The sequence below is a fragment of the Thermobia domestica genome, chromosome 10 (assembly GCF_964235325.1).
Source record: "Thermobia domestica chromosome 10, izTheDome1.hap1.1, whole genome shotgun sequence".
Classification (NCBI taxonomy): domain Eukaryota; kingdom Metazoa; phylum Arthropoda; class Insecta; order Zygentoma; family Lepismatidae; genus Thermobia; species Thermobia domestica.
The window spans coordinates 92,784,884-92,891,215 of record NC_137463.1 but is presented as its reverse complement, the minus strand read 5'-3'; the positions used below and the strand labels follow the sequence as shown (position 1 = coordinate 92,891,215).

The following is a 106,332-nucleotide window of genomic DNA, read 5'->3' as shown; positions in this document are numbered from 1 at the left end:
ACCTTAATTCAAAATGGCGGATTTGAAGATGGCCTCCGTCAGGTATACCCTTACTATATGACTTTCCCCTAGTCCTAATATGTACCCATATATTTGTTATTCATCTTTTGTCGTTACAAGAGGTCTTACAGAGCTTTTACCTGCAACTGTATGAAGACTATTCTGTACTTCCATGTGATGTTCTGGTAGCTGTATCTCCTAAACCCCTGGAGCTTTGCACCTACAACTTCACTGAAATACTGACCACATTTAGTACTACTTTCTCATATGTGTCTCAGTCTGCAACTCGATTCACCCAAACGTAAGGTTTACTTGTGAGTAGGAGGCTGCTTAAAAAGGTTATCTTCCAACTCGAATAATCTAATGGAAAACGTGTCATCCATCTTCCATCAGTTTCTTAAGGTAGTGATCGTCTCATCAGTATTTCATTGTCTGTAGTCGATAACGATTTCAAGCTGATTATATCTTTAATAAGTAACTATCTACGATACTCTCACTAGCGTACATTAAGTTTTCATTGCTTCAATTCTTTTCAAAAAGATACAGCTGTTAAGAAATCTATGAACCAACGAATTCATATCACTATGCATTTCATTATGTCTTACAAATATAAACTTACGGGAACATAGACCTCACCGTTGTATTTCTAGTTAAATTCTAGTCCAATTTAATATATTACATGACCCCCTTCTTATTTAAAAAAAAAAAAAAAAAGTCGAGCAAGATACAAGATGGCCAACTTCAAGATGGCAGCCATGATAAGCATTCCCTCAAATAGATATCTATTTCCTCCCGGTGCGGTGTTGGTAATGTGTTTTTTCGTTTTTCATCCCTATGCCCGTTTTACAAATCAAATGAAATGTTCAAACTTGAAACACATTGTTATGGCTTATTCTGATCAATCAGGTTTTGGCCACTGCGGCCGTCTTTATGGACGGAAGCACTTTAAAGTTTGCTTACGCTCGTTTCTTGATATTCTACACTTCTCTGCCAAGCTTGGTCAAGAAACTAGATTTGACATCGATAGGTTTACTTATAAGCAAAGAAAACTGTGAAATACTGGTACAGAACCTTCTTGAAAAATTGAGAGGCACAAGGGTGAAGTATGTATTTTAAAATCAGTCACTGTCTGCATTTCAATTTGGGTTATTTCTGTGAAAAGTTAGCTGCTATAGGTAATGAACAAGGTGAGTGTTTTGATCAGAACATTTACAGATGGAAACACATTATAAAGGGAAATGGGTAGCCTATAACCACTAGACGAGTAGGGAGACCGCTATATTATAATAATATCTACATCTATATATATCTATATCTATCTATCTATCTATCTATCTATATATATATATATATATATATATATATATATATATGAAGGCCTGAAATAAATTTTGATCTAAGTGCCATTTTCTGAAGTTTCGAGTTATAACCGGAATGATGGTCTATAGGCCAAGCCAGTGTAAGTGTATTCGGATCTAAGCGCTAAACTTGTGGGTAGTAGTCCAGATCATTGCCAATAGAATGCATGAGGTGTATGCACACGGTACAAAATCTCGAGAAAAAACATCATTATCTCAAAACTATTCAAATGGCACTTAGATCTTAATTTACTTCATGTCTTCATATATATCATCATCATCATAGGTATTCTGCCCTTACTGGCAGGTCACTTGCAGCAGCTGAGAAGCTTCCATGCTCCACGGTCCTCCGCTAACTTCTTCGTCGTCACGTATGATCTTTCTATTTTTATATCATCTATTAATTGTAGTCTCCTAAGCCCTCTGCCTCTCTTTCCCGCCACCATACCCTCTAGGACGCCCCTCATGATACAATTTCTTCTTAGGCAATGTCCCAACCAGTTTCTCTTCCTCTTCTTAATAATATCTAAAAGTGTTCTTTCCCTCCCTACCATTTCTAACACCCACTCATTCGTTTTCCGCTCGACCCAACTAATTCTTTCCATTCTTCTCCACACCCACATTTCGAAAGCTTCCAGTCGTTTTTCATTACTTTTACGTAATGTCTACGTTTCCGCCCCATACAGTACAACACTCCACACGAAGCATTTTATGAGTTTTTTCTCAACTCTTTATTCAAGGTCCCACAAAACAGACTTTTTTCCCTCCTAAAGGCTTCTTTCGCCATTCCTATCCTTGCTTTTATTTCACGTATATATATACAGGGTGTTTCAAAACAACACCGACAACGTTTGGGAGGTGAATCCTGACGCCAAGATAAGACGAAAGTTTAAACCAACCTGGGTGCACAAATGCTTCCCTTCGGAGTTATAGGGTACCGAAAACATGAAAAAATGAATATTACAGGTCCATAGCTCCAATACTATGGGATCAGCCTTAGTCGGGTCAAGACTTCACTTAGAAACTACCATGTGTCCTATCTAAATATCCATGTTTCAGTTCCTTCGTGGCTAAGCGGTTAGCGAACGCGCCTTTGGCGTGGGAGACCCGGGTTCGATTCCCGGTGGAGCTCATGTGGTTCGGGTTCCACGTTGATCAGTAGGTCCATGTCTCATATAGGCTTGCTGCTGAACGGGACGTAAAACTTAGTCTTAAGTCTTAACCATCTTAAGTCCTTTTTTAGGGAATTTCATAACGATGTTTTCACATTTAAATTATACATTTACACACACGATAATATATTTTTACGCACTTTCACTATTATTGTATATTGATTTAATCAAACACACCAATACACCAACACTAAAATAGCACCATTGTTCAAACAAACTTGACATAAATTGAGTTACTGAGTTGGCAACTCAGTGTCAACTTTGTGTCAACGCTTTTATATTAAACTGTTGATGTTTGCAAAAATTAATTTTTATTCTTTTTCTCAGCTTAATCTTACGATATATATTGGCGTACCGTGACAATATATATATATATATATATATATATATATATATATATATATATATACATATATATAAGGGATGGCCAATATTTTCCGGATTCCGGAGATTTTGTTTTCCGGAATCGGAAAATTTACTTTCCGGAATTCGGAAAAATTCCGGATTTCGGAAAATTTCCGGAATTCACAAAAATTCTGGAATTAGAAAAATTCCGGATTTCGGAAAAATCCGTATTCTGGAAAAATTCCGGAAAGAAAAATCCGGAATTCAGAAAAATCCGGAATTCGGAAAAATTCCGGAAATCAGAAAAATTCCGACATTCGGAAAAATCCGGAATTTAGAAAAAATCGGAATTTTTCCGATTTTACTTTCCGGATTCCGGAAAGTAAAAATTCTGGGATTGGCCATCCCTAGCTAGTAGCTGTTAAAAGAGAAACACAATAATGAATATATATACTGTATTAGTTTCTTGTAGTTGGATATGTCTTTATCACTTACGTAGACAATTGCTACTGCAGTTATTAATATTTACTGCTTTATGAGGAAGGTCTTACTTTCACACACAAAAAAGTCGCCGGTATGTCTCAAACATTTTCCCCTCTTTTTGGGGTAGGGCGCAAACATCCCAGTCCAAATATATTGCGAGCGCACTTTTCCCTATTTTTGTGATAAGGCGCAAATTTCCCGGGCGCAAAATTCTCTCATTCAAGGAAAATATTATGTCCGTGAAGTTGACAAGCCACTTATGTCAGACCCCAATTTCGACTTTAAACGTCGCTAGTGCTAGTGTTCGATAGTGACGCAAATCGTTAGTACTCCACAGATAACGTGTGCTTTTTAAATAATAGATATAAGTCTTCTAACTGCATGCCAACACGCCCACTTCTAAGAATCATCTCAAAAATGAGATTAACCGTTAGAGCAAGTAAGTCTAGAGTCTCAATGCGTCCCTATATTCTCGTGAACATAATGCGCAATGTGGATGTCCCCTGACGTGCCCAAGTTAGTTACTTTTTTTGCAACTATTGTTTATCTGTTATTGTTTATTGTTTATTGCTAATCTGCAGAGTAGTCCTTACATTAATATGCCATTGTCCTTGATAATCATTGCGTATTTACAAGCAATTTGTTATTACTGTTAGAAGATATCAAAAAGCAACAGATAAAATCTACTACTTAACGGTTCATATTTTTCTTTTACAGTGGATAAACGATTAATAATAATAATAATAATAATAATAATAATAATAATAATAATAATAATAATAATAATAATAATAATAATAATAATAACAATAATAATAATAATAAGACTATTCCAGCATAAAAATTATCAATTGCATCACACTGGCAACAAGCAACGCATATTTTAACTTCATAAAAATTCGTTTCTCACGATTTTCTGGAAAACTACGTATGATAGCATCTTCATTATGTCAAATTGTTTATCTCAGTGTGATATATGTATTACCTCTGGACAATATCACAGTAAAACAAAAATTAAATATTAGGAGTACATCGTACTTTTGGACTACATCTCATTAACCATGGGAAGATTGAGTAGTGTATACTTTAGGATGTAAGTTTCAGCTTAACTTGCATCATACATTCTTAGGATTACAAAAAGGAAATTTGTTCGTTTGCATTTGAACAAAATTCTTAGGATTACAAAAAGAAAAAATAATTTTTCCGAATTCCGGAATTTTTCTGAAATCCGGATTTTTTCCGAATTCCGGAATTTTTCCGAAATCCGGATTTTTCTGAATTCCGGATTTTTTCCGAAATCCGGATTTTTTCAAATTCCGGAATTTTTCCGAAATCCGGAATTTTTCTGAATTCCGGATTTTTCTGAATTCCGGAATTTTTCCGAATTCCAGAATTTTCCGATTTTACTTTCCGGATTCCGGAAAGTAAAAATTCCAGAATTGGCCATCCCTAATATATATAAAAGCTTATATATATATATATATATATATATATATATATATATATATATATATATATATATATATATATATATATATATATATATATTAGTTCTACGGACCTTGGTACAAGTTAGTTGTAAGCCTGGGGTCCCGCAAAATGTTCCCAATCAGGCCTCGCGCCACCTAAGGGCACTGAGTCGGACCATCGATTTTCAGTAATACAGGAACACATACAGCAGCCATAGCTCGTCGATTGTCGAAGAGAAATGGAAGTATCGAAGCAGCTTGTTCGTTTGTGTTTATTGTATGATTTAAAGTGGGTCTGTCAGCTGCCACATAAAGTCGCCGCATATATCAGCATTAGGAGAAAATGCCATGAACGAAAGCACCGCCAGTCACTGGTTCCAGAAATTCCGTTCGAAAGATGTGAAACTTTTGGGATGAACCTCGCAGTGGTTCACCGGATCTTGCGTAAATAGATTACGACCTGTTCCATTCCCTCGACAACCACTTCCGTGGCAGATCTTTCGCAAATGAGGGAGACCTGTGAAACCATTCACGGACTTCTTTGCATCCACGATCGTCGAGTTTTATCACCAGGGTATTGTGGAGCTGCAGAAACGTTAGCAAAAGGTGTTGGATGTTGATGAAGATTACTTCGAAACCTAAAGGTATGTACACGCATGTCCAAAATTATTGTCGCATGTCTATAAACATGTTTTTGTATGAATATAATTGAATAACAAATTCGCTCGATATTTCATATAGGCCTAATGTTAATATGTGTATAATCGGCAAAGACATGTATGTGGCAAATTTCATGTCAAAAAAGCAGTAAATAAGAACAATAAAACGAAAATAAAACTTTTTTGTCCATTTAGCTTCATTTTGTTTCACTCGTTCTAATTTTCGTATTTATAATTCTTCTTCTATGAAATTTACCACAAATATACATTTCCCGATTATACACATAGTATTAAAAGTACCCTGCAAAATCATTATCAAATTCTATTCTCACAAGAAGACAGTTATAGATATGCGACAATCATTTTGGACATGAGTGTACTATCCACTGTATTGATCTTTGTTTTTCACTGCTCTAGAACGGCAAGAACGTTTTTGGTTATCTTGTATCAACGAACAGTAGAACAAGTTTTCCCTTCCGAGGGACGAAAGTAGGTGGTTGTGAAAAAAATCGTATTCGAGGTTTGAATGTACACGTTTTATAGCCCATAGATAACGAAAGAGTGATTTCTCGACATCTGTCCGTTTGTTGGTATGTTCGTCCTTATGCACACTCACCGAAAGGCCATACCATTCAACGTATCTCAACCAAATTTTGAACTCGAAGTTTTTGTGTGATCTTCCAGAGGGGTTCGAATTTTCTTCCTACCCTGAAAAATAAGGATAGTTTACTTAAGGACAAAAATAAAAAACGTGATTTTTTTTCAAAAAGTTCTAACGATTTCATTTATATTTCATAAACCAATTTCCCAAAAACAATCCCATTAAGTGGTTTCTCTGGGAAAAATCGGGAAGGACAATTTACTTTCAGGGTGTTTTCTTTTGTATGATTTTCTCGAAAACGGCTCAGGTAATGTTGTTCATACGTCACAAATAAATATTTCATTATTAACATAACAATATGCCATAGCACATTTTGTCGTGAAAAATGCACGTAGTTTATTCTTGGGAGTGAGTATTTTCGGACGATATTCTCAAAAACGAATCAAGCCATTTTGTTCATATTTAATAAATAAATATTTAATTGACTCTATAATGGTGTGTAAGTTATTCCTTGCGAAAAAATTCACAAATGTTACTTCACTCTTGGGGATGAATTTCTTTTCTGACTACTTTCTCAGAAAGCTGAGAGAGCTGAAAAATAAAAAGTAAAAATTAGTGAAATATTTATCGAATTCATAGTTTTTGAGGTCGGAAAAGCGTTTTTAATAACTTTGAAAGATAGTTTGTCTCCACTTCAAGGTCGGCTTTTTTAATCATATCAATTTCTAACCGTGAAAAGAAACTGTTATTATCTAGTTTATGGATCAAGGCAACCTTTGCAATCGAGAAAAACTGTGCAGGTGTATTTTTTATCTTTTGAGTAAAATAAAGCATCTTGTGAACACAACTTTTATATACCTCTGTCCTTGGAGGAACTAAAACTCGTAAAATGAAATCATTCAAATTCGTACTTTTGCCCCTGTATGTGGGGCAAGGGTACGAAATCAAAGGGGCAAGAGTACACACCCAAAGGAGCATTAACACTTATCACAGATAAAGGTGCCCACTCCTTCATATGACGTGCATTGTTCATGCCATCATTCATTGCATCTTGTGCGCTGGATACATTCTTCTGTTGGAGGATCGATGTAGATGATATTGCATAATGAACACTCGTACACTACTTTCTCACTGACCTGAGGAGTTATCTTCAGTTGTAATTTTCTTGGTGCAAGTTGATGTTTGCCTTTGCTCTTCGGAGGACGCCGTTTCAGAAGTAAGTTTTGTTTGAAAGGGGAGGATGTCAGTATGTCTGATTGACCTCGGGAAGATCAAGATTTACAGGTTGAGGGCTTAGTGGCAGACGGAGGAGGATTGACAACCACCAGAGCAGTGTAGGATGTGGACGGTACGCATGTGCTCCAGCTTACCTCCAGTGAAGATCCAGCTTTACTTTTTGAAAGTTTGGTAACAGATGAATGAGCAATCGGCAGAGGAATGTTTGATGTGGACAGTCTGCATGAGTCCCTGCTTGCTTCTAGTGAGAATCCAGCATTACTGGTTGAAGGTTTGGTAACAGATGGGAAAGAACGAGCAACCGGCAGCGGAGTGTTTGAAATGGACAGTCCGCATGAGCTTCTGCTTGCTTCTAGTGAGGATCCAGCGTTATTGGCTGAAGCTTAAGTAACAGATGCGAGGACAAAAATGAAATTAAATTAAATCTGAGTTTTACGTCCCACGCTTATACCGGTTAGGCTAAAGGAGACGGTGATGATGAATAATAAAGGAAATGGTGGAATGAAGAAAGTGGCAGGAAACGGGAGAACCCCGAGGAAACTCAAGTACATGGTGTTTGTCCACCACAAAGTCCACTTGGCAGGTGCTGGGATCGAACCCGGGACCGCAAGCACACAGATGAACGCTCTACCACTGAGCCACCGCCATGTCTAGTGGTACAAAATTTACCTTCTAAGTACAGAAAAATCGGAGAAATTAATACTAGTTAGTATGGCCGGTCTGTGTTGAATGTGAACCGATGCCTGATCTACGAGGAGCAACGGTGGCTCAGTTCTGCTCGAGCGCTCGAGCGAAGCATATTGCAGCGTGTGCTGGTAGTAGGGATGGCCAATTCCGGAATTTTTACTTTCCGGAATCCGTAAAAATTCAGAAAATTCCGGAATTCGGAAAAATTCCAGATTTCGGAAAAATTCCGGAATTCGGAAAAATTCCGGATTTCGGAAAAATTATTTTTTCTTTTTGTAATCCTAAGAATTTTGTTCAAATGCAAACGAACAAATTTTCTTTTTGTAATCCTAAGAATGTATGATGCAAGTTAAGCTGAAACTTACATCCTAAAGTATACACTACTCAATCTTCCCATGGTTAATGAGATGTAGTCCAAAAGTACGATGTACTCCTAATATTTAATTTTTGTTTTACTGTGATATTGTCCAGAGGTAATACATATATCACACTGAGATAAACAACTTGACATAATGAAGATGTTATCATACGTAGTTTTCCAGAAAATCGTGAGAAACGAATTTTTATGAAGTTAAAATATGCGTCGCTTGTTGCCAGTGTGATGCAATTGATAACTTTTATGCTGGAATAGTCTTATTATTATTATTATTATTATTATTATTATTATTATTATTATTATTATTATTATTATTATTATTATTATTATTATTATTATTATTATTATTAATCGTTTATGTACTGTAAAAGAAAAATATGAATCGTTAAGTAGTAGATTTTATCTGTTGCTTTTTGATATCTTGTAACAGTAATAACAAACTGCTTGTAAATACGCAATGATTATCAAGGACAATGGCATATTAATGTAAGGACTACTCTGCAGACTAGCAATAAACAATAAACAATAGTTGCAAAAAAAAATAAAAAGTAACTAACTTGGGCATGTCAGAATGTTCGCGAGAATATAAGGACGCATTGAGACTCTAGCAAAGATACTCAAAGGGCCGTACGATGGAGGTATTAACGCTAATGTTAATGGCACTAATGAGCACTTACTTGCTCTAACGGTTAACCTCATTTTTGAGATGATTCACTACCAGAAGGGCCACCCCTACCGAAGTGGTCTAAATGGAGTAGCCAGACGAAGAGTGTTCTGGGAGAAGGCAGCAGTTCTCCAGTAGCCAAGTTGGCGGAAATCATAGTGATTGGTACGGCAACTTGGACATTAGTCCCAGGCATGGTTAGAGTGACTTTAACGGCTGGGATACTGCGGGGTGGAAGGCAACGGGAAACCACCACTCTATTTTCCCTAGTTTGCTGGCAGCAAAAAGAGAACATATAGAAAAACAAATAAAGATGTTGAGGAAGAGCAGTTCGGGTTCAGAAGAGGCAAGGGCACAAGAGATGCTATTGGATTATTAAGGGTGATCGGTGAAAGGTTTATAGAAAAAGGGAAAGAGGTGTATGTTGTATTTATTGATCTAGAAAAGGCTTTTGACCGCGTAGTGTTCTTAGTAATGACATGAAATGCGAACGTGAAATAAAAACAAGGATAGGAATGGCGAAAGAAGCCTTTAAAAGAAAGAAAAGTCTGTTTTGTGGGACCTTGAACAAAGAGTTGAGAAAAAGACTCATAAAATGCTTCGTGTGGAGTGTTGTATTGTATGGGGCGGAAACGTGGACATTACGTAAAGGTGACGAAAATCGACTGGAAGCCTTAGAAATGTGGGTGTGGAGAAGAATGGAAAGAATTAGTTGGGTCGAGCGGAAAACGAATGAGAGAGTGTTAGAAATGGTGGGTGAGAAAAGAACACTTTTAGATATTATTAGGAAGAGGAAGAGAAACTGGTTGGGACATTGCCTAAGAAGAGATTGTATCATGAGGGACGTCTTAGAGGGTATGGTGGCGGGAAAGAGAGGGAGGGGGCGAAAGAGACTACAATTAATGGATGATATTAAAACAGAAAGATCATACGCGAAGACGAAAAGGTTAGCGGAGGACCGTGGAGCATGGAAGCTTCTCAGCTGAAGCAAGTGACCTGCCAATAAAGGCAGAATACCTATGATGATGATGATCTTAGAAGCGGGCGTGTTGGCATGCAGTTAGAAGACATATCCATTATTTAAAAAGCACACGTTATCTGTGGAGTACTAACGATTTGTCGCTATCGAACACTAACATCACTATCGAACACTAACATAGCACTAGCGACGTTTAAAGTCGAAATTGGAGTCTGACATAAGTGGCTTGTCAACTTCACGGACATAATATTTTCCTTGAATGCGAGAATTTTGCGCCCGGGAAATTTGCGCCTTACCACAAAAATAGGGAAAAATGCGCTCACAATATATTTGCACTGGGATGATTGCGCCCTACCGCAAAAAGAGGGGAAAATGCGGCGGCTATATATTTGCACTGGGATGTTAGCGCCCTACAATTCAACTTATTTTTGTATTGTGTAAAGTAACTTCCACTCACACTTGAACTAAGCTTGCCTCTCATCGTCTCAGTGAGTTACTCCATCCGTTATAATATTCCGAACAAATGAAAAAAAAATACAATTTTAGTTCACTAAAGGGTAATCCATACAAATACAATTTTTCATTATACTACAAAATTTACAATAAAAGTATAAATGACTGATATATAATTATTTATTAATATAATCAAAGAGTATAATTTAATTTACAAAAGGCTGTTTGGCTCTACCCAGATATCTCTGTTCACAATCCTTGCGAGTTGTTTGGCTTTTTAGGACACAAAATATAGAAAAGAAAATGTAAAGTGAATGTAAAATCAGTTCAGTAATATTATCAAGAAAACTATGTACAGTGTGTTTACTTGCTGGAATTACACTTCAAACACACAATTGCGTTCAGTCGTTCTTTCAGAAAAAATGTTCCGGGGGGCACACTTAGTATTCCGGAGGGGGTTTACTGCGGGTACTATTCTATTTGTTATTATATTATAGACGTATTATTTTGGTCTCCTCCGAGGGGGCACTCTGAGAGCTCTGGGGAGGCCAGTGTTCCCCCAAAATCATCTCTGGAAGAAGCAGTGATTGCGTTGATCCGTTGTGTTCTTTTGGCTTATATTGAAGTTTATTCTCTCCTTATATAGCCACAATGAAAATAAATCCCAAATGGCATGGTTGTGGGGGGAGGATTGTTTATGCTATAATGTCAGCCCCTCCGAGCAAATGCGTAAGCTCCAATAGGTTATTTTATTTCGCAGGGCTCAAACTTCCCGGTGGAGGTACATCGCAGGCGCAATTTTCCCTGTTCTTGAGGTAGGGCGCAAATTTCCCAGATGCAAAATTCTCGACACCGTTCGAATGACCTCGGAAGACTATATCTTTTTCAATACTTTTTTATATTTTTTTACTCGAGATTTCTTCATAGCTTCTTATTAAAATACTTACTAATATATCCTTATTTTATTGTCCTAACCAATCAATATGGGTATGTTGTCAGTAAAATATTTAGATTGATCGAGCCTCTGGTATGTAACCACAGTATTTCATATCATCCCTCCATTAGAAATCTTGGCTAAACGAAACAATATATGTTGCCAATAAAATAGTTTAGAATGATTGAGCCCCTGGAAATAACCACAGTATTTCGTGACAGACCCCCCCCCCCTTCCTATTACCATATTCTAGCTACGTGCCTGACTCAGCTAATTCTCTACACTCTTTACCTAGCACACATTTTCTAAAGCGGAAAATGATCTCTAAATACCAAAGCTCAGCAGATGCACAAATTGGGTAACATTCTATCTACATGAATGTTATATATGTCGATTACTGGAAACCGCTTCTCGCTATCTATTACCATATTTACTATATAATGATTAACGTTAAAACCGGAAATGGTTGATTTGTACCGCTTCCGGTTTGAATATTACATTCATCAGGGAACTCGATTCTTAACTATTGACTCTGTACATCATGGCCAGAATTGATGGTAATCCATCAGATAGTTCTTGAGACTGTTTGTTTCACTGACGTACAGAATGAATATATGGCTATAGAGTTTTGATAAATTAAATTCGTTAATGAGTGATGATGGAACAAATATAAGAAAGGGAACCAAGAGTAGGCCTACCACCGGAAAAATTTTCGAACACAAAATTAGCCATCAAAAACCCACATGTCCTGGGTTAGAATACCATAGATGAAAACTCTACCACTGAGTCATCAATCACCCGCTTATTAGTTTTATTAATTATTATATTAATATATATTAATGAATGCCTGCTTATGTTAATTATTGAACAATTACATTGTATACTTCGTAAAGTCAAAAATTGTAAATTTGTATTTACTGTACATACAGTGAGCGCAGAAAGTGTTCGTACACCTATGTTATTGAAACGAGAATGCCTGCGAAAAAGAAACAGAAAATTTAAGAAGTGTAATAACACACACATTATGAATAATGAAAACTAAGCTTTATGAATATATCAATAAAGAACCACAAAGACAAGTTTAATGGTCAGAAAGTAAATAAATTCCGTAGAAAGTGTATAGAGTAGACGCAAAAAGAGATCGTACACCTGACGTACGAATACGAAACAAAGATACCACAACTGGGATTCACTAGTATTCACCGGAGTATACACCTCTGTATAGCATGACGAATAACAGAATAAGTTAGGTTGTGAATAGGAGTGAAAAAACTGCACGGTGGGCTGTCAAAATGGGAAGCAACCGAACAGAAACAAATGAGGAGACAAGAAAAGTAATTATTAAATTGCATAAGAAAGGTAAGTCTTTGAGAAAGATAGCAAACTTTGCAGACAGGCCTCGTTCAACAGTACAAACAATAATTGCGATGTATAATGTTTATGTCACTGTGCGAAAAAAAAAAAAAACAAAAAAAAACTGGAAGACCAAGAGTGTTGAGTGAACAAGATAAACGTTACATTATTAGGGAAAGAAAAAAGGTTCCGAAAAGTAATGCTGTGCAATTGGCAATGGATCTGGAAACACGCGGTGTTAAAGTATCAGCCAGTAAAGTGCGGAATATTTGCAGGGTATCATGGTCGGATAGCCAGGAAAATGTTATGGGTGAACAAGACAAATCGTATAAAGATACTAAAGTTTGAAAAAGAGTATAAAGATAAGGGATCAGGCTTCTTTCTGGAATAGGGTCATATTTTCGGACGAAAGTAAATTTAATCTTATCGAATCCAATGGGAGGCGTATGGTATGGCGCAAGGTGAATACATAGATGAATCCTCAAAATCTCGTCCCTAAAGTAAGACACGGAGGAGGGTCCGTGCTCGCCTGGGGTTGTATGAGTGCCTCAGAAGTGGGTCGTCTCCACTTTATCGATGGAGTGATGATCCACAAAGTGTATATTAACATATTAAAGGAAAATCTCCATACTAGTGCGCAGAAAACAATTTATTGTTCAGCAAGGTAACAACTCCAAACATACAGCGGAAAATACTCGATTGTGGCTACTCTATAATACCTTGAAACAGCTTCGCACACCTCCCCAATCCCCAGACATGAACCCCATATAACATCTATGGTCTGTTTTGGAGACAAGAATCAGAAGGCACAGCTTCTCTACCAAAGAAGGCCTAAGAAAAGCTATTCAAGAAGAATGGGACATTATCAGTCCCGAAGCTACAGAACTACGAACTACTACAGGTGAAATCAATGCCACGAAGACTACAGACAATCATTAACGCACAGGGTAATCCCACAAAATATTAAATAACGTAATATACTTTATAAGCATTAATTCAATCATAAGTGTACGGTGACTTTTTGCGTTTACAAAAAAGGAATTCTCTCTTTTCTTCTGAACAAAACAGTGATTGTCTTTGTTTGGCCTTTCTCTTGTATATAGAAATAAAATGTATAAATGTGTAGTCTTAATTCTGGTTATATATATATTTTCCACCTCCCGTTCTCATGCTAGCTGTTTCCAATATAAAGTATGCACGGTGTACGAACACTTTCTGCGTTCACTGTAGGTATGTTGACAATAAGCGAATGTTATTAGAATATTTGTTGAGATTTATTTTCCTTCACTGCCTTTCGCCTGGTTAAAAAGTAGTTTGCAGTGCTTTGGAGCAGCTGCAGGTGGGAACGCGATAATGTTTGAGACATACCGGCGACTTTTTTGTGTGTGAAAATAAGACCTTCCTCATAAAGCAGTAAATATTAATAACTGCAGTAGCAATTGTCTACGTAAGTGATAAAGACATATCCAACTACAAGAAACTAATACAGTATATATATTCATTATTGTGTTTCTCTTTTAACAGCTACTAGCTAGGGATGGCCAATTCCAGAATTTTTACTTTCCGGAATCCGGAAAGTAAAATCGGAAAAATTCCGAATTTTTTCTAAATTCCGGATTTTTTCCGAATGTCGGAATTTATCTGAATTCCGGAATTTTTCTGAATTCCGGAATTTTTCCGAAATCCGGATTTTTTCCGAATTCCGGAAAGTAAATTTTCCGATTCCGGAAAACAAAATTTCCGGAATCCGGATTCCGGAAAATTTTGGCCATCCCTAGCTGGTAATGCAATTACTTTTCTTCCCACACCTGCAGTTTTGTGTGCTTGTCAGTTTCCAGTGGAATATATTGCTTGGCCTGTTTGGTGTCTATCTTTGTGGGTTCAGTGTGAATTAATGCTTCATTATTTCAACGTACAATGTCATATAAAAAAGATCTGCAATACAAATTTATGTTTGATAAGAGATTTCGCAGTTCTCGCCCAAATTCTAGCTAGGTCTATCAGTGCTTGAATGAGATATTTCCTTGCCTTTTCGACAAAATTTATGCCTTTCAGTTACATAAAGAGTCCTACAGTATTTATATTAAGTTCAAGAACTTACAGGAGTATGAACAGTTTGCATCAACAGTTCCTGAGTCTGTTGTGTTTCACCACGCCGATGGAAAGTCCAGCATTGTGAGGATTTTGCCGGCTGAAGACCCAGTTAAAATGGTGCGTGTTTTTTATTTTCCCCTTGAAGCGCCTTTACAATTACTAGAATTGCACTTTAGTGCTTATGGAAAAGTGCGACGCGTAGAACAGCAATTTTGGGCTGCCCCATTCCCTACTGGGATAGACAGTGGCGTCCGTATGGAACTTCATAAAAATATCCCATCTCGCTTAATAGTGCAGGGTTACAAAGTGAGTGTTTCGTATGACGTTCAATCGATTACTTGTTTTATCTGCCAGTCTCAATTTCACACGATCTCTATTTGCCTTTTAAAGAAAAACCCTTTGAGTGTGAAACCCAACCCCGTTTCTGTGCACATGACCGAATTAGGGAAAGTTAAACGTTCACTTCATTCTTCCGGACCTTTGGAGCTATCGGCAGAGGCCCCCTGGATCCCGTCCCAGGACCCTCGGGGGTAAACCGTTTTGCCGATGTGTGTGAGTTTCCTGAGTTGCCCCGATTTCATGTTGCTCCAGTGTCATTGACAAAATCGACGTCAGTGTTGGATGCTTCTATAACCTCACCCTCGCTGCTTCCACAAGATACGCCACTGGAAAGTAAGCGATCAGCTGCTAATTCCTCGATTCAAGATGTTCTTTCGATCACGAGTGACTCCCCTTCCTCCGCTCCTGACACATTCACTTCTCCTCCACTACCTACAGGTGTTGTGTCTGCTGATCCAGATCCCGCTTCGCAACAAAAACGAAGTATCAGGGTCATCTACTAGAAAAAAAACCAAAGTGTATCTCTTACTGTTCTTAAAGGGATGAACCATGCAGTATCACGTGACACGCGCTCACAAGAATGTGCTATTTCTGATTCGGAACTGCAGTGAGTGAAGACGTGAGTATCCTTGGACCTTATATTACGAGAGTGCTTTTGTTGTTTACTTCAGATTCATGCAATGTTTTGCAGCCTTGTTCTATTGCTTTCTGCTTACAGTGAGCAGGTCACTTGTATCCTATATTATTCGATTATATACAAGACTTTTTCTATGCTTAAGGGTACTGCCCAGTATTACTCAAGTAAGTATGTTTATGTTTGTTTTTCTCTTGTTGAATGTAAGTATTCCGCGATAAACTCTTTTACAATTTTATCGCTAAACATCAACCGTATTAGTTCTTCGCAAAATATGGCACTCCTTAAACAATTCATTGAGAGATGTTGCCCTGACGTCTGTTGTATCACAGAACTGACTTTCTCTTCCTTCGAATTTCGTGATTTTAACGCGATTATCAATTGTGAACGATCTACTGGTGTCGCTATTTTAGTGAGGAAGGGATTAACCTATGATCGATTGATGTTATCATCTGATGGTAGAGCCATCGCTGCTACATTCAAAATATTTGTATCATTTGTTTGTACGAGCATTCTGGCTATCTCTGGATTCGAGAAAGGGAAGAGTTTTATGCTACAACCATTCCGCCTTTGTTTCTCCCGGTGTAAACCAATGTATCTTGGTAGGTGATTTTAATGCGGTGATAGCTCCTCGTGATTCTCTCACCCCTTCACCTCTTTGTCATTCTTTAGTGTTGCTGGTGCGCCTTCTGAAGTTACAAGATGCGCTTATTACATCTAATTCTACGCATGCTATGACTTTCTGCGGCCCCACGACGAAGAGCAGACTCGACAGAGCCTATGTTACGGCCCCGTTATGTACTGCAGTGCTACACGTCTTGACTTTATCAGTACCGATATCAGATCATGCAGCAATAGAAGCAGCCTTTAAGATCCCTTTTTAAATTCCTGCTGCATGCGGCGCTTCCTTTTGAAAGCTTAATAATGAAGTGATGTAACGCGAGGAAGTGATGGAAGTGTTTTCCACGCGTTTTGTGTATTGACGTAAAATGCAACAATATTATCCGACTGTCGGGTCATGGTGCCTTCTTTATTGTACACATAAAATACGTAGTTTCTATCAATGGTGTGGTAAACTCGCACGTGAACCGGACCGTCAGTTACGCGACTTTTTTGCCGTGCTCTTTGTGAACTTTGGGTGGCATCACCGTCACTTGTCAATCAAGCAAGTATTCACGACCTTAAATGTCGGATCCGACAGATTGACTCTCACGCCTCTCTTCAAGCTTATTTTTCAGAGGACATCTATCATTATTTTCCGAAGGAAACCTCCTCCCTGTATCACGTGGATCTCCTGTTAAGATAACGTCGTTCGACCTTCATCGGCTCCCTTGTTCTCGCGGTTGGCACTACTACTACAAATTCGCTTAAAATATTACAGGAATTCACTCGGTACTATAACGCATTTGCGAGTGCGCAACCTATGGATTATACTTCTGCACCGGAATTTTTGTCCACAATACCCCACAAGCTGATGGCACTTGACGGTCATGATTTGATGCGTTCAATTATAGAGGATGAAATACCTTCTGTTCTCCGACGTGCCAAGGGTCGCAGTGCCCCAGGGCTGATGGTTTGAACATTTCCTTTTACCAACGTTATTGGCCTCTTCTTAGTGTATCGATCTTTAACTCTTTGTTGTCGGGAGAATTTTTTTTCCCATAATACGGCTATCGTTGTGCTCATCTCGAAATCCTCTACTGCACGCGTCGTTACTGATTATCGACCCATTTCATTATTACCAGTAGACCTTAAATTATTCACGAAGGTTCTTACAGCAAGAGTATGCCCCATTATTCGACGATATATTAGTTCTTTTCAGGCGGCGCTTCCTAAGACACCTAACATTCAGTACACTCTGCTCTCTACGGGACCTTTTCACAAATTTTCATTCTCGCCAGGTTCCCACAGGAGCCCTAGCAGTAGACCTGGCTAAAGCTTATGACAGCGTGGATCATGGTTTCCTTCGCTTAACGCTTGAAGCGTGGGGCTTTCCGCTGGCTTTCCGTCAAGTAATTTCCAACCTTTAAGCTACGGCGAACTTCCGTATTCAAATTAATGACCATTTATCCCCCCTTATTTCCTTACAACGTGGCTTACATCAAGGGTTCAGTCTCTCCAATACGATATTCGCTTTAGTCTTAGACCCGTTCCTTAATCGTTTGGCAACGTTGTCTCCTTCTGGTCCCTCTCTTTTTCGCAGCCAAAACATCTTTGCGTTTGCCGACGATCTGACTATCACCGGAGTGGATTCCGCTGCTCTCCAGGGAGTTTTTCCTGTTTTACAGCGATATTCTCGTTGTTCTGGACTTATTATAACGACAGGAAAACTCACGTGTTACAATTTAATGGCTTTCAGTTATCTGTGAGCATTCCTGGTACCCCGTGTCTGCCGCATGTCAATTTCTTAACAATATTAGGCATTCCCTTTAGGTCACACCTTACCCCGCAGTATGACTAGATTTGGTCCCCACTTTTAACACAAGTACAAGTTTTATTCCCAGCGTTTTCGTCGGTTCTATTTATTACACCGTATTCAATTTAATAGTGCAGGAATTTTAGGTCCAAATTAGGGGTTTATACAAAAAATTCGTATACAACTTTGCACAGTTGTAGTACTTGACCTCTTTATCAATATACTAAAAGTTCCCTAAGATTGACCTTGAGCTTCGGCCGCCATATTGGAAAATGGCCGCCGATTTTCAGTTTCTCGCGGATAACTCCACAATGAGCAGAGATAGCGTAAACTATAAAGAGTAATGATATGTAGAGAATGGAAGAACACACATTTTGGTGTATAATACATCTCTCTATCTTTATTCGTTCAGGAGATATGCAGTTTTAAGTTGTGGGAACTTTGTTATTTTGTGTAGATAGTACGGTTTCTCCGGCAAAATTCGATCACTATAGATTACGTACTTATAATAATGATGCTCATCAAGGTTCTAGCTTTTCTTTGCACCATAGAGTTGAAGCAGAAATCTTTCACCAGCCTAGGCTGTTGTTTCTTTGGTAGACGATGGATCATTGAACATTAAAATTGATACCCTGAAATCTTTATTTTTCTGAAGAAGACGCATGAAGTTTACTCTTTCAATATAAAAATGAAATGAAATCTTTGTTTTACGTGCCACGGTTATGCCAGCTTGGCTAAAGAGGATGGTTATGATGAGAAATGAATGAAATGGTGGAATGAAGAAAGTGAAGGAAACGGAGGAACCACGAGAAAGCTCACGCACACGGTGTTTGTCCACCACAAAGCTCACTTGGCGCGAGCAGGGATCCCATGCACCCCATGCACTAGACGTGAACGCTCTATCCATGAGCCTCCGTGGCCTCCCTTTCAATATATAGCCGAGATTTATCACAATCTGTTGGTGCATGCAAAAATAACAGTACATAACATATTTCTTTCCCAAATAATAACTGTTAGTGATAAATATTAAATGTAGTTTTCTGTTTCTTAGTCCCAGAGGCAGGCCTTAGAAACCACGAATCACACTTCTTCTTTGTTAATGCTTGTTCTGACCGATAAAAACAGGCATTTGGCATTTTGTATTTTCCAAGGGTCATTAACTATTGAAATATCAGCATTAACTTCTTGGCAAACCTTCACATTTTACTTCAAACAACGAGCTACTAAGGCATTGTTTAAGGTAATTTTATTATTGCGATTACCTAAAAATCCAGCTTGAGTGCAGGTCATAACTGAGTTTTCTTGAAAGTGAATGTTGCCGACGTTGTGCGTACTGTTCCCTGTTCCTCGATTCCTTTAATCGTTGGCTGTTCATGATATCCATCAAAAACAACGATACAATTTTCACCGTAATGGGATACTATGTACGACATGTAGCAGTCAAGAATATCACCATATGTCGCTAGTTTTGGCTATACAATCGAATGCGGAATGTGGCCTCCATCTAAAACATGAACAGCATTCGTCGATACTTTGAAATTTCTTTCTTCACATTTAAAAGCTGAAACTACAGATTACTTGATAACCTTTCTCATTGAGATGTTATCAAATAATGAAGGTGGTTTTGGGAATAAGTCATATCGGAAGTAATCTTTCAATTGTTCAGTTCATTTTACGACATAGATAATTCAATGGCTATTTATAACTACATTATTGTCTTAGATTTATATTCCTACATTCATTGAAGACAAAGGGGTAACTTTGTTCTTCCGTTTCAGTGTAAGAGTACTGAAATCATTTCAATGCACAATTTGAGTAAGTATGCAAACTATTGTGATCGGTTTCTGCCAGAGAAACCACACTATCTGCACAAAATAACAAAGTTCTCATAACTTAAAACTTCATACCTCCTGAACGAATAAAAATAAAGAGATGTACTATACACCAAAATGTGTGTTTTCCATTTTCTAGGTATCATCACTCTTCATGGTTTACGCTATCTCTGCTCATTGTGGAGTTATCGGCGAAAAACTGAAAATCGGCGGCCATTTTTCAATATGGCGGCCGAAGCTCAAGGTCAATCTTAGGGGACTTTTAGTATGTACTACAACTATACGAAGTTCCTTGCTTGTATGATTTTTTTTCGCAAAATTCCAGCACTATATCAATATTTTTGTTGCAACCAAACTGTGGTACCGGGCGCGAGTTTACCCACTACCGAAGGTGTACGCCAAACGGCTCGAATCTTTGTTTCTTTGGCATATCTGGCACGGTTTTTATTTCCGTATTTTGCGTACTGTGTTTTATCTGCCACGTTCCCTTCGTGGGTTAGGATTAGTTAATGCCCGCTTAAAATGCCAAACTTCGTACGTACACTGCGCTCACTTCTGCAGCTTCTTTCATTCATAATAGGATCAGTTGTTTCTGGCCGAGTTATGAGCATCCTTTGAATCCCTCCTTTATCCAATTAGCAGCCCAGTGCCCGGCGTATGTCCAGACTTTCATCCGCTATTGGACCTATGCAGGGATGATCATAAACCACAATCTCCACACCTCATGTTCGTTATATTGTGCCCTCCTAACGTTAACTTATCCTCAGACGCGCCTACGAGTAGTACTGCATTTTCCACAAGTCATTTGGCAGCAAGTTTGGGTTAATATCCCTGCCTCTGTACTACTTTAGTACATGCAAGTTACCTGGTTCCAGGTTGTACATCAGTTTATTCCTACTCGCGCGCGCTTATTGATATTCAACGCGTTCCTGATGCGTCGTGTGACAACTGCAAGCAAGAGGACACTTTGGTTCATCGTTATATACAATGCGTTGGCGCACCCCCTATTTGGCATGCTTTACAGGAATTATTAGGACGTATTACCCGCCGTCCTCCCTCTCAGTTTACAGTGGAGCACTTGTTATTTCCTGACTCGTTTTTCCCCCTGCACTAAACATCAGGCAGTGCTCTTTCTTGTAGCGTGCACTCTTACATATTTCCAGCGCTATGTGCCCTTGTTGGACGCGGCACGTATTTTGACTTTCTGAGACGTACACGAAGAAAGCTCTACTCCCCGGAGTTGGACTGGCAATATTTCAGCCGGTTTTTAGAAGTGGTGTTGCAATAAACTCTTTGCTTTACGTTCGAACGAGCATAGTCGTATTATTATTATTATTATTATTATTATTATTATTATTATTATTATTATTATTATTATTATTATTATTATTAATTTTTATTATGTAATGATTAAGTTGAATTACGTCATTGTTAATGATGTTCTAGTTTAGTTGGTCTGCTAGACCTAATCTAGTTGTTTGCCAGTTATGTACAATAAAACTTCAGTGGCTCAGTAGGTAAAGCACTCACATCTGGTGTTAGAGGTCGTCGGATCTGTCCCTGCTCGTGCTATGTGAGCTTCGTAGTGGGCAAACACCGTGTGCGTGGAGTTTTCGGGTTGGTCCCGTTTCCTCCCACTGTTTTCATTCCACCAAATCATCCATACGGGCTCAGCCGTTGTTACCTACAGAATATATGATAAAGTCAAGTACTTGACCTACTAAGTAGAATTTGGTACGCTACCATTAGACCACGGAGGCCGAAACCGTGAACTGGTGTGTTCATAAGATCAGCGCATTTTGTAGTAATGTTCAATTAGCATGGCAAATACCAAATAGTTTTACATGGTCCTACATTGTTCATAGTATGGTACTAAAAATATGATTACAAAATATAATGATCAAATAAATCACCAAGACGCCAGGGTCGATTAGGTATTCCTGGAACGGTGGCTTAATGGTTGAGCGTTCACCTCTGGTGTATGGGGTCCCGGTTCGATCCCAGCTCGCGCCCACTGAACTTTGTGGTGGACAAACATCGTCTACGTTGGTTTCCTCGCAGTTCTCCCACTTTATTATTCCGCCATTTTATTTATTTCTCATCATCACCGTCTCCTTTAGCCTAGCCGGCATAACTGTGGGACGTAAAACTCAAAGATTTCATTTTAATTTTTCGTATTACTAGTAATAATAGTAGTGGTATTCGCTGTCATATTAGTATAGTAACGAGTAGTAGTAGTAGTTGTTGTTATAGTAGTAGCAGTGGCAGCAATAGTGGAATTAGCACTAGCATTCGTAATCATAATAGTAATAGTAGTATTAGCAGTAGTAGTTGTAGTATTAGTATAACATACGGTGTAGCAGTCTTAAATATCTTCTCTGTTACTCGTAACGCACTAATGAAATAGTATAACTTTTACGTCCATGAGTTGTATTATATGATAAACATGGCTGGACAGAGCAAGCACAGATAATAAATAGACAGATAGAATAGGGATATAGAAAGCAAACCTTGGGTAACCTTTCACACGATTTATCCATTCCAGAAGGACAAATAGACATTGCAATATTATGACGATACCTTTCTTATTTTCAATTGCATATTGAAGGATTAACTATGACTTGACTTATCAGACTTGGTTGTTCTCAGGCCGGTTTCGCCCGGTCCGTTTGCGCCCGGCAAGTTTAGGATCCGGCCTGGTTAGAGCCAGGCCCTTTCTCCGCCGGGCTCGAAGTTCGGGCCGGGCCGGGTCAAGCCGAGCACGGCATACAGATCCAACCGGGCCGTCTTCGGGCCTGGGTTTTCAGGGCTCTGGCCCCTAGGCAGACTTATATTGGAACACACACACATACATCCATCGATCCATATAAAGCTGCAAGCTTGCCTGTTGCTTTTATTCGATTTTATTTCGCTTTGGCTTAAACACAAAAGCTTATTTCTGCTTAGCGCAAGCTGTAGTGCGGGCAACCCACGCTTCACTTGCGAGATGCTTTTCTTTAGATTGAAGTAAAAAGCCAGCGCGGTTCGATTTTCAGTTGTTCTCAAAAACCAGGTGACGCTGACCTCTTAACTTTCGGCGACAAGGTAGTGTTCGCGTTGTTAGCATCTTGTTAACATTCAGCTTGAATAAAGGACAAACTTAATTATTTTTTTAATTGTGCCGTCTAGTACTCTAGTACTGTAGTCCCACGTACCTATAATGTCGCTCTTTACTTCCTCATATTTCGGTAACCATGATGCATAACGAATTGTAGTATTTATGTATAAAGCATAAATGTGAGCATAGATGGCAGCAGATTTGAGCGTACTTATTTCGCGAAAGAATACAGAACTGTTGTAGATATTTTAATATAAACTTCAAGTTTAACTTACAGTATAAACTTTATCTGAACGCTGTGTTTAAAGTATAAACATTTTTCTGCGTTTTTATATAAAAAGGTAGAAATTTCAAGTACTCGCTGCGTAAAAATTATGCTTATTTTGATGTTTTGCAGAAGCGGATCGGAGACTTAGGTGTTTTTCCGTTTGTGCATTTGCTTCAATAATTGGGAAGGTGAGGGGACAATATATTGTACCATAGACTTACGTCACACGGTTAAATTATACGGATTTCATATTGTTTTATCTAAATTCGCTTACTTGCGTTTGAGATAATATATTGTAGCATAGATTTAGTCAGACGGTTAAATTATATGGATTTCATACTGTTTTATCTAAATTCGCTTACTGAAAGCTTCCATATAACTTGTTTGGCGGGTGTTTCGCTTGCAATAAGCTTAATAAAGCTTGCCATTGATGAGAATACGCTTATGCTTGGCTTGCGTTTGAGATAATTTGACTTGTGTTTAACTTGTGAAGACAAGCTTGCCGCAAGCCTTGCCCAGATATAACTAACTAGCTTGCAGCAAGCTAATTGGCTTGCATAATATAGCTTGCGGCAAGCTAATTGACCTTGCAACAGCAAGTTTGTGGCAACTTGCAGCAAGTTTAAATTGCTGTCTGGGATGGTACCCAGTTCGAGAAAGTTATCCTGGTCATTACGGACCAGGCTCCATACATGCTTTCAGCAGTTAACCAGTTGAAGACATTGTTCCCCAAGTTAAAGCATGTAACCTGTTTGGTCCATGCCCTTCATAGGGTTTGTGAATCAGTTCATCGCTGGCCTGAAGAAAATTCTCCTGAAAGCCCCGAGTCGCACCGTTGTCTACAGAGAAATCACAGACCTACCACTCCCAAAATTCCCGGTCATTACTCGCTGGGGAACATGGATTGAGTGTGTTGTTTTCGTATGTGAGAATTTTGACAAGATCAAGGAGTTTGAGCTTTCTTTGGATCCAACTGACGCAGATGCTATCTCCAAGACACGACAACTTCTGCTACCGTTTCCGAAGAAATGATTCGGTTCAAACTTTTCTGTCAGCTAATAGCTTTTACATTACAAAATATGTTATTCACGATATCCTGCCCGATGGCACGTATAACTTTGGGATTCGTCTAGTTATAACATATCAAATGCAAACACACTTGTCTTATTCGGATCTTAGCAGAGCCATTTCGTAACCCTCCCTTGTGAGTACTTACAAATACGAATTATGCATCTGATGGATCTGTATGTACAGATGTATGCGTCTCCATGTCTTCCTTGATATGTTGCGGATCAGCTGTGGAGTCTTCATTCGAAAGCTGCCTTCACACTTCCGCGCAATTGTCCTGACCTTACTATTCTCCACAATGAATTGCCTTTTGTTGCGAGGTTCGGCCTTCGTAGTGGCCATTTCAAGAGGAGTGGAGAACTATGCCCATTTAGTGCCTGGAAATTGTTCATTAAGGAAACCATGTTTTCTTTGGAACTCAGGAAATGAGCAGATTGCTTGGGACTGAAATTCGTTAACCAGAGTAGAATCAACTGCATACAAAAAGTTTGAGCAGAATAACTTAATGTGGATGTGTGAAAGAAATTCCTGCAAAATCCGAGTTCTTAAGTTTCCTAAAGAGAATAACGTCAGATAAAAGTGAACATTTTCTTCGAAAACCTAATGTGCATAAGCAGTGGATAAAACAAGGGACAGGTGCCAGAACCTATCGGCAAACTTGAGATAATGCAGAAGAATTGGTTATGGAGGGTAGAACCAACCTGTACTCTGAACAGCTCAGCAGGTGTATGCCATTGATGAACAGAACGCAAGACGTTCTGCGGCAAGTCAACGCAAAACCTAACCCCTTCCCCCAGAACGATTCCCAATAAAAAAGAACTTGAGGGGATTGAACTGACGTCATATCTAGCATACAGTCTAGACATCGCACTCTCAGATTGTTACTTGTTCTTATCCATTGCCACTGCTCACCTCCTTCGCCTCAAGGCACAAGAACTTACACCAGCGTGAGATTGAAAAATTGACTAAAAAGTTAAATTCTCTCAAACGATGAGTAATTTCATCCTTCACCTCATTCTCCTTAAAAAAATGACTAAAAAGTGAAATTCTCTCAAACGATGAGTACTTTCATCCTTCACCTCATCATCCTTGAAAAATTGACTAAAAAGTGAAAATTCTCTCAAACGATGAGTACTTTCGCTGTAATTTGCAAAATTTTTTACTCACTCCATGTAAAACAAGTCAATATTTTTTTTTACAAATAACTTACGTTTTAAAAAATCGATTTTGATGGTACATATATATACGCCATCTTTGTTTCTTTAGCCCATTGATTTATATGGGGAATTATTATTTTTTCTTTAAAATGAACTGGAATTTTCATCATATGATTTAACGCATTCCTTCTTAAGTCTAGTTAAATATCCACTTCTTTTACATTAATATATAATTTTAATGCTGGTTAAATTATATTTCTTATTACACATTATAACTATATTCGCATAATAAAGTCAAATTTTCACGAAGTAATGGATAAATAGGAGTACGGTAAATAGAATCGAAGAAAGAAAGAAAAAGAGCAAAATAAACCACGAATTCCAATTCATTTCAGAGAGATCAGAAAACTAATTCCCCAAATAAGAAAAAAAAAATACACGCACGTATTTTCATGTATTGCTTCAATTTTCTTTGAAGATTTCCAGTGAGTTCTACTGCTTGTTGTTCGCAGATTTGGAGTTTAACGCGAGCTCCCATTGAGGGACCGAAACCAAGTCTCCCGCACCAGAGGCATGTATGCTAACCATATAGCGTAAAGAACTCCTATTGTTTCTTGCTCATCAGAGGGAAATTGGTGAATTCGCACTATCTTAAAAAAAAAAAAAAAAAAAAAAAGGGGGGGGGGGAATTTTCCTAAAAATTACTCGATTTTCATTTAAGATGGCGTATGCTATACTTCCTTTGAGGTTTCTCAATGAGTTCTATCGCTTGGTGTTTAGAGGGAAGGATGAATTCACCTCCAACCTAAGACTATGTTTCAGGGTAGTTTTCATTAAAACCGTTTTGTTAGAACTTGAGAATTCCTATTAACTGGGTTTGAAATGATCCAAGAAAGGCGGTAATTTCCCAACATTCACTCACTCGTACTGCGTATGGCAGAACTAGTACCAGTAGTGATAGAAATAATAGCAGTGGAAGTGTTTAGGTGATTATATAGCATATATACAATACAAAGAAACGGTTCATTGCCTTACAAAGGAATATATTTTGATAATATAAAATTGTTTTAATACATACAGGAACTATATCAGGTAGTTTTTACAGTTCCCCCAAAATATTGTAACATGAGAAGTAAAAAAAAGAATTTTTCTTACAATTTATACTATTAAACAAAAACAAAAACAAAAAAAAAAAAAAAGAAAAGTTTGAAACTTTATTTAAAAACAGTCATGTGCAATATATTCACTATTTGCTACTACACAGAGCCTAGCACATACATTACCAATCATAGGAAAAAAGTAGCTCATTTTCAGTGCAAATGCTACCAATCACAGCCAATAATTACCTGAGTCTTGTCATTTTTTCTATATTTCGAACTTTAATCATTCCTTCTCAATACGTGTCCAACAATTACATATAAACAACAAAAAATAAACAGTTACTTTGATTATATTTGCAAGCACGAAATGTTGCGGTTGATAATGTAAATTGCACTGCTTACACATTTTACGTAATATTTACTTTCTACAATATAGTTAGCTGAATTATTGATCTGGAAAATATTGACCCCTTAAGTTACTCCAACTTTATTACTTTTCTTGAAATGCTAATTATGTTCACTCTGCATCGCAATATTGGTGCAATTATCAGTGCTACGTGCAGTTTTCTTTAGTTTCGCTGAATGCATTTCTCATGCAACTTGAAACTCATAACGTATCTTTGTCTCCCCAAGATACTTAAAACTCTCCCCGTCTGTTGTAACTTTAAATTTTTTATACCCAAAATACATCATATTTTGTGCATGTTCTTCAAGCAACAAATCACGAAAGCGGAAAGCTCTTAAACTACTATAGTGTAAATACATCAAGGAAATAGATACACATTTCATTTAATAAAGAGTTTTGTTGTTCTTGGATGTGTCAGTTCAGCAATAGCTCATATTGTTCCTTCATGTATTTCAGCAACAATGCACCCATACCAAATTTATATTACAACCGGAAGAGCTAAACTTCAAATGTCATGTACCGTCTTATATAGCCTCGCTGCTGAAAGTGACGTTAAACTCAAAATCAACTCAACTTTAAACTTCATGTAGTGTATGTTGCTTACTATTTATATACCTAGGCGACAGTTAAGTTAGCTGAATATTAGAAAATAATATTTATGCTAATACAAATAGTTCATATATTGAAATAGGTACCATTCTAGAGACGACAAAATAAGACACAGTCATCGAAATATTTTAATCAGTCAACACTATATCTTCTATCAAACGGTATTCTACTTTCCCTTGAAATGTATTACTGTACATAATTATAAACAGTTGAAAGCAACATGTAAATCTATTGTCGTATAATTCGGTTATAGTTCTAACTACCCAGAACGTTATACTGAAAATACATGCTCCGACAGAAACAACAATGGAGTTGTCATAAGCAGAAGTTCAATGCAAACATTATCCCAGATCTTCATAATTTGAAAATGTATCTTATTCACTGCATCGTATAATTAATATTTCACCCACTCCCTTTCCTTTTGGGGAAGAATATTTATATATCCTTAACAACGGCTGGACCAAGCATGAATTTTAGTATTCTATCAACTTATAGGCAAGAAATATTACTATTTCAGTTATCACGATTATGCTTCGTAACTAAGGGCTTTATGATGATAATGAATGAAATGGTGGAATGGAGAAATGGGAGGATACAGGAAAACTACGTAAAAATCACCGCACACGGTTTTTGTCCACCACAATGCCTACTATGAGGGAGCTGGGATCGAACCACAGACTCCATGCACTAGAGATGAGCACTCTACCACTGAGCCTATATTGATAAATAGTTTAACTTTTACTTTAGAAACTTAAACTAAAATGATAAATTTATTTTCAAACAGTTTTCTCGTATTATTTTACGGAAATTCCTAGTAGCTTAGTCTCTGTCTTACTTTATTCCCCCTTAAGGGAAAGAAAAAATACTTCCCCAATTTAAGCTTATCACTTAGAAGTTAAACTATCACAAATTTGAGACACCGTTGTTGAAACTTAATTCGGAGAACCCTTATTCTGTCGTCTTCATAAGCACCAGATTTTCCAATGTATCACGGAAATTCTTTATGATCTTATTTTGTATTCCTAATTACAACATAAATGTTAACATAGTCTGTGCAACCACTTCAGAATATCGATAGGAAATTAGCTCTGCTTACATTGTGATTTTCATTATGATTGAAACTGTTTCCCCATATTATGTGATTTTTCATACTTGACTGTTTTTCAAGATTCCTTATCACTAATGTTTGAAAGAAAACTTCTAAGCAACATCTTCTCCATTCCCTATACTAGTTGAATTATTAACACAATGACAGTTTAAACGAAAATTTTTGAAAGAGGAAGCTTTACTCAAAATACAAATGTTTGATTGAGCTTTAGCGTTTCTTTCAGCACTAAAACTGTATTAGATGTAGATGTACAGTTTAAGGTAGAATCCGAACCAACGTAATGCGTTAAAATTTCTAAACTTCCCAGGGAATGAACCTGGGACTCGGGACCAAAGACACGCACGCGCTAGCCACGAGTCAAATGAGAAGGGCAAGATACAAATTTAATTATTTTAACTGAAAAATTGAGAACCCATGATAACACCATATTTATAAATAAATATAGTTTCATATTTCTAACTGATTACATTATAAGCTAGATAAAAGCATAGAACATCTCTTCACATTCCAGTATGAACAAGAACGCCAGTGTTAAAGTAATTTTCCATAGTGTTACTTCATTTTCAAGATACGGATTATGCTTTCATAAATTTTATTCGGTTGAAAGAAGCCAAGACTCAAGAAGTAAGGATAACTTTGTGTACATATGTGAAGGATTGATTTGGATAGGTTCTCATCTTACAAATTAGAAATTTTACATGAGATTTTTCTCTTAATTTTCTTCTTATCTTTTACAAATTTTGTTCTTTGACTTGGCCTGTATGCTTATAGGATTATTCTTACTGTATCGTATACTTGGATAAGCTTCGTGTACACATGAGTTCATACTCAACAGATTCAAACAGATTTATGCAATAAAGCTCACTTTGAAGAAAATATACAGAAATTCTTATCGAATTGAACCCTCTATATTATTACGTATATGAAGCTATCAGACCCATATTACTGAAGTTGATCTAATCTTCGTGATACATGAGAAATCACTTGTATTTTACATTTTCTTCCTTTCAGGAATAAAAAAAAAAAAATAAAATAAAATAAACATTAATGAATATAATACGATACGATACGATGAATATAATAACTTTACAAAACGATAGTATTACTTAATAAAAATATATAATTTTGTGTTTCAAAATGATTTGAATGATTTCAATTCTATAACTTTTTCACACACGCTACAAATTATTTAAAATTTTACAAGTACTATAACTGTCCGAGTTTCAGTGGCAAAAATTGTAATACAGTAACTCAAAAATGCTCAATGTGAGCCCCCTTTGTTATCCTCAATACATCAATTCGGTAATCTAATTCCTCCCACACCCATTTCAGCATGTTTGCACCAACAGACTGCACTGCAGCAGTAATGTGCTCTTGCAGTTCACCGACATTTTAGGGTAGAGGTGGTTGGTACACAATGTCTCTGAGATGTTCGAGATATTTGAAGTTTTCGACTAGCTTTCGCTGTAGAATTGTGAGAGCTTCGGTGAAAGCAAGCTCGAACTCATCTGCCTCAGACGTGGAAGGCCTACCAGACGATTTTTCCTTGAAAATGGATCCTGTTATTTTGAACGGTTGATACTGCTTGCGAATGGGTTCTCTACGAAATTTTGTACGAAAGTCTCGTGTTGAACCGAGAACGAATCGAATAACGTGAAACTGTAGGACCCAAAATGCTTTAGAATTTTATCTGCACCACAAGAAGCCTTTTTGCAACTTGCCACTCTGTCGCCTAGCAGAAGAGTTTCGAACTATTACGACCTAGCCAAACAAAACTTGAGGATGTGATCGAAAATATTACATTGCATTTTAATTGCTGATAGAATTTTAATATTCATGGAACGATTCCTTATCGTTCAAATCATTTTCAAATACGTTATATATATATACAAACGTGCCCAGAAATATTACCACAATATTAATTTTGTTAATAGTATGTAAGATGCATATTTAAGTTAAATTTTCATATTAAAAAATCAATCATCATCAAATTCAAAGAGTGAAAAATTTACGATTCTTAATCCAGTCGTGCATCTTAAATTTCACTGAATGGGTACCTAAAGAAGATAGAGTGTGAGAATAACTCGATTGTTCCTTCACTTATATAATAATAACCACCAGTTACATACAGAGGTTACCTAACATACGAAAAATATCAAGAAAAGGAATATTTTAACGTAATATTGTAAATATGTTGAATATGTAAACCAAATAATAATCAAACTGAATGCAAAACTTACAAAAGACATAGGTTCATTTTAGCCATTTGTTAAGATACCACATGTACTAAAATGAAGCTTTTTTTTAATACTTAAAGAGAGACACGTTTGTAACAACAAACTAATTTCTTTTGTTTCTAATCCATCTAATCAACTTCATTAATTTATGAAGTTAATACAAGGTTAGACAAATTGAAAGCAGAAAAGTATCTGTCCATTTTTTTAAAATGGAGAATTTTTATATATAAAGTCAGTCTTTCTCATTTCAGTTTTAAACAAGGATGAATGTTTCTATAATCAAACATAACAAAGAAGCAGAGTTAATATACATTATGTATATATACAAACACACCTCCAAACTAATACAAAACCAATATATTAAGCTGTAATACATAATATATAGTTGGTTTAGAGAATGATTTTATATGTACATTAAGTACAGTTATCACCAAAATTACGTATCTTTCCGTTCCCTATTCTTCGCAAAGAACAAAATTTCTTTAGCAAAAAAGGCACTAAAATTGGTTCATTCCATCCAAAATTATTGTTGAAAAACGACTGCGTCCCTTTTCGGCACCGATGCTATATGAGATGTGGACCTACCAATTTAAAGTGGAATCCGAAGCACTGTAATTCGTTCAAATTTCAGTGCCCTCCTACCAGGACTTAAACCCGACATAACCTAGACCAAAGATGCGCGCGCTAACCACTAAACCAGTGGGGAGGGCTATGTTGACAAAATAATACGTAGGGAAAAAAAGTGTGTACATTTGGTGGCGACTATGCAATATTGCATAATCTGCGTACATTATCAGTTATTCTCGACATTTAGAGCTACGCGTTACTAAAAATAATATCAATGAACTTCATTTTATATACACACAGATGGTTATCAAAATAATAGAAAGATCTACATTTCGAAACACGACAAAGTCTGGGTTGGTAACGGTCAGGCGGCGACCGCAGTGCCGGGCTGTTGGTGTAGGTGTTAAGGTGAACTCCGTACTACGTGAGAAACAGTAGTACATCAGGCAGGCAGCGTGCACTGATCTGAACAGACTGTGATTATGTAGAATGGGCAGCCTTTTCTGATACATGAAGAGAAAAAATTGTTGACGCTCGGTTACGTGGTGCAGAAGTGACGAAAGTGACAAGTGTGTTGGATGTATTGCGACAGACAGTTTCGAAGATAATGACAGCCTACAAAAGTCATGGCAAAACCATATTAGCAAAGAGGAAGAGTCCTCGGAAGAAACCCCTCAGTAACAGGTTCCGCCAAGCTGAACCGTCGTGCAACTGTAATGCAAGTGACGGAGGAACTCATGCACAGTTTTTCATAACTTGTGTTGATCATCACAGTCCGCTGCGAGTTACATTACATGGACAAAGGGATTGGGTTGCACGGGCGAAAAGCATGCACCGATTCCGATTGGAAATGCGTGATATGGTCGGATAAGTCATTTGTCACCTTATTTTAAACCACACATTTGTTTGTATGTGGCGGACGCACAAAGAATCATCTCTGCAGCATCTCCACCCAACTGTGAAATATGGCGGCGGCTCTGTAATGCAATATCCTGACTTCTAGTGAGTCCTGTGCTGATGCTTACTGGTCGCGTCACTGCCCCTGATTATATCGGATCATGTGACCATGTGCATCTTATGGTTCAGATGTTTCTGGAAAATAAATGTCATATTCCTTAGACCACCCTATTCACAAAGTTGGGGTGGTCTAAGGAACGTCGGGATGAAGTTGAACACCTCCCCTTGTTCGCCCAATCCCCGGACCTAAACATAAGTGAACATCTTTGGTCGGTTTTTGCGACACAAATCTGGTGCAGATTTCCACCCCCATTCTTTCTTACAGAACTGAATGACGCACTGCATGCGAAATGGTGAAATATTCCACTTGCTACCATTTACGACCTCTGTGACTCCACTCCACGCTCCATCAGAACTGTTCTGAGAGCGAAACGTGTTTCAACGCAATATTAATCTGGTAAGTTGCACTTTTTTCAGGTGATTCTATTATTTTGATAACCAACGCTATATACAGGGTGTTAATGAACTAGACCGACAAACTGAAACAGGTAACTCCTCACATCAAAATAAGAGAAAAAGTTCATATGGACCTATGGCGAAAAGTGCAGTTTCAGAGCTAGGGGTGGCCAAAATCACGAAAAAGCAAAATTTCCAGAGGCTCTATTTCGAATTCGAGAGACTATGGATGGTGGTCCTTATTAGTTTAAAGAAAGTCACGCATACGCAGTTCAAAAATGCATATTTCATTAATGCTCAATGGGTATACAGGGTATTCCTTGCAGGGTGAAAGTCCCAGACATGCCATCAACGGAAGTTTGAGATATGCTCTGATTTTATCATTGGTCCAAAGTAGGCAAACAATAAGCCTTGATAGCAGTGAACACGAAATCGTTTGGTGCAATGTCGGAAGTGTTAAGGATAGTCAGCAGCACGGTCTCTCGTACTTGGTAAAACGCATGCTACGATGTTTTCTTTCATGCTTATAAGTGAAGAAAACGTGAAATATACCGTGACGAAATACACGTCATCACATATTATTCCCAACACAAAAAAAAAAAAAAAAAAAAAAACATGGAGTTGTCGGTTCCTAAAACTTCTACCTTCCCTCCGAAGCATTGGACGTCCATTGTTGTCAAAGCTTACCTCCTGCCTACTTTGGAGCCTTCTTGAAATCAGGGAATATCTGAAAACTCTATTGAGAGCATATATGAGAATTACACCCTGTAGCGAATACGCTCTACACCTATTGACAATTGATGAAATATGCACTTTTGGATTGTGTATGCGTGGTTTCCTTTACGCTGGTAAGAACCACCATCCATAGTTTCTGGAATTTGAAATAGAGCCTATTGAAATTTAGCTTTTTCGCGATTTTGGACAGCCCTAGCTCTGAAACTATGCACTTTTCGCCATAGTTCCATATGAACTTTTTCTCTTATTTTGATGTGAGGAATCGCCTCTTACAGTTTGTCGGTATAGTTCATTAACACCCTGTACATATATATATATATATATATATATATATATATATATATACGTAAACCACTCGAATTGCACGCAACAAATACAATTATATTATCTGAAAATGATACCTCTGTATCAACTATTATTATAAATAAATAGTATAGGCAGTACCTACTTAACAATGACACCTAACACATATTAGTCATAATATTATTTCATATCCTGATTTGAGAATATACAATTTACATATGATACAAGAAAGACTCGATATTATCACAGAAGTGTACATACAGACAATGTAATTCGTTACTGATATATAGATATATTAGCAGTAGCAACAACAGATTTTTAATTCCTAATATAAGTACACTTTCAATGCGTTTCAGAACAATAAATACTTCAATTCCTGTCAAACAAAACAGAGATCATAGATTACGTTAAAAAATCAAAATCCACAATTAATTATATCGCACAGGAACAAATTCACACATAACTTACATGCGATTAAAAACGTGGAAAATAACAATACAAAATCTATAATTACATTATTCCCATAGCATCCAACTTTTCGCAAATTTGTGGGCACTTTACAGTCAATAATTTGTGGTAATCTATTAAGAGTTTACTTAAATATGCAAAGCTTACTAACAAATGAAGCTGTACAACGATCTTCTATAATTGTTAACAGTAAATAAATACAAACAGATTGGATAATAGTATTAAGAAGTAAACTTTAAAATATCTGACTGCAAACAGTAAAACAATTTCAGATTCAAAGTATTATCAAGTAATAATAAAATACAACGTCATATAACTCATTAACTAAAAAAGCGATAAATATTTAATAAGTATGGTGCACCTAAGATAGAAAGGAAGGACTGAGAGAAGGCAACACTCATAAATGCAAATAAATTGAACTATGATGACGCTTATTGATTGTCGCTTAATCCATACTCAGAAAGAGAATGACAAATATAAAGAAAGATAAAAATGCAGTTATCATTTGTTAGCAGAATAATCTTCATTCTGTCGTGTTCTATTTTCCTAGTTACTTGTTTTCTTCGGCCGGATGTTCGTACAATAATCGAAAGGATCAACAAAGTTTGTATTCTTTGAGTTTATGAGTATTGACTCTCGGAAAACCACGTCAGAGTCTGATACAACTGTATTTAACTAACAGAGTTAATTCTCATATTCTTGACATTTATAAATTAATATACTTAAATACTGCACGTTTTATTTGAAATGACATTAGCATTCCTAGACTTTCTGAATCAAACAATTGTCAGAACTACTTTAAAAAAAAAAAAAAAATTACAGATCGCTTTCAACAAACACAATGGAGTTAATAACATATAACAATAATATTACTATAAATTATTCAACGTTTACCGATAAAACTGCAAATGGATACGTTTTACAACTAACAAGTATTTCGAAGTGAGTATTTCGTTTTAAAAATATTTAATTTGCCTTCATGTTGCTAATGGAATGTCTCTCAAAATTCACTCATAAAAATACAGAACACTTTACTAATTCAAATATTTACTCAGGCAAATAAAAACTGTAACAAAAAGAAGAGGGAATATATTAATTACAAAAAAGGTTTATGCCCAATTACATGCGCTAGTTTTTCTTTAACGTAACCAAGGAAGTATTTTAACGCTATTTAATTTTAAAATCTAATAAATTCCCCAAACTTTTTCCTTTCTTAAAAAATAAGAAACGAAAGAAGTGAATGCAGCTTTCCTCGGATGAGTATCACTGATGAAGTACAGCAGAAATAACTAAAAACTGTGTTAACAAGAATTAAAAAAACAAAAAGAAAGATATATTAACTTTAAAAATATATTACCTTTAAAAAAAAGATACATAAAAGGTGGTCATTTTTTCGAATCCCGACGTTTTTTGAGTCTCACCCCTATAAAATGATTCCATATCAGACAAAAGTAACCCATGAGAAAAAATTAGCTCAATTGAATATTAAATGGTGCACCAAGCGACCTCAAGTTTTCAATCATTTACAGTATACAATATGAGGTGCCTTGTAAATTTGGAACGAGTAGAGGGAGTAACAGCATATTTAGGATAGGTGTAATGGAAGTAGAACTGTATTTAGTACTATATAGTATCATCATGGTGGCCAGCTTGAAGTTCTCTATCTTGGAAATTTTTACAGGAAAAGGGTCATGCGAGATATCGTTTTTGTGTAGCATTTCACCCTAAACACACATCTCGCGTTATTGTCAACTCTTCCATAATCATTTAATAGTTATTACCTTCATAATATACGTTTATTATCTTACAATTGTCTTTTCAAACTTACAAGGTACCTTTGCCTTAAATATGCCTCATATTGTCTATCGTAAATGCACTGAAAATTTGAGCTCACTTGCAGCACCATTTATTCAATTGAGCTAATTTTTCTAATATGTTACTTTGGACTGTTAAGAAGCCATTTTAGGTAAGACGGGGGGAGGGGGAGAAAATAACAAGGAAATCGAAAAATAACGACTACCTAATAATATATATATATATATATATATATATATATATATATATATATCTCATAAAATAAAATAAAGAAATGGTCTTGCAGGGCCTGTATTGTAGCTGGTTTGTGTTCTATAAAAGATATAAAAGCTACTTTTTATAAAAACAGACGAAATTAAACCTTAAAATAACTTTTCAAAAGTTTCAAAACTAAAATACCTCACATTTTATAGACTACTTGACAAAATTCCGTTAAAAATACTTTTTTTTAATTATCTTACTGCGACTTGAATTAGCAGTTGATGGTTGGTATATTTCCTCTTCCTATATGCGTCTTGGTACAATTTTTCAGAACTTTATACATTCGAAGTCGTTGCTGAACTTTAATTTATAACCGAATTTTTGATATGTTCTTTCAATTTATAGACGTTGTACATCTTCTTGCAGTTTCTCTTCACGGAATCTACGTCTGTTGATAACCTAGATTTTTGTATTTCAACTTAATTCGCTATCTTACTTCCTTATATTTGTATATCTTCTCACATATTCCATGTAATTCGCTCAAAAAACAGGAATTTTATCCCTTGATACAAATATCAAATCGTCGTCCAATGTAAGAAGAACCTGCCAAACAAATTCCAGAATTATTATTATATATATATAAATATATTAACACGATTAGCTTGTTTAAGTATTCTAATATGAAAGTACAAATAACAGTGAAAGATGCAATCATAGTTTAAAGATAATCGACATAGCAACCAACTATTGTATTGTTTATAATCACTAATGGAAGAGTTCGCATTAATTAAGTCAGAAAAGAGGAATAATATGATAAATTGTACCATAAATGAAGAATTTGAACCTAGGACCCCATGCATCAAAAGCGCAGAAACGCTAGCAAATAAACCAGTACGGAGAGCTTCATGAACAACCAAAATCAACTTTATATTATTATGTAAAACATATTTTAAGATTTAAAAAAAATAATTAAAAAGCAAAGTAATTAATTTTCATAATAATTGACATGTGTGATACGATGTAAGTATAAAACGAACTCAAACTGCAGACATTATACTTATTTATAAATTACCGATATTTAAAAAAGTAGCAGTCGTAAATTTATATGAAAAAAAAATCTCAAAAAGATGGATGTGAAGATTGATTGGAAATATATACATCCAACAGTCGTTTGACAACGGATGGTGGTTACGATGATAATAAAATTCATGGGAGAACCTTAAACGTACTACAAATTAAAATAAGTAAACAATAAAATAAAAGTAACATCTGCAAATTCGACAGGTTGTGAAAATAGTTCATATTTGATCCTGTATTACCCAATTCATATCAGGAAATTGACTTATGAACAAAACGTAAGCCATGATTATCTTATCAGTTATGATCAAGTCGATATAACTCCATGCCTCCTACATTTTAATTAATATACCCCAACGTATTGTGCCACCTAGTTGTGTATGAATCGATACTTTACCATTATCTATGAAAATTTTGTATCCTGTTGAATCTTGTTGAAGTATTACGTTGAAGTTGAAGTATTAAGTTGAGAGTTGAAGTATTACGTTCACGCATACAATATACACTTTTTTTTTTTTTTTTTTTTTTTAAGTAATTACTACAAAGAGCGCTCAAAACGTTTTGCATAATAGGATATAATTTTTAATAGCAGCACTGGGACAATTAAAATTTTGTGTGCGTGTACTTGTGTCCTTTATGTGCACACCCATACTACTGGATTTATATTTTATTCACTGTTATCATTTAGCTCACCGTTCCATGCCATAAATGCACTTCGGTAAAACCCCGAACGCTAACTATTATACCATTGTTTCACACACGCAATGAGATCTTGATTACTCGCAAACTGCCTACTACGAAGGCCATCAGATGACCAACCAGAAATAAATCGGATGGGGCCAGGTCCGGGTTATAGGGGGTTGAAGGACCACTTTCTATTCCATACTTCTGATCTGCTGTTTGTGATTGGCAGAGTGCGAGCTCACATAATCTTGGTGCAGTTTGATTACTTTATTTTGGAGGTTCTGTCTCTTTGTCTTTTACAGAAGTATGGAGGTCAAACAATATAACCAACAGATAATCCAGTAGCTTCAACAAGCTGTTGTGTGGTTACGCATCTGTCATTCCTGATCAATGTGGCCCTTGTTAATGTCATTTAATGCAGTTGGTGGTCTATAGGATCTTGGTTGTCCAGCAGACTGAACTCACTACTGTGGAACCTTTGTACCCATCACTGGATATTGTTGTGGTCCAATGTCTCATACTCATAAACAGAAAGCAATTTGTGTTGAATGGATGTAGCTAAATGATCACTGGTCATGTACAGGAATTCAATGACGATCCGTTGGCGAATGGGGCTGTCCCCTTCCTTCTCCACTGTGGGTGTATTTGTAAACTGAGAAGAAAATTTGTTATACAACTTAAGCATAAAGGACACAAGTACACGGCCAGAAACTTTACAGTTCTAGTGCTAATCATGGTCCATTGTGCAAAACTTTTTGAGCGCCCTTTGTATTGCCTATAAAAAAAAAAAAAAAAAAAAAAAAAATCTGTGCCAAGTTAACAAATTAATGCTTCATGATATTAGCATCTAAACTGATTCTACAATAGACATTAGTTTGTTTGGCTTGAGACAGTTTTTAAATTTTCTTTAGATGACACTAAAGGATTATTTTCTGCTTTTAAGCATTTTATTATTATTTTCTACTGTTTAGTGTGTCTTGAAGTCAGTTATTTTTCTATTAAGTTTATTTGTTTTTCAAAAGTTTTCTTTACTTCAGTACTTTAGATAACTAAACTAAAAGTAGGATACTAACTTCCTACAAAATGGGTCAGCCTCCGAAACACGCATGAATATATATATATATATATATATACTAAATCGATCTACGTGTTACGGATTTATATATGAACATATACACAGTCTAATCAGCTGTTGTGGAATTTTATATCTAGCTCCAAAGGCTCTCATCAGATTCTGACAAAATTTATATGGAACTTGCGAGAAAGTATACTCTTTGAAACTACGAGGGCGAGTCAAAAATTATCTACACTTTTGTCATAACTTTTCTTACATTTCGCACTTTGTCTTCTGTCCTCGCATATTATATTGTTATACTGTTGTGGTAATGCTGCGAAAGTGTGATCTTAATTCCTCCATTTTTCTTCCTTCTGTTGCAGATATATCATGGCTGCTCCATTAGAAGTTTGCACCAAAGAGGAACAAAGAGCAGTGATCCGATTCCTCTGGTCGGAAGGTGTCAAAGAGTCAGAAATTCATCGCAGATTATCATCTCAATATGGGAGAAGGGGACTATCACGTAAAACTGTGTTTTTGTAGCTCTAGAACTTTAAAAGTGGTCGAACAAGTGTAACGCATGAAGAGGGAGCAGACGGCCATCAACCTCCACTACAGATGACACCATTCAGCAAGCTCGAGAGATGATTCTGGCAAATTGGCGAATCACTATCGATAAGGTAGCATCTGCTTTGAACATCAGTCATGGCTCTGCCCATCAAATCATCAGGATGCTTTGCGTGGACGCTGATTTGCCTCAAATTTAGACGTGCAAAATGCAGTGCAAAAGTGGCTTCACGACCAACCGAAAACCTTTTATTTGGAAGGAATACGTAAGCTCGTTGACCGTTGGGCCAAGTGCATTGATAAGGAGGGAGATTACGTACAAAAATGAGTGCATAGTATAACCCTAGCTTCATGTAAATAAACTGTAGAATGAAAAGAGTAGATCGTAATTTTTGACCTGCCCTCGTGAAAAGGAATAACCACCAAGTGCATTGATAAGGAGGGAGATTACGTACAAAAATGATGTGTATAGTAAAACCCTAGCTTCATGTAAATAAACTGTAGAATGAAAAGTGTAGATCGTAATTTTTAACTTGCCCTCGTAAAAAGGAATAACCAAACTCGATAATTCAATGTTGAAGTTATGCCTGAATATATACACACACAATGAAGTCGGTAAAATGCGATATTCAGTTTCAACATCTAGTTCCGAAAACTATTATCAGATCCTAATGAAGTTTTATGTGAAACCACAGCAAAGGCATACTCTTTCAACCGAAAAGAAAATCAACGACATTAGTGCACCTATATAAAAGTTACGCGTGAATATACATAAATTAAAGTCGGTTAACTACGATTTCTACACTGCACTCGTTGAGGTGTTTCATTGTCTAGCTCCGACGAGTCTCATTATATCTGAAGTAAATTTACATGAGACCACCGGGGAGTATACTTTTTCAAACGAAAAAGAATCATCATAGTCGGAGCACTTATGTCGGAGCTATGCGTTAACATACCTACAACTTATACACATATGAACATGTCAAACTAAGAACTTTCTCCTTTCCTGAAGTCGGTTAAAAATTAATTACTACAGAAGTTACAGCTAACTATGGACTACTTACCATAAAGGAAAAAAACATACTGGCAGCGGAAAGAAAATGCCACACATCATGCTTGTCGTAGAAGTCCAGAATAAGGCAGGGTTGATTATACGTCCTTGACTGTGCAGGTGTCAACTGAAATATTAGAATAAAATACATATTACAATCCTTGTATAACAGTTCAAATTTTTACCAGCCTGTTTCACTTAAAAACATAATAAGACCATTTTGAAATTTGGTAAATGCGTCTCTCACACAGTGTATCTAAAAAAGGAAAAAAGCTATCGATAAACGGACTTGAGACTCCGAATCAACATTTCAATTTTCCCGGTTGTTTTCAATGTTTTGACTTACTGTACTTACTCTCTCTCTCTCTCGTGTTTCTCCATATGACCTGCCTTATGTTTAGATAATGATATGTGGGATCCGAAAAAAAATAATAATAATAATAATAATAATAATAATAACAATAATAATAATAATAATAATAATAATAATAATAATAATAATAATAATAATAATAATAATAATAATAATAATAATAATAATAATAATAATAATAACACTTTAGATTCCGAAATCAATAGCCGGGCAGTTTTTATATCACCACTTGACTGTTCGTCTGTATGAAGTTCCCTACATCTTGAGAACAAAGAACAGCTAGCAGCAAAATGATCTGAGATCCAAACTTAGCATTCGATTTACTAAGACATTTCCAATATCATAGCTTACTATTAATCTTACATCCTCGATTTATCGAGCCTTTTCAATGCCATGGCTTATGCAGTGTATCTTGAAGAACGAAAAAAAATTAATACAGAAAAATCTATTTTTAGAGTTACAATCAGCATCGTCGATTTATCCAGCCTTTTCCAATATCATGATTTGCCTCTTCGTCTGTCCGTCTGTATGTCATGAAACGTATCTTGAACAGAAAATAAATTACTATCGAAAAGTCAACTTTAGATTCAAAAATAATATAATTTATTTTCCAGTTTTTAATATCATGGTCAGTAAGATTTTTAGAGGGGGTTCCACAGGGAAAAAAAGGACGGGGAAAAGTATAAAAAATAATGTAAAATAAGGGCGGAAAAGGTGCTACTTTACTCTACCATTTCGTTAATTACTTTTTCTGTCTAACCGAAAACACTTTAATAGAAAGTACGTACACCTCTAATAATAATACAGTATAACTAAGTATATATTGAGTAGACTACACACCTATATTTTCACCACAAGAATTAAATTAAAAAAAAAAAAAAAAAAAGCTATTGTACTAAATTAGGCAGTTCTACAGGAAGCTGTTAAAAGTATGTCTATTTATGTTTTGAGATAAAATGTCTCGCAATAAACCTACGACGCTGCAAATTCACAACAATATATGACTGCAGACTACATTACAATTTAGAAAAAAAGTTGCTGAAAAATTATTCTCTCCATAAGAGGACATGGACAATGTCAATCTATTATTGTGTTGTACAACTAGAATAACATAAAATAAATACCTTAAAATGAAATACACTTTCTATTACGACGGAATAAAATGTTAGGAAGTAGCACTGAAAGAAGAGAAAGGAATTTGGTCTGATTGAGGGGATAAAGGGACAAAGGTCCCTATAACTCCAGAAATAGGAGGTTAACGTTTGATCGTAGGGTTGTTTTTCTCAACTGTTCCAGTTTGCCGTGTGTGAAATCATTATTGACAGATTTAAAGGAACAAAGAGTGTGTTTGAAATTTTGCTTCTTGCTTGAAAAGTCCGAAACTTACCAAATGATTCAACAGGCTTTCAAGAAAATGAAATGAAATATTTAAGTTTTACGTCCCACGGTTATGCCGGCTAGGCTAAAGGAGACGGTGATTATGATAAATAAATGAAATGATGGAATGAAAAGTGGGAGGAAACGGGAGAACCCCGAGAAAACCCACGCACACGATGTTTGTCCATCACAAAGTTCACTTGGTGGGAGCTGGGATCGAACCCGGGACCCCAGGCTTTCAAGAAGGATGCTATGAACCGCACACAAGTTTTCGAGTGGTTTGGGCGTTTTAAGAGTGGTGAGATGAGTGTTGAAGACCATGCTCATTCTGGGTGCCTTTCATCATCTCGAAACGCCGAAAACAGAAAATCCGTCAAAAAATCAACGAGGATCGTCATTTTACAGTCGATGAAATTTCAGGATAGACAGGAGTGAGTTGGAGTTCATGGAAGCGGATTTTCACTGAGGATTTGTAAATGAGATGTGTTGCCGCTGTTTGTTCCTCGCCTGCTCAGATAGAATTTAAAAAACTCGTCTGAATTTGGGCCAGGACATGAAAAATCAGACTGAAAACAACCCAAACTTTTTGACCAATGTCATTATAGGTGATGACAGCTGGTGTTACGGAATGACCTCGAAGATAGATATATATGTATGTATTTAAAAAAAAAAAAAGTCGAATGTTAAAACGATGATCATTTCATGTGTGTGTGTTCGTGGGATTGTGCACCGGAAATCCTCCCTCCCACTTCTCTGGTCACGGTGTTAACCAGCACTTTTATTTTGAAATTTTAAGACGTTTGCGGGAGGATGTGCAGAGGAAATGCTTCAAACTCGAGCGATCAGATGACTGGTTTCTTCACTATGACAATGCCTCCGCACATACGACATTGTCTGCAACTGCTATTTGGGCTCTCGGTGGTGGGCTATTGTTTCCCACCCTCCGTATTCGGCTGTCCTAGCCCTGTGCGACATTTTTCTATTCCCGAGAATGAAAAAATCTAAAAGGGAAGCATTTTGATGATGCAGACGACATAAAAAGAGCTTCGCAGAAGGTGCTGGACGATATCAAATTTGAAGAGTTACAAAGGAGCTTGAAACAGTGGGAAAGAATACTGAAAAAGTGCATCGCATCTAATGGAGAGTACTTTAAGAAGGCTGACAGAATTTTGTAAAAAAAATTTAGAACAAATTATTTTTTTTTAGAACAAAAGTCCGGTCCGGTCTTTTGGTCCCCCCTGTATACTTTAAAGTAAACTTCACTAATTCTGCAATGGAATGCGCAAATAAAAAAATCCCAGATATACTTTTTCCAAATATCGATAGATAAGAATTACTTTAGTCTGCCAGCACTGTACAATCAAAAAACACAGATACAGAAAATTTGCACCCGAAGAATGAGCAACCTGCTGCTCGCGTTCAAACAACTGGAACACTCGTTTCGCGGGCTAGTTGTAAATGCACCTGATGCAACCACACAAAAACTAGTAATGCATGGATTTAATTAGTCCATCCAAACCACACGATTGGATGACAGTCTGTGAAGCGAATTTGGGTTTTATTCCCAAGCAACCTAAAAACAGATGTTATGAAAGTTCCTTGGTTCGTGATATATCACTAAGTGATCAAATCAACATTCGAGAATAAAGTTGCTATATTTCGAGATACACCGTACGTACATACGTATCTGTCACTGAAGATGAACAATCCTTGTACATTTCAAACATAACTGCATCGAAGACAAAAGAACAATGACAGAAGAGCACTTTTTATAGATCATTACGATTATTATGAGAGCACGTAGTAAATAAACACTTTAGTTACTAACGGGAGCACTACTGATATTTTTTTTAACATAGGTTTTTCACCTTTATGTAGGCCACGTTATTTAAATATATTTTCTTCATTTATTTTTTCAAAGTTTAACTTCACTTAAAAGTCTCTACATACATCGACTTTTCATTTAATTTTTATGTAAGATTCACACATATTTCACGTGTATGTATGATTTCTCGAAACGAAATTGCTTTAAGATAGTAATATTATAAAAGATAAAACAATAAAACAACATCAGAACAAGATATCGCATTGAAGAAGCTACGCATATAAACAATAATAAAAGACAAAAATACGATACACAACTTTTATTTCTATCTTCAAAATATCTGATAGACAGTGGTTAATACCTCAGTATGTCAGTTCTACAATCGTTAAATTAAGTAAAGTTCGAATTCTAATCAGTTCGTTCATAACTCACTTCCAAGTCATATATTCGACCACAGTTAACGATTAATCAGAGGTTCTCAAGCAATTTTTATTTTTCGTACGTTTATCCATTACGCGCTCTTAAACGCATATATTTGTCATCGGGTGATGTCTCATTTACAGCTTTATATCCGAAACATCATTAGTGTATACTTTATTTATGTCATAGATATCCCAAAGTATGAATCTGAGACAATCTGATTTCATAGTAGAGGAAACGACTTCGGAGCTTTAACGTAAGGAAAAACTTTATTAAACATTTTATTTTATTATTCTTCTACAAATGGCATTAAATAAATAGTATGTGCCTATTTGTGTTACGTCTAATTTTCTTTCAAATGAAGCGTGACTTATTTCGATATGATATTATCGCAAACAGCATTAATGGCAATAAATGTATGTTATTATCCTGTATGTTTTATTATCACGACTATTATCAAATAAATTAGAAGAAAAAAGATATATAAAAGCATAAATCTTATACGTAAAAGTGGATGTACACAGAATAGACTTTCTGAACACAAAATACAATAAACTCAAAATTTTACAGAATAATTGGAGCCAATGGGCGTCTATTAAATTTGAAGTCTGTTAAATAGCGATTCATGAAGAAATTAAATGTCGACTGAAAGCAGGGAATTCGTGTTATTATTCAGTTCAAAATCTCTTGCTGTCGCGAATTCTGTCGAAGAATTTGAAGCTTAAAATATATAAAACGATAATCATACCTGTTGTTCTATATGGTTGCGAACCATGGTCGCTTACTCTGAGGGAATAATGTAGACTGAAAGTATTTGAGAACAAGATCCTGAGACGAATATTGGGACCCAAGAGGAACGAGAATAGGGAATGGCAGAAACTTCATAACGAGGAACTACATAATTTATACCGTTTACCAAACATTGTTAGAGTCATCAAATTTAGGAGGCTTAGATGACCAGGTCATACAGCCTGATGGAAGAAAGTAGGAACGTTTTCAAAGTCTTAACTGGAAGACCAATCGGAAAACGAACATTAGGAAGGCCTAGGGGCAGATGGGAGGACACTATTAAGATGGATCTCGCAGAAATAGGAATACAAAGTAGAAACTGGATCCAGTTGGCCAAAGATAGAAGTCAGTCGAGAGCTTTTGTGAACGCGGCATTGAACCTTCGGGTTCTATAAGCCACAAAGTTATTATTTTTTTCAGTTAGTTAAATCGCGAACGTTATGAACAATATTTAAACATGGATATTACATTTGGAATCTTGCGTAAATGCAAACTACAATGTAAATGTAAAATACCATATTAATAACAAAAGACTCCTTAGAAATGCGTATTAAAAGGATGTAAGAAACTCCCTAGTTTCAGTTGCTTTCTCGCTGACTGTTGTTTCTTACTAAATCCAGGGTCTAAACTACCTGAAATGTTCATAATAGTCAACACTTCCGGATCAATTTGTCTGTTAAATTTAATGACCGTTGATTTGAGATCTATTAAATCAAGGAGGGTTTACTGTAGAAGGAAAAATTTTGATGTTAAAAGATCGAACAAACGGGGGAATGGAGAAAGTTCCTTCTTACCTTCAAATAAGTACGATGGAATAAATTAAAAATAGAAGGAATATACTCGCTACATTGATTTTTTTCTGGCAGAGTATCTTAGAACTTACCCTTTTTTACGGTTTTCTATGCGCCAGCAATGCTACGCACATTATCTTGAATAATTTTACCTTACTCATCTATAAATTTACTTGATACATATTTTATATACAATTGTTATATTTATAAGCAGATAGTTATAAAAATATTAGGAAAATCCATCTACATCAACACGTAATTTTTGTAATTTAGTCATACTAACATTCATGCAAAGCAACTATCTTGTATTAGTCCTGAGTTGGGTGGTAGTACGTAGTGAGCGAGGCGGTGTAGTACAAATTCGTATGTGGAATAAGTAGAACGTTTCTGGTAAAAAATAAGAGATCTCTCCGATTTTCAAAGGGTAAATTGTGGTACGCGGGCCGCGGACTCCCGGAGGGTGTTAGATATTTCGAGAGAAAGAAACAATGTCCAAGATGACGATGGAATGCAGAACTTGTGACAATAGACATAATCAGATATCAAAAACAGTAGACAGAAATCAAGCACAAATGACATGTTTCGTACGTAACAACATCTCTAAAATAGGTGTATTTTTCGAAAATTTACACGGTGTTACTTCATTTTTCTCGATGTAATTGCTTCTTGAAGTTTAACGTCCCTTTTCACAACTGTGGCCATATGGAACGTGAACTCGCAGTTTAAGGTGGAATTCGAACCATCGTAATGGGTTTATTTTTTTTAATTCACTGCCATTGGGAATTGAACCAGAAACTACTTGCACTATAGGCGTACGTGACAGCCACTTAGACCAGTGGAGAGGGCTCATTTTTCCCGAGGTCTTCAAAGAGAATGCATTATTTGTTGGAAGTGGAATATTGTCAATTTAATGCGTTAACACAGCCTTTAACCACAAAGATTATCTTATAGAGTGTACGGAATGCTCTGAACTTATTACAAAGACAGAAGAAACGGCGAGAAGTACTAGTGGGCAGGCTTTTTTTTTAAGATTCTGAATTTTTATTCTGGGTATCGTTTAATTCAAGCCTCACGTGGCTGTATTGTTTTGATTCAATTTACCAGACAAACAGTGATGATGTTAAAGTTAGAGCTTTTATCAAGCAGTTTTTTGCTAGAGCAACTAATGATTATCGTATGTACGAGGACAAAGAAACGCACAGTGAATCCTTCAATAAGGGATCCAGTCTTGCTGGTAATAATAACTAGAAGCAGTCGCGTGATTGCTCTTGAAGTATGTGATATAATTATACCCAGTATTGAGGACAAGATTTAATGTTTAGATAATATCTGTATTTAGTTAAATATTTTCCTCAGCATTGTGAAACATTCCCAGAAAAATATTTTCAGGCGACCATTAAAATGATATATCGCGCAAAAGCCTGCATAATGCTTCAGAAGCGATAGGATCTGTTGCAGTTAAAAATAAATAAATAAATAAATAAAAAAGAAAATCATGCACGTCTTCTCTTAATCTGTAGCAGTATTGAAAGAAGGTGGTTACTATTCAGTGAATTAGTGCATTAGAAATGAAATGAAATCTTTAAGTTTTACGTCCCATGGTTATGCTGGCTAGGGTAAAGGAGACGGTGATGATGACAAATGAAGGAAATCGTGGAATGAAGAAAGTGGGAGGAAACGGGAGAATCCCGAGAAAACCCACGCACACGGTGTTTGTCACCACAAAGTTCACTTGGCGTAAGCTGGGATCGAACCAGGGACCCCGTGCACCAGAGGTGAACGCTCTACCACTGAGCCACCGCGGCTTCCATTAGTACATTAGAAATGTTTTCTTTTCCCTTAGCGTGAAGAAATAAAATTCCACTTTATACCGATATAACTTCCCTCTTATGAAATGCAAGAGCGCCACTGAAGAAACATCAGAATGAACTTCAATACATTTCCTGGTCTACTCAATCCTTCAAGTTAAATGTTACTAAACATCTAAGGCCATCTTTCGAGCAGCGAGTTGATGTGGGAGACCCGGGTTCGATTCCCGGCCGGCACTCATGTGGTTCGGATTCCACGTTAATTAGTAGGTCCCGTCTCATATAGCCTCGCTACTGAAAGGGACGTTAAACTCAAAATCAACTCAACTCGAGCAGCAAGTGTGACGCAATTTCCTTCTCCATCATTTGTGACGCAACTCAGCACTGTACTGCATGCAGATAAACGATTCGCGAGTTATACCTCTCACTTCTACGACGAATATAAGCTGTACTACTGGGTAAAAGTGGTCAAACTGGTAAAATTGCATTTCGTTAAGGTGTCTTTCAATATTTTGATAACTATGTACATATACACTCTGAATAACAATCGGCAGTTGAAATATAGGACAACTAAATATAAAACATAGCCATCACAAGTGCCGGTACTTACTTTCCAAGATATTGATTTATGGAAGAAGAAATACAATGCTGCAGACCAAGAGGCAATTGCTAATACAATGTAAATCAGCGGCTGGGTTAAAATACGTTCTCTGTGACACAGCTGAAACATACAAAAATATACATTACTCACACAAATGATACGCAAGTGCCTCAATACAGTATATTGTTCAACAGAATCAAAGGAACGAGAAGTAAAAAGATAAATTGTATTGAAAATATTTTTAGAAGTAACTTTCCTTCTGTTTCTAAAATATATAGTGTAGTGGTTACTCCTATTCAACTACTAGAACTTCTACACGTAAGTAGTTTCGAAAGTCAGTATCCACCCTTATCTGTCAAACTAGTTAAAATTTTATGAGAATAGTTGTTAGAAAATATATATATATATATATATATTTGACATCAGTGTATTGTAGCACACCACATTTCATTGCCGTTTTCTCGAAGAATACGAGCCTACAAATACTTAACATCAAACATCATTCTTGTCATGATCATTCAATATTTTAAAAAATCAAAAATAAATACACAAAAGTAATAACAGAAAAAATAATCTACACATTTATTATCTCGTTAATTCTAAGATGGTTGGATCGTATAATCATTCCATACCTTCATTACTATATAAAACATAGTGTACAAAAGGAGATTGGCCATAAATATTGAGAGAAGATATGTTGCGAAGTCCTCTAAGTGCTTCATTATCCCAAAAACAATCAATCCCCAATTACAGAGGTTTCCTGAAATAATTGTAAAACAATTTTTTTTAATCTACAGACAAGGTCTATATTATGTCTACAATTTTATATATACAAATTCAATTTCATGCAAACAGTAAAATATATAAATACCCAAATAACACACTTTATTTTTTTTTTTTTTTTCGTTTTAGCATCGGAAATTCTTTTCAATTCTTTCCATAAATACTTTTTTCTAAATACAATAATTTAACAAGAAACTCATTATAAGCCTATTTATATGCTCATTTAGACACTTCCAACATAACATAAATACACCTACACTTGCATATAAATCACAGGAAAACATGGTTCAATAGAGGTTAGAAAAAGAAGAAAACACCTACTTGGCATATTAACAAATTTGAAATAATAATATTTTAACAAATCGTAACTCATATAAAAAAAATGCACTGGATAACACTTTAAGAACATGCGTTGGTTTCTATGAGCTCTTAACTTGAATCTACAATAAACTGTTAATTTAGCTAAATTTCATGTTGAATAATTAAAAAGATAGATACTAAAGCTTAAATCTACACATAATCTTGAAAAAGGAACATCAAAATTCCATCTAATAAGACTTTAACGCATATAGGACGATATATGTACTGAACAGTACGTTAAAATATAAACGCTTGGAAGTGAAAAAGAAATGTCACAATTTGATACAATCTTGTTTGTACGAATGACAGCATAAAATTTATGACACCTGTTTTCAAGACTTCTATAAAGGAAGTTTTTGAAGTTTGTATCGGATCTGTATTTGCCTCTTATTACAACAAAATGAGAAAACTGCATGAGAATAATCGACACCAGGTATTGAACTTAAAATACTAGGATGTTAGATACATAAATTGCACGGTAGGGTGATCAAACAATCGATTTTTAACGGGATTTTGTATCCTCTTCGTTATTCGGTCCACTGTCCCCGCAAATTGTTAACGGGACACCAAATGTTCTGCTTTATGTACTAGAACAATGCAGAATTCTCTTTTGTTAAGGTAGAATGAAATTTAATACTATGTATACATTGAATGCAATAAAACGACATTTATTGTTGATTTACAACAAAATGCCTTCAATTCACACAATAATTGTTAATGTAATATAGAGTTCTGACTTACAAGAGATGAACCAGCAAAATGAATGTTTTTTTATTTATCTATATTTAATTGTTGCTATTCTCTTCATTATCACCCTTAAAAATGCGTACTGGAAACGAAGCTAAATTCCCTGGCATTACAGGTCACATATAACTGATAGAATATTTAAATTAAATTGTCACTTACCTAAAATTAAGAGAACCATTCGGTTCGGATACATGGGTCTAAAGCAATGAGAAGGACCTGCTCTAATATCGTTCACTAAAACTAATAAAACACGTCTAAATACACCTAAATCTGCAATGAAAGAAAAACACTTTTAGTATACTTTCTTAATCTTTCACACAAAACAAACATAATTTGAAATTACAAAGCAGTTTCAATCCTCGCTTAACATTTAAAAGTTCTTATTTTCACATTTATGTGGATTTATGCAATAAAGAAAAAAATATTTTTGAACTGACCAATTACAATAAAGTGTAAGTTCTATAATAAAAGGTTAAACGAGGATTGCAACTGAAGACCAAATACCGGAAATAACTTAATTCATTTTCACACCTATTTCGACAGAGCAAAATATTGCGAAAAATTGAGTTTGTTCTCAGACATTACACACACATTCCTACTCTACAACATAAAACAAATCAAGTTTTGAGACATATTAACAGTTTTATTGTACACAGGACTACATTCACTATGAATCGACCCGCTCTATCAAAAACGAAACAAAGTAGACAAAAAGAACAAACATGGACTGGGTGAGTTTTGAAAAATATTATTTACTCACTACTCCTGAAAATTTGCTGTATTCCTCCTTGTGTGTATCAACTTATTTTTCGTAAAATACTTGCTTTAATTTCGAAAGAATTACCAAAACAATAAAGAAGGTAACGAATAAAAATGTAATAAAGGCAGGAGGAAAATAAATAAGGATATTTCTTACTTTAAACTATCCAGATAATTTTCTCCATACTACTGACTAAATTCTATAAACATATGTTGCAAAGATAATGCATTTCATTATCTGTATCTCCGAAACATGAGATAAATCTGTTTGGCAATGCTTTCCGAGTTAAAGTTATGATGTCTATCAAAGGTTTTAGAATAAACTAGCTGAAATGCCGTTCTTCGCACGGAAAAAAATAGATTTACGGAAAATATTTGAAAGGTATATTTGAATTCCCCCTTCTCACAGAATGCGAATTTGAATCGAAATGAAATTATATTAACCCAGCCTGACCCAAGTGCTATGTTCTAAAACGCACTTCAAACGATGAAGCAGTTAATCTTTGTGAAAAATGTACTCCTAACCTAACACGCATTTCAATCAAAAAATGATTATTAAAAAAATTGGAAGTGGAATTTTCCAAACCACTTGGTTTGATGATAAGAATCCAACTCGTATCACGTCCTACGATATTCTAATATCCATTTCAAATGGTTCAGCCATTTCCCCGTGATGACGAGACAGATAATGTCGATATTATTTTTATATATTGACAAACATATTACTGAAATTTTCCCACTTAGACGTGGAACTTTCGAAAACGCTGGGGCACGGGTCCATTTATTTTTAATGAGTTTATATGCGAAAATTAATCTTCTTAACATATACAGCTAGTAACATATTCTACTTTTGACGTTTATGGGATCCCTTCCCCCTTTACGATACACATTTCAATGAAATAACATGATAAAAATTCGGAAAATGTTAACTATGTTCCAAAATTCTTTTATAACATTTTCAGCCGTTTTCACATGATGAGACAGCAAATGTCGATGTTATTTTTATATTTTGGGAATCATTTCATTTTCATAAGGGAATAACAGCACTATCTTTAGTATCTGTATCTCTGCTGAGAAATCTGCTGTAACAGTCACAAGTCTTCTATAGCAAATCTGGAAGAGTGTTTTGAGTTTCACAGAAAGTAAACTTTTTCTTTTGGAAGTAGGTGGAGATGTAAGTGCAGAGAAGTGGAGGTAGGTAGAGGTGAACGTGTAGAGAAGTAGAGACAGGTAGAGGTGTAGGTAGGTAAGTAGGTATATATATATATATATATATATATATATATATATATATATATATATATATATATATATATATATGTGTGTGTGTGTGTGTGTGTATGTTTAGCTGACTCAACATCAATGATGCGTGAAATATTAAATTCTTCTACAGGAACAGAAAGCCTGTGCTGTCTTAAATGGAGTGAACGGTGAGTCACATTAGGATCTAAAAAAGACAGATCTCTTACAATTTTGTACTTGAAAATATCTAATTTTTGAAATTATACAAATTAAAAAGGTAACCAAGAAAGTTCTGTCGCATTTTCACCCACTGCCTTCGAACATCAATATGTTATCTAACACGTACCTGGAAGATCAAAAATAGTCCTCATCAGCATCGACGACCTTCTGCCAACGTTCTGGAAGGCCATCGATTCCATCACGGTAGAACTTGGTGGGCCGTGAAGCGAAGAAGGTATCAAATCCATTTTGCACCCCTACTAGCGATTTGAACTGGCGTCCTCTAAGGTGATTGTCCAAGGAATGGAACAGGTGATAATTGGACGGTGCGGATGCAATACTGTTTACCATCCAAGGTATAGAATGGTGTCTCAGGTCATCCTAGCCACGTGGAGCTTAGCGTTGTCCTGTAACATGAAGATTGCGATTCAGAAGTGTTCTGGGTTTATCTTGAACATTGCTTAACTGTTGACAGTACACCATTGCACTGATGCTCTGACCAGCTGGTAGCAGTTCCCGATGCAAGATGCCGCGAGCAGTCCACCAAACACACAGGACTTCCTTCTGATGCTGTGCTGGTTTCGGCTGTTTTGGAACCGGTTCACAGGATGCTAACCAATGATGACCGCGCCGTGGAGCTTCGTACAGGACCCATTTATCATATGTCAACACCCTGTCCAGAAATTGCTCCTTCTTTAGACGAGACAGCAAAGAAACAGGTGTCTGCTCGTTGCCTTCTGGTCGGGAGTCAAATCATGTGGGACCCACTGACCCAACTTGTAGTGCTTCCTAAGTTGATGGAGGTTCTGCCGAATGGTTTCTCCACTCACACTGAATTGTAGTCCTAGTTCCTCACATGTCTAACCACTGTTCGCCTCAAGTGCTGCCTGAAGATCTTCATTTTGTATGTGTTGGTCTTCCGGCACGTGGTGTGTCTTCGAGTGTTTCGTCACCGTCCTTAAACTTGTTAAACCAAAGGCCTGGCATATTTTACGCCCCGCTGCAGCGGCATTTGACCGCGGTTTGAACTCGTACAGCATACACACCTTTATGATGCTCCGTGGAGGTCCCATTTTCAATCTATCCTTACGTAAGTTCACGGTGTAACTGAACTGCCACAACCAGGTAATATGTTGGATATACCCACATCAACAACTGACCTTCGCCTTATCTCCATTCGCATTCAACTCACGGTGTGAGGGCCAATTGAACACAGACCTCCACAAAAAGTGACAGGAACTTTCTTGGTTACCTTTACAGAATGCAGTGACTGAGAAGTAAAAATTCCAGTTTCTGTTGTTTTGTGAACCATATCTCTGTTTATCGCAGATGATATCTGATTCTAAATCTAACGTCACATTTTTGCTAACGATAAGTACTGAATTACCTTACGTCGGTGCATTTAAATAGGTCTAGTTTTTCATATCGATCCATATAAATTGTCGTATAGCACCAAATAGATATGAAAACAAAGAAGAAGAAAAAAAAGAGAGAGAAGTTTTCACGTTTGAAATATTTTCAGCAAGGACTGATACTGAATAGCAATCGCTAAGAAGAAAGTCAGTTTGCACTTTACAAAAGGATCATTTGGCGACTTCTTCAGTTTCTATAGATCTCGACTTTGCAAGCTTGGCCTGATGCAGAAATTCCATCCTGTTTCCCTTGTCTCTTTGGCCATAATTCTTCCCTGACTGTCCAGTTTGTGGGAATCCTGAACTTACAAGTTAAGAAGAATAGCCTATTCCTCTATTGTAGGAGTGAAATTACTTTCTAGTATTTTACGTATCTGGTAGGTAAGATCAATATTATATCTAGATTATAAACTTCTGTTTAATTTTTAATTTCGCTCCAAACAAACAGAAAAATGCACAAAGCACGCAAAATTAAAAATAATTAAACGAGGTAAAATAAGAAGTTTATGAATTCTGACTCAAGTGATTATTTCATCTGCAAATTTTCTCACGAAGACAGACATAGTAAATATTAACCAGTTAACTATTTGAAAATGAACAAGCACTCATGTTTTTGTCTGAAAGCTTATGACCTTTTTCCTATTCAATTTTTCTTTTCTTTTCTCTCTACTGATAGCCCTAACCAGCTGATGAAGCGTTTTAGCAAAAGCGCACATTGTAGTTTCCTAGTGATGTGGTAATGTTGTCACTGTTTTCTGGTTATTAAAAAAAAAAATCGTTCTCTCAGCAAATGCGTCCCTTTTATATTTAGGACATGACTGTTTACTGACATCTGTCACCTTTTTTGATTCAAATATCCACAGAATTAGAAGTAAAGCGTCCACGTGGTCCCGGGTTCGATTCCTGACCGGTGCTTCCCAATTTTCGACGATCACCCAGCGTCGTGAGGCAAACTGGGGAGTCACGTAACTGAAAGACGTCTAGAAAGCTGCTGATACGCCGGTTAGTGACGGAGCAACGCAGCGCGCTGACCACGTGCTAGTCGCTAGGCTAGACGTAGTACACCTGGTCGCTGACAGATGGCGTTGGAGCTGCTCAGGCCGTAAAAATGGGCTGTTCTGCCAAGTGGTTTGGTTTGGTTTAGTTGGCTGACACCAAAATTTCCTCAAAATTGTAATCAAACACAATTCATACCAGAATTTTATACCACGGACATATTCTAAATTGTATCTTATGAACATTTCGGAGAAGAATGAAGTTCTGCTCTAATAAAGTACATTATCAATCAAAATATTTGGTCTAGGAATTAATTCGTGCGGGTGGACAAGAGATGGCGCAACGAACGGAGCGTCCCACAGTTCCGTGTATCCACACATGTGTTGCAAACCCCTGTCATCGCGTATCGTTCGTAGTATAGGGCAGTGGATTAAAGCGTCAACAACACCAGTTTGTAGTTAAGTGAACATGGCGCAATTTGTGCCTGATAAAGTGTTTTTGCGGGGTGTCCTGCTGCATTACTTTAACATGCAGAAAAGTGCGACTGAAAGTCATCGTATTTTGGTGGAAGTGTATGGTGACCATGCTCTTGCTAAGCGAACGTGTCAGAAGTGGTTTGCACGGGTTAGAAGTGGTGATTTCGGCTTGGCAGACCAAGAGCGAGCTGGACAGCCAAAAAAATTTCAAGACGAAGAATTGACAGCATTGCTAAAGCAGGATTCGTGTCAAACGCAGGAACAACTTGCAGCAGCATTAGGCGTTGATCAAACAACAGTCTCCAAACGCTTGAAAGCCATGGGAATGATTCAAAAGATGTCACATTGGGTTCCACATGAATTGAAAGACAGAGACGTTGAAAGACGAAAAACCATTTGCGAATTGCTGCTTCAACGACAGAGCAGAAAGGGGTTTCTGCATCGAATTATTACGGGTGATGAGAAGTGGATCCATTACGAGAACCCTAAACGAAAAAAGGTCTGGGTGAAACCAGGTGAACCAGGTCCATCACAACCAAAACGAGATATTCACTGTGTAAAGGTTATGCTGTGCATATGGTGGGATATGAAAGGTGTGGTGTACTATGAGCTGCTGCAACCGGGTGAAACTATGAATGGAGAACGTTATCGACGACAATTAATGCGTTTGAAGCAAGCTCTGGCCAGAACACGACCAGAATGGGAGAACAGACATGATAAACTTATTGTTCAACATGATATCGCTCGCCCACATGTCGCAAAACCGGTCAAAACCTATTTAGAAAATGTCGGATGGGAAGTTTTACCCCACCCGCCGTATTCACCAGACGTTGCTCCTTCGGACTACTACTTGTTCGATTGCATGAACAACGATTTGATTGGACAGCGGTTTACTTCTTCAGAAGATATCGAAACATGGGTCTCTGACTGGATCGCTTCCAAGGATGAGGACTTCTTTCGCCACGGAATCCGTACATTGCCTGACAGATGGGCGAAAGTGGTGGCTAGCGATGGACAATATTTTTCTTAAGGTATTTATGTATTTTGTGTTTGTACTACAGCTTCAATGTGTGCGTACCAACCGCACGAATTAATTCCTAGACCAAATAAGTAAAACGACTTCTTAAATACTTACCTAAATTCCAACGTCCCATATAATATATCTGTGCACTTAATGCAATGCACGTCAACACATGTATAATAGAAAAGCCAATCCAGAAGTACAAGGTGCCTTGCAACACACCAAATAAACCAACAAATATGACACAAGCTAGGACTCCAAATGTTGCATAGGCATTAGCATTGATATCTGGATGTCTTGTTTGATAGATCTTCAACATCAAAAGTACAGATATCACATACATAAAGCTTGTATCTGAAATAGAAAATCATTTAAAAAATAAATAAATATAATAACAATAACGATGGTGACGATGATGATGTCCATATTTCTAACGCAAGGATAGATTGACCTAGCATCCATTAATTTATTTGTATCTCAGGGTATTAAAATAAAATAGATCAAAAACAGACAAGTCGACGGTCAAGACAGCACACTAAAATAAACCGTACATGCGAAACGGTCTATTTGAAATCGGTTGTCGATTGGATAATAATGTATGATGATGATTACTATAGAAAACAAATTACATTATGTAATAACAATGTTAGTAAGTTATGGAAGCTTATAACAAATATTATAGATAAAAATGACAAGAAGTGTGTAGAAATAAATGAACTAAACACTAAAAATGGTCTAGTAACGTTTGAACTTGATCCAATGTTAATAGTCGAAATTTTAATGAACATTTTTCAAGTGTTGGCAAAAAAAAAAAAAAAAAAAAAAAAAAAAAAAAAAAAAAAAAAGTTAACAAAGAGATTGATGATAAAATAAATATCAATTTGAATTACCAAACTAAAGTAGTAAACTCTCTCTCTCTCTCTCTCTCTCTCTCTATATATATATATATATATATATATATATATATATATATTTTAACCCAATCAATGAACAAAAAATTGAACGCTTCATAAATGAATTATCACCAAAAACAACATCTGTTATAGATGGATTATCAGCAAGTGTATTGAAACATACGAAATCAAATATATTAAAACCTTTGCAATATATCTTTAACTTAAGCTTAGAAACAGGTGTATTTCCTAATGATTTCAAGACTGCTGTAATAAAACCTATATAAAAGAGGCTGAAAAGCTGATTCTAATAACTATAGACCCATATCAATCCTCAGTAACTGTGCTAAACTGTTAGAAAAATGTATAAAGAGAAGATTAGTCAATTTTCTTGAACAAAATAAATTCTTTTTATTAAATCAATATGGATTGCAAAAAGGTAAAAGTACGCCAGATACGGTATATTATACAATTTAACAGAGATTGTTTGTAAAAATGTTGATAAAGCTGAAAATGTAATTGCAGTTTTCCCAGACCTAGCTAAAATATTCGATACAGTATCATAAAATCCTCTTAAACAAACTAGAAGGATGTGGAATAAAGGGTATATCGCTATCTTGGTTTAGCAGTTATTTGAAAGACAGAAAACAGGCCGTCCAAATGGGTGATTTTCAAATCAATTATTCACATGTAAAACAAAGAATCCCACAAGGAACTGTATTAGGTCCAATATTATTTTTAATTTATATAAAATGATTTGTGTAATTTAAAATTGGACGGGCATATACAATCATTTGCTGATGACACCTCATTTATATTTACGGATAAAACATAGACAGATGTATTCACGAAAACTGAAACAAAAATGAAGAAAGTAAAACAATGGCTTGATAATCATCAGTTAGTATTAAATACTGAAAAAACAGATATATAAGGTTTTCGCCAACTTTAACAGGACAGCCGGAAAACATGTAACTAAAATTGCATTATTGTCAAAATACTGAAAAATGTAATTGTAGTCCACTTATTAGTGAAAGTAAAGTAAAATACCTACGTATATTTATTGATAAGCATCTAAAATGGTCTTCTCACATTACAATGGTCATTAAAATGGTCATTCTCGTATTACTTAATATAGCCACAATATTAAGAAAATTATTATATAAATTTATTCAATTACGATACATTGTAAGCATAAAAATATTACGTACTGTATATTATGCTCTTGTAAATAGTATACTTACATATGGTATATTAATCTGGGGTGCTGCTTACCCTACTCATTTAAAACCTTTGATGGTTCAGCAAATTTTTTTTAAAAAAGGACTTGATAGTAGACTAGATACACTCTATGACCGATTTTCAGTGTTACCACTATCAAAATTATATTTGCAGAAGGTATTAATGTATGTTAAAAAGAATAGAAACAAATGGGACGAAATAAAGCATATGTACATAACCAGAAATGTGACAAATATTTAGAAATTAAAGCAACTAGTAAATCTATAACTCAATATCAAACATATTACAGAGCTCCGAAGATCTACAATGAACTCCCACTCTGAATCAAAGAGAAAGTAATTTCAAAGTATATGAAATCTTAATTTTGCAGTGTTTAAAAGAATCAAAAAGTATTTAAAAAGTGTTGTTAACTGAAAGTATGAATTATAAATCTTATGTATTATGGTAAGAAAACAAACAAATAAAATACGAGAATCAGGCCCCCACACATGCATTTGCTTATGTGAGTCATTTTCTATCTTTTCTTTATTCTTTGTATCAGAAATACAAACATTTTAGCAATATAGAAATAAGTGCATTGAATTGATCTGCCCGACACCGGAAGATAGACATGACTTCTGGAAGTCCGAAGTCCTGCTATCTCTGAATGCCGGGTACGTTAAGCTCTATTAATAAAGGAAATCTAGGAAGTCTGATTTCCTTTAGAGACGTAATAGCACATAAAATACAAGTAGGAAATTTGATTTGTCAATTTCTGTAGCAATTAACTTTTCTCTTATTCTTTTATTTCATTAATATTTTGTATACTGTTATTTTATAATATATTATGTTTAATTTTGTATGTATATGATTTAATATATTGGGTACACCCAATATATTAAATTTTCTTCTTTCTTTAAATAAATAAATAAAATAAAATAAATGAAAAATAAACTAATGTAATATGCTTTGTTGTGCATATGTGATACGCTCCACTTTCTTTTTGATCTTATAAAGATAGAATCACGTTAGAATTCCTCTAATATGCAAATGGTGAGCATATTAAGCCACTACACTGAACAACAAAGCAGTGAGTGGAAATTCAAATTAGAAACTGTAATATTGTCTATATTAGCCCATTTTTCTTTCATTACGTACAGTTTTGTATGGTGTGTATATATATATTTTTAAAGCATATATCCAAAAAATGACATAAGTATTTCTGAACACTTGAAGATGTTAAACATTTTATTATTTTTACTTAATTTGAAAAGGATTAATATTATCATATTTTAGTTTCCTTATAATGCACTTTTTTCTTCATATTTTTATATAAATTATTTGGAATACTATAACTAAAAATAAATTGTTGAGCAAAGCAAAACAACTTAGTATTATAAAACCAATATCTTGTGACAGTATGTCTGATGAAGCGAAATGGTTAGTTGGCGACAGTGTCAGGATAAATGTCTAAACTAAGAAATTTCAATTACCACTGTTATCAACATCAAGAGGAACAAAAATAATAATCACTAAACATCAATAATACTTTAATTTTAGAAATAACAACTTCATAGGCGTACCTAAGTAACGTACAGTATTTCACTAATTGGATTACACAAACAAACAAACAAAAAGTTTTAAGTATAAACATACATGAGAACACGAGTATGTACATTTTATACATTTTCTCTACTTCTAAGTAACACTACTCGCTTACTACGTACCGAACTGAAAATTGGAATGGTTTGGACATACATGATAGCAACCACTCAAGAATCCTTCCATCATAAGCGCAGCACCCATAGCATAAAACAAACCAAAATGCTGAGGAATACCGTAACACTATAAAATGCAAAATAAATAATTAGAAATCTGTTTTAATTAATTATAGTTGAAAAAAATCAAATAACATGTATTTGTACAAATGCACACTTATTATTACTGAACAAATGATGAAATGGTGAAAGAAAATAAAACTACTCCTACAGCTACGTGATTAAAATTTATTTTAAAATTTAATCCAGTAAAGCAATATTTTTGGAACGTTGTCTTCAGTTTTGTGTATAAAACTATCGTGCATAATTTTCGTTTTACTTTATATTACGAAGATGGTGGTGGTGGTGGTTGTTTTTTCTCAATCTTCGCTATGCCACCAAACGAGAACCATATGAAATGACGAAACGGGAACGAGACAAAACTATTCATTGGTCGTGACTCGCTTCTCATACCATTAGACATTCTACTGTCCAATCGTTGTGGAACACCAAGCTTTAAAATATGTCAAGTGCAATCGAAGTGCCTGTTAATTGTAATTTAATTTTAACTAAAGAACTCTATTTGTGTTTCGTAATGCAGAATAAACTCCCAATATATCGGTTACATACACAAGTAACGCTTAATACATATTGTACATTATCGAGATATTTACATTCTTATTGTTTTAGTATCAATCGACATTTCAAATGTGTATACAAAATAACATTTTTATAATACAAGAAGAGTGGAAAAGTGCATGATGACTGGGAATCGAGCTCGGGATCTACGGCGTACCGTGCCAATGTATTAACCACTACGCTACCAAGTCCGCTCAAGAGCAGCCATGCGCTCTCCTACTCTTCGGTGCTCTTTCACTCAGCACAACAGTTAGGTTGTGGAAAAAGCCACGTGGTCTGAGTTAACGCATCGACACGGTACGTCGAAGATCCCGGGGTTCGAGCCTCGGTCAAGTCATGCACTTTATCATTGTGTATTATTGAATTCGCACCTACAGTTTTGGTAAGTAAAAGTAAGTTCAAATTGGTTGTTTCTTCTTTACATTAATAACATATTTTTAGCTTCCTTTCAATGCCAGTTTTCTCCCAACATCTCCAAACAATTCTTTTCCCATAAATTGATATGTATATAGTGCACTCCCAAATAGTTTACAAATATTTGTCTGACTTGTAATCCAAATGTAAGTCAAGGCAAACATTTGGATAAATATGTTTGTTAGAGCATACAGATTGGTAACCTTACCGGAGCATCTAAATAAATAGAAAATATCATTGATTTAGGCGTTATTAACGATTATAATAGGCGCATTATGGCAGCAAAGGCGTTCTATATTGTGAAGAGTTTGAATAACAGAAAAAAACTTAAAAAACAGGATAAAAATTCGGAAAAATTGTTTTCCCAGCTGCTTTTCCCTAGCTTGTCGTTTCGACTACGTAAAACTGCAGTGAAACAACTTAAAAATCAGCCTGAAACATTACTTGCACATGTAAATATACATTAAGATCAAAATACTATAGTCAGTGCCGTTGATACGGTTAATAAGGAAATTACATCTGTAAAGAAACAAAAGTGCGGCTAGTTGATAAGTTTGTAAGGCTGTGCACTGTAAAATATACTTCATGAGTGGTAATTTCCTTCTATGATGAAGACGTCCGTGATTGAAAGGTGTTCGTTAAGCGAGGTTCACTGTATCAGTTCATATATCAAAACGAAGAAATTAGTGAACAACCATACAAACTTTTCAATTTGCGGCAAGTTGCCTATCAGTGAACAGCAGAATACTTCAAGATGATAATAATACCATAAAGCTTACCCTCTCTAGTCTACTTTGTGCTGCTACAGCTTTCTTATGTAGAATATTTCTGCGATACGTTAACAGAATAAACAGCAGTCCAAGAAGAACGTACCCAATGTTTGAGAACACATGGTTGAAATCACTAAGCAATCCTAATGGATGAGCACACAAAAAATTGTAGTAACATAAATCCTGATTCCCCGTTCTATTTAACACCTGAAAATAAAATAATAATAAACAATTAAAATATGTAACATCTTCTTTATTCGGACATTTTGAATATCAAAATATAATCTAAAGAACTCCTGTAACAAATTAAGGCACTTTACAGCCAATAAATATGTTAGATTTATGTCCATGGTACCTGATTGCAGCAAATGTAACAGTAAGAAGGTTTTGTAACGGCGAAAAGTTTAAATTTCAACGAATTGTCATTATCCTTTGCGCTTTAGCAAAAGTATTAGAAAAACATGCTTCAATATATATTGCACATTTCGTGTGTTTAATCTGCTTTGGAAATTCAGATGTTAAAAATACTTACCAGCATACGAACAAATATTTACTATGTAAATAACAGGACTCCTGTTAAACAATAACGTAATTTATCATAAACACGACAATAGTAAATTAAACGACAAGCCGTCTATGGTATACATATATAGTTCATTTCTATATAGTTCGTACAATATATAGCTCATTTATAAATTGGACGTACAATATGAAAGAATATACTTCTTTTGTCGCAGATGTATAAAGGCAAAAATAAATTCAACTATTAAATTCGCCTATGATAGCTAAAATATTATTCTCGCGAAGGGATCTTTCCAAAAATACCGACAAATTTAAAATTACTTAAAAGTTGACAACTTTTCAAGGTTTGCTAGCAGTAGCATTTTGTAAAACAACATGAACTATTTTGTAGTGATTTCATCTGTTGTTAAAACTGATTTATCCAGATGCTTCACAGCTGATATTGTATATTATACATCGTATTAATAATACACAGAAAATATAATTTGTTGATTATTCCATAAGATTAGCGATTCTTTTAAGTAAGACATATAGCTTTCCTCACTTACAACACTAAATGCATAAGCAGTGCTAAATAATATTTACCTTGGTTGATACCTACAACAGAAGGCATTTTCAATTTCAAAGGTCCTGATATCTAATTCAGTTTAAGTCTTTCCGTTGTGTAGTCCTAAATTATATTTCGATTTTGCTACTTGTTCATTATTTTTCTTAATTAAATTTCAGTATAAGAAAGTCTTTTGATTTTGGTTTCAACGTGAATCGTGCTTTTCTTTACACTGAAATTACTGCAGCTACCTATTTGAGCTATTGTTTTGAGTGGTTTCATTTTTTTCAACAAACGTAAAAAGTTAGTTATTGAATTCTCTATATCTGTGTGTGTGTGTGTGTTTCTGTTATTTGCGAATTCTTCACTTTTGAGCCCTCCACTCGATAGAGCATCAAAAACCATTTGGAAGAAGTGATGTAATTTTTCGCGTCACTCTTACCGTTCCCGAGATATTGGCCAAAAAAGTTCCGATTTCGGGAGATTTAAGGAGCCACATCTCGGGAACCGTAAGTCAGAGAGAGATAATATTTTGTGAATTCTTTAATTTTGAGCCCCCCATTTTGAGCATGTATCTTCGTAAAACAACATATTGTAGAAAGTTTTAACAGAACTCTTAAAACATATGAAAAAAAAAAAAAAAAATTAGTACTCAAGGAAATTATAAATGGATAGATATGTTACAAGAATTGCTTAATGAGTATAATAATAAAATACATTGAACAATTGGTATAAAACCTGTAGAAGTTAATAAGAAAAATTAATTTTTAAGTTCGAACCGGTAATGTTCTTGAAACATTCTCAACTGGTTTTATTTCGTATTTTCTTCTACCGATTTAATCTTTTATTATTAATTTTATAAAGTTTAAAACAGAAGGGGACAGATCAAGATATAGACAAGCGATGTATAAACTATAAGTCAGAAGAGTCATCGTTGGCAGGTCGTTGTCAACGAAACTTGTCATCGGAACTGATCAAAAATTGGTAGCATCAGATATGCTTCTTTAATGTAATTGCAAATATACGTCAATTGTGAACTCTTCACTTATTAGGCATTATAATGCACAATCAATACTGAAAATTCAAACTACACCGAAAGCAGAACCGGTGATTAAGAATAAGTTATTCATTTCTAGTGACATTTTTAAGCATGTATTCTTTTCTCTCTGTTTCACTTCGTAGAAAATTTTATAATCAAACTTACACTAAAATATCGAACCAAATTCTGTTAGTGTACTTTCAAGTACAATAATTACATGAACTCATTACACATCCTTACCAGTTGATACGTGATCACCAACTGCACTACAGGAAGCGCATAGAAGACAGCCACGGTAAGCAAGTTCCATAAATATAACTGGGACTTCTTTCGCAAAACTCTTGCATCTTTGCGTGCTAGATCAGCCACATAAAGAAACGTCTTCGTTCTGCAAAATTAAAGAAATAAATACTTTCTTAAAACAAGTAATTCCTGCTGTTTTCTAAGATCTTACTTTCATCACACTACTATTATAAGACAGTTAACCAATCCTATATAATTATAGTCGTATTGAAGAGAAGTGTTCATCGTGGACACGAGTTATTAGTCTAATTCTTAATAACAAAAACTTTTTCTTCTTTTTTCCATAACACATCAGTGTTTTCTTTTAAATTTTGACGGAATTATCAGAAAAATTCTCTCTAACGCGAAACTTTTGCTTTGCTTATCCTTGATATTGAAAGAGTCGGGAACAACTTAAAGTTTATTATATCTAGAAGTACAAAATGCGACCAGTGATAATAGTCAACATAGCAAGTAAAACAATTAGCTTCATACTCACTACAACGATCTCAACAACTAAGTAGCACTTTCGAGGGACACAAAAGTTAAAAGGGTAAAAGCATGTGGAAAGGTGAAAAGGGTTGAAAATAAAATGACTCGAAGTAAATGGAACATTTTCCATCATATAATATTCAGACAGAATATTTTGACGTGAAGTGGTGTACTTAGTTCGAATCATTCTTTTATCCTTTTCACTTTTCCACATGTTTATACTTTTTTTTTTTTTTTTTTAAAACTTTTTTCAGTGTTGAGACGAGGACCATGTACCTCGAAAGTGCTACTTAGTATTTTAGTACAGTTTATTTCCAAGACTGTCAAAGAAAGGAAAGTTTGATGTTTATTTGGAGTTTAACTTTCCTTTTCAGCACCGAAGAGGCTCTACGCACGATTTCAGAGCCCCAGACTGCCCTTTGAGAGCATTGATCAAGTCTTTCAACCGACCTAATAAACGCCCTCATTCCAAGAATACAACATCTGCCTGTGTATCTGCCAGTGGTAGTCACACAACATATTGATTGTCAATATCCACCGCACACTCAAGTTTCTCCATTTTCTTATAATGCCCACTTAGGGTTATTTCTCATTCAACTCTAATTCCTTTCCCTCTAGAACTGTTCGTGTATTTCTTTCCATTTGTCTTTCATCTGCGATGCTTGCTCATAAATATATAACGCTTATGTGGTGCCCGAGATAGGTCACGCCTGTGATTATTGTACTGTACTTTTGGACACCAGTAGAAAAGTCCCCTTCTTGACACAGCTGTTCTTTGACATTACTGAAGAACAGACAAGAATAAATTATTCTAATAGGAATCGACAAAACTGAACAAGAACCAGTTTCAAATTTTGCAATTTCTTGTTGCTAATGTGCTCATAAAATGAAATTAAGGATATTCACTGTCTACAATCTATAGGAAATATTTGTCAAACTTGCTACTGTCTCACGCAACATGTATTGCATTCCTCTGTAGGTTTTGCTAGCGACTCAAAGATACACTAGCAAAAACGATCATTACAATTTTTTTAAACATCCCATAATTATGCTCCGACTTAAGAAGGCAGTGATGATGATAATGAACGAAATGGTGAAATGAAAAATGGAAGGAAGTGGGAGAACCCCGAAAAAACTCACGCATATAATGTTTGTCCACCATAATGCCCGCTTGGAGGAAGCTGGGATCAAACCAGATTCCTAGCAGCTTTCCAATGTACGAAAATTCATTTTGTGTGTGAATGAATTAATATATATTTATAGTAAGTTCAATTTAATTGTAAGAATGTGTTCAATAAAGTGACTGACTTCGAGTAATAAGCATCTCAAGAAAAGAAAGGAAGAAAGAAGAAAACGGTAACTTAGGAACACAGATGTGTGTTCAAGCACAAAAAGTGTAACAGTAATTAAGGGATCCAATCCAGTGAAATATTCTCGAGAAATAATGGTACTCAACTTTCCTATGTAAAATTTAAGGAACTGATTATACTGATTTTGATTACACGGATCAAAGCATTATCACAAAAGAATCTATATCATTCTCATTCTTCTTTCTATAATTCGTATTAAAGATATAGTACAGCCTGTGATATACCTAGACTAGCCAAAAATACTGTTACAAACTTTTGACGCATGCTGTACATCCGGGGTGAGGAGGAAAGAACCGCCAGTGTGCTCACGGGAACCTTGAACCATTGTGTGCTTGTCTGTGAAAGAGGAAGTATTGAGCTTCAGGTGGAACCATGGAATGGGGCGACTACGAAAACCATGATACCGTGATAGCGTTACATAACATTGGACAATCTGCAAGTGACATTTTCAAAACGTTGCAAAAGCTCCAGATCAGTGGTATCTTTATGTTTCGTACCATTGAGCGCTTCAATGAAACCAGGACTGAAGGATCGTCCAAGAGCGAGTCGTCCACGTAGTGTCACGACTCCAGTAGTCAAAAAAGCTGTGGCGGCTCGTGTGCGGAGAAATGCAGCAAGAAAGCAGGGTATCATGCCCCATGAAATGAACATTTCGAAACGGTCGGTCAATGTCCAGGCTTCTGTCCGAAGACCTTAGACCATGGGCTTATCGCCGAGGTACAGGACATTACCTTGACGCACGCCTACAGAAGCCGAGAGTGGTAAGATGTAGACGTCTCCTACAGCGATACGCCCATCATGATCATCGGAATATCTTCTTCACCGATAAGAAAATATTCATCATTAAACAGTCGTTCAATCGCCAAAACGATAGGGTGTATGCATCAACCTCTCAGGAAGCCCGTAAAAAGGTTCCAAAAGTTCAGAGGGCCTAGGTGTGGTGAGGGTAGAGTTACAGAAGGCTGTTTCATCCTTATGGTAGCAATTTGCAGTCGCCACCAGAGGCGCTAATTTCGCGTCAGCAACGTGACGCACGCAATACGAAGTAGCATGACACTTGTGTACAAGCCGTGCAGAGGAAAGGCATGGTGAGCAGAATGCCGCCGAAAATCGACCCTTTTTGGGAGGGCTACATCGTAGCACTTTCTGATATAGGCTACAGCTATAGCCGAATAAGAACACAGTGCAAGAAGAAAGGTTTCACAGTGCCTGATAAGGGAATTAATGCAGCCATTCATCGCAATGCAAACCCAGAGCAAACCATTGCCATGCATCGTCAAAAGGGGCAAAAGAAACAACCGACTCCACAACGCAGTCAAGACGTCATTGCCAAGGTCCGCCGGTTTGTGACCCAGGAGAATCCACCCACCCAACGTGACATAGCGAGGCGTGTTGGACGGTCAACTGAAACTGTACACCGAATCATACGCGACAATTTGGGACTCAGAAGTGCACACAAGCGGCGGGTCCATGTTCTGAAGCCAATGCACATCGCAGAACGGCGGATGGCATGCAAAAGGCTGTATGATTACCTGGCAGGTGACACATGGCGTTATGTGATCACCTTAGATGAAGCATGGGTCTATTTGACTGGATTCCAGCAGATGAGCGCAATTTACTACCGCTGCAGTGATGGAACCGATCATGCAAAGTGGGTTCGCTCCTGCAAGGAGAGTTTTCCAAAGGGATTTATGGTAGTGACGGGTTTCTGTGCAAAAGGAAAGCTTCCGATACACCTGGTGTCATCAAATGTCAAGGTGAATGCAGCATATTATATCGAGCATGTACTGGAACCCATCTATAGCCAACATGCCCCGGCTTTGTATGGCAATGACACTGACAGAGTGTTCATCCACCAGGACAAGGCCAGCAGCCATACTGCCAAACGAACGGTGGCCTACATGACACGTATGGAACAGGAGACAGGTGTAAAGGCTATCCCATTTCGAGACATCCCCGTCAAGTCACCAGATGAATCCCCTATGGACTTCTGTGCTTTCGGCCTCCTCAAACGGAACATCAATAAACGTCATCCAACCACACTTGGTGGCCTTTGGCATGTGTGCAAGGAGGAGTGGGTGAAATTGGATCAGGCAGTGTTCAATAGAGGTCTCCTTCAGTGGAAACTACGATGTCGTGCAATCGTTCACCAACGAGGCTCTCACATCGAACATGATCGCTGGTGGAAACGGGGTTTTACGCCCTAGGGCACGGGTCTGTACTTCACTACCATAAGGCTGAAACAGCCTTCTGTATTCCAGCGCCACCCAGCTACATTTTCGCGAAAATGGAGACAACACGAGCGCCAAAGTGTACGAAAGCACCATTTTGGAGCCTGCTGTGAATAAATTAAGTGGCACATTGTTTCACAACCAACCGTGGACCTTCCAGCAGAAATCTGCTCCCGCCCACAAGGCCAAGTTCACTCAAGGATGTCTTCAGCTTCTTGTTCCTGATTTCATTTCGCCTGAAGATTGGCCCGATAGAAGTCCGGACCTGAACCTTCTGGACTATCGACAGTGGTCAGCGCTGAAGGGCATCGTCTGCAAAAGGAGACAACCCACCATTGACAGTTTAAAGCGTTCCTTGTTGGCAGCAGTAGCGGAGTTTCTCCTGAATGTCATCCGTTCCACCATAGATGAGTGGCCACACAGACTTAGCGCCTTGTTTGTTCAAAATGTGATCATTTCGAACTATTGTTGGTGTTGGGTGTAGTGAATGTATGTAAGAACAACATACGCAAAGCAAATTAAAATCTTTCTCATGATAGTTGCGTTTTCAGTTTTTCAGTTGTAACAATATTTATGGCGAGACTAGGTATGATAATTAGTATACAATATTACAATTAATAGAAATAGTGATCTTGATGCAAATGACGAGGGATCCTATTACACATATCCCACTGAGAATCATGTATATCTATAATGCTTCGGGCATGTTCAAACTGTTTCGTACGTTTATATGTTTGCTCCGATAGTAACAAAAAGGTAACAAACAGAACGTAACTTCTAAACATTAGTAGTTTATGTACGATACTGTTTCTTTTATCACAAAAAAACATGAGCTATAAAGAAAAAAAAGCAAAGAATACTTTACCTAAAAATATCCTTCTCTAAATTTGCGTCTGCCAGAACATCGATGTCCGTCTCGTCGATTGAAGAATCTGATTCAAATCGTTGAATGGATGCATCTCCAATCGATGAGAGATCACTTATTGGACCTTGAAGGGAACCGGAATTTTATATGAGTATTTTCTTTTTAATTTACAGTATTATACACAGTATTTAATGAAATTCGTACGAATTTTACTTACTTGGAATTCTTATTTCTAAAAATATCTTCCACTTAAAAGCCCTTCCCAGAAGATAAAAAAGGAAATAATTCGATAGCTCCCGGTCACACATCAAGTATCACTAGGGATGTACTTGAACCTGAACCCACAAAGTGGAGGAGATGTGCATATTTCTTGAAAGCTTGGGTCAATGTAAGATCAAAACCGGTTACCAGAATTGGGGAGGTCTCAAGCACGTTACTCATTTTTATTAAAATCTTTAAGTGTGTCCATAAAGTCCATTGCAACCCCAAAAAATCTGAAACAGTGAGACAGATATGAAAACAGAAAAACAGGTCTTTCATCATTTTAAAAGTACAACGTATCAAAGTAAAATTGTACCAGGGTCCCAGACGGGGTCCAACTCAAAATGTAGAAATGGGAAAGGGGTTCAAGTTGAGTATCGTATGAAAGCTGATGTTCAGTGAAACAAGATGAAACAAGTCTCGACTCTTGATGGTATGCCTATGCGAAATGGTAGTGAGTCAAAATGTCAACACAAGCGTCATTGAAAAGTCTATGGCCACTTCTATTAATCTGAAACGGCGAGATAGGTTATATATATATATATATAAACTAGAATGTATCAACACGCTCCCATTTCAACATTTTGAGTTGGACCCCGTCTGGGACCCTGCGAGGGCCCTGGAACATTTTTATACCTTGAACCATTATACTTTTGAAATAATGACATATCCATGTTTTTTGTTTTTACACCTATCCCAACCTTTCAGATTCATACGAGTGGCCATAGACTTTGCAATGAAGATTGTGTTGATATTTTGATCCACCGCTATTTTACACAGGCTTATCGTAGAGAGTCGGGACTTGATTTATCTTCTTTTATTTAACACTATCTTTCATACGATATGCAAGTTGACCCCCCCCCCCCCTTTCTATTTAAAAATTTTGAGTTGGACCCCGTCTGGAACCCTGCGGGTGACCCTGGGACAATTTATTTTACTTTGATACATTGTACTTTTAAAATGATGAAAGACATGTTTTTCTATTTTCATATCTGTCTCACAGCTTCTGATTTTTCGGGATTGCAACGGACTTTGTGGACACGCTTAGATTTTAATAAAAATGAGTAAAGTGCTGCTCCCAAGCGGAATGCATGAGACCTCCCCAATTTTGGTAACCGTTTTTGATCTGACCTTGACCCAAGCTTTCAGGAAATATATACATCACCTCCACTTTGTGTGTTCAGGTTCAAATACATCCCGGGTCAGTGTGAAATGGCGGGCCCAATTTGTATTTCTTTTGTTCAGTCGGAGAAGGTTGCCAGCTCATGTTAATGTTTTGTTATCGTTCCCATAGTGTATGCATATTTTAGTTACTCTCTCCCTGTTTCTTGCTTAACCAACTCTTATCTATGGTAAGTTTTGAATTTCCTTTTAGAAAAATAAATACATTTTCAGGAACAGTATTTCTATTTCATTCTTGGCTCAGAATAAAATTCATGTGTATTTTTTAAATGTTTATGTTTTTACTTTTTCTCGAAATTTTATCTTTTGTGAACAAGGCTCCAGGAGTGAGTCAAAAGCTTGGGAATACAAGATATGTAAGACATTTTCAGGAATCAGAATTTCAAGTAAGTAAAATGATTGTTAAAATTTTTGAGTGTGTTAGCACATTATCATGTCACGATATTCCATTATATATTTAACTAATTTCTTTCACTTTCTTCAAATATTATTAGCTTTGAGTCAATAAGAACTATGTGATGATGTAACTTTAGACATGTGAAAAAGCAACAGAACTTGTTGACATGTGAAAAAGCAACAAATTAAATTAAAAAAAAAAAAAAATCTTATCTTGATAGCTTCTAATTTAATATAATTTATTTATTACTACAGGAATCAATTTCTGATCTCTATCAAGTCTTTTCAACAGATTATAACAGTGAATTTTGTAATATCCAGCAATTGGGAAAATAAGTACAACGATTCTTAGATAGTATACTCTGGCAACCACTTAAGCAGCCATTTGTTTCTAACTAGAATGTGTAGGAGAAATTATTACAAACATCATGGAAATAATTTTTGTTCACTAACAAATCCTTTGTTTTTATACAATATGATAAGCGCTCCCTTTTAATTTCCTCACATCACTTCGCCCACTTTCACAGCATTATAAAATGAGGTGAGAATTTCCCCAAATGAAAATCAGCGGTGAGTGGGATGGGTAGCTTATTGACTTCCACATATACTGAAGAAAAGAAAGAAGAAAAAAAAGCCAGAAACACCTACTATTAATAACTCCGTAGCTAGGTCTTGGAGGAAGTGTAGAAAATGAATCATCATCATACAAACTAGGTTCTTCAGAGTTCCTTCGCTTCCTGAAAAGCAACGTAAAAAATTATAATTACATTTAACAAGATAAAATGAGCTAATTCTATACTGACAGTTATGTCTCTGTGGTTTACATGTGTGACTTCAGGTGGATGCCCTTCATATATAAAGGTCGTCCCATCTGTTGTTGACATACTGTAGTATGAAAGAATGAACATTTCTGTTTTACATCCTCATGATTATGCCCTATAGGTTAGAAGAGGAGCTGGTAGAGTGAGATTGTATGAGAAAAAGAGAAACGGAAGAACTCCGAGAAAATTCATACGATGGTGTCCACTAAGAACTTACATGGTCTGGGATTGAACAAGGGACCCCTCATACCATAGGTGAGCGCTCTGCAACGAAGCTATTGCGCCCCCGATACACTATACCTGTAGTGGTGAAAGTTGTGTGAAATAGATGCACAGCAGCACTACGAAAATAGTGTCTTATATGATATATCGTTTAAATAGCGGGAAGTGATGGAATTTCCTGTTAAGTCGGAGAAGGTTGCCAGCTCATGTTAATGTTTTGTTAGTGATGGTATTTCGACAGCAGATATTCACTGCCGATTGCAGAATGCGTATGTAGTTCATGTAGTGCATGGCAGAAGTAGTAGAAGGTCGATTAAGCATTTTAAGGAAGAAACACAAACATTGCAAATAATCCCGCACAGGTCACTCTTGTACTGTTGCAAATGATGAGAATAAGGAACGAGTAAACAAATCCAATTGGACTAACGAGCGTATCTCAGTTAAAGAAATTTTGTTGTCGATTGTTGGAACAGAAAACAGTGTAATTCAATCTTATTGATAAGCTGGGACATAGGAAAGGGCGTCTTGTTAGGCGCCACCATTATTCACTATAGATAAGAAAACAACAGCACTGAAGTGTTGATTTGACACCACGCGCATGGTGGTGCTTTTCTGAGGAACAATTACAGATGATGAAAGTGCGCTTACATTACTACAGATTTAAATAATCCAAATGATAAAGACGGAGTGGTAAAATATAACATCGGCTTCAGCTTCCAAAGAGATCTGAAATGTTTTCTAGGATGTGGAAGATGTTTTGTTTATGGATTTTCTCAACCAACTGAAAGCCATAAATGCATCACTATACACTAGAATGGTGAATAAGCTCTGTAGTGTATTTCACGGTAAACGTTCAAACAAAGCTATTATACAAACACGCTCGTCCATATGTAAGACAATCCACAAGTGGAGAAATCAACAAAACTGGTCTCCTCGTCTCTACAATCCCGATATTACCATATTAGACTAACATCTGCTTGGGTCTGTCAAGAATCAGATACAAGGGCAATAGTACAACAGCAACAAAGAGGTGGGAATTGTAGTTCATGGTTTATCTAATCTCCGCGAGGCATCAATGGAATTGTATAGAAATGGTATCTTCAAATTTCCAGAATTTTGAACAAAGTGCATCGAAATGAATACAAATTAAATCTTTTCATTCTTGGGGGAAGACTAATCTACGAATACTGGATCAAGGAAGCCCGGAATGGAATGGAATGGAATTATATTATACTCGGTACTAAACATTAAACTCTTCAACACTACAATGCTTATATAGTTGGACACCAAAATTTCTGAAGTAAACTAGTTATTTGTTGTTCTACTAATCTACAACTGTAATTCTATATATGACAACACTGAAAAAATCATAATCGCAAATCATGAATGACTTGAATCGTTCTGTTTCCTCAAGTTCTCCAATATATTACAGTTCCTTTACTTTATCTAGTGTGGTTCGAAGTGAAAAGTGAAAGTTCTTGTCTTGTTTTTCAGCAAATACAGAGGCAACTTACAGAACGTAAAAGAAGCAGCCAAGATGTTATTTTGAGTACACCTACTTGAAGATGTTTCCAGCACAGCAAAAAGGAAATGAAATACCACAGGGATCACAATTAATACAACGCTTTAGAAGGCAAATTATTTTATTACTTTTATAATTGTTAGTCAAAACACAAGGAAAAAACGAAAGTAATGAGCATTCAGCAGAACAAATAAACCATGCATAATACACCTGGGGAGAGAAGAGCTAGAACAAATCGACAAATTCAAATACCTTGGGGTTGTCATTAACAGAAACGGAAAGACAAGAAGAACAGAACTGCAGAATAACAAATATAGTAAAATCGCTCAAACCGTCCCCAGGCGGCTACAAAGGAAGCGGAACACCATTGAAGGAAACCGCGTGTTTCTTTGTTACATGGGAGGGATAATTCAACATGTCCTTCCAGTTGAGGGTGGTCTGCCAGTTAACCTTCTGAAAAAGAAAGCGATGTTGCAATTTTCACCCTCTTCCTTACTGATTCTTCAGTAGTCTTCGCAGAAAGACAGATTTATCTAGTTTTTTCGTTACTTTTGTTTTCGTTGCACCCTCCTCCTTCCGTCTCCTTTAGCTTGAAGGGTATAATTGTGGGACGTTAAACTGAAATATTTCATTTAATTTGAATTCAATTTGGATATGTTGTAATGAAGAGAAAAAAGAAATCAATCATTAGTTTCATGATATGTACTTATATTACTCTTAAATATAGCATATTGTTAATATTATGTAACTTCCATAACGATAACGCTTGTACGAACCAAACATGTTAAGTGGTTCGCTCCTGTCCTTCCCCTCCCCCCGCAAGGCAGTGCCGCAAAAGCCCGATGAGAAAAAAACACAATCTTTCTTTGCCACTTCCAGAAATCCGTCCTTGACCGCCCCTGTCCATGAATTCCTTTAATGATTGTCGTGTTTATTATTATTATCATTATTATTATTATTATTATTTATATTATATAATGTATCCATCGATAATAGAAGTTTAGCAATGGCAACAACGTATTACTTCGACACTGAACACGTGCCGTTTATGGCTTATTTGGAGTGTTATTTATGAGGGTGGTTAGGGTAAATTTTCTGCTTGAATACAAAGGAAGCCGGTTGGGGACCAATAGAACGTCTCGACTATACAAGCAGACTTTATGGCGCCATTAACAGAGGATTCTTAGGGAAGAAAGAAATAAGCCAAGAAACAAAAACAGCAGTCTACAGATCAGTATACGTCCCTACACTTACTTATGGGTATGCGTCATGGATACTAAACGAGAGACAGAAACAAAAACTACAGGCAGTAGAAACAAAATTTTTGAGAAGAGTTGCAAGAAAAACAGAGGAGGATAGAATTAGGAATCATTGAAAGTTAAACCAATGCAGTTGAATACTGAACAAGCTCAACTTTGCTGACTAGAGCATGTCATAAGGATGAAAGAGGAAAGGTTTCCAAAACAAATGTCGGAAGCAAGATTAGGAGGGTTGGGAAATTAAATCTTTAAGTTTAACGTCGCACGACTATGCCGGTTAGGCTACAGAAGATGGTGATAATGAGAAATGAGTGAAATGGTGGAATGAAGAAAGTGGGAGGAAACGGGAGAACTCCGAGAAAACCCACGAGCGCGGTGTTTGTCCACCACAAAGTCTACACGGCGCAAGCTGGGATCGAACCAGGGACCCTAAGCACCGGAGGTGAACGCTCTACCACTGAGCCAACGCGCCCCCTTAGGAGGGCTGGGGAAGAAAAGACCAAGGGGGTGGCCAAGGCAAACTTGGAAAAAAGGCTATTGAAGAGATTTCAAAGAGAGACAATATTCCACGGGAAAGAGTAAAGGATCTGGGGCAGGACAAAAGCAAGTGGCGAGCTCTCTGGAAAACCTCGACACACAAGTAGTAGAAAAGGACCAGATTAAGACAAGAAGACAAGACTAAGTTAGTCAAAACACACAACGGAAGGTTTCTCTTCGTTATTGTCCTTCTGACAGTTTCAAGTGAGATATAACTTGTTCCTTGCTCTCAAGCTAATTTTCCATGCTTCGCTGTTCAATTCATAATACTACAAAATTAATCTAATGATCAGATCATTGACGACACGCAAAAATAAATAATTGAAGAACTATAAATATAGGTAGACGGAAACTCATGTTATGTTACAAAGAAAGACCACATGGAAAACTAACACAAAACATCTGGCAATTGCTTTAAATACAATAACACAAATATGTGTGTTTTTTAACAGCACAAAGCACTGAAAATTTCTACCCCAAGTAAAATCGGTCACTCTATATGGCCATAGTCAAAAAAATAAATAAAATAAAACTGGGAAGGGGGAAGAATCTTAACGAAAGCACAAATTAAATTACTGAAAATCCACACTTATAGATGATATATTCGGTTCCGTCTAAGTTTAAACACATACAATTTACGAGACTCAACGGATTTTCTTTTTTAATTTATTAATCGTATGGAACACACTGTAATAATTACTAGATTACTCCCCAAGTAATATTTCTCTAATTGTGTTTCAAGTGTTTCGTTCGGTAGCTCCTTTACCCAAGTCCGCCCTCCGCTAGTCAGATTTACTTTAATCATGTTTGTTTCCAAAATAATCCACTGTACTAAGACTTATGGACCACCCTGTAGATAGAATACCCGCTATTCAAAGAAACGCGGGTGGGTGTTTTCTAAAACACAAATTGACAACAATAATTGCTGATAGACGCTGTAGGACACTGAATTATGTATAGTCTTACCTTGTACCACAAATTTTTGACCTTCAGTCAGATGGTTTTGGAAAAATGATTATCAGTTATATGAAATTTCATGTCATTTTTACTCACAGGAAGGATAAAGTGTGAAAATTAATGCTAATCTTATGAAATGTTCAACATGCGTTTTACAAGAAAGAAAGAAAAAAGAAGTTATAGTTTTGAGAAGAAAAGTTACTTTTCTTTCAGAAGGGTTCTACAGGAAGGGAGGAACTTTAACTATGTTTCTAGTTTACCAACTTCTAGATGGCATCAATAACAGTGTCAGCGAACACTGAAACTGTCTGACTGAAGTTCGAAAGGTCGTGATACACGATGAGTGTATTTATTTACGAAGTTACTACATATATAATGTAAAAGTGCTTGTTACAAGTGTTAATCTCGAGAACTTTTTCTCACTACAGCACATATTTCTGAATCCAAGACGACCCTTGACATTTTTAACAAAGAATTACACAAAAATATATCTACAGCACGGAGTGAGTATAAGCCTATATTCAGAACTTTCTGCAAAACTACACTAAAAATCAAATCAGATACAGACCTTCCTTAGGTTTCCTCACTGAAAGGATCCAATGAATTGCGAACGATCAAGGCTATAGTGATAGGCAAGGAAGAGAATAAAGTTAGAGGATAACGGAAGCTCGTGATTCTGTTCAATAAAGAAAAACTCAACATCATATATCGCGAAAGCAAAACGACCCCGTACGTTTTAGGCACGAAATTACGGCAAGAAAACCTCGTCTTGGATTCAGAAATAAATAGTATTATCATTATACGACGTTACTTATAATACAATAAAATGAATTCAACGTCCCATTTCAGGCTAACGAAGACGAATGATTAATGAAAGCGAATGATTGTGGAAGAATTAAACGAATAAGAAAGTGAGAAGAAACAAGACAACCCGAGAGAAAAAAAAATCTGGACATGATAATATTCAATACAACTTACATAGCCTCGGTCAAACTACGAATCCCTTGCACCAGAGGTGATATAGCAATATTGTAATAATATAAATCAAAGACATTCTTACCTAATCATATATATGATTGATATTACAAAGGAGAAGATGTAGAAAAGAGTGAACACTGCTAAAGCTCCTACAGTAGCAATTACATAATCTTCGTAACTTATGTTGTGTTGAACATTGAACGTAACCGATTTGTTTCGATATGCACTGACGGTTTGATATGATCCAGAACAGTCAGTGTCATCTCCCTGCACAACAAACACTACGTAGAATCCATTTGGAAATTGGTCTTTCTGAAAAATAAAACAATATATATATATATAATGCTATATTTATTATGAAATTCAAAATTCTCACATCTTAAATCCAAAATTCAATTTAAGACGTTTCTATTTCAGTAACCATTAGCATTATTTAACTCTCATGTTATAGTGAGGTATTCTATAGATTCAGTAACTAATTTTGCTGAAGAAATTCTTCTCACTATACAAGACGATGCTTAACACATAGTACTGAAAAAAATCTATATATTTTATTTATAATATTGTATGTTCTCATAAACTCGTAGTTATTTTGGTAAGTGAGGTGATCATATTATTTTACACAAAATTGTAATGGAGGGACTACAGTGGGCGATACCCGCAATAAATTATTTTTGTCTCCTCTACAATGGAACGTTGAAGAGAATTTTTAAACTGACTTAAAACTAGATATTGTAATTTTGTTTACCAAATTAATTTTAATTTAGAGCAATTTATTTATTTTTGTGCAAAACCATATGCTTCTTGCCAGATGCACCAAATATCTCTCGTAACACAACCAATATTACACTTAATTGAATTATGTACTTTAAAAAAAAAAAAAAAGTTATATGCTAACGATGAACCTTCATATCCTTAGATTTCAGTAGTTATATTTGTCAGTATACAATATCCTTTGTAAACGGAGCTACATCTTTGTTACATATTCCACAAATAATAAATCAATAAATAGTTACATGATGTCCCTCGATGTCTTCGTCATTGCCCCTCAGTATTAATTTCTCCCCCCCCCCCCCCATATACACACCTATGAGCCTGCGTGATATCATTAACAACTTAAACTGTTTTCATTCATTAAAGTATCTATACCTCTTCTATATTGATACTTGATTCGATTCTGGTTTTAAAGACGCTATAATGAAGTACTGTGAAGTAACACAGATAAGCTGGCATCAGTCCCATTCAGTCCAGTGGCCAAATTTTTGTGTTATTCCGCCACTGTTTCGTGCCTACTTATACTTACTGAATGTTAAATAAACTCCCTAAACAGTTATTGTAAATACGAATTTCCTCATGTGTCTCACTGAAACCAATAGAAACGAAATGAAATGAAATGAAATTTTGAGTTTTACGTCCCACGGTTATGCCGGTTAGGCTAAAGGAGACGGTGATAATGAGTAATGAATGAAATGGTGGAATGAAGAAAGTGGGAGGAAACGGGAGAACCCCGAGAAAACCCACGCACACGGTGTTTGTCCACCACAAAGTTCACTTGGCGGGAGCAGGGTTTCCAATAGAAACGAGAGATAATATTTTATCTTATAATAAAAGTTACTTAGATTTTAATAAATGCACATGGTCGAAGAAATATTCCTGATATATTTTCTTAAATCCATTGTCACCAGGATCACATAAAGCGCAAAAAATTATTGTTTGGCATTTCTGTCAAATAGAAGGATTTCCGATATTGTCATATTACGTATGTAATATTCTAATTATTCGATTCACTATTCTTAATGCATATGACAATATTCTATGTATTTAAGACAAAACTTTGAAAAGAGTAAGTACTATTTAAAAGGAAACTAACATACCACTTTCAAGCGGGATGTTCTTTTTGCAATACCTTACATACACTTACCGAAAATCATCATCATTATTATTAATACTGTTATTTTCATAGGAAAAAATGCACATAAACGAATCACAATATTGACGTCATAAGTACAAGTCACTTGTAATTGATTGAATCCATTTCACAGATTTTTACCTACTATGTATGTATTAAATAGTAAGCTACAAGTTCATGAAATTTACATAGATATTTCACATAAGGTTTTACTATTATTATTATTATTATTATTATTATTATTAAATATCTAACACGTTGTTGAGTATTTCTTTGTTTCCCTTATAGATTCATTGGTTTGAAAGCGACTTATGAAATAGCATATGAAGAGTTAAAATTGGTCGTATGCCCAAGTAAGAAATGTAATATTACAAGAATCAACCTCAGGGTCTCTTTAATTTACTTTTGGGAGAAACACTTTCCTTTAAAAAAAAAAAAAAAAGGTAAGACCAATATGAAATTGTTCAGTCTGGTGAATAACAAGCATGAAAACTTAACTGCTACAGAAAGATTTTAATGTAGTTAGTAAGTAACGCAAAATTAATTTACTAAAAAAAATCAATGGTATGTACGAAAGCAAAATATATGACACATAAACAAAGCTAGTAAATATGAGGTTAGTTGTGGAAAAATAAAGAAAAAAAAGAGTTATTTAGGATCTAGAACAGAGAGAAAGTTTTGTTAGCATGTAAAATCTAGCTAAAAGGAATTGTTTCATTTTCAAATAATGACCTGGTTTCCAAAAAGATAATATGTGTGTCTATTAACACAAGTTACTTGTACAACAACATTACAATTTCGATCAGTCATACAAAGTATTATCTCTACAGGTCTGAGAAACAACAAAATCTGAAGTGTTTTATTAGACCATTGTTTTTAAAAATGGAAACAAACCATTAATCTCATACGCGTAGTCATCGGTATTTGATAATTATTAGTGTTTGGAGAAACTAAACAACAAAAGTTTGATAAAATTTTCATGCAAAGGATATTGAAAATACCAGTGACTATTGTCTACCTAACATTGAACTGAAAGTACTAAACCATAGTATAAGAAATCCTAAGGAGCTTTAATGATTATTTAGATGGTAAACTTACTTAAGCATTCGTTGAATGAAACAGAAATAGACTGTTTCAATGGCTCCCTGTCATTTCATTCAATTGCGATTCAATTAATCCACGTTGCTACTGAATTGCATAATAAATTTTCTTCTTACCCTAGAAACAATCCGGTTGCTAACAAAAGAACATTTTGCTTATTGCCTTCGCCTCTACTTTTAATCAATGATACGTACTTGTACCTTGAACAGAAAATAAAAGTGATCACCTTTTCGTTACCTTGCAAATTGAATAAAAACATATACTTTTACCAGCTCCACTTGTACATGAATTATTCACTTAGGTAGAGAAACATGTAAAAGAGTTCATTAATTAATCTATATATATAAAAGAGAACGCACAAATCCTTTGTTACCTCATCACGCTAATACGGCTGAACCAATTTCTTTTATTTTTGGGGGGTTATTAGGATTTGGACCCTAGATGGTTTTTATCATATCACTTTAATTTTTAATTACCAGTGTCTTGAGATAATTGACCATTCAAGTGTCCATAACGTACAAATCCTTTGTTAGTTCATCATAGTAGGTAAAAATAAACGTATTTATATGCAACCCGCATGACCGTGTCACTCGGCGGGTTAACATAAATGACAGGCGATATAATGTTAACATTTACTGCAATCTACTATGGTTTTTATCATATCACTTGAAAGCGAAAACTTCCGGGGTGACCGCAGCGAAGCGGGGCGGGTTAACATAAATGACAGGCGATATAATGTTAACATTTACTGCAATCTTCTATGGTTTTTATCATATCACTTGAAAGCGAAAAAGTAAAAATTATCTAAGTAACAAAGTTTATTGCGTTCCGGGGTGAACGCTGCTAGTATTATATAATACATTGAAGCAGTATTTCAGTATTTTGCTTTTTCAGAAATGGGAACTAATACTTGTGTTCAACCAACGATTTTCCATACCTAAATTTAACAAGCATTCATGAGAAGTTTCATGAACAGTGATAAAAGAAGGGTGAAACGCGTCGTTAGTAGAAAATTGAAAAGTATTATTTGGATTGTAAGAAATATCGAACTCAAAGTTTGAAGAAATTCGTTTAAATCACTAAAACTGGGCCTTCATAAATTCATACGAATAATTTGAGAAAATAATTTATGACTTAACAATCAATTTTGATGTAAACTATCCGAATCCTGTAATGAATTTAATGCCATATTTTTATTTTTTCTCTGATGTTACTGAGTTCGATACTCTACAGTGCTGTTGATAATGTCGTCTCATCTCCTGTCAAGATTCCCTCTGGCAAGATTTAAAGTTGGATTTTTGGTTTGGAAAACATTTCTGTATACGAGTAATAAATTACACCTACACGAGTGAAGTATCACAAAAAGAAAGAGACGGAAAATTCTACATAGAAGCTCATTACTCGTAAACAGAAACTGTCTACCAACGATGCACTTTCAAGCTTTTTTTCACACCGTTCAAACTTCTCACGGACGCTCGTTGAACTTAGGTACAAAAGATCGTTGACTGTGGGCAAAAATTAGTTTCCATTTTTGAAGAAAGAAGAAGAAAAGAAAAAAAGACTGGCCCAAAGTATTATATAATATGAATTTAGTAAAGGCAAGCAATTAGTTACAAACTCTACATATTTCTCTATCTAAGTGTACCTGGTGAAAGTATGTTTTCATTCAATTTACAAGGTTACAAACAAGATGATTAATTTTATTTCATCAATTGAAGGTATAAGTATGTATTATACATTAAACGGAGAGGCGAAGGCAACAAGGACACGATTCTCTTGTCAACAGCCAGATTGTTCCCAGGAATAAGAAGAAACTTCGTACCATCGTATTTACTCGATTGCAAGCTGACCTAGTTTTACTTTTTTCTTGGTTAAAAAATGCAAATCGGCTTAAAATTAGTATCGTTAATATAGACGATAAAGCAGAATATACCTTTATCGATGCAATAGAAAAAGTTCCCAAAAATATCGCCTGAAGCCGCCATTTTTTTTTTTTTTTTTTCCTATTGTGTAGACCCGATGTTGCGAAGTCAGTGGACATTTTCTAATTGTAGCAGATTTTAATTATAGTTTAAAGAAACGAGAATTTTAAATTGCTCATATCTGGATTTAGGACATATGTTGAAGTATTAATAACAGGAAAAATAAATTTTTATATAAAATGACAATGCATTTGAATATCTGGTGGCGACGACTGACTAAACAATTTAATGGCAGACAAATTATTCCGTATGATTTTTATATGCTTCATTAATAAATTTCAATTTATTTAAATTTACGTTTTTGATTTCTCGGGACTCGACTTACAGTCAATGACGACACATAATCGAATAAATACGGTATTTCATTCACTAGCAGCGTAGGTTAATCTAAATAACATTGGAAAAATGACAGAGCTGCTGAAAATGTATGCTTTTTATTTCACATAACGGATGTTCAGATGACTTTGTTCTACAAGGTACATTTAAAATAGATTCTTTAGAATAGATACCACTTGTACTAAACAAGTAAAATTTTATGAGATTGATTCTTTTAAACACTGTACTGAACCATAATTTTGTGACGAATGCTTTTGCCTCATCCTTTGTATGTTTGACTGGTTGTTTTAATCGAATTGAATCTAGAAAGCTTGACTATTTTAACAGCATAACAGAACGGCTTATCAATCTGCATGACTTTGATTTTATTACGTTTTTCTTATAGTATATTCTCCATTGTACAGAAAGATGAAGATTATTATTATTATTATTATTATTATTATTTTGGATGTTGTAATAATACATTACAAAATGAAACTACAGATTATCAGCATCACTTTCACATTATCAACGATCACAAACATTAATCAAACAAAATACAAAAAGACTTACTCGTAGAGTGATCCCTCCTTTCATATTCATGGTCATCCATGAACCCTCAAATTGAACATTGTGTTCCAAATCATAAACTGGGCACTAAAAACAAGCAAGAAGAACCTATTTTAAAAATTAATATCTTGGATATAGTATTAACTACTATATTTCGATCAATTTTAAATAATTTATTCTGTCTTACATATAATTTCAATTAAATGCTATTATGAAAAAGTAATAATAAAATCAGTCTTAGGCAAACATGTCAATCGACTTTGAAAAAAAAAAAAACAACTGAAAAATCACCTTAAAAAATAAGACTAGCAATTTCTTTAACTGTGGTAAGACTGCTACGGAAATATAATTTTAAACTTTAGTTTCTCTCTCTTCTTCGAACATACTAAGTTCGCGATTACGTACGCTACAAAATCATAATAATACTATTTTGGTCAGATTAAAAGAAAATCTACAAATAACTGTTTCAATATACCTCATTCACGACACAATTAACGGTTGTTTCTACAGTCTGAAACAGTGTCACTAACATGAAGTTGGATAGAGAGGAAAATAAGCGATTGACATACCAACAACACTTTCTTTGACAAGCTCACAATGATCAAACAAATGATGGAAATAAACACAAGCATGTAAACATTGCCATATGAAAGCAGAAGAATGTGATGTGGTGGTTTTACTTTCGCAAAACTGAATTCTTAATTATATAGTAACGTATTAATTGCCTGATTAAGTAATTAAGCATTGTATCCATTTAGCAATAACGTAAATTATACACTAACAAGAATGTCTCCAAGGAAAATTTCAAATACTACTGCAAAATTCTTTAATGATTGAATTTACATAGAAACATGACCGAGTTAAGAAGAGATCGGGAGAAACGTCTTAATATGTCTCTAAAGTTGCAAGGTTTCCTCTATCTAACATGACATAGTCAAATTTGAAGAGTCAAAAACGACCCTCGAGTTATGAAGAGATCGGAAGAAACGTCTCGATATGTTTCCTGAATTGCAAGGTTTCCCCTAATGGCATAGTCAAATTTCGACAGATGAAAACGATCCTCTTTCGTCTATCTTTTATTTAGGCCGTAAGGGCCAAAATGATCGTACTAGCCTCTCGGAACACTTTATTTCTTATCAAGTCATCCTCTTCACAGTTTCATAAAATATATCAAAGAAGCATTAAGCCCGTAAGGACGACATGAAGTTAGATAAATTAGAACATAACACAGCAGTGATGTAGGCAGAAACATATTGGAGGCAACCTTGGAAGAAAATATATTAACCGAAAAATTATTCTTTGAAGTTTTATCTAACATTGCAGTATCTCTCTCTACATTAATTGCGGAATGACAGAATCGGGTAATTTTCTTTTCACACCAAACCACTCGGCAGTGCAAATTAACTAAAAATGTAAAATTGACAAACAGTGATTGGGCTGAGAATCGAGACTTATCATCAATCTCGAAATCCCACATTTTGACACGAAGCTCAACGTGCCGAGTTAACCTGTAACAAACAGTGCAGTACCTGAAACTATCAAAATTTTGCAAAATTGATGACGTTTAAACATCTGTAAATACTACAATTTACGAAAAATATATATTCAAGGCCTTCGAAAAAGATATAAGTAAGCAGAATGTATGCAGAATGTTGCTCTTTATGCCTGCTATCCATATTTGAACTACAATTATGGTGGTAATATAAATAGATAAAGCAAATCATGTGAAAATTCGGACTCGAGACCACACTTTATTATACCTCAAAATTTGAAGGAATCTTAAGGTATACCGAGTGTCTCGAAAGTATGGGGACCATAGGCCAATTTTGTTATGGGTAAAGATAAACTAAAATGTAAAGTTGTTGGAAATAGGTGGTTATCGATATAAAATGATGGAATTTTTCCAATCGCATCAGCCTTTGAACGCCATAATTGGTAAGACACCCTATGTGAAATGAAAAAGCAACGTTTCTAGTTCAGCAAGCTGTTCGAATGGAACGCAAAGGCACGCAAAAATGAAAAGAGGAACGTGTATATTGTGTGTGAGGGAACACCTATCAATTCAAATGAAGCGGCCGGAACTAGTCAACAGACAGTGTCGTATACTACGCTAATAACGCAAGAGCGTATACATCATTAATGAGCCTGCAAAAATAAGGGAACTTACCTGACAAGTTTTAATGTATCCACCGTATAGCCTGGACCTGGCACCGTCAGATTATCATGTGTTCCGGTGTCTGTAGAGTTCTCTTAATAATGTTAAGTTAGTTTCAAAAGAGGGCTGTTAAAACCACGTGTCACAATTTTTTGAACAGAAATCACGGAAGTTCTATAGCGACGGGATTATGGTGTTGCCGGAAAAATGACAGGTCATCCAACAAAATGGTGTATATGTTAATAATGTTATTTTCATAATGTATGTTTCATTATGTTATTTTCAAATATCAATAACTGTATTCTCTACTTTGATCTTCAAGGGATCAATATTTTTTAGACAACCTGATTATATCTCATATTGGAAATATAACTTTCCAAAAACACAGTCTTAAGCTGACTTGATAAAATCACACAAATGTTTTTAATCGAAGTACAGGTTAATAATAGCACATGCACTAATACAGTCCAATTAACAATATTCCTAAGCTTGATAGACTTTAAAAAGACCTATATTCATGAAAGCCGTTGTTCTAAAAATCCGCTCTACTCATGAGTGTTGATTTTGCACAGATACAATTCAATGAAGATTATTAAAAAAAAAATGCCATTGTTCGATACAGTCTTACCTTCGGATTGGAAAATAACTCTCATGAAGAAAAAAAGAAAAAGTGCCGCAAATTTCAATAAGATTCTGAGCCTATCCCGAGTTACAAAACAACGCATCTTATGCAATCTTGATTCTATTACCTGATCTTGAATCCTGTACATGAAAACAAATATTCCAGGTCAGTACAATTAATGTTTATTGTTCGTTCCGCAAACTAAACCAAACTTACAAGATATTCGTAATAATTTCTAAATACACTACGAAATTTGTATCTGAATTTAAAAAATCTATGTTACATTTTAACACGTTACAATACTAAGCAAGTAAAAGAACATACCGAAGTATTCTGAATGGATACAATCATACAAATATCATCTTCCGAATTAACCCGAAGTAATACAGTATGCGTGTCCTTCGGGAACCTGAATCCATAGTACTGAGGTTGAGATGGTGTCACATACACTTTCCTCGGCTCCTCTTCAAAGCTGAAATAATTTTTTTAGTAAGTAACTACAATAATATATTTTAAAAGTAATAAGTTTGGCACTTATATACAGGTGATTATTTTAAACTTATTTGAAAACAACGACACTGACTGAAATGGGTGTAACAGTATACATGAAAAAGATGCATAGTCTAGCATAATGCAACGATTTAACGGATACTGTACTCCTATCTTTCTTATTTTACTACTCCACAGATTTTTTTTTTTTTTTTTTCGTACAAAATTATTCTCTTAAGTCCAATGAACGTGTGTATAAGTCTAGTGTGATCTATTCAAGATATACAAAGTTCACATATTTAAACTAATTTCTCACTAATAATTCATGTAGCATTTCCAATATGATTTCCCTCCAATAGTCGTAATAAACACTTATTATTATAATAATACAAATTTGGTGCATCAACCGCAACTATTATTACTTTTTTTTTTTTTTTTTAAAGTACTTTCCGTCAAATTACTATTCTTCACACAGTCTAGGTTATAGACATTCTCCTTAATACGTTATGGTTCGAATTTCTACGTACAGTCTATAATGAAGAATAAAACTTCTTACCTATTTACTACGTACATTTAGTCTATCCCGTGATAAATTTGATTGAAAACTCTGGAACTATCTACAGGCCAATTCCTCACAAGGTAGACTGAACAACTATTGGTTACATCTTGGTGCTTGACTTTTTTTCTTGAGCTACGAAGTGTCTTTTATTTAAGATAATCTAAAGAAAACTACTATCACTTATAAATATCGCATTTTTTCAGACGAAATGTTTGTAACATACTAGAACTATCACCAAACACTGGCAAGTGGACTATATGTACTTCCTCAGGAATTAGCCTGTAGGTGGTTGTAAAGTATTCAACCGAAATTATTGCTAAGGATAAATTAAACTGACGGGGTAAATAAATAATTAGTTTTATTCTTCAATATAAATTTCCCTTACTTTAAAAATTTTAGGTATTTTTATTTACAAGAACTAATAAGTACAATAGGCATTTCATGAAATGAGAAAAAAAAAAAAAAAAAAACAATGTTTTCTGAAGCATCATTGTAAATCTTACAATGTTTCCATTCATAACCTACCTTTTAGAGGTGATTGGGGATAAAGAAAAAAAGGTGATATTAAGTGTGCGAAGAAAAATTAACACAGAACAAGAAAAATAAACAATCGACTAAAATCGTACCACGGTAGACTCTTGTTAATGAAGGTGAAATAATTGTAATGCATTATCAACAGGAAGCCAGCCAGTGGCTAATTAACGGAGAACGATATTTGCGTAGGCGATTACCGAACACTCGAGCAAAGTTCTCAAGCAATGGGTATAAATAAATGTCCAGAAGATTTATGTGAAGATTATAGAGCTGATTTTCTTGTCCTAATAAGAAATGTTTCAGCTTTATTTTGTTTTGGTTGGTTAGGGTTAACCGTCCTGTTCAATAGCAAGGCTGTGAGACGTAGATCTACAGCTTAATGTAGGATTCGAGCCACATGAGCTTCAATCGGGAACCGAACCTGGTTTTCTCACATCGAAGACGCGTAAGGTGTAGCCACGATGAAACTATTTTGTTTTCTCGACAGATTTCTTTAATACTTTAATATTATTAATCTCATGGAAAGTATACCTATAGCGTCTCGATAACCCTGATCTTATATGTGTAAGTATTTTGAACATATTAGTTCAATGTATTGTATTTCTTTTCGTCTTTCAAGATAATCTGCATCTCAATGTTGAATCATAGTTATACAACGGTAGATGAGATGCTATATCTTTTGAGAAGTTTCTTAAGGTGATTGGAAATAACAGGAAAAATTGGCATGCCTAACGTATGTCTACTGTTGTCCCTTGTTGAACCTCTTGTTTACTGTTTTGCATATTTGCTATAGCCATTTAATACACATAAATTTAATAAATTTTTATACGTTTTTCCTCATCTTCAGGTTTCGCTCTCAAGAAGTTTCTGAAGTTTTAATTTTTAACTGCGGAGGGTATGTTGAGATCATATGAGTGTCTTGGATTACTGACGTAAGATTACTATGCAAACTTCTTATTGTGCCTGTATGCCCAAAGATTACATCTTCCTTCTGAATCGCGAATGAGAGTTTGCTATATTTATTGAAATTTTGTAACAAAAATCTGTATCATTCTGATCTGCCATCAATGTAAGAAAGTAACGTGTATCGACAAAAACTGCTCAGTTAAGAATAGAAGTTCCATAATAATTCATATAAATTTTAGTCAATAAGGAAAACACAGGGTTTCCCAAGTTTCTGCCAGTAAAACTTCTCTTCAAAATTGATGACACTCTTATTTAAGTATAACCCAAAATCTATTCGTACCTACAAAGTTACGAAAGCTAGTAAAAAACTATCACCTAATTCTACACAATAGTTTAGTATACTCGAAAGTTTATATAATCACCAACAATGAAAAAAAATCATCAGTGTAGCAGTTGATAAATACCTCATGTAAAAATCCTCCACAACCGTCACTGACATTGAAAAGGAAACATTAAGAGGACTAGAAGTGGAAATGCTAACAATGACTTCTTCCTTCTCGTTAGACTTCAGTGCTGATAAATAATAATTGTAGACTGGGCACAAAGTCCTTTGTACATGAGAATACTCATATCTGAAAGGAAAGCAGAATAAAATTTGTAACACGGCTCAAATGATACATAATGAAAATTAATCATCCTATCTTTTTCCCTCCTCTTCCTCTTCTAAATATTTGAGTGTCTGTTGTATTTTAGGATCTGTTCTACAAAAAAAAAAAAAAAAAAAAAAAAAAAAAAAAAAAAAAAAAAAAGGTGAAGGGGTTTGCTTTAAGAAAGATTATGAAGATACAGGAAACTTGCATCATTAATTTATTTACTAAAGAAATAGGACATATATTAAACTGCTTTTATTGACTCTCTGATCTTAGTTTGGTTATCGAACTGTTCCCACGTCGTAATACTTATTAATTATGTACTCGATTAGCTAAATTTTAATTATATTATTAATAGGTATGTACTGTAATACATACCTATAAACAATTTCAACGTATCTGTTGCTTTCTTCAGTACCATTGGGAAACTCACATGAAAATATATTTCATTTCTGATAAAGTGTAAACTGGAAAGAAAGAAAAAAAAACTCTCAAATGAGTTTCTTACAGCTACTGAAGAACGCAACAGAGAGTGTTGAAATAATTTAGTGTCGTTAAGAAATGCATATATATATATATATATATATATATATATATTTGTGATGGACAACATCGTGTTAGTGGGTTTCCTCAGGTACTCCCTTTCCTCCCACATTCTCATTCCACCAATTCTCCCATCATCATTTACTTGCCTTAATTATCCGTCTCCCTTAGTCTAAAAGCCATTATTGTGAGACGTTAAACTGCAAGTTTCATTTTCATTTTTAGGTATTTACAAATTATTCTTTAATTTTTGAAAAACCCTCAGAGATGTACAGTCCGCAGCAAAAAAACCTGCAACATGAGCATGTAAGTTTATTGTGAAACTACGCCTAACAGCCCAGGAAATTAACATAACGTATAAGTTGCACGTATCACGCCAGGAGATACCTCGGCATCCTCCCTTGCATACTTCTTTTGGAGCAAAAGATTTCGTTGTTTCCCAATAAATTTACATGCTCATGTTGCAGTTTTTTTTTTTTTTTTTTTTTTTTTTTTAAAGCAGACTGTACACAACTAAGTTGTTACTCTGTTTCGAAGTGTATACTTATAAGGATACATTAATTAAGCTACTACTTAGTAAGTAAGTCGGTCTATAGTACTAATTCAAAAAGTACAAAAAATTAGTGAATATATGAGATCTATTTATACACGGCGCCATCAACGTGATGCTCTATTTTTTGGCCATCAGAACTGGTTGTCGCTCTACACGTCAATATCTAATGTATGAGACTAGAACGGAGTACAGACCTGTTACGTTTATTCCCCTATTGCTAATAGGTTTGCCAAAGGACCTCCAATGCTCGAAGGCGTCTGTTTCCACGAGCTACTCTTAGCAAGGTAAACGCACAGACACTGGCGATTTTAAAAAGTTTCATCTGTGTCGTATAGCACGTATGGAACTGCTCTCTTCATCTTTACCAAAAATTGAAATATTAGTGCCCATGTATGGCTTAAAGCATAATCCTGATGCCTCAGACTTGAATCCAAGCAGCAGCAGAAATTCGAGATTTCTCTACGGTAAATTGGGAATTGGTCATGTCTGATAATAAAAAGAATTGACTTCCATACTTCGTCAATTTGACGTATTGTTAACGTATCACTGTATATGTTTAGCGCCATTAAGCAAAAAAACTGAATCATTTTAGTCTGTTTTCTTATACCAAGTTTTGAAAATGTTTTCTTCCTTTGCTCGTAAAATATTGTCCGGAATTTGTTGCAATTATTTACACACACATCAGGTCTCAGTAGTAAAAAATCTCAACTTCTCGCAGGCCAGTTAACGTCAATTTAACCTCCCTGTCTTAATGGAAGTCCAGTAATAAGAGAGGAAGCAGATTATGAACTCTATTTTTATGCTTTTTTGATAGGTTCAAATTCCCATTAATTATGTTTCTCACGGTAGTCACCGAGACGACCAATCTAAATATATTGGTCCTTTATATTATTAAATTTGGGCTGAAGCCAAGGACCTTAACCAGACGTATTATGTTCGGGGTATGACAAGTAGCAAATCATTTATTGGCTAGTTTCTTGATCACAGGAATTATAACCACTGTGGCAATATTCTGCATCAAACAGACCAGTAATAAATCACCACGAATGGCTTTTAGTTTTGGCGATATTAAACTTCGTACGAATACGGTGATTGATGACAATGTAAGCACAATATACGAGGTGTGGCAACTAAATAACGAGACTGGTGTCATAAATGTGATGTATTGCAAAGAAAGTTACAATTGACTGTTATCCCCTTCAATATACTCCCCTCCCCTATCTATACACCGCTGCATACGAGCCTTCCATTGTTCAAAGCAATGCTGTAGGTCATCAGATGTCACCCTGTTCAACAACTGCCGTTTTTCGTTTCACCTCTTTTACAAACTGAAAATGTGTTCCCTTCAATGCACTTTTCACTTTCGGCAATAGATAAAAATCAAACGGAACCAGGTCTGGGGAATACGAAGGAGGTCGAGCACAGGGATGGGCTTGGCTGCTAAACCTGCTTCACAGAAAGGGCATTATGGGCAGGCGCACTGTCTTGGTGAAGGATCAATGCATTGTTCTTCCATGAATCCGGTCACTTCTTCCTTATTCTTTTCCTCAGCTTGATTAGGACTTCTTTGTAGTAGGTCTGATTCACCGTTTGACCTTGAAGCACCCATTCAGTCATGATGATACCAGTGATATATATATATATATATATATATATATAAAATTATTATTGCCTTCACTTTCGACTTGTTCATTCGTGCTTTTTTCATTATTGGCGATGTGGGAGACTTTCAGTGCATGGATTGACACTTAGTCTCGGGGTCATACTGGAAAATCCATGTTTCATCACATGTGATGACACGTGTTAGTAAGTCTCGTTCTGCTTTGAGTCGTTCCATGACGTCACAGCAAACAGTCTTTCGAATGTCTATTTGTTCCTGAGAGAGGTTTTTCGGGACAATTTTTGCACAAACTTTTGTTATATTTGAATTGCCATGCAAAATTTGTCTTACTGTCTCTTTGTTAATGTTCGTCATGTCTGCGATCATCCGAATGCTCAGACGTCTGCTTTTCCGCACAAGTTCATTAATTTTTGAACATTTTCCTCCGTTCTTGAACTCAAAGGGCGGCCGGGTCGTTCATCGTCTTCAACCTCCTCCCCACCTTCTGAAAAACGTTTGTGCCATTCGAAAACTCGCGCACGTGACATAGCATTATCACCATACACATTGCACAACATTCCGTCGGTGTTTTCTTTAATTTCACCAGAAATTTGATGTTAACGCGCTGCTCAACTTTACTATTGACCATGATTCCGGCACTACTAGAGAACACTGTCCTCTTCATGTAAGCCTGCAAAGGAAAGAAAAACTTTCAGAATCAAGAAACAAATAGTGGCTACTCATGAAGGTTCAAAATCAACAATACATCATTAGCTCCCCCCCCCCCCCGACGATCCTGCGCGACAGGAGGTGGCCAGTCTCATTATTTAATTGCCACACCTCATATATATATTATCTCAAATGCCCATTCTTCGCAAGGGGAGAACAGATTTAAGCAAAATATTTAAATCCCCTTTCTTCTCAGGATACGTATTTCAATGAAAATGTAATGGTAAAAATCCACATGATAAATTTGGCATAAATTTTGAAACATACCCCCTCCCCCAGAATACGCCTGTTAACCAAATTTATATGATTAAAAAACCCAGCTGAAACGGGTATTATGTTAAGAAAAAAGTAATTTTAAACGGGCCAGCCGTTTCCTCGACTCCGAAAACTAAGAATTTGACTCTAATCGCAGTCATTTTCGATCATTTTCACTCCCTCCCATCCAATAAAGGTCTTACTCCCATTGGAGGCTGAACTTGGACTGGAACTGTTACCAATCAATTTATGGACTCCGCAAGATACGGATTTATTTATTTATACCTATTTCTGAGCGTTATCGGCAACTATGGCCATAAGTCCGACACGTAGAAAGGATAATGTCCCTTGACAAGCACACCATCCGGGGAAGGGAGACAGGACCTTTGAAATCTGAGACCTCAATGTTAGGCACCATCCCGACATTTACCTGATGTGAATGAGGAAAACCCAGGAAAGGCATCTCCAAGATAGCTGCCCTAAGAAAGGTGTTACACATTTTCGACTGTGTCCCCACCGAGAATCGAACTCAGGACCGCTTGCACCACCAAAGTGTCGACTGAGTGTCCCCACCAAAGGCGAGAACATTATCACTACGCTATACGGGGCAACATGAAATACTCATATCGATTATTTTTACATGTTTCTTTCTCTCCTAAGAGTGCTAATGGGGCTGAACTTGAACTTAAAATAGCACTGGGGGTATCACTATTTATCTCAGCGACGCCGAAACTGGATTCGACACTAATATTGGTCGTTTTCTGATCAATTTTGTATGTCACCCCTCCCATTATCCGTAGGCGTGCTAGGAGAGTCTCATCTCAACTGGAAATGCCACTAATTAACTTGGAACCCGAAAACTATAAAGTATATTCGACACTAATATCGGTCGTTTTCGGTTATTTTTACATGTCACTATTCCTCCCCACTGGGGCGTTAATAGCGTCTGAACTTGGACTTAAACGGGATCTAGTCTCACTATTTATCTCAGTGACTGAAACAACTAAGGATTCGACACAAATATCTGTCAATTTCCATCATTTTCGTCACCTCTTCCCACTAGGGGTCTTACGCCTACAATATTCTTTTCCTGATTGTAAGTAAAATGTGTATCAATTTTTGTTCAAGCCAATCCACGCGTTACAGCATAACTGAAACATGCATACATAGGTACACACAAATCCATCCATAATACAAATATACTTACTTTACTGAAGTTCGATTTATTGCCAACACTCTTTAACCCGTAAGTACTCGCGCCCTTTTTATATGACACCAGTACTCGCGCGGGGTCCAGTAGACCCCCAAGTTGAAATTATTTTTTTACAATAAAAATATATTTTTAAAATAATTAAGGCAATGTAGCATAACTCTAGACATGTTTTTAAAAGTATTTCCTGCAAATTAAATTTTTGTACTCTTTTTGAAACATTTTTTAAAAATATTTTTTCATCAGGACTTTTGGCTAGCAACACAACAGATAACTATTTGGGAGTCTGTAAACACCCCGCGCGAGTACTTCAGGGTTAACTGTAGTGCCCCCTCTTACATTCGAAACCAATTTCCATTGACTGGAAAACCCTACGTATATTATAATAATCTAATTCCTTAAATATCGATGTCTACTATATTTTTTTACGATATCTACTATATTTTAAGAAGCTGATACCGGGACATGTGAAACAAATTATAAATAAATAAATATTAATCTTTCTTCAAGTGCTCTAAGTAGATTGGTTTTGGACCTAATTTTCAACCACGTCTCCGCTTTGAAGGTGATCAGGTCGATAAATAATTTACTTCGAGGAGTTCGCGAAAGAAGTTAATCTTTAATGAACATTTATCCAATGCAGTGACAGAATTCTTAAGTATTTTACGAACTATTAAGTAGTTTATAAATGAAAAACGCAATTAAATTCTGTAAAAAACATATGTTACTGTAATAAAAACTTACACTCCGCCAGAAGTTTCCACAATCAATGGAAGCTGCCACGATAGTACTCCCTTCTGTTGTCGTACCACTACTAACACAGGATATGTTCTGTTTGCATCTTCACTAATTACACTGATACGTACTGGTAGACCATCACTATCCTATATTTAAAAAAAATATTATTATTAATATTATTTCGTAACTGCATTTGTACATATATAAATATACAGTGAAACTTGCCCATACTGTTCACCATTGGCTATACTGGTAGCCTGCTTAGAGGAAATAAATGAATATGAAGCAAGAGTTTATTATAGATTACTCAGTGGTGCCCACCCCCCCTTATGTCCATGACGCACCCCCCCCCTCAATTGTCTATCCGTAGGTGTTCTTCCATGAAAAAATCTTCTTTTCGATTAATTTTACCCCCCCCCCATCAAACATATTTATATAGATTTTTACCCCCCCCCCCAAATATTTCAATGACGCAGTTTGCGTCATAGCCCCCCCTTGTGGGCACCCCTGGATTACTAGCTGAACCTGCGCTCTCTACACAGCACATCATTCACATATGAGCATGAATCTCCTGGTCATTCCTCACAACATCTGTACATGTTTCTTTACAGACACAAGTGAAGGACATCTTGATAAAAATCGGCAAGGGGTACCATAGACGGGGATTTTTTCGATTTTTTTTTCAATATTTCGCACCGTTTGCAAGATTTGAGCCTACTTCCAGTTGGAGTTTCTAATTCATGTATGATTAGTGTTTTCTTTCTTCTTGCATGCAGTATGTAATAGGCAAATACATTACATACACAATCAGGGTTGTTTAATTTAAATTGAATTGATTTAGATCATGTTTTAAATAGCGATTTAAATCGCATGATTTTTTTTTAAATCAATGATTTAAATAAAATTTATTTTCCTTTGAACTAAAATTAAATGTAGTACTTTTGAGCATTCTGGAACTCTAATCGAATTTAAATCTAAAATTCTTATCTTAAACCGTACTATGTAGTTGTAGCGATCCCAGTTAATGGGATAATCAGAAGAAGGAATGTTCTTAGTAGATTACTTTGCTTATGTGTAGTGATAAAAGTTAGTTTATGATTCATGTAAGATACATATTGAGCTATTAAGATCAGATTACCGTATTTCTTAGAATGGCATATTATTGATAATTAAATAATGTGATTAAATATAATTATAACTTTATATACTGAAGTCATTATAAAGTGAACCTGCACAGAGCAGCAGGGGCGGATCCAGGACCGACTTCTGGGGGGGGGCGGTGGGTTGTCATACTGCTACTTTTAAGGCCTCCAAACTTTGGGATGGGTTTTATTTATATATATAAAATAAGAAAGTTTCCTCTTCTGTGGGGGGCAATCGCCCCGATCGCTTCCCCCTGGATCCGCCCCTGCAGAGAAGAAGTTTATTCCAAAAATGATTGTTTACGATACAGTGAGTCGATTTACTGAAAATGAAGTGGGTTCATCCGAGCAGAGATTCGAGTGGATTCTATTAAATAGAAAATTTATACGATAGGTAAAATATGACGTAAAACATTTTTCATGAAGAAATGAGAGCGTGGATATAAGTAATTAGTGTCAGTGAAAAGCATACTGAAATGAATTTTGAGCAGTGAAATTATATGTGTGTGTTCTTTCACTATCCCCGTCGCTGATGCACCTGCTGCCTACGAACGTACCCTTTCGGAACAGCTCAGGCTTCCCTACTGCGCTCCTGCCTAAACCCTGTTCGGCGTAAGCTCTAAACTGCGATAAACAAAGCCACGTGAAACTAAATCTCGCTGATTTGCTGTTGGACTACCGACGCTTGTACTCCTCCGCAAAATAGTTCACATCATTTGATTATTACTTTCACTATGAACCTCCATATAAAACTACTACATTATTATAAATGACAAAAATATACACGTAATATGGATTATCTAATAATACTGCAATTGAGTGTGGTTAATGAAACAATACAAATAATTACTAAGCATGCGCAGTAATTATGTCGCCAATTCAACTTGAAGGCGTGTTCTGCTTTTAAGTCTGAAAGATGACTGACATGATACACGGTCCAGCGAGTGTTGTGGTGAAACATCAGCAAGGTAAACCTTTACTCACTAAGCAACAATTGTTTACCAGCGAAATTCAAACATATTTCTTTTAACCTTTCGAGTTTTTTCTTTCTTTTCTGCTGCTGCTAAGTATCTAGATAGCACGAGACAGTATTGTCAAAATGCACGTGTATAATTTGCTCCTCCCCATGGAGAGTGGGAGTGATACATCAATAGCCAATTGTATTTGTGAAAAGCGGAAGGATACAAATATTTTGTTTATCGGAGTTTAGAGCTTACGTTAAACAGGGAATAGACTCGGTTAAATAGCATTCGTGCTTTTCAGTGGTCACCTAGCACCATTTGGTGCGTAAGGCAGTGATATTCTGTCACTGTTAATATTATTCACAGGTTGTCACTAATTTTTTGCTGTTCCTTAATCACATAGATATTTTCTCACTAATGTCGTTGCCATTCCTCACATAGTATTACCGAGCGAGCGTCAGCGAGTGAAGGCGGGTTAGAGCCCCGCAGGGCACGTTGTTTTCTGTCTTTCGTTCTTGGGAGCTGTAACTGCGGGAACCGGTTCAGATGAATCGCTTATTCTTCAGACTACTACTGAACTTCAGTTGGAGTAGTAGTCTGAAGAAGGAAGTGATATAACATTTATAGTTAATTTATAATAAAGATTATAGACAGCCTTGTAAGAAAGTGTGTTTATTTTGTTTATGACTGACTATTCTTAACCAGTACCCAGCAAAATTCACACTATAATGCTTACCTTCTGTGAATATGTAAATTGATATATATATTCCAACGACGCATTCACTTCTTCAGTATATACAGAACTAATATTAGCTTTCTGCACAATTGGCAGTAAAGTATTACTCTGCTTGGATGTCACTCCGCAAAACACGATAATAAGGCAAATAAATACCTGCCCATTGAAAGAAAGAATATGTAGAACCATTTTGAGTTCTATTGGGCTCTCTATGACAAAAAAGTTTCACATTTTACCATTTAACAACAAGCGATGTACAATAGTTTCCACCTATAAAGAACATTTCTCGTTGTTACGAATCTTCACGTACTTCTTCACTATTCGATATGAATCTATTTGGAAACACTGCGAATCACATGAAATTTAGGGGACGGGGCAGGTAAACAAACTGAAACTAATCAATTGTGCTCATCAAAGCTCTTGTTCATAAGTTTCCTTCCAGTCTCTTTCCTTTCATCCTCCATGAATATTACTCATATGAGTCTGACATAACAGCGGTACCCTTCTGCTCTTCGCAGTGTTGCCAACGAGTTGATACAAAATGTCGCTAAATAGGAGATGAAATGACTCCAATTTTGGTTGAAAAGTCGCTAGAAACAATTTCGTGGAGTTTTGCCTCTTATATATATAAAATACGTGATCAATTCAAGCCATATTACTATATACGCTAAAAGAACGTGTATGAAAGACTCATATACAGGGCCGGATTTAGGGGAGTGCAAAGGTGCACATACACCCCTCCTTCGTTGTAAATATACACTAACTAAAGTGAGAAGGTAGCAGAAGAAAATAGCAACACTTTCCAAAAAATTCTGCTGTCATGTTTTCGTTTGGGCTTAAAACAAGAGAAGTTTTGCAAAATCGATAGTTTAAGTCAATTTTCTAAAAGTTGGAAGAAAAGGATTTACCGAGATTAGACACTTAGCCCATGGCTAATCATAAGCATTCACCACGCGTTTTTATTACTCATGCGTACGCTTGGAATATGCTGACCATGTATTTAAATGTGGGTGGCTAATCACAAACGCGAAAGCAATAAAAACGCAGAAAAAACGTCAGCTCGAGCGTATTTGGTGCATTTCGGAACAATAGACCGCCTGCTGTTTAAAAGATGTCTAAAGGAGGGAAAAAAAGAAAAGACGTGTTGCTAGGCAAGGGAATTTTAGCAAGAAACAGCTGCTTGGAAGATGCTTTGTGCAGAGTGTTGGAACTCTGCTATTATAGACCTGGACCTGGGAAAAAAGACCTGAAAACCCTGACTGGTTCGCAGTATGATTTATAGCTCTGGAGAAAGTAAAATTACCGAATAGCCACTTTGGTCGGGGGGTAACGCTTCGAAAATGCATTCTCAAATAGCCTAACCTTTAGCATTTCCTCACACACTACAGATGCCTAAAGGCATTTTAAAAATTCCAACTGAATTCAAATGTACTAGTAGTTATTGGTGCACTCTCCCTCAGAAAATCGTAGATCGGACCCTGCACATATATAACAAAGAATAATTTCACTTATATATATGTAACTTTATGATCAATTTTGCTTCAACAAAATTAAAAATAAGTTTAGAATAACGAACAAAATTCAAGGTCTTGGAAAAATCTTACTTCACTTCTACTCACGCTTCTACAGATAATCTGTTTGCTATCGTTAATGAAATATTTGTGCTTCTAAATGGAAGCTCTGTAAACTAAAGGACATTAAAAGCTGGAGTTGGTACCCCTTAGAAGGTAAGAGATAACAGCAATCAAAACGGGAATATAGAGATAAATGTTATGTACTTTTCCAGCTCGTCAACATCTGCATGGATTCAAATAAGGAAAAGGAAAATAAACATATATCTGAACTGATTCGAGCTAATAGTGCATATTTTATGATAAGTTGTTCGCAGTACAAAAGTCGCTAGATTTGTAAATAAGTCGCCAAATCGTCATTCCAAAATCACCAAAAAAGTCGCTAATCGGAAAAATTATTTTTTGCCGCTATCCTGGAAGGCGAATCCCCTAGATTTAGCGACTTTTCCCCCAAATTGGCAACACTGGCTCTTCGGCTCTCCAGTAGTGTTGCCAACACCCGACGAGAAAAAGTGGCTAAAACAAATAGTTTTAAAAATTGTCAAAACGGCTAGAAAATTATCCAAACGAATATTTTGTAGTTTTGAAGTTCCTAGAAGCAAACAAAACAAATAATAATAATAATAATAATAATAATAATAATAATAATAATAATAATAATAATAATAATAATAATAATAATAATAATAATAATAATAATAATAAGTATGCATATCAGTGGCGACCGGTGGATTGTGGTTTCGGGTGTTGCAGTACGAACGATAAGAGACAGAAGATATAAAATTGACTCCTTGACTAATCAGCATAATTTTAGATTCAAATGATATGTGACATGTTAAATTAAATAAAATTATGTTCTTAAAAAATAAAGTGCAGAACATTTTATCCGATTAATCACCTTAATTAATTAGTAAGTTCATTATCCTCTCTTTGATTGGAGCAAATCTGTCTAATACATGCTGGTTGAACTCTGGTATTCCTATTGTCAGGTGTTTTTCGATGGAAAGCATAACCAATTGCGATAACCTTTCTTGGGACATTCAATTCCTTGAAAGTGTCAATTCTTTCTCATGTGGAAAAAAACTTTTCGTCTTTTGCTGACACTATAGGTACAGTTAATATTAATTTCAGAAGCTTTGCAGATTCACTAAATATTTTTTTTCTAGGTTATAGCGAACGATTCATTCTAGCAAACTCAGTCCCTGGCTGTGATCTGAATTCCTCTTCAGCGTTGACTGAAGAGAGTTCGTAGCAGAGATTAGTTTTTTTTTTTTTTTTTTAATGTACATTGAACACACTTTATTCACAGTTTAGCCAGGAAAATTTAAAATAAATTGAGGAAATGTATCTGGTGCAAACATCCTGTAAATTTAAACTGGATTTTTTTTTCGAGCACTCTCTTGAATTGCCCTTTGCTTGTTTTCTCTAAGCCTTAATTGCAAATTTTTCCTCAGTTGAAAGCTGGTCAATGTTTTTTGTAAGTTATTTACAGAAGTCATGATATACAATTCATTCAGAATTTGTAGGCTATTTACAGAATTAAAGCACACACAATAAAATTAAACCTAATAATTAAAAAACAAACCAGCTGATACAAAAGAGGTACTGGTATATGAATTCCGAATGTCACATATTCATACATCAACACACACACATGTGCGTAAAAGAAAAACTACATTCCAAATCATCCGTCTTGGTTGTTACGCAATGCACGACGAACACAATATACTTCAACCAACAAACAACGCTTACCACTGTGATATGTTCTGGAAAGGAAACCTCGAAACCCGCCAGATGAAGGATCAGCATGTAACAGAAGCCAAAAATCAAAGAACATCATAACAAACAGCACTGCCAGTTCTACACCAGGAAATGTTAACTGGGAGGGATCCAAAGTATTTGAGGGAGATCCAATAAGTCTACATAATATGGAATCTGTCTTATACTGCACCCGAAAATACGATAAGTAATTCTTACTTACTGTCACCTATAATTTTAGAAAAAAATATAGAACGATTATTTTTATAAAAGAAGAGTTCATGATGAAGCGTAAAATAAAATATTTAGCCTACATCAATCGTTTCTCTGTTAAACAAGTATAGTTCGTTAAGAAAGTCTACAAATGTTAGTCAAGTTTCGAAAGTTTTTGGAGGTTCGGACCCGGTGGACCCTCCTCGTGGATACGCCCCTGAATATTTGCTAACTAGTCCCAAATTCAATCTGGCGTTCCCCATCATACAGTTTTGTGTAGAAATTATCAAGAGTATAAAATATACTTATTTTATAAAAGAAATATGTTTATACTAAAATACTATCCACAGAGGGGGGAGGGCGATTCTACATACTGACTTATTAATATTTGATTCACAAATTACTGTAGAAGAAGCCTTCATTATCAATATAAGCTAAGAATTAACTTGTAAATGCGGGTCTACTTTAATTTGTTTTCTCCTCTACTAGATATTTTCTTTCTTATTTTGTAATTCTGCAATCACTTTTTTTAATTGTCATTATATTGATTTGCTTCAGTATGGTCCCGCAATTTAAAAATATGAATGCATAAAAACAAATTCCATTTGTTAATTGTTAGTGAAAGAAAATTCAGAAATCTTATTTAGCGCGAAAAACCTTCTCGTTCACTGGAAACTGTGCTGTATTGCAGAAGCACTGCAACGACCAGTCCCTTTAACTTCTGCGATAGGGGAAAGGAGACTTAACATTTACTCCAATTGCCGTGCTGAAGGAATCTGGTCGTTGTATGCTCGCTGCAACGCAATATAAATTAGAGACTCTGTGACAGATTATTTTTCGCTATTTAAAACGGATTAACGGAACGGACAGTTACAGAAGTAAAAAATATGTTATTTAAAGTGTATATATGCGAGTATTAAAAAGTATTTTTTCTGTTCTTTATTACTATTGATAATAATAGTTTTTTCTTGAAATACTTTGGTCGTTGCGCAACGCTGCAACACTAACATTAGCCGCCACTGATATATATATATATATATATATATATATATATATATATATATATATATATATATATATATATATATATATAGAGAGAGAGAGAGAGAGAGAGAGAGAGAGAGAGGCGCAAGAAATGATCCACCGTTTTTCTTTTTAAATGAAAACTTTATTCACAATCAGAACAGAAAGAAATGCACGTCACAAGAAAAAGTGTTACTGTGGAGAAATATTCTAATTCCAAACATGTTCGATGTGGCCGCCAGTAGTACTCCCCCGCGTATATCTAGTCGAGTCAGCAAAAATTTTTATGACGTCATAGGTCAAAGGTCAATGACCTTGGCCCGGGGTCAATGACCTAGGGGTACCTAGGACCACCCCCTCTAAATTTTGGCAGGGGTACCATGGTCCACCCCCTAAATTTTGGCAGGGGTACATAGGACCACCCCCCTTAAATTTTGGAAATTGCCAAATCTAAAAATTGGGTGTGGTAGCCCAGGACCAGGGTATGTACCTCTATCAGTATTGGGTGTCTATGTCGTTCCCTTTCATGGGTAAAAAATTGCCAAAAATTCAAATTTCGGGGGTTTTTGACCTAATTTATCCCCTTGGATGAGGTATTATTACCCTATATAGTTATATGGGCGTATACAGGGGTCCATTACCTTTCATAACATATGGGTATGTTAATGCACCCCTTGAAAAATTTGGGAGGGGTACCTTGGCCCACCCCTTAAATTTTGGAAATTGACCAATTTAAACATTGGGTATTATAGTACTGGACCCTAATATGTATAATGATAAATTTGGGCGGTCCACCTCGTTTCCTTCAAGGGGTACAAAATTGCCAAAATATAAACGTAAGCAAGACGTTATACCACGTGTTTGGTTTTTGGTCGATTTTATCCCCTTTGATGAGGTGTTATTATCCTATATAGTTATATTGTTATGTATAGGGGTCTATTACCTTTCATAAGATATGGGTATATTTGTGCACTCCTTTAAAAATTTGGGAGGGGTACTTTGGCCCACCCCTTAAATTTTGGAAATTGCTCATTTTATATATTTGGTATTATAGTACTGGACCCTAACATGTATTATAATAAATTTGGGTGGTCCACTTCGTTCCCTTTTAGGGGTACAAAATTGCCAAAATATAAACGTAAGCAATACGTTGTACCACGTGTTTGGTTTCGACCCAAGTTATCCCCTTGGATGAGGTCCTATTACCTTATATGGTTATATGGTCATGTATAGGGGTCCATTCCCTTTCATAACATATGGGTATATTGGTGCACCCCTTTAAAAATTTGGGAGGGGTACATTGGCCCACCCCTTAAATTTTAGAAATTGACCATTTTACATATTTGGTATAATAGTATAGGACCCTAATATATATATATATTACTATAAATTTGGGTGGTCCACCTCGTTCCCTTTCATGGGTACGAAATTGCCAAATTGTTAGTACAACCACGTGTTTCGTTTTTGACCTAATTTATTCCCTTGGATGAGGTCCTATTACCTTTTATGGTTATATGGTCATGTATAGGGGTCTATTACCTATCATAAGACATAGGTACATTGGTGCACCCGTTTAAATTTTTGGGAGGGGTACTTTGGCCCACCCCTTTAATTTTGGAAATTGCCCATTTAATATATTTGGTATTATAGTATAGGACCCTAATAGAGATTACTATAAATTTGGGTGGTCCACCTCGTTCCCTTCTAGGGGTACAAAATTGCCAAAATATAACCGTAAGCAATACGTTATACCACGTGTTTGGTTTTTGGTCGATTTTATCCCCTTTGATGAGGTGTTATTATCCTATATAGTTATATGGGCGTATACAGGGGTCCATTACCTTTCATAAGACATGGGTATATTAATGCACCCCTTGAAAAATTTGGGAGGGGTACCTTGGCCCACCCCTTAAATTTTGGAAATTGCCCAATTTAAACATTTGGTATTATAGTACTGGACCCTAACATGTATTATGATAAATTTGGGTGGTCCACCTCGTTCGTTCCCTTCTAGGGGTACAAAATTGTCAAAATATAAACGTAAGCAATACGTAGTACCACGTGTTTGGTTTTTTTTGTCGATTTTATTTCCTTTGATGAGGTGTTATTATCCTATATAGTTATATGGTCATGTATAGGGGTCCATTACATTTCATAAGATATGGTATGTTTGTGCACTCCTTTAAAAATTTGGGAGGGGTACTTTGGCCCACCCCTTAAATTTTGGAAATTGCCCAATTTAAACATTTGGTATTATAGTACTGGACCCTAACATGTATTATGATAAATTTGGGTGGTCCACCTCGTTCCCTTCTAGGGGTACAAAATTGCCAAAATATAAGCGTAAGCAATACGTTGTACCACGTGTTTGGTTTTTGACCTAATTTATTCCTTTGGATGAGGTCCTATTACCTTATATGGTAATGTATAGGTGTTCATTCCCTATCATAATACATAGGTACATTGATGCACCCCGGGAGGGGATTCGGTATCATAGTACAGGCCTCAACATGTATTATGATAAATTTGGGTGGTCCACATCGTTCTCTTTTAGGGGTACAAAATTGCTAAAATATAAACATAAGCAATATGTTGTACCATGTGTTTGGTTTTTGGCCCAATTTCTTCCCTTTGATGAGGTTCTATTACCTTATATGGTTATATGGTCATGTATATAGGTTCATTTCCTATCATAAGATATGGGTACGTTGATGCATCCTTTAAAAATTTGGGAGGGGTATCTTGACACATCCACTCGGTTTTAGAAATTGTTTAATATAAGCATTTGGTATCATAGTACAGGTCTTCAATATGTACCACTATAAATTTGGATGGTCCACATCGTTCCCTTTTCATAGGTAAAGAACTACCAAAAATCAAATTTTGGAGGTTATTGACCCCTATTTAGCACGTTATATGGTTTATTACCTTTATATGTTTATGTTCCCTTTTAAATTTGGGAATTATCGAATAACAAAATTCGGTAAACGTTTTCTAGGACCCGTTGGTATTCCTCTTATGGCCAAATATTCAAAATTTAAAGGTTATTGACCGGCTTTATTATTGAATAAGTACAGGATTTATTACTTTTTTCATAAGACACAGGTGTATTTGTGTACCAATCTTAAATTTTGGGAGGGGGTACATTTCTTATTGTCATATCAATAATTGGTAAATGTTCTTTGGGTAAATCATTGTGATCACGTGATCAGTTATTGACCTATGATGGGATTAGGAGTCCAGGACATTGGTACATTGAAAC

The 106,332-nt window shown here is 35.7% G+C and overlaps 1 protein-coding gene across 1 annotated transcript; it reads right to left on the bottom strand.

Moving 5' to 3' along the window:
• Positions 1-26,700: 26,700 nt before the first annotated feature.
• On the bottom strand, positions 26,701-99,014 carry LOC145662569 (SID1 transmembrane family member 1-like). The gene is made up of 17 exons (XM_081728256.1): positions 98,506-99,014; positions 95,672-95,811; positions 89,852-90,019; positions 87,224-87,371; positions 84,126-84,209; positions 78,328-78,557; positions 72,598-72,686; positions 70,111-70,234; positions 65,111-65,258; positions 62,772-62,969; positions 60,910-61,027; positions 57,183-57,422; positions 51,103-51,213; positions 49,686-49,813; positions 49,063-49,173; positions 41,083-41,196; positions 26,701-37,239 (listed from the first exon to the last, which is right to left on the bottom strand). The coding sequence occupies exons 1-17, from the start codon at positions 98,692-98,694 to the stop codon at positions 37,177-37,179; spliced, it is 2,403 nt and encodes an 800-aa protein (XP_081584382.1). The 5' UTR covers positions 98,695-99,014; the 3' UTR covers positions 26,701-37,176.
• Positions 99,015-106,332: the final 7,318 nt, after the last annotated feature.

Bases quoted from the DNA above. Each gene is read 5' to 3' on its own strand.
- LOC145662569 (XM_081728256.1), bottom strand. From the start codon at position 98,694: ATGGTTCTACATATTCTTTCTTTCAATGGGCAGGTATTTATTTGCCTT. The intron at 87,372-89,851 runs GTATTTATCAAC...AAATTATTTCAG, and splicing joins GTGGAGGATTTTTACATGAG to CTTTGAAGAGGAGCCGAGGA. The intron at 37,240-41,082 runs GTAAGTAGTCCA...TTTGTTTGGCAG, and splicing joins GTATGTTTTTTTCCTTTATG to GTTCTTCTTACATTGGACGA.